Genomic DNA, 128746 nt, shown 5'->3' with positions numbered 1-128746 from the left:
AGCATAAAATGTATCAGAAAAGTGAATGTATCGGTTGGACACCTATATTACTAATGCACAACTAGGTTTTCTTAGCCTTGTTCCTTACTTTTGCGGAGGGCTGCAGGGGAGGAGAGATCTATGGTTCCTATCCCTGCGGTGACTCCAATTCTAGGTCACATGACCAACTTCATTATACTGAAAGGAGCTGTGACTGAATCTATAGGGAATCGGTGATGTCACGGACTTGGAGTGGGTGCAGGGGAGACAGAGGAACCAGCGTTCTGACCTCCACCGCAGCCCTCCTTGAAAGTAATGAATGGGGCTCTGGGGTCCAGGGTGTATATTAGTAATAAAGCCTAACAGTGCAGGGTATGCTATATTGCTCCCCGGTTTGTCTGGTTTAGAAAAACTATTTTCCATTCAATATTAGGAAATTCTGAGAAGAGAATCATCTTTGGGACTCACATTTATTAGCCACAGAGCAAATAAGTCCTCTAATATTTGGGATTCCCATTGGCTACAGCGAGTCATTTTCTTAGAGGACCTAGAACATCCATGCATTATACTGATAGTACATTGATTTCAATGGACACATTGTAATTCATCATTTTTCCTGTGGTGGTGCTGTGGGGTAACTGAAAAATTGCTGATAGGTTTTTGTACAGGTTACAGTGGATATCTGGAGGTATCAGGAAGGGAATATTGTTCAGCAGGTTGAATTTAGGAGACCTTTTGAATTACCATGGATTGATGAAAGTGGACGACCCTTGGAATTGTCCAAATCTATACATTTACATTATGAGGTTTATTCCATTATAGAAACTCAAATCATGTTGGACTCACCAAGCTTGTCTATAGTGACGGTCACATGAGCCATAGAGCCATTTTTAGAAGCTGTGACGGTGTAGTCACCCACACGTGATTCCGGGGACAGATTATAGGTCAACTCCAATATACCGCTTTTTGTTTGAATATTGTGCCACCGTTTTATAATGTTACCCAGGTTATCCTAAAGGCAATCATAAAATGATTAATATTAATAGATGTAGCATCGACAACAGCATATAAGTGGCAGAGTAGCAAATTTGGGTGCCGGTAGACCACCTTTAAAGAGGTTTTTTCCCGCAATCCACAACGTGAATAATCTATGTACAATGTATTGTCATACAGAAGCATTGCAGTATATTGTACAGTGGATCAAGCCATCCATGGTTCAAGTCCTCTTGTGGGACGGAAAAAAAATGGAAAAGCAAAATGTAAAAACTTTTTAAATATTCAAATAAATAAATACAAAAAAATGATGTTCTATGTTCCCCAAATCCAACTAAAACTCATCATGCAAAAAATAAGCCCCCGATATGTCTAAAATATAATAACTTACCGTGAAGGTAACCAATGAAAACTGTAAAATAGAAAATAAGCCGTGGTTAGCTGGGTATATAAATGGTTAAAGGCGATGTGCACACTTATGCTCACAATGGTGCGTTTCATTCCTGTTGTTCCGGAGTTGGAGCAGAACAAAGAAGTGCGGGAGACCTGCCAGGTGACATCCTCGTCTGATAGAACTTACGGTCTAGAATCGGGTATGTTGGGTTACCATTATTTTTTCAATGACATCGCCAGATGAATAAGTCTGACTTGCAGGATGTTTTTGTCCCAGATTTCTGACCAGTTCTACGTCGGAGGTGTCACTCAGAGATTCTTCCACAAATGTGAACGTAGCCCAAATTGTATTTCGAAACCCGTAGATGTTTGGCGACATCTTTAGAATCACGTGTGTCTGATGTGTGATTTTTTTTCCCCCCTTGCTTAGTCAGTAACAAATACCCGCTTACCATTTCATTTTTGGCCATAAGGTCCTCGGTAAAGTCCACCGCTCTCATCATCACTGTAGAGGACAAAGGTTTTACCGTGTTATAGAGATTTAAAGGGGATGTATAAGGTTAGATAAACTTAGACTATGGAGATTTTTTTTTTTAGCAGAAACGCTTGTCATTCCGCATCTAAAATTAAAGCAAATATTTTTGAAAATTCCACTTTTCTGCAGCTTTTGTTCCGCAACGTGTGGCCTTAGCTATTTTATTCCAGTATCAGGGCTATTCTTGTACATGTGCTATGTCTGGAATTACAGTTCAGTCCATTCTCCTGAATGCTGCAATGCCAGACACAGCCAGTACCAAGGGGGGCGCTGTTGCTGTGTCTTCTGCTCTTACGTGTTTCTCCAGGTTGGTACATAGCTCTGTCTGTCTGGACAAACATTTTGCTTCTCGTGGGTCGGATGATGACAGACTTTTCCTCCCTGTGATTTAGACCATCACTTGTAATGTTGACGGCAATAGTGGCAATCTCATCTTTACCATTCACGGGTGGTGGAACCTAAGAAGAGAAAATATATCATTTTATACAGGCCAGGGCTGAGTATATGGTCTACAAAACTTTAAACATAATATTTTTCAGAAGTCTTTAGAGATCCAGTTTAATATATTGCATTACCTGGAGGGTGTTACATTGTATCTGCTCATCTCCTTCATTGATGTGAGTTGTGAATAGAGAAGACGTTGTCTGAGCGGTTAGAGATATCACCATCTTAGTATTAGGATCAGGTAAGAAGACGTAGACACAGACAGTCTGGTTGGAGGGATAGGGCAGAACGGCCGGAGATACCACCAAGTATTTCCTGGTAGAAGATGAAGACGAGGATTGTCAGTGTTATAGATTCTACCCCAAATACTTGGTAAGACTTGTAACAGTCTCTATTATTTTACTAACAGCTCAATGAAATTATTCACCAGGGCTTATTACATAGTTAGATGGGCTTATGATCCCCTCAGACTACAGGGTTTATTGTGTTTCCATCCTCTGAGCCTCTGCAATTCTTACAATTAGGAATGAGCAAATATATATATATATATATATATATATATATAAATATATATATCACCAAATAACTTAATGGAGGAGGAAATACGGATGTTAAAGCTGCTGTTTACTTACATGGGGCAATTCTTACTAGATGAAAGAAAATCTGCCTACAATTAAAGGGGCCGTCCAGGATTTATTGTAAACTTGATATTGACATATTGGTACATGCTGGTGTCCTAAATTCTCCTTAAAGGTGATCTTATAGGTATTATCTCCCCAAAAGCATTGATCACCTATTTACAGGATAGATGATACATGAATGAACCCTGCACTATAAACATACCCTAGACCCTCCCTCATCTGTCTTCACTTCAGAGGGGATGAGGAAAGAGGGGCTGGAGACCACTGTCCTTGTGTTGTAAGGAGCAAGGCGAGGATTGGAGCCCCACTAGTGATCAATTGGGCCCTCACTCTAGTGATCAATGGAGCCCCCACTGTAGGGATCAATGGAGCCCCCACTCTAGTGATCAATGGAACCCCCACTCTAGTGATCAATGTAACCCCCACTCTAGTGATCAATGGGGCCCCCACTCTAGTGATCAATGGAGCCCCCACTCTAGTGATCAATGGAGCCCCCACTCTAGTGATCAATGGAACCCCCACTCTAGTGATCCATCAAGCCCCCACTCTAGTGATCAATGGAGCCCCCACTCTAGTGATCAATGGAACCCCCACTCTAGTGATCCATCAAGCCCCCACTCTAGTGATCAATGGAGCCCCCACTCTAGTGATCAATGGAGCCCCCACTCTAGTGATCAATGGAACCCCCACTCTAGTGATCCATCAAGCCCCCACTCTAGTGATCAATGGAGCCCCCACTCTAGTGATCAATGGAACCCCCACTCTAGTGATCAATGGAGCCCCCACTCTAGTGATCCATCAAGCCCCCACTCTAGTGATCAATGGAACCCCCACTCTAGTGATCAATGGAACCCCCATTCTAGTGATCCATCAAGCCCCCACTCTAGTGATCAATGGAACCCCCACTCTAGTGATCAATGGAGCCCCCACTCTAGTGATCCATCAAGCCCCCACTCTAGTGATCAATGGAGCCCCCACTCTAGTGATCAATGGAACCCCCACTCTAGTGATCAATGGAGCCCCCACTCTAGTGATCCATCAAGCCCCCACTCTAGTGATCAATGGAGCCCCCACTCTAGTGATCAATGGAACCCCCATTCTAGTGATCCATCAAGCCCCCACTCTAGTGATCAATGGAACCCCCACTCTAGTGATCAATGGAGCACCCACTCTAGTGATCAATGGGACCCCCATTCTAGTGATTAATGGAGCCCTCACTCTAGTGATCAATGGAGCCCCCACTCTAGTGATCAATGGGACCCCCATTCTAGTGATCAATGGAGCCCCCACTCTAGTGATCAATGGAGCCCCCACTCTAGTGATCCATCAAGCCCCCACTCTAGTGATCAATGGAGCCCCCACTCTAGTGATCAATGGAACCCCCATTCTAGTGATCAATGGAGCCCTCACTCTAGTGATCAACTGAGCCCCCACTCTAGTGATCAGTGGGACCCCCATTCTAGTGATCAATGGAGCCCCCACTCTAGTGATCCATCAAGCCCCCACTCTAGTGATCAATGGAGCCCCCACTCTAGTGATCAATGGGACCCCCATTCTAGTGATCAATGGAGCCCTCACTCTAGTGATCAACTGAGCCCCCACTCTAGTGATCAGTGGGACCCCCATTCTAGTGATCAATGGAGCCCCCACTCTAGTGATCCATCAAGCTCCCACTCTAGTGATCATTGGAGCCCCCACTCTAGTGATCAATGGAGCCCCCAATGATCATACACTGATAATCTATCCTGTGGATTTGAGATAAGTGTTGTTGAGGGATAATAAAAATAATAATGTTAATAATAATAATAATAATAATAATAATAATAATAATAATAGTAATGATAATAATGATAATAATTCCTTAAAATACTTTTTTAAAAAAAAGAAGCTAAAATGGATAAAACGTTTCATTATATTGATGAATGCCAAAATGATGTAACACATTACAATGTAAGAGAATATAATTCTATCTAGTAATATAAACATCATTATACATCATTAATATGACACAACATAAGAACATCATTACAAACAGTATTATCCTATTATAAGCATGTTATACCCCATTACCTTATGATACAGGTAAATGGATGACTTACATTTTACTTTCCTGTCCGGCTGCCAGGCCAATAGTCAGGATAGCCAGCAGGAGTCTTCTCACGCTGAGGGTTTCCTCCATTCCTGCCCTGTAGATCCTCTGCCCTGAGTGTTATGTGCTTCCTTCTTGTGCCGCTATAAGAGCCGTCTCTCTACCTCGCTGTGTCTTCTCCTTGTCTGCTCTGCCAGATTTTTATACTCTTTTAGGAGGAAATTCTAAGTATTTCGGAACCTACTTGATTTTCCCATTCCCCATTCCAAGAACCCCTGAGGATACTTACATGGCAGCCGGCACAATGACACATTGTATGACAACACATCACAATGGAATTGTAGCCAATGGCTCCGGAGTAATAACAATGGTGGACCAGAGGTAATATCTGGCTGCGGACCATTAATAGACGTAATGGCAATGACACGGGGTCAGGATAGATGATTTATTGTATACACTGTATAGTGCCTATTATTCTGCTTTATAGGATTGTTCATTTTACACAATCCCCTTTTGTTAGGTGGCTATAAACTAAACTATACTATATAGCGCCACCACAGGAGAGATTAAGAGTTACACAGCGACCATTCCAATTAAAAGGTTGTCCATCTGATACTATACCTGTATGTGCAGGGGGCTCTACAGCCAGGGGTGGGCATTTCCCCGTTTCGACCATTTGCCAATGTACCCATATTGGGTAACAGAGTGACGCATAAAGAAGGAGGGCATATAATAAAGACCCATTGAATTCATAATGCCCCCTGATGTGAAATAGGTGCTCGGAAAGAGATCCAGGGTGTGACCCCGACCTTGTACGTAAGAGACCACCTTGGGTTAGGGACCACTATATATCTGGGTCTAGGACTACTCTTGTCCTCCTAGTAGCTACACCTTTTCTTGTACAGTTGTACAGTAGTTTTGCAGAGACTTGTTTTCTGCAGCGTGTAAGCTTTTCTGAAAGGGGTGGGGGGTTCAAGTTGCTTTTTATAGTTTGGGTGATAGGAGAGTCTGATATGTTAGTGAGATTTGACATACAGAACTCCATCCTAACCATTGCTTGATTTGGTTAAGTATTCCAATTTATCAGACATTAATACAACATCGCAACGTACTAGCCAAACCCTTGTCCGGCTACAGCGTACCACACATCCATTGCTATACATTATTTATGGGACTACTTGAATGTATGGCACGTGAACAATGAGGCCAGTGCTTGGCTGCAGCTTTAAAATTTGCACTCTTGTACCAAAATTTGTAAATTTCCGGAACACCTCATTAGCACGTCCAGATGCTTTAAGAAAAGTCACCACAATATGGAAACACAATGCAATTCCAGCTTACCAGCTCATGATGATGAGGTAAGATATTGAGGGGGGGGGGGGGGGGGAGCGCGGTGTTATACAATTATATGTATTTTTTGCAAACTCATAGTAGGAATAATAGAGTAGAGAACTCATTACTAACTTCTATAACACATGACATACATAATGCAACATCATGTTCAGGTTTTGCAGGTGTATTCTAATTTTTGGAAGTTATTATGCTCACCATTTTACCATCGGCCTGTTATATTAGTTCGGACTCGCCTTATTACTCTCATCTACAATCCTGGAGCGACTTCGGGGACTATAGATATCCCTGATCCCTACATTGACCTTGAATTACCATCATCTCATCAGATCTTGGCACCATGTAACGTGAACCTGTGGTCTCTGCCTTCTACTACATGATAGTTGTATCAGAGGTCCCTATAGATGCCCTAAACAGTGGTGGTGGATATTGCTGTATACAAACCCTATATACTGCCTTACATAAGGAAGTAAGAAAACACAGTGACATTGTATTTTTGTTCATGTCCATTGCACGAGATTGTACCTTTAGGAATTTGTTCTACATAAAAAATGACCCAATTCTGTAATTAGGCCTAAGTATGTAGTATATGTATGTAGTATAAGTATGTCGTATGTAGTATATGTAATGCCTACAATGACTTGACCCATGAGTATCGCTGAAACATCTCTACATATATTCTTGCACCAACAGATTGTGTTTCATCTTGTTGGATGGGATTTCAGTGCTATTTGTACAAGCTCTTAGGCCCCATACACAGGACCAAGTGTGCTGTCCGAGGCGGGGGCAGTTCTGCCATTGGTGTATGCACTTCTAATTGGGCTTCCGATAACATGGAACAGGATTTGACCTGCTCTGTAATCGCCAGAATGGAACAGAACATTGGGCGCCCCCTAAGGGAACAGAGCATTGGTCGCCCCCTAAGGGAACAGAGCATTGTTCGCCCCCTAAGGGAACAGAGCATTGGGCGCCCCCTAAGGGAACAGAGCATTGGGCGCCCCCTAAGGGAACAGAGCTTTGGACATCCCCTTAGGGAACAGAGCATCTGACCCCCCCTAAAGGGACAGAGCATCAGACGGCCCCTTATATAACAGAGCATCAGGAGCCCCCTAATGGAACAGAACATTGGGCGACCCCTAATGGAACAGAGCATTGGGTGCCCTCTAAGGGAACCGAGCATTGGGTGCCCCCTAAGGGAACAGAGCATTGGGCGCCCCCTAAGGGAACAGAGCATTCGGCACCTCCTTAGGGAACAGAGCATTGGGCGCCCCCTAAGGGAACAGAGCTTTGGACATCCCCTTAGGGAACAGAGCATTGGGCGCCCCCTAAGGGAACAGAGCATCAGACGGCCCCTAATATAACAGTGCATTGTACACCCCCTAATGGAACAGAACATTGGATGCCCCCTAAGGGAACAGAGCATCCGACAGTCCTTAATAGATTAGAGCATTGGATTCTCCCTATTTGAACAGAGCATTGAACACCCCTGAATGGAGCAGAGGGAATAGAGCTTTGAATGCCTCCTAAAGTGACAGAGCATCTGACGCCCCCCTTATGGATCAGTGCATTGGATGCCCCCTAATTTAACAGTGCATCGGACACCCCTAATGGAACAGAATTCAGATGCCCTCAGAGGGGCAGAGCATCAGATTCCCCCTAATTGAACAGAGCGTTGGATGCCCCCTAAAGGAACAGTGCATTGAATGCCCCCTTGGGAGATCATTGAGAGCATGATGTGTGTGGCAGAGATCTGACCTAATCACAACTTTATAATTAAGGAATATCTGTATAGATAGCCATGTTGTTGCCACAAGTAAACTAACTATGTTATACATGAGTATTTTTTCCTTTTTTTCCTATTTTTTTTTATAATTTTGCTCAAAAACAATAACTTTTTTTTAACAGTCAAAAATACAAACTAACCCACTGAATTCAACCCTGACACGGCTGTAAATGTTTCCTTTGGCTCTCTGTCAATGGTCTTTAAAAAACAGTTTGTCATTGTCACTAGGACATTGCTGTTTTACGATCCTATAAACCAGAATTTGATGGGAACCGCCCTAGAATATTACAGAATAGGACCAGGACAGCTCAAAGACGTCTATAGATCGGCTGTCTACCAAAGGGCCAGTGCTGTGGCCTCATAATAGTGTCCACTAGTCCTTCTACCTGTATACGTCTACTTAGCTATGTCCCATTCAAGTGAACTCACAAAGTGAACAAATGCTACCAAGTACAGATAGCTGCCTCAGATAGTCCTCAGCCCCAGCCCCTTCAAACAGCTAATCGGTGGGGGTGCCAAGAGTAGTAACAGCAGCAATCTGATATTAATGGCTGTCTAACATGCCTTGCTCTAGCTACCTTCAGTCCCCATTAATACCCAGTAGTCTCGTGTAAAGAGGGCAGCAACCTGTATGTGGGGAAATATACTATATACTATATGTGGCCTTTATACCATTTGGGGTCACTATACTATGTAGGGTCCAGTAAATGGAGAGATATTCCATGTGGGGGCCTATAAATAGGGTGGTATACCTTGTAGATGTCACTATATGTGGTGTTACACCAGGAGGGGGACAGTACATGGACTATTAGACCATTTGGATGCCAGTAATGGCAGCATTATACTGTATAAAGGTGGTGTAATACCTTATGGGAGCCAATAAAGGGGTTGTTATACTATGTGGGGTCAGTAAAGGGGGCAGTATACTCTTTGGGGGCCAGTAAATGGGGAGGTATAATGTATGGGGGCCACTAAATGGGGCAGTATACCAAGTGGACGCCAGTACATGGGGTGTTACACCATGTGGGTGCCAGTACATGGGGTGTTACGCCATGTGGATGCCATTACATGGGGTGTTACACCATGTAGACGCCAATACACCAATGTATCCAGTTTTAATGGGTTTACATAGTATATTTTTGATCAGATACACTTGTAACAATCCATGCAGTAACTTCACTGGCGTGAGGATGAGCTGCTGCTGTCTGTACAGGGTCTAGACAGAAGTGATGATCTTCATAAAATGTGTCCATGGACCTGCAGCCTCTTCATTCTCGTGACATGGGGGGCTTCACTCTGGTCAGTCCCGATGTCTGGAACGTGCTGTGACCGGAATAGACCTTTAAACTCAAATACAGTTGTCACAAGGGAATGACTTGGCACCAGTAGTGTTTTGGAAGCTGTAAATGTATGTCAAAGTAAATTGAGGAAACCAGAATACGACGAAGCCTAGAAGTAGGTTAGAGATGCCTCCAGGGTGTTGGTCTCACCTCAAGTCCCTTTACGTTTCCATTGTTCGAAGTCCTGCTTGGTGTTTGCGTTGGCATCAGACTCCTTTCTCAGACGTTCCTGTATCGCTCACGTTTCTATTCTATACACAGAAGCTCGAAAGGTTCTTTGACACAATTGCTGATGTGTTTTGTTTCACAGCTCTGAGAGATATCGGACTCACGTGTAGTCTGGGAGAAAGGACGTGTTCTCTATTATTACAGATTTTTCACCCAAAAAGTTATATAGGGGGACTTTGGATGGCAATTCTGTTATGGGGGAGCTTTTGTTGACTCTTGTTTGGGGGAAGCTGTGGCCGGCGAGTCAAAGGGGAGTTGTGATTGTTTATTAAGGGGTCTTTGGCTGGCCACTGCAGGGGGAAGCTGTGTCTGGCTATTTTGGGTGAATGACTTGACTTGACTGATTATATTGGGGGCTAATTATTATGGAGGACTGTTTTTTATGGGGGGTTGTGGTTGGATATTATGAGTGGATTATGGGAGATTGTGGACGGCCATTATTGAGTGTTTTGAGGGAGTTAGTGGGGGCAATGCAAATGTCTGGCAGTTGTGGGGGGTTAAGGGAGTCTGCTGATAGCTAATCTGAGAAAGGGCTATGGCTGGATATTTAGAGGGGAGCTGTGCCTGGCTGTTGTCGACCTAAATATATGGATAACTGGCTTTACACCTATGAGGACACTAGTTGTTGGGAAATATTGGGGCAACTTTGAATCTCCATTTACTCATAATTGTTATCCACCAAATCAGCTGTTTGGTGCACTCGGGATATTGTTCCTGTTTCCTCCTTTGGTGGCCACCCAGTGCAACCCTTTAGAATAAAGTATGACAACTTGCCACTGTATAGTAACCAGAAACAAAAATGGCTGCTCAGGTAGTTGTGGTCATGCCCTGGGTGCACCAAAGAGCTAATTAGCATACGGATTACAAGTTGATTTCCTTGACAGTAAGATTGCACTTTAGCAACAAAAAAATTGGGACCTCCAAACTTAGAATTGCACAGGTGTTGTGGGGTCAATTGGTCCGATGTTAACCTCTGACTTGGGTAGATAGATCCCTCTTTGTATATGGGATAAAACATCATTTCATCTGCATCCACGGGACTGTGTAAAATATGAAAGGCATGATTTTATCCATGTTACCCCATCTACACAGCACTGTCATGGCTATTTGAAGTGGCCAGTGGAGGTGATACTCTTTGCAGGCATATTGTACCCACTTTCTGCAAAATTTGACGTATGGAAAACAACTCCTCTGGTTCTCTGCCCTTTCCTCCTTAATGGATCCTCCAGGGTGCTACCATTATCTATTTAGGTACAATATATTGTGCTGATTCATTTCTTATTTCATTACAGTGTGTCCCTGTTCCATAGAGTTACATTATGAATGATGTCTACTTGCTGCATCCAATAGTTGGCTTCAGTGCAATGTAAATCTTACAATCCTCCTCTGGTGCCGACTGTCGGCCATAACAATTTCTTCATTTAATTTTATGTCTATGGAAGCTCCAACTACTATAAAGATTAAGGCTGGATCACATCTTGCAGAAACCAACGAAATTTGTTGGAGAGACGGCGGACTTCTTTCTCTGCTGGTTTAAGTTATGAAACTGCGGACCCCATTATAGTCATTGTATTGTGTAACCACTGAAACCGTGGTCTAGCACTCCATGTGCACCAGGGACCCAAACAACAGAGAGCACAATATCATAAATAGGAAAAAGGGAAAAATGGGAAAATTATACTCAGCCCTCCTGCAGTAGCCTTTCAGTGATTCCTTTGGGACTCAAAGGAATCACTGAAAGGCTACTGCAGGAGGGCTGAGTATAATTTTCCCATTTTTCCCTTTTTCCTATTTATGATATGGTTATTTTCGGTATACTCGTGCCCCGAATCATGCAAAATTAGCCAATTTTTACAAGACTAGATTTTGTGAACACAAGCCAAAAGTCCAGACAGTGCATAGACACTTTGTCACACGCAGTTCTACTTAGTAGGGAAACATAAGAAAAGCTTAATTCTGAAGATACATATCTTTTTACACAAATAATGGATATAGATGACGATCGAGAAATTAATCGCGAGAAGAAACTATTAGAGGTCTTCAGTGACCAAAATAAGGACACTAAGCAGGGCAACAATGATTCTGAACAACTAATTTCCAAATTACAAAGACTCAGAACGTTGGAAATAAAAACCTGGTGGGACCACAAAACTTTGAATACATATGTGGACAGACAAATGATCCCTCGGGGTCTTCGAATGAATAAGTTTCCAACTTTAATATATGATGATGATTTCAAGACACAATGGGAGGTCATTTTGTCAGAGTGCTCTCTCAAATTAATGAATCTTATTATAACCAAAGAGGAGAAAAAATTAACAACCCTTGCGACAGATATTTCAGAGACCAAAGAAGAGTTAAAGAAATTCACACTTAATCAAGAACAAGAGAAAGTATTTCATGACATGAAGATACGTTTGAACAAATTGGAAGAAAATATTGCGGATATAAAAAAGAAAAAATTCCAGAGAGACAAAACTGACTATGATGAGAACAAAGTGTATAGGTGGCAGTCAAATAATTATTCAACACCTAAATCCATTCTGAAGAAGAATTCTGGCTTTAAAGCTCGTAGGCATCTGAAGAGAAAGGTGTCCTTTAGCTCCTCAGATAGAGACTCGGAGTGCTCGGAATTAGATTTATCTACTTCACGTAACAGTTTTTTAGGAGAAACGAGTGGAAACAGATACAAATTGAGGGAAGGGAACAGAAACATGCAACAAAGAAAAAAACCCGGAGAGCGGGACGAAAGCACAGAAAAACGACAAACCAGATACCAATCACGACGGAACCAAACTTAAATGGGGCTAGTATCAACCAAAGTCCCATATCTTGTATTGGGAATATTTCTAATTCTTACAGTGTCATAAATTTATCTTCCTATACTCTGTCAGAACCTTGCTTAAAATTGCTATCTAGAGGGTTAAATTATGTCCCAGTGGAACATTTTAATGTGTTTGATACACTGTTAGACGTAAATAAATTTGTTCGATCATTGACTTTGAAACGTCATTTTTCAGGTTCTGATAGAGTATTGGATCAAACGGAAGATAAGGATAAACCATTAACAACATGTAACAAATTCAAAGATTTTTTGCTTAGAGAACAATGTAGTGTTTTAGAACTAGCAAGCTTAAATGATAATGAAGATCTAAAAATAGAGGACTTAAACACCACAATAAAAATCAAAAACCCACAGTTTTACCCATTAAAATCTAGAGTTCCGGTCATAGATGCATTTCAAACTGCGGTAGAGAATGATATTGTAGAGTTACATCAAACACAGAGTTGTGAAAGATCTGTTGACAATTTAAGTAAGGAAGAAAGAAATATGTTAAAAGAACTAAAGGAGAACAAAAATTTAATAATAAAATCAGCAGATAAAGGTGGGAGTGTAGTGGTTCTGGACAAAAAAGATTATGTGGATTCTGTTCCGTCCATCTTAAATGATACTGAAACATATAGATTATTAAAGGAAGATCCAACTAATATTTTTTCTAAAAAATTAGATGATATTTTGACTGAAGGTTTAAATCAGGGGATTTTTTCTGAAAAAGAATATAAATATCTTAAGGTGCAACATCCGGTTGTCCCTGTTTTTTACGGACTGCCGAAGGTGCACAAAGGGGTTGTTCCCCCTCCACTGAGACCCATCATCTCAGGGGTTAACTTATTGAATGAAAGACTATGTATCTGGGTCGATCAGCTTTTGCAACCCATGGTGGTTAATACACCAAGCTACCTTAAAGACACTAAAGAAGTCCTAAAAACTTTTGATGGGTTTCAGTGGAGGGGGGACTTCTCCTGGGTTAGTTGCGATGTAACTGCCCTTTACTCCTCAATCCCCCATGATGTGGCACTGAATGCCTTGGCATATTTTCTGTACACTTATTCAGATTTCAATCCTGACTTTAATGAGTATGTCATTTCGGTGGTGCAATACTTACTAAGTCATAACTTTTTTATGTTCTTAGACAATTACTACCTACAGGTAAAAGGAGCACCAATGGGGGCATGTTTCTCCCCATCATTAGCTAATATCACCATGGCATGGTGGGAAGAAAAACATCTATACAGCATCACAAACCCATTTAGAGAGAGAATTCATTGGTACGGTCGATATATAGATGACTGTCTCCTCGTTTGGATTGGAGAGGTCATCGATGTCCAAAGGTTTATTGATTACATTAATAACAACGAGTACAATTTGAAATTTACATTCAATATTGGTAACAGTAACAAACTTTTTGGACATCACTCTGAGAGGAGACAGTAGTGTAGGTAAAGTTTTTTGTGAAAACTACAGAAAACCGCAGGCCGGTAACACCTTATTGCATGCAGACAGCATGCATTCTAAACATACCAAAAAATCTCTGCCAGTAGGAGAATACTTAAGAGTAAAAAGGAATTGCACTACTGAGATGGCATACAATAGAGAAGCGGCAGTGGTAACACAAAGATTAAAACAGAGGAATTACCCAAACTGGTCCATAAAAAGAGCGCAGAAAATAGTGGAGGGCACCGATAGGAACAAACTACTCTATGAAGTAAAAAAGAATGAATCTAGTGAAAATAGAGGAGTTTATTTTACTACCAAATACAGTTTGGAGTATGACAAAATTGTTGACATAATAAAAAACAATTTACCGATTTTATATCAGGATCCCATTTTAAGAAATGTAATCAAAGGAGGTTGTAACTTTGCTCCATCGCGAGGTTTAACCATAGGAAATCATATCTCACCCAGTTTGATTAAAAATGAGAACATAACTGGAACTAGGACTTTGGGTCCTTTAGTGGGATTTCATAGATGTGGTTCAAATAGATGTGGTGTCTGTAAATGGGCAAGCAAGTCTAATAATTTTACAAATGTAGAGCTGACTCAAGAATTTAGTATTAAAACTTTCATCAATTGCATGAGTAGCCATGTAGTTTACATGATTACTTGCAAGCTATGCAGCCTACATTATATAGGCAGTACTGTAAGGATGTTGAAAGTACGTATTTCCGAACATATGCAGGACATCACGAGTGAAGGCAACTTCAGAAGTACAGGTGTATCCCAGCATTTTAAAAACAAACACGCTGGGGACACCTCAGGTTTTAGTTTTAGAGGCATAGAGGAAGTCAAAAAACCTCTTAGAGGAGGGAATTGGGAACACCAACTAAGGATTAGGGAAGTATATTGGATATGGAAGGTGGGTACCCGTTTCCCTAAAGGCCTTAATCAAAGGAACGATGTATCATACATCTATCAACTATAAGTATATAATATGGTGTATACTTCTGGTGTTGTTTCACTCGTGCGGTCATATATTATAGAGAATAGATTAGTCCATCTTAATGGCATATTGCCTTATTGGTGCTGTCTTGTACCTATAGTAATTATTTACTTTATCTAAAAAATATTTTGTCTTTTAAGTATCGTTAGGTGTTGGATATTAACATCAATGTTTGTTACACATATTTCCAGCACCGTAAGGGTACATAAGCTGTATGCATTGAATCGGTTGATATAAAAACAGGAGTTTCTGGTATGTTTCTCTCTCAGTATATATAAGTGTACTTACAACAATAGTGATTCTGTAACAACTAAAGGGTAGTTAATAACATATGCATTAATCCAAAATATCTATAATTGTCATATGCATTATAATCTATATGTATACTACGGGTATCATGTGGAGCACAGTTCTTTATGGAATTCAATGTCACATGTGAATTGTTGTTTTTTATATATATATCTACATATTTAATATTGATTCAGGTATGTTTTACTTACCTTTTAGTGACAAAATGACACACGCGCTCCTGGCCAATGATCCGCTAAATCGTGAAGGCTTTTGGAGCATGCGCAATAAGGTTCAGAGCTATTGGAGCTCCACACTTGTCAAAAGCAGGAAGACAAGTGAACACAAGAGCAAACAAATACATAATAACCAGAGCATCATCTTTATTGAGGGCAAGAACCCACACAGCATACTAACCAACAGCAATGAAAGGAATCATATGAACTTTTCCTTCCAATTGATACAACGATGTGTGCGCTCCTGGTTAAAGACTTGCCAACTTGTGAAAGCTTTTTTGGAGCATGCGTAGTAATGTTCAAAACTATCGGAGCTCCGTATCTATCAAGGGCAGTAATCCGAGTCCCTCATGAATTTAGAGTATGCGCAGATGAAAACTTGAGGATCGGGGTTCCATCTTTACTGAGGGCAAGAACCCATACAGTGGATCAATCAACAGCAATAAATGAAAACTGATGATTTTGTTGTTACAATGTAATTTATTGTGAATTTCATAAGGATTGTGTCATGTATTCATGTGAACTTTTGCAATGTTTTTCTCTTCTTCTTTTTCTGTCACACGAGATGTTTTTTGATGAATACTACAAGTGATGGAATCTTAGCTTGGTAATTTCAGCCAGGTAATACACAGTCTTTTAATCTTAAAACCCATTAACCCTGTTTGGGCAAATATTGTCATATAGTCATATTGACTTTAAGCAATGATTTAGATATTGCAGTTAGTTGTCCTGCCCAGTATGTAGTTCGGATCGCTGATGTAGAATATCAAATCCTATCATTGGTAAACATATAGGCCGATATATATATATAGATAGTTTAATCTCTAGTTGTTCAATATGTGTTTTTAATATTGATATAGTAAAAGTTTTTACATTGGTTTTGTGCTTTAAGTATTTTTGTATTTTTGTGTGTCTGTATGGCTTTTGCCGTACCATTTGTGGTTTGCATTTAAATAGGTTCTGTTGATTTGGTTCAGATTAATATCAGGTGATGGGCCGACCTAAGCAAACTACAAATGGAAGTTTGTGTCTCAGTAACGTTCAGACTTTGAGAAAGGATAGAGATATCCGAAACGCGTCAGTCTGACGCAAGCTTTCTTTTCCCTGTAGACTGCGTGTTTTATTTATTTTTGTTATATTTTAATGCGAACGTGAAATAAAGAAGGAACAGATTTCATTTCTTGGTCTCGTTGCTGGATGATTCTTCCATACCAACAGAGAGCACAATGCTACGGTGAACCTACCACAAGAAATCAACAAGTGCAAAATTTGGGTCAAATCTGGATAAAAAGTTTAAAAATTCTGTGTAATGTTGGGCATTGACTTCACCTTCTGCTTAGCCATGACATTGTACATAATAACCTTCACGTATAACTCAGTGACAATAAGAATATGAGTTTATGGGGTGACCTTGTGGGAAGTAGGACACTTGTGATAGTGCCAAGGTGGAGAATGGTCCACGTGACAATCGTGTCCACATAGAAGAGAATCTGTATCGCCAATGCTGGAGGGCGATATTGTCTATTGTATATTCTAGATACAAAACATCTTCTAAGTATCTGATGATTGAAACCATTTCCGCATGTTCTTGTCTCAGTTTCTCTCATTGACGAGGGCCAACTAAGGTTTCTGCTACTCGCTGCCGCTGCTATTGTGTCAGGGTCACGTGTGGCTATAATCCAGGCCACGTGTATCCATTCATGTGAGATAGCTTGTATGGAGGAAGCGTCTTGTCTGCCAGTAGCCTCGGGAATCTTCCTCCAACAGTTCAATAGTTTGTCACATCTAATGATGGATTCCTGCAATTAGTAATAATAATACAGATGCCAATAATGCCCAGCCCCAGATACTGGGAAGATACAGCTAACGCCATAGACATTAGAGCCAGCATTATAATAACTAGTGGATTAGGTTTATTCCTCCACGTCCTACTGTGTATAAACTACTAGAATAACATTGTCTATTCATATAAAATAATGGCATACCATTCTGTAATATATTTATTCTTCTTAAAATGAACGATTCACTTATTTAGAGTCTATAAGGTCTATAGTATTGGCCAGGCCGAGCCCCCATACCTTTATGGCCACAAAAAACTGAAGACATGCGGAGAGAGCCCTCATTCATGAATTTGGAAATCAGCCTGCAAGTGCCCCGGGGCAGCTCCCATATATGTCGTGTCAGCGTGTATGTGTTATATGATATATATATATATATATATATATATATCTGCCATTTTTCTGTATTTTTGAACATTGCAAAGTACTACTTCTCTAGTCCTGTATACTGGGTGTAATTCTCAGTATCTGACTGTAATCTGTATACATGCACTGATACTGTATATATGGACACTGCACAGTACTACTTCTCTCTTGTCCTGTATACTGGGTGTAATTCTCAGTATCTGCTATTATTCTGTATATATGGACACTGCACAGTAACACTTCTCTTTATAATGTGTGTAACTCTCAGTATCTGACTGTAATCTGTATACATGCACTGATACTGTATATATGGACATTGCATAGTACTACTTCTCTCTTGTCCTGTATACTGGGTGTAATTCTCAGTATCTGCTCTTATTCTGTATATATGGACAAGGCACAGTACCACTTCTCTAGTCCTGTATATATAGATAGTGCTGTACCACTTCCTTTCTCCTGTATGCTGGGTGTAATTCCCTGTGTGCTGATTCTGTATACATGGATGTTGCACAGTACCACTTCACTTGTCCTGTATACTGGTGTAATTCTCAGTATCTGCCCTTATTCTGTATACATGGACACTACTTCCTTTCTCCTGTGTATATAGATGGTGCACAGAACCACTTCTCTTGTCCTGTATACTGGTGTAATTCTCAGTATCTGCTCTTATTCTGTATATTGTAAGCCGATGGCTGGTCAGGTAATGGAGGGGGTGTATAGCTCACCCAGTCTACTCAGGTGGGTGAGATGAGAAACCCCAGAAAGAACATTTCTCAGCAGATACTTTAGTCTGCTGAGGGTTATTTCAAAGTTCTGTTTACTGGGCTGGATTTTTCAGAATGGAAGGTAGGTTGGTAGTGGGTCCTGTCATTCCACCCCCCTCCAGTCCACACTTTGGGGATGTTCCGGCAGCGACTCAGCTGCAGAGAGTCTCCTCATCAAGGAGGCTTAAGAAGCCAGCTCCAGCAGCAGACTTTGGGCAGAGCTTGGCTGGAGAGCAGAGAGGTCATATTTTTGGAGTTGTGTCCTGAATGATTCTACTGGCTTTTGGATTTCTGTTATTGTAGGTGAGGTAACCTATTCTATGTTTAGTTAGCGCCTAGCCGGGCAGGTATTTATTTTTGTATTGTTTCCTTTTGTTGCTGCACTGCCTTTTTTGAGTGAAAATAAACTCTACCTTTGTTTTGGACTAAAGAAACTGGACTTGTGTGTCTATGCCACCCCGCCTAGCAACCCCAGACCCTGACACTATATAGATGGAGCGCAGTACCACTTCTTTTGACCTTTATGCTGAGTGTAATTCTCAGTATCTGCCTTTATTCTGTATCGTGCATTTTATTGGGATTGATGATGATTTTTCGGATTGGCTGGTTGCAAGGTGTGTATTATGGAGGCATTATCTACCCTACAGTATATGACATACACAAGCAGCACCTCGCACTCTCCTCCCTATTCCTTCTTCCTGCACTATCCAGGTCTTTATATCCGAGTCTCCCCGAATTATTTGGATTGTTAGTGAATATGTCACCACTTATGTCATATAATATGCAGAAACAGACACCTGTCTAAGCCCACAAGACACATCTTATGTAGTAGGGTAACACACATAGATTTGGTATCACAAAAAGGAGTGGTCTCTACTAATCTGTATCAAAACGGAGAGTTCCTGGGTATTTAAGGGATACTGTCAACATAACAAGGATAAGCCCTTAATGTTCCATGATATACTAGATGTACATCTAGTATATGGATGTATATGGAGTCCATCCATACACCTGACATGTTATATTACAAGAATGGTTGAGGGGATACATAATATATAGCTAGGTTTATATACTCATACTATTATACTATTATAGAACTTATTATTGAAAAAAAAAACAATCTCCTGTTACCAGTGCCTTCTCCACCTTCCATTGCCTCCTGCCCTGACCATTTATTCTCAATTCACTGCTAAAATCATATACAAGTTTTTACAATTAGACCAAGTGACACATAGTGCCCATAGAAGTCTATGGAGAGACTCGGATAAACAGCTGCAGCTTCTAGTTTTTGTTCTTCTATCTCACCCCATTGCTTCTTCTATCTCTTCTCCTATTCTGGTGCTGAAGTTAATGAAATCCGGGCACATAAAGAGTAAAAGCCTGATACAAATATTAATATGAACATGTCTTTAGGCTTCAGTATGTCCTGTGACTTGGGATCACAGTACAGGCGCACACACACATACACTTTGTTAAAACACATCCAATGACTCTCAGGACTGTTCCAAGGACAATGTGTGGTTTATTGTAACACTGACAGTTTCCATAGGCGCTTCATATAACTCATGCCGGGAGATATAGGAATTTTCAAGAGTCTTTTTCTTGTTCTAAAATGAATTTTAAAAAAATCAATAAATATAAAATATCCAAAAAAGTAGCGTATAAAGTAATGAGAAACGACTGGTGTATACGGCTACAACTGCCTAGTAATGGATGAGCCATCATATAACTGTCTGCACGCTCATAAAGGGTTATTCCAGTCTGGGATTCTGTCCAATATGGCCGAATCGCTCTATACACCCTGCTGAGCAGATAAGCAATGTTATATAGTATTTAAAGGGGTTGTCTAGGACTATGATATTAAGCTCCACCTCCTCCTCTCACCGGTGACATCCTGTCTATTGGTCACATGACATTAAGCATTTTTATTGTATTTTGAAATTTTTAATTTTTTTTTTCCAAAAATGGGATATTCACACCTTTAAAGAAGCACCAAATGGATTCAGAGACGCTGGAGTCAAATCAAATCAAAGAAGCTTTATTGGCACGTCCGGACAGACATTTGGCATTGCCAAGGCAAGTAGAGTGGGTATGCGGGAAGTTAGGCTTGGGGGGCGAGAGTGGTGGGTATGGGGAGAGGGTTGGGGTTGGCGGGGGGATGGGTGTGGGGGGTTGGAGCGGGCGTAGGATGGATGGATGGGTGGGTGATTTGGTGTATAATAGTCCTTGGGGTCTCATCTTCCCCTCAGCCTCTCATCTATAGCACAATGTCTTCCCTACGGGAGGAAAACTTACTGTAGATTTGGTTTAAGGTCAAGATTAAGACAAAAAAAACAGTATTACGTACCTGTACTGCAGGGGGAGTTGTAGTCCGTCAAGGCGTACTCATCTAGAGGTGGAGAAGAACAAATTAAGAACTGACACCAGAACATAAGACCTGAGATAAAACTGAATTAGTTTAATTGTATCTTATTCTTAGAATAGACAAATGCGGATATTTCTCTGTAATGTGGGGATGGGATTCGCTAGTGTTGGACATGTCCATACTATGGCGTTTACGCCACTTGGGGGTTTCACCTTAAAGAGGAACTTTCATGTTCTCTGATATTGGGGGTATTATATACTGCTAGAACGCTAACGTTTTAGGCACTGATATCTCTCCACTGTCAGAAGTGTGGCCTTACAGGGCAACGTCATCACTGGGCAGTAAGAATCACCCCCCCATCACTTTTTCATAGCCTTGTATTGTCGAGGGGACATTACTGACAGCCCAGTGATGACGCTGAGCAGTAAGGCCGCCCTTCTGACAGTGGAGAGATATCAGTGCTGAAACAAACAGCAACCATATCCCTAGCACCGGGCGCAAACCGGCAAAGCTGACAGTGACCTGAATTCATCTCACTGTCACCATTCTATCGGGTGCAAGAGGACATTTGTGATGTAGGTCCCACCTGGAGCATAGTGGTCGTAGATCTTCACTTTCGCCGCTTGCAGATTGCTTACGAATATTTCTGGCTTTAAGGAGAATCTGCAGGTGACGATTTCGTTCGTGAGCTGCAGACAAAGAAGAAGAATCTTACAAATGACATTCCTTGTAGAATAGCGACTCGCTAAACAACTCAGTCTACGTCGGATTACCTGCTCCAAGTAGATTAGAAGTTTATTCGGCGACAGCTCCGTTTTTCTTACAACAGGTTGGTTTTCTAACTGCAGGAAGTAAAGGACATGGGTACGAGATAATGGACATCATTGTATTAAACTCCACAGCTCATCTCATGGATAGAACAGGACCAGACATAGGTACAGGTGAGCTGTTCTACCTATGTACACACACACACATACACACACACACACACACCTATGTACACACACACACACACACACACACACACACACACACATATATATATATTTCATCTGGTCCTTCAGTTTTATGACTTGTAAGAGAGGAGTAGCATGCAAATATATGGCTGACATCTGTAGAATAACTGGAATACCTGCGTCTTACCTTTTTCACACTTTTCTTATTAGGAATAAACCCTGAGAGAAGTTGCACCTCAATAATCACTGCGTTGGTTGCGGTCCTTTCACCTGAATAACTGCAACATATTCCATGGTTAGAATGGATCCTTAAAGGGATCCTATCACTCACACACAATTTTTTCGTCGTCTTCTCCGTGACACTGTTCGCCTACAATCCTGGTTTTTCTCGGTATGCAAATTAGCTCTCTCGCAGCACTGGGTGAGGGCCCCAGCGCTTAAACAGCACTGGGGGCGTCCCCAGTGCTGCGAGAGAACTCTCTCCAGCACTGCTTCCATCTTCGTCAGCAGCGTCCTCTTCATCCGGCAGTGGCTTGTAACTTCTAGGCCTTGGGCCTTGGACTGAGCAGACTGCGCATACCCAAAGGCCATGAGAAAATGTCCGCTTACAATACTGTGCAAGCACACAAGTATTCACATGACCATGGACTGTATATCGCATGAACATGGACTGTACATCACATGAACATGGACTAAATATCACATGACCATGGACTGTATATCACATGACCATGGACTGTATATCACATGACCATGGACCAATTTCTATCCACTGGAAGTAAACAATGAATGACAGCACGCAGAGATCTAGAAAACTATAAAAAGAACTGATAAAGAAAGTATATTGGAACATTGTACAACTCTTCATTATATAAACAATAAGATTTGTCTCTGGATATGTATCTGAAACTTGACAACCCCTTTAATTCATTCTAACCACCACGCTACCCCAGAGCTCTTCCTTACCTGGCCTCCACTATTATGTCAAATCCTTTCTTTGCTTCCTTGGTGCAGGCGGAGGGCTCTGTACTGGCAGTGAGGGTGAAGAAGGCGTCAGATTTGGCGAGAGGGGTGTGATATTTCAAGTAAGTCTGTGTATAGATGGACAACTTAGTGGTACAAATCAGAATTTTCACGTTCAAGACAAAAATGTAAAAAAAATTCCAAATGGATCACTGTTTGTAAAGGTTACGGACGTCTTAAAGAAACGTTCCTGTTGTTGCATAGGCGGTATGATGGGATAAAATAATTGGAGATTTTTTTTTATTATTATTAAAGATTCTGCCCTGCTTATTATGCGGAGTGCTCATTCCCATTCAGTGTGAAATGTCTTTGCTTGAGCACCCTAAGAACCATACTAGACATCTGCATATATGGACCAGTCATGATTTGCAGCCTACTGGAGTCTTCAGTGGTCCATGGGGGCTAATAAGGTGAGATGGGGTTTACTGATTCTTATAAAACCTACATGGGGATTTATGCCACCCGAAAAATACTGTTGAAGGCATCTCAGTAGGGAAAATACTGAGGGCAATGTGTAAGTTCAGTGTTTGGAAAAGAGGTGCTTGATCCCATCCTTCTGGATTCTCAAGAAGTCTATTAGTAAAAACTGAAGTTGGGAAATCTACTGCTTAGAGATAGGTCTCAAGGAGGATTCTGGTGACACCTACCGACCAGATATTGTTACTACCTGCAGAAGACAGTCTCGGGAGGTTGAACCTATTGTCAGGACTCTTTCAAGGTGAAGATATGCATCACATCAGCTATATGGGTGTACGTTTCCAACCAGGAGAACCCCCTGAATCTCTCTTGTCCCCCAAGGTAAAATCAAAATAAGTATGCTGAGATGACTCCAATAGATAAAGCCTTTAGAGAATGACCGTCCATAAGGTTGTTACCTGTACGTAGGCGCAGCCTGTCCCTATGGCTGTCAGTGTATACTCTCCAGGTATGTCTGGTAAGATCCCTCTTTGGGTAAGAAGACTATTCTTTTCATCCACATGGAACTGACTATGAAACCCAGATAGTGACCTGACTGTCACCGTTACATCCAGATTGTCTGTAAAAGTTGCTTTGGCATATTTTGTCAATGCTTGAAGACACACCGCCGTACCCTGCAAAATAGGGGATATCTTTAGTTACTCCAGTCTTTACTTTAGCGTAAGACTAGAAGCTACTATACACAATATTATTAGACACTATGTAACTTCATATGGTATTAGTTAAACCTGGGTAGATGGAAAGCCGCCATGTGGGCCCTGCGCTTTGATGATCCAGTTGACTATAGTTGAAGCCTCCTCGACATCTCTTTGGGAAGTGGTTTGATCGGAAAGTAATGCGAGTAGAACAAGCGAGGTTATCTCTAAATCTCCATGAGCTCTTTCATCGGCTCTCCAGTACTTTTTCCCATCTATTAGAAATAATACACGCAATGAACAAGAACGGTGAGATAACACCCCAAAGACCCCCCTTCCCCAATCCTACTAGGTATAAAATCTGATAGATCGACATGAATTACCTTCCTTGACCGCAGACTTTTCCAGGATCTCCAGCATATGCTTTCTAAGATCACTGTATTGTGCCAAAGTGAATACATAGGCGAGGAGAGCCTGAGTGTAGGTTGTCTTCGCATCATCGATGGCATTCTTCAGACACATCAACGCATTCTCGACAAGTGTATTCTGTAAATGGGACATATTGTAAGGCTGGAGGGTAACAGATAACACCGAAGGCATGAGGATAGAATGGTATGGACCATTGGTTATGGGCAATTGGGCAACAGCCAGGCTAACTGTATAGAGATATTGGCACCTATGTATTGTAGCTATGTAAATGTATAGAAGGTCCATATTGGTTAGTCTTCCTTCATGGTAAGTTTCAGATGTGTTCTTCCCTACCATTCCTCTTGGCTTGACATCTTCTGTGATTTACGTTAGGTTCACACCTGCGTTGGGGTTTCCACTTAGGGACCCGAAAGTCGGAGACCCAATCTGCTTAAGAAGCCGTTACCCGTGTACCCCATAGACTATAATGAGGTCCACCCAGTTTCCACCCGAAAACGATAGGGGCATGGGAATCCCCGACAGAAATTGCAGATGTGAACCCAGCTTTATTCTCGAAATATACGCCAGCCCCTGACTTGTGTAGATTTGAGTCCAGGTACAAGGGACCTCCCCGTCCTGAGCCTCTTAATAACCCTGATACATCCAGTGCCTATGGGGGAATGTATTAAACTCGGCCTACAAAATTCCAGTCTTATCAAAGTCCCTCTGTATGTTAGGTTAATATTCAAGAGGGTTGTCCAGTTTCAAACCAATATTGAGACACAATGACTCACATTATAGACTTGGCCGTGTTCCAGTAGAGCAATAGTAATATAAGCTGTAAGTGTCACGTTGTTGTCGGCCTCGTTCTGCAAAATGGGAAAAAGAACATCAAGTGGGACCTGTAGGGTCAGTATTTCTTTTCGTTAAAACTAAAGTCACCTATCAATGCCATGCACTAAGCTTCTACGTTCCCTAAAGTGGTAGGAACTATATTTCTACCTAACCCTAGTCGGGCATATTTACTAATCAAAATGTACCAGAATTCTGGTGTGTTACACTATGTGTAGCGTCAAGTAGAAAATGGGAGTGGCTTATAGCATAGGGGGAGTGGCTTAAGGTGGACATATATTTCATAAACCAATAGTGCAGGTGAAGATATTAAACTTTGTCATATACTTTATTACAGAAAAGTGCCTGCTTCTTTACTTATTTGCCTTCTTTAACCACTGATCAAGTCTGTACAATAGACCTCTATGGAGAGGGGAGGGGAAGAGGAGGAGGAGAGCTCCTCAATGTAAAGAGATATGTGCACTGTAGAGAGACCGTTTTCTTTCACAACACAACTGGGTTATTAGTAGAGATGAGTGAACACTGTTCGGAACAGCCATTCCAAACAGCACGCTCCCATAGAAATGAATGGAAGCGGCCGGCGCGCGGGGGGTTAAGCGGCCGGCCGCCGGCAAAGTCTGCGTGCCAGGTGCTTCCATTCATTTCTATGGGAGCGTGCTGTTCGGATTGGCTGATCCGAACAGTGTTCGCTCATCTCTAGTTATTAGGAATGACTATCCAGCCGTCTCCCGACAGTCCTGACGGAAATGACTCATTTAATGCTATAGACAGCCTCATATCTCTGTCCATCTTCTCCTTGCTTTCTATTCAGGTCTCTTGTGAACCCATTATGACATCACAAAATCAATAATTCTAGATTTTTTAGGAAGAAAGACCATATATTAGACAGTCATAGATACCATTAAGTAGTTGTTAAACATTTTTCCAACTTCTTGAAAACATCCACTGGGCATCTGCAAACCACTGAACCATCTTACAGCATCCGTAATATGCTTTTCCTGAATGTAGATCAGGTCTTGAGCGTGACTGAAAGACCTCACGGTAAAGGCGGTGAGCCTGAAAAACAAGTCTACAATTTTCACTCTGGCCACTAAGCCTATTAAAAGACAGACAATTGCCAATTCTGTAGACATTTTCTTAATGAAATAGTGACCTGAACAAAAACACACCAGGCCACAAATAGTGTTGTATATAGTAAATGTGTATTTCTGGGAGGCTTCTCATCCGTTGTGGGGTTTCAGTACCTACCAGGTGCTTCCGGGGATACCATGGTATACGCTGTAAGAGCCATCATCCTTCTTAAACAGCAGCTGTCTAAGGTAACCTGTATAGCAAAATACATTATAAATTGGGATTCAGTCATTCAGACCGTACATATTATCTGCACATCAGGGGCAGGCAGAAGAGGCCCCCCCTATAGTATTAGTATGGGGCACCATTTATGAACATGGCGTTGATCATCACAATTAGCAAATCCTTCCCAGTGTTCATGATGTCATAACTTTCTGTAATACTTGTCATCATTCTAGACGTCTCCTTACAAGATTAAGAATTTGTGATGAATATAAACCCGCCATATTGCCACTATGTAACGCACCTTTGGTTAGATACGTGGTAGCTTTCTCTTTTATGTCAGGTTTTAGTTGCTTTGTGGTTTCTAAATATTTTACGATATAAGAAATTGGAATAAAATTCATCAGATTTTGCTCCCCAGATCCACTTGGAAGTTTCAAGGTTGATCCAACGTTTAAAATGGCACTGCCCATGAGGTCACCTGCCGAAACAGCATCAACGTAAACCAACATGATGTTAGAAATATAGCTTTTTGTAATTTCTCAATAATTATACTCTCATAGTATATGTGAAGGCCACGCACGGGGATATAATATATGTACACCTACTCTGCTCTCTAGTTGACTTGGGACACTAAACCATCCATCTCTCTTTATGGATCGGTGTTTAGTGTCCCAGAAGACCTGCTGTAACCAAGTTCATGGCCACCTTAAAGGGATTCTACCATTAAAGCAACTTTTTTTCTAATTACCACATCGGAATAGCCTTAAGAAAGGCTATTCGTCTCCTACCTTTAGATGTGGTCTCCGTCGCGTCGTTCCTTAGAAATACCGGTACTTACCGGTATGCTAATGAGGTCTTGGCAGCAATGGGGGCGTCCTTCTTCTTCATCTGCCTCCTCCCCTTGTCTGTCATCTTCTTTCTTCATCATGTCTGACGAGCGTCATTTGCGTGTCATTTGCGCGCATGCGCAGTACGCTCCTCAAATCTTCGCCGAACAGAGTGTACTGCGCATGCTCAGTAAGTTCTGTACAGCCCTCCGACGCGCGAGTGAACTCATCCAGGCGTCGGAGGGCTGTACGGACCTTACTGAGCATGCGCAGTACACTCTGTTCGGCGAAGATGTGAGGAGCGTACTGCGCATGCGCGCAAATGACTGCTCAGGCGTCAGACATGACGAAGAAAGAAGACGACAGACAAGGGGAGGAGGCAGATGAAGAAGACGGATGCCCCCATTGCTGCCGTGACCTCAGCATACCGGTAAGTACCGGTATTTCTAAGGAACGGCGCGATGGAGACCACTTCTAAAGGTAGGAGACAAATAGCCTTTCTTAAGGCTATTCTGATGTGGTAATTAGAAAAAAAGTTGCTTTAATGGTAGAATCCCTTTAAGAAAAAATCCTTTATACTTATCAGGTGTCTTTACTCTCAGCACCTGCTCAGTTCTTTAGTGTAGCCAGAGTAGTATACCTCTGCTTAGGTGTGCATGCGCAGAACGTTAGGTGCATGAGAAGTGAAGCCGAGGGGTGCGTCCCCGATTCCGTTAAAGAATTGCGGTGTTGAGTTTGAGAGCACTCATTGGGCTAATTTCTAGCAAAGTATAAAGATTCTTTTTCACGTAGGCATGGGCAGAGTTACAACAAGACTATTAGGGACACAAAACCACTGGTCCATAAGGAGTTAAGGGAGGTTTAGTGTCCTAAATCAACCTGACTAGTTCCCTTTAAATACAGAAAATTGTCACCTAAAACAGTGATGAGGGCTTGCTCGGAGCCTGGTACCACCTTCTCTGGGACCTCCAACGTAACCGTTCTCCGTACACTGTCACCTAAAATAATAAGGAATGATATCAGATTAGATGACATGGCCACATGGCCATAACCTCTTTATGACTCTTATTAAGTAATGAATGTGTTTTTTACTTTATGTAGTTTCATGATATCATCTGATTCCCAAAAAAAAAAAATGCCATGGAATTGATGGAGGTTCCTTAGAAAGAGTCCACCATGTGCGTGATGCAACAAAAGTACAACGCACTTATATATGTAGACTATAATGTGTTACCTGATGGACATAGGAGAAATGTCTGTGTCTTCTCCTCTAAAATTCCAGAAGGCTGGTAAAAAAAAAAAAAAAAAAAAGTTTAATCAGTCATTTTTTGACTTTTTTTTTTTTTTTTAGGAATATTGGCATGTCTACTCCTATATCCACACCTTGACTATGATGTTTTTCTCAATAGTGTCTTCAATTTGATCCTTTCCCTCAGTTCGGGGGCCTGTGCAGTCTCCTTCAAGTTCTTGAGCAGAACTGCTCACGCGGACATTAAGGTTTCCTTACAATTGCAGAATAATAGGTTCAGATGTGAATAAATCGAGTAGAGACCATAAAAGTAAATGAAAGAAAGTGAAAGCAAAAGTGAAAGTAAAAGTGATAGAAAATGAAAGTGAAAGCAGAAGAAAGTGGAAGTGAAAGAAAATGAATGATTACAGTATACCTGGTTTTGAAGCAGACACATTCCATGTAAAGCCTTCAGTGGAGTATATAAAGTCCAAAATACCATCCAAGCCAATAATGGGAGCAGCAACATATCCATGTGGCCACTTGTGATGGGTGAACATTGTAAGATTTGTCTTGCCAAAATTTGTGAAGTTCACCCACAAGTTCCAAAGTTTGGTCAGAACTGAAAGTGCTTTTATTATATTCTGGGGTCTCTTCAGACCATATAGGATAATAGGAAACGGAGGCCCAGAAGAGGTGTGGAAATATAATAGCAGCTAATACTGCCCTTTCACCTTGACATCAACGAACTGAACATGACCACAGAGGCCCACAAAACACATTCCAGTGGTAACCCAGGCGGATGACATCACCCTGGAGCTTGGAAGAGGCAGGAAAACTCAGGAAAATTAGAAAAGAGCCCCAGGGAGGTTAGGAAAGGTTATTATAAACAATTTTTTTGTCCACATGTCACCTGGTATAATAACAATTCATGGGTGGTATACCCTCAAAATCTTGGGTTCAGTTTCTCATCCCTAGTAGCCACACGTCCATGAAGCAATGCTCCATCTTTTTAGAAGTGAAAATAAAAGTAAATGAAAGAAAGTGAAAGCAAAAGGGAAAGTAAAAGTGATAGAAAATGAAAGTGAAAGCAGAAGAAAGTGGAACTGAAAGAAAATGAATAATGATTACAGTATACCTGGTTTTGAAGCAGACACATTCCATGTAAAGCTTCCAGGCTGTTCTCCACAGATACATTGGGATTGTCGCTTGTCCCCGAGTATTGGGTAATCTTTTAGATCAGAAAGAGTCACATGTACCTGTTCCGTGTAGATAACAAAGACACGTTTCCGTTCTATAGCATATAATTTAGTGTAAAGTGATAACAATTCTAAAGACAAACCTATGGTCCTGTTAAAGGGAAAATGCAGTCCAGTCTGTAGGTGGCATGTTATAGAACGGGAGGTGTTATTCACTCTCTCATCCACCTAAAGCAGGGGTCTTCAAACTGTGGCCCGAGGGCCACATGCGGCCCGCCAAGCACTTCTGTCTGGCCCCGCCGACAACGCTGGCAGGCGTGCATTTATAATGAAGCTCCTGGGGAGCTCGGGCCAGGCCATGGAGCACACTTCACTTTACCTATTGGAGGGCACCGCTCCCGATGTCTGTGCGATTTGCTCTGCCTCCGGCCCACTATTTAAAAAGTTTGAGGACCCCTGACCTAAAGTATGTTAGGAAGCTACTTCTAGTGAAATTATTCTTTTTGGTCGGCCTGTACAATAACAGGAATCACTTTGATGCCCATTTACAGAAGGATTTGGAACTATAACCATAATCTGTTGGGTCAGGTTGATGTGTTGGGTTCTGGTGATAGACTCCCTTTAAAGCAGCACTACCATAGTATCTTCCATACCTTCATGCAAGGCTTTTGGTAGCTGAAGATATGGGCTGTAACGGTGAATATCTCTCCTTGTACCACAGAGTAAGGTGAGGCCAAGTCAATGAAGTAAGGCTGGAAGGTGGTGAGTTGAACATCACTGATCTCCCCAAAACCAGACTTGCCCAGGCAGAGTGCATCCGTTTCCCATGTCGTGATACCATGTGGAGCGGTCAGGTTTAGGACAGTGTGTCCTTGTGGACTGTAATGTAAAAAAGACAAGACGTGTAAATTGCTTTGGAAATGATATGGAAACTGAGATGAAAACTATATCAAACACAGATGCAAAATGTATCTTCAAAATGGACCATTTGATCCATTTTTTACATCTGTTCTTTCTGAGGCTTAAGGCTGTATTCACACAACGGTGTCCATTTCTCGGCCATGAAAATTGGACAAATCTCTGTTTTTAAGACCAATTTTTGCATCTGCCACATGTCCCTTTGTCCATTTTTGACAGCCGAGGGTCATCCATTTTGGATCAGATTTAACAGACTGTAAAAAAAAAAATGGATGAATTTTCATTGGTCTTTAATTTTAAGCCAACCAACCATCCATTTATAACAGATGTAACTCGGAAAAGACGTCTATTGGATTTGTGTGTCCGTCCACACACACTAATGTAGAACACATCCGTGCACAGAATATCTAGAAAAAAATTCCTTACCCCACAAAAACCAAGTCATATAGCCAAGTTTCTGGGAAAAACATTCTCTTCATGGGCTTCTTTTTCTCTTCTTTACTTTGTGAATCTTAAGGGAAGAAATAATAATGTAAGCAATTGGGTATGCAGGAAGATAGGGCAGAGAATGAAGTATTATGTCCCGTTATAATAATCTGATCACAGGTTATCTCGCTGCTTTCACATCCAGAGATCACCTGTGATCTGTTTTCCTGCAGCACTCCAACAGGCGAAAGGAAGCATTACATGTCCTCTGTGTAATACATGGGTTTGGTAGGTCCTCCGGACACAGAGTTGCTCTTTTTCTCAATCTTTACTCTGGCTAAGAGAAGTTCCAAGATAGGAAACCTCTTCCGTTATCTATAATACCCTAATAAGATATGAAAGTGGATTTGTAATCTAGAGAACCCCTCTCTACTAATATCTAAGGAAGGTTTGGAGACCATCAAGCCACTGATCCTGTTAGGGGATACCCACATGGAGGAATTTGGAATGGATCTGCCTAAAATCTGGTTCCGATGGTGAACTCCCATTCAAATGAATGGGAGGCTTAAAAAATACTGCCTAGCTGGGGTGGAATTTGCTAATTTAGTGGCAGATTCCATGACAGAAAAATTCTGATTCTGAATTCCTGACGCTGATTTTTTTGTCTTCTACAAATTCCACCATGTGAACTGTCTTTAAGGCTAAATTCACATGGCAGTGAAAACTGGCTGCATTAATTTGACTTTGGAGAAGACCCATGGACAATGGACAATGGAGAAGGCCCATGGAAATAAGTAAGTAGGTAAGGAAGTCTTTATGACCAAATAACCAGCACTGTAAGAAGACAATAGCAAGGGATATAGATATAGGTTATATACATACGGGGAGAAGTGGGTAACTCTACGGTCTTATGGGGTTGGTTGGAGATGCGTCTTGTGATGGACTGAGCAGAACACATCACTGGTTTTCTTATCTTCCCGTTTGTAATAATCTTGATGTTGCTATGCTGTTAACAATAAAGGATAATATAGTTACAATGAAGGTTCCTCGTCCTAGAGATGTCATATATTTAATAGTAAATGCATTAAAGACCTTCTCCGAGGTTGTGAAGGGTGAGCAAGCAAAATATTGGACAACCCCTTTAATAAAGAGACAGTATATAGACACATATATATAGCTGAACAAATAGAAGTACTTGGTATAGTCTCTATTACCTTCAGCATCATGTAGACATCGGCATCCCCGTGGTACCATTCTGCCTCTTGTATCTCTGCCTGTGGATCCTTCTTGTTTCTCAGACAAGGATATTTTTCAAAATCTTCAATGGCGTAAGGAAAGCCTCGCTTGTTCAGCTTCACCATCCATGTCATCATTTGAAACTTGGAAACAAAATTTGTTCCAAGGTCAAAAAAGTCTATTATATGATCAGATGAAGGATAGGATAACCCATTGTCTAATGTTGTGGTCTCTGACCCATGGCTGGGTAGTGGTAGTGTGAAGCGTTGTGATATGCAGTGCAAGAGAAGTGTTTGTAAGCTGGGGCAGTATATACAGAAGGGAAGTAGTACTGTGCAGTGCCCATATACAGAATAAGAGAAGTACTTGTATCCATGTATACTGGACTAGAGAAGTGGTACTGTGTAATGTACATATATATATATATATATATATATATATATATATATATATATATAGAATAAGAGAGATACTTATAGTATCCATGTATACAGGGCAGGAGAAGAGATACTGTGCAGTGTCCATATATAGAGGAAAAAGGATTCCCAGCCTGGGCCTACTGTACTTGCTCAGATCCTTTCACGTGTATAATCTTCATGATTTTGTGTGCTGAGGACCTTTTGGTTTTGTGATGTGACCACTGTCCAGGTCCTAACCTCAGCACTTCCAGCCAGGACATCCCACCCAGTACCCGCCATACTTTATACACCACTTCATAGTATTATACTTTCTTATACCATTGCATTATGAGAATAGAAACTATTATTTACTAGTAACTTAATCTCACCATGAACCTGAGGTCGCTAATGGTTTTATGGGGCTTATGTAGTAATATTCCTTTATCCACTGAACGCACAGAGCAGACTGACCCAGAACCTGCTGTAACTTCTAGCTTCACCTTTTCTCCTGGTCGGACTTCATTTTTAGAGAACTTAAGTTGTATCTGTAGAAATACAAGAGCATAAAGATTCTGAAAATACTACAAATGACCTCTACATAATGTACGAACCGAGTCATAGACATTTTTTTTATCTAGACACAGCGCCACTCCTGTTCATTGGTCGTGTCTGGAATTGCAGCTTAGTCTTCTTCATTTCATCAGGGCGGAGCTGCAATACCAGATACAACCCATGAACAGATATGAAGCTGCGATTGTTACCTCTGCACCCTCTTGGGTAATGGCAAGAGTACTTGTACTGATACTAGAGGTCTCACCTTATTCTTTAGGCATGGCGGTATGGTGAACTCCTTTGTATACGACGGTATATCGCCATTGTTCAAGATTGTGTGAACAACAAAAGTATATTTAGGATAATATTCTGACCCTACCGGGAGCTTCAGGTCAAAATGGCCGTGAAGAACTGGAGGTAAATAGTGAAAAAAATAATTTTATGCGATAAACGTCCCATAAATGATATACTTGCTGTGGCACCAACCTATTCCGGAGTGAAGTACACGTTTACATCAGTCTCCGTACCTTCTTATAGAATTTATATTACTACTATACTATATACTATATATTACTACTATTAAGTAGGTTTTCCCACAAAATGCAGTACCACACGGAGTATTTATGTATCCATGAGACCAGTGTAGGACCGGGGTGATCAGTGTCCACTAGTTGACTTCATTCTAAGAGCCCACTGTACAGCAAATATTACCTGCCCGTCCGAGCTTGCATGGTGCAAACCCTATGTACTGCAATAAGGGATTCTTAAACATGTTTTGTCCAATGCTCCTATTACACACACATGCGATGTATACGGTATATTATTCCTACGTGTTGTAATCATGGAGGTGCACTGCCACCTGGTGTTCTTCAGTATTACTGATTCTATCGACTACACGTCTACACAAACCCTCTCCGTCTATAAAACCACCCTTCCCGTATGGGAGCTAATATACTCACCAGAGCCCACGGATTGCCCTGTGATATCCGAATCATATTCGCCGTGAGATATAATGGTCCCCTTAGACGTATACTGTGGAAGCACAAGCAAAAAAAAATTACTTACGTTCATGGCATTACAATGGATGGAAGAGGATCAGGAAGGAGAGGGCATCATGGGATTTTTTTTAAACCTGATATTACCTGTTCTAAAAGAGGTCAAAAATTTGTGTTGTTTTTCTGTCCGTCCACTCTGGGGTCATTTTACCGTATACCGTTTAAGTGTCTTACTACATACTACATATAGTATAATACTATACTCATTGATGCTCTTCACACCTTGCAATCCCTTGCCACTATAGTATCAATGGTCCACACTTCCTTGGTAGTCTCTGTCCTGCATTATCATGTGGCTGCTCCAGTCAGTCACTGGCTATAGCAGTCATATGTCATCTTTACATGCCAGCCTAGATTTGCACTATAATTTGCACATTTTTGTCTCCACTAATAAATCTGCCAATCTTTCCGTCTCCACCCCCTCCCAGTTAATGCCGCCACTTTTAATTGCTATTTTAAAAATGTAAAAACTAAATTAAAAAATTTTAATTATAAATTTTATGGCAAGTGGTACAAACCGGTTGTTAAAGTTGAGAAAAAGGTGTAACCTTAAATTTCTGGGCCCCACTAAAAGATCTGTAAGAGGGACTCTAACCCCCGGAATACTAGAAGGAGTTTGTCTTAGTGATGCTGGTGGCATGTCAAGTGTGGGAGGGGTAGAGGAGGGTGGTGAAATCCTGGTTGTTGGTATGCACAGTCCAGTTGGCATTCAGACCATTATGGTCGAACTTGGAGGCCTACCCACATGAAGAAGGAAACCAACTGATGGGAAACCAAATGATAGAGCCACACATGGAGTCCAAGGCGGGGGGAGTGTACAACATTGTCCTGGAAGCTGAACGGGGTTGTGGGGCTCGGCGACTGGAAGTGGCCCACATAGTGGTGGCCAGTGCCTAGCCTGTTACACGTTCTCAGTTTTATCAACTCTTTCTTCCTTTCCCAAGTTCCAGTAAAGAACCCTATTTAGTGTTACCATGTCCCATTATGGGATCAAACCTACCATGTCCCATCTATTATCATGGCATCTCCTTATTAGCCAGAAAGGCCTTTGAACCTCATCACATTCTAGGTCCCAGAAGCAAAGGCCAGAACGTGAAGGTATAAAGATTAGGCCCTCAATGGTAAAATCTTCATAGCTCTCATTCATGTTACTAAGGGATGACTAAACATAATGTGGCACCTCTCCACTAAATTTTGGGACTCTCCTTGTGTTGACTTTCATGGCATGCATTGTTGACCTACAAGATACTCACAAAGTAGAAGAAATGGAGTTTGTCATCTGCCGGATCCAGCTCCGATGTATTGATAAAGTATTCCACGGTCAGATTGTGGTCCCCGTCACAGGTTAGGCTACTCGTATGGGTGTTTACAGTCAGGTAGCTGTTACTTTCAGAGTAGAGGGAATGAACCCAGGCAAAAGCACGTGAGTATTCTCTTCCAGTTTCTTCCAGTGATAACTTTCCCTGGTTGGAGGATAAGTGTGGTATGAGAAGTAAAACATGTCTGACATGGCCATACCCCCTTTTCAGAAGACCACCCTCTTTTGTGGTCAAACCCTCTTTATGGGACATGTTGTTGCACCTGAATATGCCTTTGGACATCCAGGGCTGTGTGTGATGATGCGGCATCCCAGTTAGAAGTGTAACTCAAAGCTCTTGAGCCCAAATGGGATCTCAACCTAACGTATGTCATATAGAATAGTGGTACATTTTTTTGGGGCAGGGGGACCTTTGGAGTCCACTTACGACTCAGGGCACAGTAGCAACATCTGCATACCCTATAATCTCAAAATCTTGAGCTGCTCCATATAGAATATATCCATACAGATCTATAGGACTCTTACTGTGCTTTGTCAGCAGTTTTATAGGGCCAAAATTGCTTAAAAATTCTAGTTCAGTTGTCTATACCACATAGGGCACGTTGAGACTTACAGACACAGACACCATGTCATCCCACGTCGAGGTGTCCACATTGAAAACAGCAATTCCCTCTTCATTGGTCACCGAGGTCAGGTTTAGATCTTCTTCCTCAAAGCCCAGTACCAAGTAGACCGTTTGATTCACCTTCGGCTGAGCTTTTTCTACAACTTTCAGCTAAGAAATATAAGACACTTAATAAATAATATTTTCATCAACATCTAAATACTTAGTAAAATCTAATGGGGCACCTGTGATTAGGTGGTCGCATGGGCCAAATCACAGGCCACAGCGGTAACTGGGTGTATGATGACACCAGAAGCCTGGAAAGAGCCAAGGACAATTATACAAAGTCCCAGAAGACGTGAATATAATTGTTTGTTATTTTTTACACCTCCCTTGGACCTCCACCTATTATACTCTGGTATCTGAAGACACCTCAGACTATCATAACTTCACTTCCTGTCCTATCGAATTTGTTCAACCCCAATTGAATTTTTTGGACTGAACAATCAGAACCTGAAATGAGACATTAGCTCATCCTTACCACCGATCCATTTTTAACATCCATCACTCATGTGCAAATCTGTTTTGACAGATTTAAGAACAAACCCATTGACATGTATTGGGTCCCACTGGCCGTAAAAATGGCCAAAATTGTCTTATCTTTTGGCACAAATTCACGATCTGTTGCAAAAATGGATGTGACTTGATGCTAATACACCCATATACTTTAATTGTTCATGTGAAGAACAGTTTTTCATGCTTTTTGAAGACGAGACCATCGATATGCATCGTATTACCTTGGCAGTAAATGGGATTCCTTTCTGGTAAAATTCAGGAATTTGCTCAAACTCCACAAATGGTCTAGAGGCAACTCCGACACTGTCCGACGCGCTTTCAGTTTCCCCTGCAAGTGGACAAATAGAGAAGATCATGATTGAGGTAGGAAGGGGAGCAGGACAATGCGTACCCCACTATCAGTGTACTTACACTGTTATTGTACCCAAATGAGAAAATCCAAAATATGATATCCGTGAAATACGGATTTACAGAGCTAATAAAATCAGTGGAGATAGAATAATGGACAGAATAATCTCAATATCAGTAGAAGTCATGGAATTTAAAGCGATTGTCCATGTTTTTTATGGTTTGTCCTTAGAATACGGAATAAACATCTGATTGGTGGAGGCACTGACTCCTGGCCCCTATGTGGTTCAGCTGTTTGGGGGAGCATCTGGTAACCGTACTATACAGTGTACCCTTTATAGTGGTCAGGTGTGTTACTGTATCCTATTTGGGGTGAGTAAGTCTAGATGTGTTGCCTCAGGAACTTGTATAGGCCTGTGTAAAGTGATGTGTTTTTAGGGTACACTTGAAACCGTAGAAGTCGGGTGTTTTTCTGATTGCCAGGGGTAGCGCATTCTAGAGAACTGGTGAAACTGAAGAGAAGAGGATTAATTAAGACTTAAGAGAACACCAGATGCCCAGGAGAGGTGAGGGAAGAGGAAATTCATTACAATAATTGGTTATATGCAATGGAACTCACCATAAATGTCATCTGTCAGGAAAGCCGTGATCCGTAATATATCAAATAAGCTTGTAGTTGACATATTAAAAAAAGTCAGATCAATCTCTCTTGATAAACATCCTTTGTCGTCCGTCTAGTGAAGAAACAAATACATATTAGAAGACAAGGACTCCATTTTCTTCTCCCAATAGGACTTTGAAGGGTCTGGATGTTGAGGACATAATGAAAATACAAAAATGTCTCCATATTATAAATTTGTGACTTACGTGCGCGCTTATGTTTTGGCAATTTCCCATGCCTTGCAATTGTGAATAAGATCTGTACGATACGCGTTTATTGTAACAGACGGTAACTTCGAACATTCCGGAGACCGGCTTTCCATAGGTGTAACTGAAATACACAGAAGAAAACAAATATTCGCAGTGTTCTGTACAGATCCTGGCAAATACACCCGAATAGAGACTTCAGAGAGTAGTTTCCGAGCTAGAGACCTCATCCATGGTCAGAGAAGATTCTCCAAGAAAGACAGATGTTAGTTAGAAGCAACAGGATAAGGAACCCGTTCAAGGGTCCTAGAAACGGTGTGGAGGGGGACCAAACATCAATCCCTTTTGTACTGGTGAGTCAATACTTGGGACCATAATGGAGACGCCCACTTCGATGTGGACCACTTCTTGGAGCTATTTTTTTTTTTTAATATACGTACACTAATACATAAACATAAGACTCTTACCTTCCACACACTTTCAGATTCATGGATTTATCCCTGGCTTTTACCTCTTGAGGAAGCTCAGTTTTAAGGCTGAATCTTTTTGGAACTGAAGTGAAAAAAAAATTGAGCAACAGAAAATTTTAGCAAGTTTCTACCAAGTCAAAGAATTTCGCAAGCACATTGGGGCATATCGGTCGGTGGATTTTCTGCAGTTTTTGCAGTGAAAAGAAGATGCTCTGGATAGACTCCATGTTTGCCAAGTCCCTTGTCCTAAATTTTTAAAACTTACATACTTACTGCATGTTGTGTGACTTATTTACTAGAAAAAGTACAAAAAATTGTTCTAATCAAATGAAGCTTTATTTAGCGTGATCAGTCATCGATCTCTCGCTAAGAGGTACACTACCCAAAAGTAGACTCTGGAGTTTTTTATAGGGTAGGGAGAAAGCATTTCATGCCCATCAATCCATAGTACCCGATCGGATTATTGTATGACATAGACGTTTACTGAGTTATTTTTATCCAATAAAATTAAAATTCTGACTCAAACAAAATGGCGGCAGTTATGAATTCTAGGCGAAGTACGATAAGAATCTTACCATATTCAGATACAGAAAACCACGTTTTGTAGGTATGAGCTATACTGATGGTGTAGTCTCCTAGTGGTAGTTCATTTGCCAAAGGAAAACTTAAATCTACAAATCCTTGTTTTGGAGAGACCTCCAACCATTGTCCGATGCGATTATTATTTGGATCCTATTGATAAGGAGATACATATTGACCAGATTCAGTGTAGTCATGCGTGAAGGTAGGTTACTGTGATGGTCTTCATGAATGGTAAATTTATTCTTGAATTTCTAATTGGTTTCAATGCCTTAAAGATGTAAATTGTGGCGATAAGAAAGTTCCAATGAGCTGAGATGCTGTTTCCTAGAAATACAACTTTTTCTTGAGATTTAGAGGAACTTAAACCTACCCTCAACCTAGGCCAGAGTATCTTCTGATTCCTAGTCAATTTCACTTAAGACCCAATAGACGTACTTATGGGTAGCTGTCCAATGATAGTCATGGCCACTTCTGCTGGCTAGATAGAGCTACTCAAAGAGAGTCACAAGATGGTAGCCTGTGTATTCTTCCTATTAACCTCTATCCTGTATGAGTCTGGAACCATCTCTATTAAAATTTCTTATAGACAACCACTAATGGACTGACAACTGGTACCCCCAGTGACTGCTTGACGTGAGATCCCATGTTCCCTATTCGCCACTGCCAGTTAGGAGATACATTAAACAGAAATTGAGAATATGTACTGTGACCCTATTCAGTCGGTACAGAGCTGTCTTTGTCAGTGCCGTGAAATCTGGATGGTGAGGCCGTTGCTTCAGTTTATTCCTCCTGGCAGTGGTCTACTGGCTGTGGGTAACTGAGAACCTGGAGCACTACATACTAGCAATTGATGGACCAGTGGTAAGACCCCCCCAATCTAACAGTTATCACCTCATATAAGTGGGTAACGTCCTACATAGTGCAGACGAAGTTAAAAACATAGGGCATATGAGATGGCTAAACCCTACCTAGAGCAGATGATACTTTTTCAGTTCAGCCATATATTATACATACTCTGCCTAGAACACCACGCTTTTATGCAAGTATACAAGACTTTATGTGCCAGTGTATTCCAGAGACAGATGATGAGGTGATACTTACAAACAGCTCCACCAATGGATACTGGAAAACAAATAATTACAAGGTTATTTGCATGTATGTTATATTCATACAACATGAGATATAATTACATATTTTGGATTGTGTTGTCCCCTCCCATGCCACCTAGATTCCCGCTCCACCTATTGTCCTAAACAGTGATGAACGGGGCACAGCAGCTGAGATATGCCATAGTGCACCAAGTTGTAGGACATTTTGGCCACTTTCTAAGTGCACCTGTCTTAGTAAATGTGGGCCATTGTCTTCACAAATTAACATTAATCCCCACCCTATAGAAATCCCCCCCCCATCTTTCCCATCTCAATGGATTAATAAGGTCAACAACATCTGCAGGATGGAAGAATTGGCACACTGGAAACCATGTCCAGACCTACATTTTTCAAGACTTGGACCTCATGGTTATCGATTAAGCAGATACTCTTAGAGCAATAGTCATGTATATTCACCATCCCCTCCCACTTGACTATTTATACTGAAACAGCTCATAATTGCTTCCAATCTACGCCCATATATTCATCTACAGCCTCCATGCTCTGGGTACAGGTCCTGTTGTGTGTACAGAGATAGCTTTCCCTAAAGACAGTCTATCCATATACTGTATATAGAGTCTGATGGAGGATGATACATTTATTCTGTGAGATTCTGTATGACATAGAAAATATTATATGAAATAAGTTACACGTGGAGGTACAATGGTACAATGTACCTCTATGGAAGAACATGAAGACTCAGCCCAAAACCTACCCATAGTATGGCCAATGTTTATGAGCACTTATGTATCCACCAAAGATAGCATGTATAAACATCTCACCTTGTCATTTTTAGTTTGGAAATTCTTGTCCAGGGATATAATACGGAAATTCACTGGAACGATGAACATTTGAGGTCACATACTTTGGTCATTGTTGGTTCAACACTTTTAATAATATCCAATACCGTGTGAATGTAGATACCGACCTGTCTGGCCAGGCTTATAGTTGGGTTTATCAGTCTGGATGAAGGTCAAGTGAAATCCTCTCATGAGCAAGACCTTCTTGGTTCGGTTGATGTTCAAGGTGTCTCCATGTACGGAAACATCAAAGGACCAGACCTCATCTTCACCCACCACAACGGGGAGCTAAAAGAGGAAGGAGGATTATAGGAATAGTACTAAATGTTTTATTTAGAGTTCACTGCCCTAGCCCTGGCCATGGCCGAATGACCCCTTGACGATCAACACCAGTGCCCAAGTGATGAATTCAACGAGTCAAGAACGTCTATGGTACGTAAAGAATTTCCATACCCACCTCAAAAGAGTAACAGTGGAAATATGTGGGACCTCTGATGGTGTCCTCTGCCACCAACACACTTGTCTGTTCTTTCTTCAACTCCATTTTAAGTTGCAGCTCCCCCTTCAGCTTTAGGATGGTGATACATGCTTTCTGCTTTGATGGGTATAACATCTGAGCGGGTACAGTGATCGCATAGTACCTCAAATGAGATCGAAACACAAACTTCATATAAGCTTTGCATGACATAGTCCACTTTGCTAAACTGAGTCCTGGATCATATTTTCACTGCTATTTACTATGATCGATGTATTTAAAGGGAATCTGTCAAAACTGCTGACAGTGCTAGGTAAAAATCCTGTATGTGCAGAGAGTACTTTAGGCCACCCATAGAGCACTTGCAGTCCTGGATTAAAAGTCCATTTTGTACATTTGTGCCCCTACTAGTAGCATAGTATGTCCTATAGTATATCCTAGTTAACTGTAAGCAGTTTTATGGGGGGTCCAAACTGGTGACTCCTTCCCTTTTATATACTTTCTGTGATTATACATACAGTATTGCGTAAAAGTTTTAGACAAGCCTGGAAATAATACTGGAAAGTGAAAATGCTTTCAGAAAAAGAAGCGTTCATAGTTTATTTTTGGCCATTCACAAAATGGAGTGAATGGACAAAAGAGAAATATAAATCAATCAATTTCTGATGTGATCTTTGCTCTTTGGAGGAGGAGTCCTGGAAGTAATGGGACAGCCCCCGCAGATCTCAACATCATCCAGTCTGTCTGGGATGAAATGAAGAGTAAGACCGATTGGAGCGAGCCTACATCCATAGAAGATCTGGGCTTAATTCTCAAAAATGTAATGAACAACCCTCCCTGCTGAGTTCCCTAAAAGCAAGTACCAAGAAGAAGTGATAGAGGGCAAAGGACAAAGGTCACACCAAATATTGTTGCAATTTATCTCTCTTAATCATTCACCTAATAAAACAAGATATTAACATTTCCAGATTTTTAGATATTGTTGTATAACAATAAATTTTGGGGACAACCTGGTCACAAGCAAATTACAAAGAGACAATTACTATAGACATACTACACAATTCTAACTTAATAAATGTGTTACACGGCACAAACACGAGATCTTACATATAAATTACATCACAATTCTGATCCGTGTACTAGAACACATTACCATTGTTGGCTTGTGGTCCAAAATTAAGTGGATTACGTAACTGAACACAAGCCGTGTCATGTAGCCCAATATAATACACAGAATTAGCCAACTTACGGTTCTGCAGTCGATGCTACTTCCAGCGAGAAGATGGAGAGACATATGGACAAGAGGAGAAGCTCCATTTTGGACAAAGCCTCTACTCCCTTTAGTGGAAAGGTCTAACACTAAGAACTTTTGGACTATGCAGAATATTTGTATATCCCCTGCCATGGGTTTGAAAAAAATCAATAGAGGACAAGAGGTCTTGTGTGTGGGAAATTTTGGCTTGAAGCTTACGTTGCAACACAAGTTCATGTTTATCTGCAGTGCTGACGGAGAAAAACAAAAAAAATCTGTGTTACACCTGGATTGGTGCCAGTATGAAGCTTTCCACGTACTCAGATAGGGAGCTGTCAATAAAGAGGGAACCTTGGGTAAGGCCATTTGGAGTGTCAACATGGTGGTCAAGTTTAATCTGAACTTTGAGCGTGACGTTTGCTGTGGATGCAGAATACAGAGCTGTGTAGAGCGTGGTATTCCTTTATAAAGTAGGAATGAAGGCTTAGCTACCTTAGGTGGGTGACTATAGACGGCCATGTAGTGTCCCTACCCCAGACAGGTTTGCAGCTCCTGTGTAGTGGTATATATAAAGGTATATATTGGATATTAGACTCATTTTACTGACAGATGTGTTGATGTGTTGCATTGCCAAGTAGTGTTTTTGCTGTTTTGCTTACAGGTACAAAGTGTAACATGGAATTGTGGTTATATCCAGGTGTTGTAGCACAGGGGGAGTTGTTTTGAGGCATCTTTGTATATGACCCCCATGCTGACTGTGGAGTGACACTTGGGTTATGCTCTATATGATCTTAATGCCTTTCTATATGGAGAGTACGGAACGTCGTTGAGCAGAGAGTTTGTACGTAGTCTATCCTTTTGGTGATTTGGTCCATGCTGTCTTGGGAAGCAGCCGGAATGGGACCAAGAGTGCAGCATGTTGTCTTGTGGAATCCCCCGGTGACGGTATTTGCTTGTTAGGAGTATTCTAAGGCTATATTGACTAAGTGGAAAATAAACAGAAATTCCTCATAATTTTTTCACCACCCTAATGGAATATCTTCCCCATTCCTAGTTTAGTACAGTAGTTGTTTCTCTAGCCCCTCATATGAGTATGTGATAGTATTGTTGAACAGACCAAGGACTCTAGTTACGGGTAAAAGAAACTTCAACTTTAATAAATCACATTAAATCCAGATAAGGCTATGTTCTCATCTACGCTGGAGTCTCCACCACAGAAACTGCCAAAAATCAGTGTATTGTATTAGGTTTACGGCTGGAATTGAGCCCACCATAGGATGTATTTAAAGCTATTACCCTACTGACTGAGCCACAAGTTCCATTACGCACCATGGGAGGTTTTTTTTCACTTTTCTTTCTCAACACCACATTTCTTTCCTAATGTAAAATATTGTTATATAGAGATCTCTCTATGCCAGGACATTGTATGCTGAAATATGTATCTCTGTATAGAAATGAAAGAGGTAAGAGGAAAAAAAAAAACACCCACAGAATGTAATGGAGACTGTAGCTCAGTCACAATGGTTACCTTATGTCTTGGGTTCACTCCCCAAAATTAAACAAGGTTTTAAATAGATGGAGGGATCTACTCTTGTAACTTTGTAAAAGCAAAGAAAAATGTTCAGTTCCCCAAGTGGACCCACAGAACGGAAAACCGAGATTTTATTTGGGGTCTACTATTATTATATGGGGTCTGTATATATATGTAGCCATCCAGTTTTATAAAACTTACGCCCATTAAGACCACTCCCACTTTTTCCATTGGTGAATCACCCCGTCTTTCCCAGGTTGACATCTCTTGCAATTTTCTGCATCTCTTTTCCAAAGCACAAGGATGATGAGTACAACAAGCTATTGGTGAATCGGGTTTTGGCTAAAATTTTTAGTCAAGGCAGCTGCTGATCGGCGGATTCACAGTTCTCCTATTGAAATAAGAAAATAAGCCCCTCTTCACATCTCTTCCATGTGATAGAGGGGTGTGCGACCCAAGTAAAGCAGTTGACAATATTTGAGAATTTTTGTTTGGTGGTCTTTATGGACTTCAACCTAAAAAAATTGTTAGTAAACTAAAGTTGTTGTAATGTTAACCCCTTAATAAACCATACAGCTAATCCCCCCACATTGGTGTTCATGGTTGGTTTATGCCTGTGATATACAGTATATCATCCCATGTACTATATTATACCAGTTTCGCTTGATTTCTAACTTGAGAGTGGCCTTATAGATTTATACTGTGAATGTAATGTGGCTCTTCACTAAACAATGACCAATATTCCAAGGACTCTCTGGGGTAACAGTATTTATACATGGTTATATTTTAGCTAAGGCTAAGTTCACATCAGTTTTTTTTAAGTCCATTGTTCTGATCCATCACAAAACTAATTGGTGAAGGGTTGATAGGCGGCCCCCAAATGGATTGGTTTTTGATGACCGTACACACAACACTGTGTCGGTACCAGTCGGTCCCGGTCCCTGTATAGTTGTTTGGTGCCAGTTTTTTATCTCCTGGGACCCATAATCCCATACCTCTAGTGGACCAGCCCCTATAGGAGTCAAACATGATATGTATGTCCTTAAGTCATTCAGTGACACAAACTTCACAGCATTGATTTTTTTTTATTGAGCGTTTCATTACAGGAGACATTAGATATACTGTTCACTTGTCATGGTCTGGTCCAGTGAGTAGAGACCAGGTGATGGTTCCCGATTAATGTTGTTCTATCTTCTGATGTCCTGTAAGAAATAGAAAATCATCATAAAATCAGTGTCTGTCCAGGGTGAATGGCTTACTGGTTCATTATCTAGCTATAGAACGCTTAGTAGAAGACCCAAACCCTTGTTCCCTTTTTGCATAGGGTTAACATTAATGCCTTCAGCTTTTTTAGCCACATGAGTTTCCATACATTAGCTAACAAAATGAATGTCTTGTGTTTATCAATTATACATAGCGCATGTTGACTTCATGACATTGAGGAACCATAGAGGGTTAAGACATGGGTGATCTAAAAGTGTGGACATAGCCATTAGTCCAGGATGGTGGACCATAGTACATTATGGAAGCCTTATGTATGGATTATTGAGTAGAAATATCCCTCCTAAATGGTAAGTTCATGAGTTGCCACCATGCCATTTGAAACAATTGTATGAGGAGCCTGACACCTGAACCCAGTTTTTGAGTAGGGTCAGAAAGGATACTATAGCCAGCTTTGTAGGCCACATTATAGTATGCCTAACAGGCCATTTGTGCTCAAGTAGGACTTCTGGGACAGAATTTATTAAATACATTTTCATGATGCAAAAAAGAAAACTCTAATACCACCCTTTGGAAGGACACTCCCTATAGATCAATGCTTGATTTTCTTTAAAACTTAGAGACATTGTTTGGAATTAAAGTCAAACCATCTTCCACAGATGGGTCTCGAAACAGCTGCTTGCACATGGGTCACTTTAATTCCAGACAATGGTTTCAAAGAAAATCAGGCATTGATCTATAGGGAGTGACCTTCTGTTAGGATTGTGCATCAGATGCGGCCATGATATGGGCGTCGCTGCCTGTTCCTCTGCACAGTCCAGGGTTGCAAGGGTTAACCTGCCTTGCAACAGCCGGGCGTGGTCGACTGTTTGACCGACATAGGTGTCAACCAATGGACGCTCGGGCGTGGGCAGCTGGGCTATTTGCTTGTGACTGCCCCTTGCCTATATAGGGGGGCTGGTCTGGACGCCCGGCGCTCTAAGATCCAAACTTTAAACCCGAATTGATGTGTGTGGGTGCATGGGTTCCAGCCTGAATAATACTTAGTTGGCCTAGCTAGTAATACTCCCTGAGATAGCAATGCCATTGGTAGTTGGGCAGCATGCTGCCTTGTGTGTGTGTTGTGAGAAATCTCAGTAGGCCTTAGCTGTGTTCAGTCAGTATTCACACTGACAGGTTGTTTGGCTGTAGCTGCCTTGGGGGTTGGGTGGAGCTGGAAGCACACTGGGTTTAGTTCGGTCTCTGTCTAGACCAGGAATTCTGGCTAGACAGTTTAATTGTTGTAGCAGCTGCTCTGACCTGGTTCTTTAGTTAGCTGGCAGTGACCCTAACTGTCAGATAGTATTCACACTTAGGTGTTAGCAGTTCAGGAGCCCAGAGGGCTCCTCAGGGTTTTCATTTATTTAGTTTTTTTTAATAAACCCTGCTGACCATAACACCTTTCAAAAGGTGGTGTTAGACTGAGTTTTCCTCTTTCTATCAAGGAAAACTTAAATATTCTTTTCCCAGGGTTATGAATACAGCCAATGTAGGCAGCTCTTTATAACCGTCCTGTTAAAACCTATTTGGAAAAAAATAGACTTGCCCTTTAAAAGTGACATTAATATGAATGTGAATGAGATTTCTAAATATGTAATACCCTGTTGTATTTGAACTATTGATATAGAGCATAGTGAATAGCATTTCTTACCTCCATGACAGGGGGCATTGTACTCAATCACAGTGTGCACATCTGTAACAGAAAGTGATTAATTCAAACAGCGATTAAGTCGATTAAAACTACCTCATTTGGACAACTAAACTCTCTTAGGTCAAGTGGGTGGAGGCAGGGGTGAACCATGGGTTTCTGCCGCCTGAGGCGGACGTCAGAAAGCCGCCCCTGGAGGAGGGGGCGGAGCAGAGTGGGCGGGGCCGAGTGGAAGGAGGCGAGGCAGGGCCGCACTGAGGGGGCGGGGCCGAGCGGAGCGAGCGTCTTTAGCAGTCAGGGAACAGGCACGGAGAGGACCTACTCTCTGCCTGAGCGTGAGGGGCGGCCGCTGGAGCAGCGCTGCTCCAGTGGCCTCCCCAATCCACCGCTCAGTGACGGTGACCCTAAGCCAGTCCAGGACAGCTTGTCCTGGACTGGCTTAGGTCAGCAAAAATGCCGCCCTCCCCAGGGCCCTGGCATAGCGCCGCCTGAAGCGGTCGCTTCAGGTTGCCTCATGGGAGGTGCGGCGCTGGGTGGAGGGCAGGAAAAATCATGACTCATACCCCCACTGAAAGGCAAACAGTATAAGAGCACCCCACACACCCCTTTACCTGTACTTGCCTGATACCACCCACTTGGCATTAGAGTCTATTTAGCATATCAGGCACTGAAAATAATAGTGCTGATTGCTCAGGAATGGAGGGGGATGGAGAAAATTACAATAGTGTAGAACTCGATATGGTGCAGGTGGTGACAGGTCCTCTTTAAAGGGATTCTATCATTAGTATTTTTCTTCTTCTCCTGGCCACCTCTTTGCTGTGTCTTTGGCCATGTCATCAGCCGAAAGAGCCGACTGCGCATGTCTGTTTGGCCATCTTCATGTAGCCTAATGGACATGCACAGTCGGCTCTTTCAGAATATACAATCTGTTCCTCATTATGTAAGCAATGGGTCAATAAATTGATAAAATGGAAGATTTCTCACAGATAGGATTCCATGGTGTGTAACAATAATCTACAAATCCATGAATTACTTCACCGTGTTATGTTCCTTGGACATACCTGGATGATAATAGTCAGAGATGACCACAGTGGCAGGCTGAAGATTCTCTACATTGGTTTCTTTTTCCAGAGAAAATTGAAAACTTTTCCTTTCATGGGCGAGCTGGAGGAGAACAAGATACAATAAACCATTGATGGAAGCCAAAGATTTATGAAGATACACCAGGGTTGCCAGCTTGGGAGTTCTACCACATTTGGTAGTTTTATTTGGTTGGTTCATTACTAGACTTACAGGCTTACGGTCTTTGGGTAATATTTTGCAGTATCCTTCTGCTATATACTGTATTTGATATACCAAGTATATATGGTACACGCTAGACCCTGTGACCTTTCAATGTAATTCTTCCTTTGATAATAAAGAGATGACACCTGAAAAGTGATCTCTACAAAACAGGAAGGTAGCCTATTAGGAGGCTTAGGGGTCAGTATTTTTATATAGTGAAAGTTACATGGAAAACTGAAAAAAAGAGAGTTTAAGATAATTACATTTAGACAATAAGTCATATTCCGTTTCATTGTGAGGAAGGCCATTTTCATTGTACAGGACCTTCATTACTCACCTTGTTCAGGTATAAGGTAATCTTCTTGGCTGAAATTTCTGTTTTGCTCACTTCTGGATTCTCCTCCAGCTATAAAAAAACATATATGTATAGAATTAACTACGTATATATCATTATTTTTACTATTACTATTTACTCTATTATTTTTACTATTTAGGTCCATATAGGATCAGTGTTTTGGTTTTTTGGTTTTTTTTGCATGCTGGTGTTAGGTGTTTTTGCCTTCCAAAGTGACTTTGATCATTGTAGAAATCAGGAGTTGAGCTTCCCTATCTGACATGCCTGAGATGCATCTACTGGGTCTTGAGGCCCAGTTCACATCTGCGTTTGGTGAGTCCGCTTGGGGGAGCCCGGTTCACGTCTGCAGTTACCTGGGAAATCCATGAACCCATAGACTATAATGGGATCCGTGTGGTTTTCTCTCGGTTTCCACACAAAACATGCAGAGAGAAAATTTCTGTAAGCAGCACATTTCTCTCTGCATGTTTCGTGCGGAAACCACATGGACCCCATTAGTCTATGGGGTCCACGGGAATTCCTTAGTTAACTGCTTTTTTATGTGTATAGGTTTCCGTTCGGGGGGGTCCCCAAGCAGACTCCCTGAATGGAAACCCAAACGCAGATGTGAACTGGGCCTCACATAGATATCTCTTAAATCCCTCATACACACACAGCTTCACATGTATATTTTTTGAATGGGTAGAGGGAAGAAAACTTCAACTTACCTACCCAAAAAGAAAAGGCAGTTAAACCCCTTATCGGCTGTTGGGTCGATTCTGGAGGACCTCACCCCGTACACAGATGGTCAGCCACTCTTACACAAGAGGTTCAGCTGACAAACATTGAATGTGTATGGCCATCTTTAATGGGTAATGTACAACAATCCATCCCACAGTGGTCCCATCTGAACTTCTATAACCAGCTCAGAGAGTTCATGTCTATCTTTTCCGACTCTAGATGATGTTCCTTACCTTTTTAATACTGGTTTTATCAGGAACAAATCCTGAAACAGGTTCGATTAGGATCACCACCATGTTGGTTTCTTCTCGTTTTCCAGAATATCTACAAACAATGGATAGTTCGGAATAATTATATGATATATGGTCAATCATTGTGATAGCGGTATGGTCAAAGCGTTGACTACAAATGTCTGCTGAAACCTTCCAGAATGACTGAATTGTATCTCACCTGACATCTATGTGGACATCAAACTTCCTGCGTGATTCCTGAGTGCAGACAGATGGCTCAGTGGTTACGTTGAGGGAGAAGTGTCCAGTATCAGATTCAGGATATATATTGTAACGTAATTGTGACTGCAAACACAAGACTCGGATATTAGAAAACATAAAACCCCCTAACAATCAGATGTTTATCCCCCTATCCTGTGGATAAGGGATTTTCAAAGGAAAACCCCTTTACGAGGGGCGTCAATATTGGAACAAATTTTCCCTGAGCAAAAAGTCTTTTAATCTACATGTCTGTGCAGCTCGATGGGAAGAGTGGTTACCAAGCAATGGTGCCAGACTGAGGTTCACAGTTGCATTAGGGACTCATTCAGATTGTCCTTCAGTCATATGACTTCTTTTCCCTACAAAAATCCTGAGGACCTCCAGCTCTCGGGACCGCTATTCATACCTGTATATAGACAATGCCATCGCCTTTAACAGTAATGTCATATTCTCCAGGGATTTCTGTAAGGTCAACTTTGTGTACAAAAAGACTGTTACTTCTATGTACATCAAAAGTCTTCTTGAAGCCAGACTTAGACCGAATTGTCACCGTTGAATCCCCCTTCTTGTAGTTGATGAGTTTGGCAAATTTAGTTAGAGCTTGAAGACCCACAGTTGTGTCCTGCAGGGCAGAGAGTGATGAGCTTACATGAGTTAAAGAAGCAACCAAGACAGGAACATTGTAATTGTCAAGACAATTATGGTACAAATAACTAGAAATGGACAAACCTCTTAAAATTTGTTTCATTTCAGGTGGTTTGGGATCCAAGATTTGTTTCTAGTTGAACAAGTTTGGTACAAACCACAACTTAAGTTTGCACTAAACATAGTGTTAACAAATTTAAGGGCTCCTAGGAACCTATCTATAATACATAGTGTAGAACACTGTCAGGGCTCCTAGGAACCTATTTATAATACACAGTGTAGAACACTGTCAGGGCTCCTAGGAGCCTATCTATAAAACATAGTGTAGAACACTGTCAGGGCTCCTAGGAACCTATCTATAATACATAGTGTATAACACTGTCAGGGCTCCTAGGAACCTATTTATAATACACAGTGTAGAACACTGTCAGGGCTCCTAGGAACCTATCTATAAAACATAGTGTATAACACTGTCAGGGCTCCTAGGAACCTATCTATAATACATAGTGTATAACACTGTCAGGGCTCCTAGGAGCCTATCTATAATACATAGTGTATAACACTGTCAGGGCTCCTAGGAACCTACTTATAATACACAGTGTAGAACACTGTCAGGGCTCCTAGGAACCTATCTATAAAACATAGTGTATAACACTGTCGGAGCTCCTAGGAACCTATCTATAATACATAGTGTATAACACTGTCAGGGCTCCTAGGAGCCCATCTATAATACATAGTGTAGGACACTGTCAGGGCTCCTAGGAACCTGTCTATAAAACATAGTGTATAACACTGTCAGGGCTCCTAGGAGCCTATCTATAAAACATAGTGTAGAACACGGTCAGGGCTCCTAGGAACCTATCTATAATACATAGTGTATAACACTGTCAGGGCTGCTAGGAACCTATCTATTCAATTTCTATCCAAAATTATGTCAATGTGAAAGTGAAATGAATGTCTATGGAAATATGGACGGTAAGCAGAGCACATAAACCATACACTGCATTGACACTCACTATTGCACATTTAAGATCTAAAACCTGCCAAAATTACCTTTTGTGTGTGTGTGTGTGGGGGGGGGGGGGGACGGTAAGGTGCTTGTGCATGTTTTTTTTAGACACATGATGGTTATATTGCAAAAAGCAAGGGTTTTGTAGAAAATTTGTTTGTTTTGATAGCTTTAAGGGCTATAAGTGCTACAGGCATATTATTATTTGTGGGTCACTATATGAATTAGACTGTGGTTTTCTATTGCGGTATAGATTTGTTTTTTATGCAATGGTTTAGATTTGCTATGGATGGATGTCTTAAGATCAAAAAGTACTGTATACAAGTGTGAGGATGGGCCTACTGAAACCAATCTGAGACAGAAGAACCTTATTTGTTTCATTGGAAACATGGGAGCTCCATGTGACTGTGCCATAGTAGTTAAAATGTAAGAGATGTGTGAAATCAGCCTTGGTCTAGATAGTTGTGGGGGATTCTCTGAGAAAAAGACACAACCTGAGAAGACTGGAAGCCTCCGTGTGAATTTTGTTGACCCGCTATCCAGCGGACAACTTCTGCACATTCTTCCACATGTTTGGAGGCGGTTGTCTTGTCAGAAATCAGAGATAGAAGAATATATGATGATGTCTCCACATCGTCTGGACAGTTAGGACTTGTTTCCCAGTGCTTTGATGCAGCTGTTTAGGAAATATAAAGAGTAAAATATAAGTGAACTAAGTATTAGACATGCCGGTATAAATGATAAAGTAGACACTCCACCCATTTGTTCACTGATGTTGGTCGATGACATGCTTATCATTCTTCAATATCCAATGTAGTCATACTATAACCGTTCTACAGTTATGTTCTATACCAGTGATGGCGAATCTTCCAGAGACCGAGTGCACAAACTGTAACTAAAACCCACTAATTCATCACAATGTGCCAACATGACAATTTAACCTTAATACTGTGCGGACATCCAATTGTGGATAATTACAGATGGTCTGTAATAATATCACATGTCTGGTATAAAACAACAGATACTGTGTGATACAAATAGTGAAAGGCCCCCACACAGTACAATCTATTCCACAGTGACCCATACACAGTACAATTTGCTCCACAGTGGCCCATATATAGTACAATCTGCTCCACAGTGGTCCATACACAGTACAATTTGCTCCACAGTGGGCCCCACACAGTACTATTTGCTGCAAAGTTGCCAACACAGAGTATAATTTTTTCTACAGATGGTTGCCCACAAAGAGGACTGTCAATGCCACCTCTGTCATGTGTGCCATAGGTTCACCATCATGGTTCTATATGCTCCTATTGTTTTGAACCACATAAGTGCATTAGAGACATATGTCAGATTCATGTACAGTGGAGGCCTATTTGTATTAGACATCTACAATAAAAGCTCTTTGACACGATCACCTAAGATGCAGGGAAAAGTTCTTTCAGAGGAATGGTCTCCTAAAGAAGAGGACAGATGATATAAGGGGTTGTCTTCTCAAAGTGGAGATCTTTTGGAGCAGACCACATATCATTGGAGTATTATCAGACTGCACAGATTCTTAAAATACTATTTCCATACATAATAATGGTGGTTGGAAAGGTGGTGCCCCATCCCCATTTACTAGTGAAGGAAAGCTAGAGGTAGCCTAAATCCAGCCATCAACTATCTCCAGTGGTCCTATTAAAATCAGGGGTGCAATCTATGGGCCATTGCTTCTTTAAGACTAGGTATTCAATGTAAAGCAAGGACACTAAAAAGTCAGCAGTAGAAACCCCACGGTAGAGAGACAAAGATCTACTGTTTTGTCATCTGGTTGACCTTTAGAGACCTCAGGCAATGATGGCCCATCTTATGGATATATTTGTTAATTCACTTGATAATTCTATATAATATGGGTCCAGTTGTCTTTCTTAGTGACTCACTGTAATGTCTCACAATTCATTACAGTAACTTTACCTTTCTTTATGGCTTTCTCGTCCAGTTTCTTCAGAACACGATCTCTTAGCTCATGGTCTCCTGATAAAGCGAGGGCATACGCCAGAAGAGCCTGAGTGTGTACCGCTGTAACAGTGTCCACTGATCTCCTGAGACAGCCCAGGGCATTTTCCACCATACTGGCCTAAATATGACATAAACAATACAAATACATATGTTATACGGTCTATAAGAAACCAGTAGCTTTCACATGAGGGGAAGGGGCTTAGGTAGGTAGTCTGTTTGATATAGTTATGGTAAAGTTATGGGACTCCTTCATTGTCATTTTCTGCATAGTGGTGCCCTAGACACTTATTGTGTAGGACAAGTGAAGCAGAGCACCCAAAATCAGCACTGGTGACCCCTCATTCTTATGAAATGTGGGGGTTCCAAATGTATCACATGTACTTCAGAGCCTTCTTGGTGAAAGTGATGTGAAATGTCACATTTTTGCACCACGTGTTGAGGGTTTTTTGTGCATCGAAGTAACTAAAGTGGTAGAGAGGGAGCAGTTGCACTTGGGTCTTATTGACCTCCAAGATATCTGTATCACAGAAGAAGGCACCAGCATTATAAATCACCTAAGTTTGGAGGATGACTTGGTATAAAATTTGCATTGGGTCCCAGGAGCTTCAAGTTTTACCTCTATTTCTGAGGGCTTACAGGACTTACATTGTACTCCTTCTGATTTTCGAGAAGAGAGATTACGACAAATGCGGTCTGAGCCACTTCATTGTCTGCCTAAAATGAGAAAACAAGTTTCAGAGTTTTTGGTTCAGATTATTTTATATAATGTAAAGATTTGGAAATAATAAAATAAGTTGCCCAAGGTCTTGTCTTATTACGTTTCCATGACTTTTTAAGAGGCCTGTCCTTAGGATAGGTCATCCATTGAAGATCTATGGGGTTTACAACATCCTGGACTCTTGCATATCAGCTGTTTAAAATGGCAGCATCCACTGTACAGACCAAGTGAAGCCACGTCCAGCGGCCACTTGGTCTGATCGCAACTTCTTTCTATTCAAGTGAATGGCTGAGTTTCAATACCAAGCATGGCCACTATACAAATATACATTGCTATGCTTGGAAAATACTGAAGAGGCTGCTGCACTCAGTTGGGTTGAGAAATGGAGTCCATGTGTTGGCAATGATTCCCGACCCAACTGCAAATCTTCTGAACTGAACCTATGTCATAGTACTGTAAGCTCTAGAATTACAATGGGTCCCCTGTCCATCACAACAATTGTTGATGTGTTTTGGGTGTAGTCCTTTGCTCATGTATGTCATGGTTGACAGGACTGCCACACACCTAGATCAAAGAATTTGTCTCCAAGCAAGGTGAGCTGGCTCCTATCTGTTATATATTGCCCACTTTTTTCTATAGAATTTATATTGGTTTGTACTTGGTGTTCGCCAACTTTTTCCAAAAAATGTGGCACAAATGCCAATATTCAACAATAATGAGAGTTGTTCACATAGTTTTAGCCATATAATGCAGATGTTAACTGTGGGATATCAATACTTGGGCCAACAAAGGGAGCATTGAATCTTGATCATCAGTAAGTCTGATCATAGATGGAAGATAGCCAAAGAAAAGCCATTGCTCCTGGTTTTGCCATAAACATGCATACTAGGCTTGGCCCAAGGTGTATGTTTTCTCAATTGGGAGACAAGAGGATGCCACTGTAGAGACTTTTCTGGAGGATTATCTCCCCCAAAAAATCCAATATGCCCAATCGTTCTATCTTCCATCTGCCATTAAGGAAGTCAGGAGTCCCATACATATTACATGATAGGTTGGTTCAGCTGATCTGGTAACCCATGAGTAGGGACAGATTTATGGAGTACAAAGTCACATTGTCATAGGCACTAAAAATTGTTATTTTTAGGTTTTATATGATTTTGTAGTCCCAGCAGCTCATAAGAAGAAACTCTTTTCACCTCCAGTTCATTGTTGAAGTAGCTACTTCCATCTCTGAAACAGCCATCGGACGATTGTACAGTCTGCAGCCAATCCACAGCTTCCTGAATGTACTTCTTATCAATAGGGATCCAGTTCTGAAGAGCAGTGAAAGCATTGACTGTTAATGCTGTGAGCCTGTGAAGAGTTATAATACATGAGTTACTTAATACTTCCATTTTTGCTCCCCCCCCCCCCGTTCCAAGAGCCGTACACTATTCTTTATAGGTAGGTTCCTAGGAGCCCTGACAGTGTTATATACTATGTTTTATAGATAGGTTCCTAGGAGCCCTGACAATGTTCTACACTATTCTTTATAGATAGGTTCCTAGGAGCCCTGACAGTGTCATACACTATGTTTTATAGATAGGTTCCTAGGAGCCCTGACAGTATTCTACACTATGTTTTATAGATAGGTTCCTAGGAGCCCTGACAGTATTCTACACTATGTTTTATAGATAGGTTCCTAGGAGCCCTGACAGTGTCATACTCTATGTGATATAGATAGGTTCCTAGGAGCCCTGACAGTGTCATACACTATGTATTATAGATAGGTTCCTAGGAGCCCTGACAGTGTTATACACTATGTTTTATAGATAGGTTCCTAGGAGCCCTGACAGTGTTCTACACTACGTTTTATAGATAGGTTCCTAGGAGCCCTGACAGTGTTATACACTATGTATTATAGATAGGTTCCTAGGAGCCCTGACAGTGTTCTACACTATGTTTTCTAGATAGGTTCCTAGGAGCCCTGACAGTGTTCTATACTATGTTTTATAGTTACATTCCTATTTACTATCTTACGATCAATTCAGAAAATGTAAAAAACAAAATGAAAATGTAAAAACAAAATCTAAATGTATATTTGGGGGGAGAATTCTCTAATACAATATCTAATTTTGCACATACCATGAGTTTGGTTGCTCGCCCGGAAAAATGCTGAATGAGCCGCTTTGATCTCTAAATGTCAGTAGATTCTGGTAACCTAAAGAGATTGTAGATTGGCATTGAATATTGAGGAATACATCACTATATATGTTTTTTCTAAAGACATTCATTTTGCAACCATGTCTTATAAAATATGCTAACTATAATAATAATAATTATTATTATTATTATTATTTATTATTATTTTACACATCTGGACCCTGACATTTACTTACCTTTTTGCATTTCATTAATAATTTTGGCTTTCTCTTCAGGTTTCAGTTCATGTACAGTATCAAGATATTCCAGGGTATAACAATATCTTAAAAACTTTGATGCCTTCTGCTCTCCACATCCGTCAGGCAAAAGGACAATATTTTCTATGTTCTGAGCAACAGTGGCCATCATATCACCTGGCAAAACATGTTCACATTATTCTATAACAATGACAATATGACAATCCCCCCCACATAGATGCAGCCAAGTTAATACACCAGGGGCTGCTGGTAAGCGATCGGTAACCCACACACCAATAGTAAAACTGAAATATCCTTTATATATATACCACAACACTCTAAAACACTTGTTAACATTATATAATCAGATATCCCTCTACTTTGTATGTGCAGTCCATGGGAGACAAAGCAGCTAGTCTATGCCCACCAGCACGGAGACAGCTGAGAAATAAAGATGGCGCCTGTAGAGAAAAACTACTAATGTACTGTTCTTCCATTCTGCCAGAAGTAACTGTACAATAGCAAACAAATATCTGAAAAGTCCAAGCGTCTATAATATAGGAGGTCCAGGAAACTGGACTGTAAATATAGGACAAATATATGCAGGCGTGATATAGGAAAGTTGCTTGCCGTCTGTGAATAATATCTCATCTGTAACCACACAAGAAACTAGAAGTAGATACAAGAACACAGAAGGCTTTTCTCACATTGTAAGCTGTGAGATTTGCAGAATGTTCAGTGCATTGCACAGAGCAACAGTTTGCAGATTCTTGTGCAGGTTGTGAGGAGAATCAACCCCTCCACTCTCCATTCATTCTCTGAAGAGAGGAAAATATCTCCCCCTCCACTCACTTTGATTCCCTAAAGACTACTCACCCACAATGAACACTTGTGCACGTTCAGATTCTGGTATGATTCTCTCTGGGTGACGCAAGGTAATATGAATCTCCTCCTGGCTACTTCCTGGCAAGTCACATAAGGGATAACATAGAAATCAGGTAAAGACTCCAAACATAACTGGCGTCATTATTCAGTAAAAGGAATTCAGAAGTAAACCTTCAATCAATAACTAATATATTATTATTAGACACTGCATTTATCAAAGCAAACCCCATGATAAGGATTAAGAATTAGAGATGAGCGAATAGTATTTGAAACTCTAGTTTCGAATACCTCACTCCATAGGAATAAATGGGTGCGGCTGGTGCGTTGCAGGCACCCGGCACTTAACCCCTTCTTGATCGGCCGCTCCCATTCATTCCTATGGGAGCAGAGGTATTTGAATCTAGGATTCGAATACTATTCGCTCAACACTATTAAGAATGGATAGAAAATGCAAATTTTCACATTTCTTCTGTGTTTTAGAGAATATTTGCTCCTCACTTAAGAAGGAGGTGCAGCTTAGGCCTGGTTCACATCTACATTCGGTAATCCGTTCGGAGAGTCTTCATGGGGACCCCCCAAATGGACTACTGAACGCATTGGCAAGCGATGAGCACTGAAAGCACATGGATCCCATAGACTATAATGAGGTCAGTGTGCTTTCTGTGCGGTCTCCGCACGAGTCATGCAGACAGGAAAGTACATCGTGAAGTATTTTCCTGTCTGCATGTTCCATGAGGACACCTCGCCGAAAGCACATTGACCTCATTCTAATCCGTGGGGTCCATGTGTTTTCATAAGCTCACCGCTTGCCAATACGTTTGGTAGTCTGTTCGAGGGGGGTCCCCATGCTCAGCTTTATAGACATACATATTGTACACTGCGTTCTAGTTCATTTTTACCTGGGTATATCAGGAATGTCTGCGTCTTTTCCTCCTGATGTCCCATTGGCTAGCAAAAAGAAGACAAAATGTATATCTGACGTTTTCGGAGATGAAAAGAGCATAGCAGGGGGAACGAACTAAATACTGTACATCAGGTTTCCAGCTATGACTCTATAACTTGGAATGGACCCTATTTACTTTCAGGAATAAACAGGGCAGTCACTACCAGCTCTGGACCCCTGATGGGGCTCTAAACAGTCCTCGGGCTCATAAAATATACCGCTCTTTTACATGGCACAAAGTCAGTAGGGGACCCAAATGTTACACTAGGACTCAGGAGCTTCAAGTTACACCTCCGACTCTATCATTGGGTATTAAAGAAAAACTCTTCAGCTTACCTTGACAATAATGGATTTCTCAATAGAATCCTTCATTATCTTATTTTCTATCCCTAAGTCTTCTGTACAATCCCCTTCCATCTCCGCAGCCCCGCTGTCCACATGTATCTGTAGGGTCTCTGAAAAAGTCAATACATAAAAGCATCTAAAATATTTCAAAAATTCAGTTTTCGGATCCAAACTAAGTAATGCAGAAGTGATTCCTTCTGTTAGATCCACCTCAAGTTTTGGTTAAAAAAAATGCACCAAAAACTGCAAGTGCAATCCCAGCCTACAGCAGAAACGAGTTTTTAAGCATAAATGGATTACTTGGTTTTACTGCTGTCAGATCCCAGGTGAAGCTGTGTGCATGGCCCTCGCAGACGCATTTGGACTGCAACCTGCCCCTGAATTTTTCAAGGTCTTCTGACGGCACCAAGTACACGTAAATCTGTGGTAGTCAGAATACAAATAAGATTAAAGGAGAATTAGAATATCTTGCTGTAGAGTATGACAAAAATACTGAAAATATAATAAAACATTGTTATTCTAAAAATTATTAATTTTAGCACTCTATTTGTTATCATGGATTTTCTTACCAGAATACATTTTGTTGCATAATTGAAGACCACAGCTTGTATTGTAAATTTCTCCCCCTGTACCACAGAGTAGGGGGCGATCAGGTCGATAAAGTAAGGTTGGAATGTGGTAAGCTCAACGTCGCTGACACTGGCAAAACCGGTCTTGCCCAAGCAGAAGGCATCAGTCACCCACTTAGTGGTACTATCTGGTGTTGTCAGATTCAGTACAGTGTGTCCCTCCGGTCTGTAACACAAATATCATGCTGTGATAGAAGTAGTAATATTAATCCTGATAAGCAACATTATATATAGATAGTATTAAGACCTAGGATGACTTGATAAATAACTCCTTTTTGGATGGATCGGTGGTCACTGCCCAAATGAAGCTTTGTACGGTGCTTAACTATCTACAATAGACCCATAGAATTAAAATAAGCAGCAATGCACCTTTGCATTTTGCAAACAGGGTTACAAAGTACTCTGTTCGGCGTGCGTGTGTGTGTGTGTGTGTGTGTGTGTGTGTGTGTGTGTGGTTTGTTCCTGGCACTTGGACTTTAATCTATGTTACAGTGAATCTCTGTTCCTTATATATGTACTTATATTCTTATATGAAAAAGGTCTGAACCAAGGTTTCTGTCTTCCTTTTAGTACAATATTGCTACTGATAATACTGATATACCAGACAGTCTTGTTCAGTTTGTAGTCTAAAACCATGTCCCATTTAGGAAACCAGATATTATCATGTACATGCAATGTGATCATATAAAAAGGGTCATGTTAACCCACAAGGGTTATGTTGACATGTATTTTGCTAATTTCTCAATCAATTTGACTATACAATCTACCTGGTAAGAACCGATTGAGTACCCTAACATTTATATAGGTCCCTGGTTCGATCCCGGACGAGCCCCCAACCAAAAGATCAATGCGTCTGTCTGTCTTTGATTGTTCCCTTGTGAATAGGAAATAAGTTACAAAATTGGCCCAACCTTTGTAAGTTCAGTTCAGTAGAACCACGGTAGTCTCAGATATGGTCATCATACAGGATGATGGTATAATTACCTGGTAATCAATCCAAATTATTAACACTATTTGATAATTCATTATGTAACATTTTTATTTACTCACCCTATAGGAACTAGATCAAAAATCCATCTGTCTGGAAATTCTGTTCGTGTGTAAGGCGAATATGACTTTTTAGCTGTTTAAAGAAAATAGAAAATTTCATTGAAATAAATCTGTCATATTTACAATTATAATACTGAAAAATGTCGAAGATTAGAATATATGGTAAAAGTGAAAAATCGTGCAGAATGAAAATATAGGTCAAGATGTTATTTAAGTAGTATACAGTATGTTGGGAGAAGTGATCTCAGTAAATATGACTTTGTTATAATATATTATAAAAATTCTAGATTAATTCATGTTTATTCCTAGCACTTTAGAAGAGTAGGCATTTGTAAAAATACTGAAAAGACATTTATGCTCTTATTCTATCTATCTATCTATGGTCTAATCCATGGTCGTGTGATGGACAATCCATGGTCATATGATGGACAATCCATGGCCATATGATGGACAATCCATGGTCATATGATGGACAATCCATGGTCATATGATGGACAATCCATGGTCATATGATGGACAATCCATGGTCATATGATGGACAATCCATGGTCATGTAATGGACAATCCATGGTTATATGATGGACAATCCATGGTCATATGATGGACAATCCATAGTCATATAATGAACAATCCATGATCATATGATGGACAATCCATGGTCATGTAATGGACAATCCATGGTTATATGATGGACAATCCATGGTCATGTAATGGACAATCCATGGCCATATGATGGACAATACATGGTCATGTAATGGACAATCTATGGTCATGTAATGGACAATCCATGGTTATATGATGGACATTCCATGGTCATATGATGGACAATCCATGGTCATGTAATGGACAATCCATGGTCATGTGATGGACAATCCATGGTCATGTGATGGACAATCCATGGTCATGTGATGGACAATCCATGGTCATGTGATGGACAATCCATGGTCATGTGATGGACAATCCATGGTCATGTAATGGACAATCCATGGTCATGTAATGGACAATCTATGATCATATGATGGACAGACCATGGTCATGTGATGTACACACAGGTGCACAGCTCGTTACAGTCACAGCACAGTAATCAGACCTCTGCCTGGTAACGAGCTCTGTGTCCATCACATGACCATGTATATTTCTTCATCCTAAACACCCCATGACTTCACAGATTTCTTTGGCAAGTACCTTTATCACCAGGTTTCTTCACCTTTACTCCGCTGCGAGCAGACAACTCAGGTTTAACACAAGTCACTGGTTTTTTAATCTCAGTGTTTGTAAAAATATTTAGACCGCAACCCTATAAAAAAAAGCAAGATTTATGAAATTAGGTAACAGCAAAAAGTATCATAAAGTGCCTGCTATAGTAATAGAGCCATATAATACATACAATGCTATACCGATACTGTATATTACTAGATAATTAGTAGTGGTGAAATATGCTCAAATATTATCAAACTAAAAACCGGTACTTTACAATAACCAAATAACACTGTTGTATAGTATCACACACTACTTAGTGGTATACACTCGGATCAAACTGTGACCTGGGTATGACGCCCCCTGTTGGGGAGTTAGCTGGAGTGGTAATTTCGATGCAAGTGATCAAATTCTCATTTCTCTATTTCTCTGTCTACTCCTATGCCCTTCTCTTTCTTAAAGGGATTGTCCAGTTTCAGACAAATATAATGTAAATGTGTTACATAATGAGAATTCTAATTCTACAATGTTCCAATATACTTTCTGTATAAATTCTTCTACATTTCTGCTTGTTGTCATTCATTCTTCTTACTTCCAGTAGATAAAAATCAGTCCATGGTCGTGTAATGACAAACCATAGTCATGTCATGTCATGTCATGTGATGGACTGTCCATGGTCATGTGATGAAAAGTCCATGGTCAAGTGACAGATACATAGGTGCACAACTTGTTAAAGTCACAGCAAAGTTATCGGACATCTGCCTGGTAGCAAGCTGTGCACCTGTGTGTTCATCTCATGACCACGGACTGTATATCACATGACCATGGACTGTACATGACATTACCATGGACTGTACATCACATGACCATGAACTGTATATCACATGACCATGGACTGTACATGACATTACCATGGACTGTACATCGCATGACCATGGACTGTATATCACATGACCATGGACTGTACATCACATGACCATGAACTATATATCACATGACCATGAACTGTATTATCACATGACCCTGGACCCATGGACTGATTTTCTCCAGAAGAGGAATGACACTACATTCTTGAAAATGAATGTATATACCTTACACACTATAATATAACTACTAGTACAAATGTAGGCGCGGATATATTATATACTATTAGATATCTTTTATCTTACCATAAATATCATGGACACATCAACAATACGTGGAAACGTCTCAGTTACGGGGGTCTCATTCTCTGGGCATTGGTTTCTCTCAGATTCCTCTACTACTCTCCTGAATAAACGTAACTGGCCCATCGTGAAGTCTGATAATTCTTCTCTCTGAAAATAAGACCACAATGGCAGCTGGTTTGTATCACTGCCGTTAAAAATATCTTAGTATGTTGTGTAAGTCACACAATGACACATGTATATTGTGGATACCAGGGCTGGATATCCCACCAGGAACAAAATGCACACGTCCAGGGTGTGCCTTCAAAAAAAGGGAAAGGTAAGCGCAGTAGACCATTAAATAACTGGTCTACATTGTAATATATGGTTGCATTGTGTAGGCAATACATGTCTGATGGTTGGGGGTTCCAAAGCTGTGACCTCAAGTGATCACAAGTATGAGATCTGTAAGTGTCCCCAAATATCCCAAGTGATTAGAGCGGTGGTGTATATCCTTACCCATCATTCTATTCACTTGTATGGGATGGCTCAATGCTCCATAGAAGTGAGTAGAACAGCTTCCGAGCATGGACACCACTACTCTATATGGGGTACTTGAGGAAACTTGTTATTGTGATCACTGGGAATTTCAGCAGTCGGACCCCCATGTATCAGACCCTAATAACCTATCCCGTGAATAGGAGATAAATGTCATTAGAGGGAATATTTTGGTAACAGAATGGGTCATAACGAAAAGTTGCTCATTTTGGAGGATTCCCGAACTGTATCACCAGTTTTCTAGTGTGAATTCATTACAAATTGAGAATTCAAGTTTTTCTCTCCTATGACTGTAAATGAAAATTTTACCGCAGAAATGAGTTAACGTGACTATTATAAAATCCCAAAAACTTACTAAATCTGAAAACAGAGAATTGACCCCAGGCATCCGAAGTAGATGTCCTTTATCCAAAGAGCGTATAGAGCACAGGGATCCAGCGCTTGCTGAGACGTCCAAATTTACACTTGCCCCGGGACGTACCTGCTCTTCTGAGAACTTGAGCTCTACCTATAGGATGAGAACTTGAGAATTAACATGTTACATGTATGTAATGCCTCATAGAGCTCTCTCTCACCTGGAGAAACCCGGGAACACTGTGAGAATAATGTTCTTTGATTTCTCCAGTGCGTTCAACACCATTCAGCCAGGGCTACTGAGGGAGAAGCTGAACCTTGGTGGTGTGGACCATCACCTGTCCAACTGGATCCTAGACTACCTGACAAACCGCCCTCAGTATGTGAGAGCCCAGGACTGTGTGTCTGACACTGTGATCTGTAGTACGGGGGCACCTCAAGGTACAGTTCTTGCCCCATTCCTCTTCACACTGTACACTGCTGACTTCAGGCACAACTCATCCAGCTGTTACTTACAGAAGTACTCCGATGACTCTGCTATAGTCGGCCTTATCACTGATGGCGATGATAGGGAATACAGAGACTTAAACCAGGATTTTGTTGAATGGTGCCAGCAGTACCAGCTCAGCATTAATGCTGGGAAGACCAAGGAGATGGTGGTGGACTTTAGTAAACGGAGAGGTGCTCCGACCCCGGTGGAGATCCAAGGAACATGTATTGAGATAGTCAGGACCTATAAGTACCTGGGCGTGCTCCTCAATAATAAACTAGACTGGGCTGATCACCTGGAGGCGCTGCACAGAAAGGGCCACAGCAGACTCTACCTGCTCAGGAGGCTGAGGGCCTTCGGAGTCCGGGGGACACTTCTTAGGGCCTTCTTCAACTCTGTGGTTGCCTCAGCCATCTTTTTCGGTGTGGCCTGCTGGGGAAGCAGTATATCAACCAGGGACAGAAATAGACTTGACAGGCTGATCAGGAGGGCCAGCTCTGTCCTGGGGAGCCCCTTGGACCCAGTACAGGTGGTGGGTGACAGAAGGATACTGTCTGTGGTGACCTCCATGCGGGAGAACAAATCCCACCCCATGTATGGGACCCTGATGGGACTTGGCAGCACTGTAAGCGACCGTCTGCTTCACCCCAAGTGTGAGAAGGAGCGCTATCGCAGGTCCTTCCTTCCAACCGCGACCAGGCTGTATAATCTACATCAGACCAAACGAAGAGCTCTCCGCACAGAGAACTAATGATTATGAGGATGACCATGAGGTCTTCCTCTTTCTCTTCTGTTTTTCCTTAGCTGCCATGGACTCCTAGTATATCTTCTCTTCTCAGCTTATCTGTGTCTACGTCTGTAACATATTACTGTGTATTATCCTGTATCTGTACTACTATGCTGCTGTAACACGCTGAAATTTCCCCAAGGTGGGACTATTAAAGGATTATCTTATCTTATCTTATCTTTTTCCAAAAGGTGCAAAAAAGAGGACAACTGCACCCAAGTAGGTGGCATCACAAGTTCCATTCCAAGTGAATTTTATGACACGATTGCATCTTTTTGATAGGTTAAGTGGACGAAATTCCGAGGCATAAAAAAATTGTACAAATGACACTCAATGGGGTAAATTTATTATAATATTCAGCATAAAAAAATCACAAACCTTGGGATTTGGCATGGGATATGCAAAAATTCTGTTTGTGACCAAACAACTCACTTGCATATGGATTTTCTTAGTAGCAACACAAACAGGCTATGTTCACTATGTCACTACAGTCCTACAACAGCCTGTAAGAGGTGTAGAGGTTATTTTGGTGGTGGTGGTGGTAGATGCCCTTTCATTTAGACAGTCCCATTGATCTAGTTCATACCTTTTCCTGAGCACATAAGGGAACTTCGTATGGTGCTAGACTTGCAATTGTTTCTCCATTTGGAAGTAATGAGAAAACTATCAGCACGGCAATCGGGAACAGATCTGCGTCTATATGAAAACTTACAGGAAACGACCCATGTATCACTGGAAGGAAGAAGAAAATATGTTTTTGAGAAAATCTTACAACATGGAGTATCTTGGGATACAAAAGATACAATATGTATAGTTAGGTCCATAGCTCAAAGTCAGGACCCAGCAGGTTGGACAAATGTCCTCATTGACCTGTAGTTGGGATATCTTTGGATTTTTTGGACATAAAACAAAAAAAATAATCAATCTCCGAAAGCACAAACTGGTATAAAGGGCAAATGTGTAAAATGGCAGCCTAAAATGTGTAGTTTTCATATCTAAAGATGTCATCAGTGATACTATTCTTGTTCAGATCATGGCTCTATTCTCTTGACCAATGGTAATGTCTTCGTGGTGGCCAATTTTTTTTTTGAACAGCAGTCACAAGGCTCCAATAAAAAAGTTCACTTGAGCAGAGCCATTCACATGGATGTTTTTTGACAGTCCTTTTTACAGGCCATGTCCTAATTTTGCCCATTTTCATGGGCAAAATGTGATAATAGGTGCCCCACTAATATTAATAATGTTATATGTGATAATAGGTGCCCCACTAATATTAATAATGTTATATGTGATAATAGGTGCCCCACTAATATTAATAATGTTATATGTGATAATAGGTGCCCCACTAATATTAATAATGTTATATGTGATAATAGGTGCCCCACTAATACTAATAATATTATATGTGATAATAGGTGCCCCACTAATACTAATAATATTATATGTGATAATAGGTGCCCCACTAATACTAATAATGTTATATGTGATAATAGGTGCCCCACTAATATTAATAATGTTATATGTGATAATAGGTGCCCCACTAATACTAATAATATTATATGTGATAATAGGTGCCCCACTAATACTAATAATATTATATGTGATAATAGGTGCTCCACTAATACTAATAATATTATATGTGATAATAGGTGCCCCACTAATATTAATAATGTTATATGTGATAATAGGTGCCCCACTAATACTAATAATATTATATGTGATAATAGGTGCTCCACTAATACTAATAATATTATATGTGATAATAGGTGCTCCACGGGTGCGAAACAATGTTAGACATTTTTCACGGCCATTTTATATTGCAGTGGTCTGAATGGAGTCTAACACTAAAGAAAACTATATTTTTCATACTTACTGGGATTGTTTGATTGGTCTTTAATGTCTATTTTGAGCTCCTTGTACAACGAGATTCCAGTTTTAGATCGTATCTGGGTAAAGCAGAGCAGCTTACAGTATATGTTTCACAATTGCAAATAATTAGTAACATATCACGTGTCAAATAGAAAAACAGAAACTTTGGTACATTTTCTAAAGGGGTTTTCCTGACGTTATTAATTGATGACCTATCCAGGCCCTGGCTGATCAGCTATTCTGTACTTACCAAGCACAGTGCTTGCTATTGCAGCACAGCCCATTCACTTGAATGTGACTGAGCTGCAATCAGACTGTCAGGATTCTCAATCAAGCTGCTTCATCTTTAAGGTTACCATGTAAACCTGGAATGCTTAGACATTTTTAGAAGTTCCTTGGGTTAATCCAATTAGCAGCTGAATACACATATATAAGACCCGTCCTTCCTGACACAGGGGCTAACTAATTGTTGTTGACTCACTAGTTTGGCTCCCTGCCTTGTTTGACTCATGCTAAGCCTCTGCTTATTTTTTATATTCTCTATTGTCTGCTGATTTTTCCCTTTCAGGTAAAGCCTGGGCTCCAGCCCTAGATTTACACATCCATTGCTTACTGATAAGTGCTCATAATAGTTGGAAATTGGGGTTTGGAAGGAAGACCCGAAAGACAAAGGAAAATTCACTTTAAGGCTATGGCCCACATTGCAGAAACAAAGCCAGCATACACTCACCGGCCACTTTATTAGGTACACCATGCTAGTAACGGGTTGGACCCCCTTTTGCCTTCAGAACTGCCTCAATTCTTCGTGGCATAGATTCAACAAGGTGCTGGAAGCATTCCTCAGAGATTTTGGTCCATATTGACATGATGGCATCACACAGTTGCCGCAGATTTGTCGGCTGCACATCCATGATGCGAATCTCCCGTTCCACCACATCCCAAAGATGCTCCTCTATTGGATTGAGATCTGGTGACTGTGGAGGCCATTGGAGTACAGTGAACTCATTGTCATGTTCAAGAAACCAGTCTGAGATGATTCCAGCTTTATGACATGGCGCATTATCCTGCTGAAAGTAGCCATCAGATGTTGGGTACATTGTGGTCATAAAGGGATGGACATGGTCAGCAACAATACTCAGGTAGGCTTTGGCGTTGTAACGATGCTCAATTGGTACCAAGGGGCCCAAAGAGTGCCAAGAAAATATTCCCCACACCATGACACCACCACCACCAGCCTGAACCGTTGATACAAGGCAGGATGGATCCATGCTTTCATGTTGTTGACGCCAAATTCTGACCCTACCATCCGAATGTCGCAGCAGAAATCGAGACTCATCAGACCAGGCAACGTTTTTCCAATCTTCAATTGTCCAATTTCGATGAGCTTGTGCAAATTGTAGCCTCAGTTTCCTGTTCTTAGCTGAAAGGAGTGGCACCCGGTGTGGTCTTCTGCTGCTGTAGCCCATCTGCCTCAAAGTTCGACGTACTGTGCATTCAGAGATGCTCTTCTGGCTACCTTGGTTGTAACGGGTGGCTATTTGAGTCACTGTTGCCTTTCTATCAGCTCGAACCAGTCTGGCCATTCTCCTCTGACCTCTGGCATCAACAACGCATTTCCGCCCACAGAACTGCCGCTCACTGGATGTTTTTTCTTTTTCGGACCATTCTCTGTAAACCCTAGAGATGGTTGTGCGTGAAAATCCCAGTAGATCAGCAGTTTCTGAAATACTCAGACCAGCCCTTCTGGCACCAACAACCATGCCACGTTCAAAGGCACTCAAATCACCTTTCTTCCCCGTACTGATGCTCGGTTTGAACTGCAGGAAATTGTCTTGACCATGTCTACATGCCGAAATGCACTGAGTTGCCGCCATGTGATTGGCTGATTAGAAATTAAGTGTTAACGAGCAGTTGGACAGGTGTACCTAATAAAGTGGCCGGTGAGTGTATATTGACCAAATAGAATATCTACTCAAGAATGACTGTTATCTAAGTCTATACTGCCTCCTTTAGCAGATGGGACTGAGACACCCTGTGCCACAACCATTAAGCCAGCCCTGGGCTTTTGGACATGATTCCAAAATTAAAGGAGATTTTCAGGCTAAATAACTGAAGACCTATCCATATGGTAGGCTGTTAATTAAAAATCATCATGGGATCGATACCTGTGTGGTCAACTGTTTGAAAAGTCTTAGGTAATAGGATGAGTACTGCAGCATCTTCAGTACTTGCCTGAAGATCCCTACATTTGTGTAGCTCAGCTCATTCATGAGACAACATTCACTCTTCTGTGTATATCTAAAAATTATTTTCCTGTCCATTATTAATAGTTTACTCACCATGTAGAAGAAATGGAGATGATCAGTATCAGAGTCAAGAGTCTTCCTGTTGATGTTATATTCCACAGTCACTGTCTCATCTGAGTCACATTTTAGCTCAATTGACTTTGATCTTATAGCCAGTTGGCTTTCACTCTGAGTATACATGGGTCCGAGTCTGGCATAGGTCACTACATTACTAGTATAATGTTCTTCAGGTTCCAAAGTTGCCTAAGGAAAATAATATAAAAAGAGGTCATCAAAAAGATTCAAAAATTTCATGTCGAGGACTATTTTTTCCTTCACAATTTTCTCAAACATGTTTGAGATTTACTGTAAAAAGAGACGGGTCAATCTTTTACTTTATAGGCAATGGGACTCGTACAATGGGGCGTGTGTATTCTGTAAATGTCAGTGAGTTGTCTCCAATTTCCAGATCTCTAGGTCAATGTGGTTTCTGTGATTGTGAATGTTAGCAGCTCAGGCAGGACGGTTACCCCAAAAATCATGTACGATAAGAGAATAAAAAAATCTACAATCAATAAAATAAAGACAGAGTAGAAACTATGTCTCACCTGTACAATAATGGGTCTGATCACATGTACATGTAATGTCCTCTTACCTTTAAAGTCATGAATGAGGTCCACGTTGAGGTGTTGAGATTACAATGAACAATTCCATTCTCATCTGTCGTCAGATTTTCAATTGGCTCTTTGGAATTCTCTAAATAGTTCTCCATTAGATATAGATATACGGGTTTGTTAGGTATGGGTTGTCCTTTGGGACCAGTCACTTGCACCTGAGAATGAGGAAAAGAAACAAGTATTTAGAATCTTCTATAGTCTATCTTTCTGTTGATGTTTATGTTTTCTTAGTCCCTTGTAGACTCATTTCCAAGGTTCAGGGATTGGAAGGTCTCAAGCTCATGACGTAGACGTGGAACATCTCACAATCTGTGGAATAAACTTCCATGTGTCTCTTACATGCGGTCTATTTTCTACCAACTAACATATCTTCACCACACTCTTCTAGAATTTTATTAAACCTTCTGTCCATCCTTGAACCTTGAAATATTCCACTCCGAAAAGAGTAGAACATGACCTAGGTCTCACAGGTAAAGCTAATTTTACTTCTACATTTTTTTTCTTACCTTGTTATGATATGGAAGGCCTTTCTGATAGAATAATAATTCATCGATGAACCTAATTGATTCATGGACGTCAAGGGAGACTAGAACTCCTGCCTTTTCAGTATGACCTAATAGAGAGAACAGATTGTCCATGATTTTGAAGTTGGATTAAAACCTACATTTCCCAAATAAAATAAGGGCATGAACTCTCAAAACCTACAACTTCTATGCATCTTGCAGCACACGGAGGTTTCCTACTGATGTTTTTCTTGGGAATAGAGAAACATCAGGAACATAGAGGAACGGATGGTTCCCTTGCCTCATTGGCATAGTAGAAACAAAGAAGATGGAACTGGTTACATTAAAAATTGTTACCTGTTTGATCCTCTGTCAACCATGATTTAATTAGTAAAACCTGATAGACTTCTGTTTTTGGGAGGTCAAAGTATTCCAAATCGATATCTTTTGATATGCATCCTTTGCTGTCGGTCTACAAAACAAAATGAGATTCAGAGAAATAACAAAGAACTCATGTTAAAAGAGCATTTACACTCATGGTCAAAGGAATTGTCCAAGACATAAACAAACCTCAAAAGGACCCTACTCTGACTTTGAAGCTCCGTTGTCCACTATCGGAGTCAGATTGTTCTTGCACCATGCCCTTCTCACTGGCAGTTCTGCACCCTATGTAAACATTGTGATCAACCAGTGGCCTCAGTGGTCATTGGCTAGGTCTCTGGTCTCAGCAGTCATGTGGGGGGCAGGACATCTGGTGAAGAGACATATGTCCCTTCATATGGGGCAGAAGGAACTTCAGAATCTGAGTAAGCTCTGTGCCCATGTGGACCCATAGCTTTAATGCAGGCAGATAATCTTGTAGTGATACTTTGTATCATCCAGTAAATATTTTCTTATTGCAAATCCAAAAATGTCTTACCTTCACATTCTTTATTTTTATAAACTTTTTTTCTTCATCTTCTTCATCATCACTGTCCCATCTTACTCTATAGTAATATTGCTTAGCAGAGATAGAAAGATCAAGTGATCCCTCTACTGGTTTTCCATAAGTGTATCTGGAAAAATAAGACAGATGATGAAACTGATGTCTCAGTCGGCCCTTGTCCTCTTTTTGGGTATCACACAAGCCCCACTCTGACTCTTAGCCCATTGGGCAGGATGAGCTTGGTGGGAATCAGGGGGAATTTAGGGGTTGGGTTGGGATAAGTAGGGGGGGAGGCCCAAGCTGAACTCTTGAACCAAGGCCCATGAGCCTTTAGCTATGATCTGTCCAATGTCCAAATTGTATGACCAGGTCTGAGTCTTTACATGAATGTTTCTATCACTAGAAGAGCTTTGTCCTCTGTAAGAACCTGTTATTAGGTGAGAGGTTTAGGAGCCATGCGATAACAATAACCCAGTTTACCCTTACCTGCCACAAGCTTCCAGGTGAAGTGTCTTCTCTGTCAAAGCAACATTGGTTGGTACGTTGAAAATGATTTCGAACCTCTGTACCACTGAAAGTAAATTATATTAATTGCAATTTATTGACCAAAATAATATGTAAAAATCAGTGAAACCAAAGTAGTATCACAATTTTTGTTGTTTTGCCATGTTTGTAGGGCTGGAGGCAGGGGGCATCCACCACCGTAGAAATTGAGAAGCTTCCACCACCTGCCTATTCTGAAGGCCAGTCAGTGGTAGGGTAAGCTCATACTGTAGAAAAGGAAGAGGCATTTCAGGTTATCTACTTCAGATTCCTCTTCATTTTCCACCACTCCTGCTCCTCACGTGGAATCCCGTAGCATTGTATTCCACCGCAGCGTTCTGTAACGAATTAACTCCAAAGTAGTGGGTTGTCTCCAGCCCCAGCCTTAGAATCAACCGTGGAATCCATGGTGAGATCAAGCAAGAGGCTTATTCTTTCAGCATTCTGCTCTAATCCCTGCCACCGCTACAATGAGAAGCAGAATTTGCTACTGATTTTGGAATGGAAACCATGTGAACACAAGGCTTTCTTTTTTTCCCTCAAATCTGTTTTCTTTATGGTATATCGGTATGGAGCACTAATATACCAAATGGAGCACTAACGTAAAGCACGAAAGTATAGAGGTGCAGGGTCTCCCAATGTCACCATACAGTGTTCTGCACATAGCTCTAATGAATATATGAGAGTCAATTCTCCTTTTAGATCGCCAGTACTGGTATTGGCCAAAATGTGATACCTGTAATATCTGTGCCCCATTATTGTCATTCATACTTACCATATTCCTCAACTTTAAATTTCTTTTTGCATAAATCGGGTAAGCTAATTTGATATTCTCCGAGAGGTAACTCATCTGCCAGATGGAAGGTAAGCTCTGCAAACCCATTCTTAGTAGACACATCCCGCCACTGGGCTATGTGGTATTTATTTGGGTCCTATCGGAAGTTAAATAGAAAATTACACTATTAAAGAAAACTAATATTTACAACCATGTGTTTGCAAGTAATACATAAACATTAGGAAAAACAAACATATGATGGAAATCGTGTTTTATATCCGACCCACTATTAGAAGGAGCCAATATGGGATGTTCTAGCTCTGTCATACTAAGGCTTGGTTCACACTAGTGTCAATCAATTTCCATTGAGCTCACCACTCACAGGATGAAATGGAGCTTTCTCCATCAGGTATCTGCATTCATCATCATGTAAAAAACATGATGGACGCTGTCTTATGTAATGTTTTTTTACTTTACTGATGGAAAAAAAAGTTGTGCACGTAGGGTTTATGATACAAAGTAGCCAAATAACATAATACAGTGTCCACCATGTTGTTTATATTAAAGTCAGTGGAATTGGACACCGATAGAGGGCTCCATCTGTGTCCGTTACTCTTCCACTGTCAATGTCCATTGCTGTCATCCTATGGATGACAGGAATGGACATTGATAATGGCAATGTGAATATAGCCTAAGCCAACTACATTCTGCTCAAACAGATTTCATCTCACAGTGTGCAGCCTATAAGTGAGTGAGAGTATCCCCTATAGACTATATATTACCTGTAGTAAACCTATGTACAAGGTGAATAAGCAGATTTCCATGACTGTGATAGATAATATAGAACATAAATCAGTGGTTTTGTCATACTCACTATTATTTCAACCAAAGGATGCTGAAAGATTAAAAAAAAAGATGGATTAACATATTGAATTTTAACTCCTTATTAACTATGGAGATAACTTTAGAGATTGGTCCCTGATTTATAAACCATATAAGCCAATGGCTGTAGGGTCATCAGGAGGAACGACCCTCATGACCCTACAGCCACCATGAGCCCAACGTGGCTGACTACTACTCCCATCGTTCCTACACCTGTACACCGTGTTATATTATTTCATGAATTTTTCACGTTTTGATTAAATTCCCATTCCTATAACACGGAGATCAATCACTTACTGTATTATCGGTAGAATGATAGTTACGGTCCATAGAGATCAGCTGAAACGTCACTAAAATCAATAACAAAAGACGTCATTCATGATTATTTGACTCGTAAAATTTTTGTAATATTTTTGTTCTTTCAGTTTTTGCTGCGTCATTACTCTGTATTGTTCCCAACCAATGACTCAGCAGCCACTTGGGCTTTCAAGTTCCCCTGCATGTGTCACCCCGGGTATTGGCAGGTTTCAGTAACTTTTTCTAGAAGCAGTAGTAATATTTTTGAATTACTAAATTTAATATTTTTTAATTCACTTTTTTTCATGGGGTATCCAGTAATACCATGTAAGTCCTCTTTACAACCTTCCAGGAGCCGTATATTTTGAATGAATGGGTGGATGGATTAAAAATAAAACCCATAAAATTGATAAGGGGCACAGCGGCAAACAAAGGAGGAACAGTCAATCTCTGTAAACAAATATTTGTAGAAAAATTGGGTAATGTTGATGGACTTTCAATGTAGCACTCTAGTAGTAATAATCTGTAGTAGATTATTCTGAAACGACAGAGCCCAGGCTGAACACCCACGTAGTTCCAGAAAAGTTCACGAACCATGTTTTGTTAAATCAATTTTTGCAATGTTTAATATCAAGTTCAGATGTCCATTAGAAACAAGGTCAGTTCAAGTCAGGATTGTTTGTTGGCCCCATCTTGGCACCCTGCACCTGCTACAGTACGACCTCACTGTTGAGGTTACCAGGCTCGAAGACCAACCAAGTACATAAAATATTTTGTCATCCCTTTTAAGAACTAAAGACTCTGTGCCATTACTATGTTGAGAAATGAAAAATGTAAAATTTCAATTTCAACCAAAATTATATGTAACTGTTTTTCAGAAAAGGTGATCACTCAAACACTATGTAACGCGTTCTCCACACTTAGGACCATTCCTCTGATCTACCACACTTAGCCTTTCCTAGTTATGTCCTGACAGTCCCTATTTATATAGGAAATATATCTTGTCTAGCTGAGATGACGTGGAAACATATGTGTGACTCACATTTACTTTAGGTTCACATCTGCGCTTGGGGACCCAGAAAACGGAAACCCAACCGCCTAAAAAGTGTCTATCAGCGGACCTCATAGACTATAATGTAGTCCACCGGGTTTCTGCCAGAAAAATGCAGTCTCTCAGCATTTCTCAAGCAGATTCGGGAATGGAATTCCCAAATGTAGAGCGAGCACTAGTGTAAATCCAGCCTTACAAAGTCTAAATCATTGGCTGTCCCCATATAAGGGTTGTAACACCATTGGCATTTATAGCATGTCCATAGGGTATGCATCTATCCTAAATCTATCTGTAACATAGCTCCCAAACCCCATCTTGGCTCATTGCAGCCCGACCCAACTGGTGGTTGGGTTTAAGGAAACATCTGAGCTCACTAAGCTACACAATTTCCATATCTCCCATAGAAGTAAATTAGAATTATGATATCAATATGGCACATTTCGCTACACTATTTCCTTATCTTCAAACTCCAGAAACAGCGTAACCTATGGGGCTACACTATTTCTTTAGCGCCCACTCACTTCTATGGAAATAGTGTAGCTCAGTAAGCTCGGCTGTTTCTGTAAACCTGACCTTGATTTGGCATTGAGAGGGGGTTGGGGTTTAGGATGGGTCCACTTTGGACTTTGTCACATCCTTTGTGGCTTTAGCCTAAGAAACATTCCTATATTTAAAATTTTTCAGAATTCTTGCATTTTGATTAAATTCTATACAATTATGATAATTTAAAAAAACAAAAACAAATTACTATTGTAGTTATAGGAATAATGCTAAATATTACATTCTCCGAACAGTAACGCGTCCTCTATATATTGAACCTTACCTGTATCACCGGGTTTGTAGATGAATTTATCAGTCTGGATAATACACATGTTCTGTTGTATAATGCTAACTTTCTGGCTCTCGTCCACATTGATATGGTCTCCATGTGCAGTCACATGAACTGAACCTTCAGAATAACCTTTCTTTAAGACAGGAACCTGAGAGGAAATGGAATTCATTTTTTGTGATTTTTCTTTTTTTTCACTGCCTATTGAGATTATGATAAGAGTTTTCGTCTCCTCTTTATGGGATGGAAACGGTACTGCAGCGCCATTGTCTGAACTATCCGTACAATACTACACAAAACCTTTCCATGTGGAACACTATACATGATTCAGGCTCCCATATAGATTACTACATACAATATATACGGTATGTATATATATATATATATATATATATATATATATATATATACACAGTATATATATATATATATATATATATATATATATATATATAGTAAACACTATTTATTAACATTTACAGTAAATCACACATTATTGTAATTGGATTGGAAACTGGTTAAAGGATCGTATCCAGAGAGTTGTGGTCAATGACTGTGGTCTACTCAGAATAGTCTTCTGATATAAGTGGTGTACCCCAGGGCTCAGTGCTGGGTCCTCTGATATAGGTGGTGTACCCCAGGGCTCAGTGCTGGGTCCTCTGATATAAGTGGTGTACCCCAGGGCTCAGTGCTGGGACCTCTGATATAGGTGGTGTACCTCAGGGCTCAGTGCTGGGACCTCTGATATAAGTGGTGTACTCCAGGGCTCAGTGCTGGGACCTCTGATATAAGGGGTGTACCCCAGGGCTCAGTGCTGGGTCCTCTGATATAAGTGGTGTACCCCAGGGCTCAGTGCTGGGACCTCTGATATAAGTGGTGTACCCCAGGGCTCAGTGCTGGGACCTCTGATATAAGTGGTGTACTCCAGGGCTCAGTGCTGGGACCTCTGATATAAGTAGTGTACCTCAGGGCTCAGTGCTGGGACCTCTGATATAAGTGGTGTACCCCAGGGCTCAGTGCTAGGTCCTCTGATATAAGTGGTGTACCTCAGGGCTCAGTGCTGGGACCTCTGATATAAGTGGTGTACCCCAGGGCTCAGTGCTGGGTCCTCTGATATAAGTGGTGTACCCCAGGGCTCAGTGCTGGGACCTCTGATATAAGTGGTGTACCTCAGGGCTCAGTGCTGGGACCTCTGATATAAGTGGTGTACCCCAGGGCTCAGTGCTGGGACCTCTGATATAGGTGGTGTACCTCAGGGCTCAGTGCTGGGACCTCTGATATAAGTGGTGTACCTCAGGGCTCAGTGCTGGGACCTCTGATATAAGTGGTGTACCCCAGGGCTCAGTGCTGGGACCTCTGATATAAGTGGTGTACCCCAGGGCTCAGTGCTGGGACCTCTGATATAAGTGGTGTACTCCAGGGCTCAGTGCTGGGACCTCTGATATAAGTAGTGTACCTCAGGGCTCAGTGCTGGGACCTCTGATATAAGTGACGTACCCCAGGGCTCAGTGCTAGGTCCTCTGATATAAGTGGTGTACCTCAGGGCTCAGTGCTGGGACCTCTGATATAAGTGGTGTACCCCAGGGCTCAGTGCTGGGTCCTCTGATATAAGTGGTGTACCCCAGGGCTCAGTGCTGGGACCTCTGATATAAGTGGTGTACTCCAGGGCTCAGTGCTGGGACCTCTGATATAAGTGGTGTACTCCAGGGCTCAGTGCTGGGTCCTCTGATATAAGTGGTGTACTCCAGGGCTCAGTGCTGGGTCCTCTGATATAAGTGGTGTACCTCAGGGCTCAGTGCTAGGTCCTCTGATATAAGTGGTGTACCCCAGGGCTCAGTGCTGGGTCCTCTGATATAAGTGGTGTACCCCAGGGCTCAGTGCTGGGTCCTCTGATATAAGTGGTGTACCCCAGGGCTCAGTGCTGGGACCTCTGATATAAGTGGTGTACCCCAGGGCTCAGTGCTGGGTCCTCTGATATAAGTGGTGTACCCCAGGGCTCAGTGCTGGGACCTCTGATATAAGTGGTGTACTCCAGGGCTCAGTGCTAGGTCCTCTGATATAAGTGGTGTACCTCAGGGCTCAGTGCTGGGACCTCTGATATAAGGGGTGTACCCCAGGGCTCAGTGCTGGGTCCTCTGATATAAGTGGTGTACCCCAGGGCTCAGTGCTGGGACCTCTGATATAAGTGGTGTACTCCAGGGCTCAGTGCTGGGACCTCTGATATAAGTGGTGTACCTCAGGGCTCAGTGCTGGGACCTCTGATATAAGGGGTGTACCCCAGGGCTCAGTGCTGGGTCCTCTGATATAAGTGGTGTACCCCAGGGCTCAGTGCTGGGTCCTCTGATATAAGTGGTGTACCCCAGGGCTCAGTGCTGGGACCTCTGATATAAGTGGTGTACTCCAGGGCTCAGTGCTAGGTCCTCTGATATAAGTGGTGTACCTCAGGGCTCAGTGCTGGGACCTCTGATATAAGGGGTGTACCCCAGGGCTCAGTGCTGGGTCCTCTGATATAAGTGGTGTACCCCAGGGCTCAGTGCTGGGACCTCTGATATAAGTGGTGTACTCCAGGGCTCAGTGCTAGGTCCTCTGATATAAGTGGTGTACCTCAGGGCTCAGTGCTGGGACCTCTGATATAAGGGGTGTACCCCAGGGCTCAGTGCTGGGTCCTCTGATATAAGTGGTGTACCCCAGGGCTCAGTGCTGGGACCTCTGATATAAGTGGTGTACTCCAGGGCTCAGTGCTGGGACCTCTGATATAAGTGGTGTACCTCAGGGCTCAGTGCTGGGACCTCTGATATAAGTGGTGTACCCCAGGGCTCAGTGCTGGGTCCTCTGATATAAGTGGTGTACCCCAGGGCTCAGTGCTGGGTCCTCTGATATAAGTGGTGTACCCCAGGGCTCAGTGCTGGGTCCTCTGATATAAGTGGTGTACCCCAGGGCTCAGTGCTGGGACCTCTGATATAAATGGTGTACCCCAGGGCTCAGTGCTGGGACCTCTGATATAAATGGTGTACCCCAGGGCTCAGTGCTGGGACCTCTGATATAAGTGGTGTACCTCTGGATTCAGTGGTGACTCCTCTATTATAAGTAATGTACCCCCGGATTCAGTACTGTGTTCCCTGATATAAGTGGTATACTCCAGAGTTTGGTGCTGGGTCCTCTGTTATATAACTTATTTATTGCTGACAGCTTCAAAAACAGGTTAGATGCATTTTTTCAACTTTACTATGTGACTGTCCCCTATAGATATATACTGACCTGAAAGGGATAACATTCGGAATGGTCATGAGCGTCTATTTTATGTTCACCTATAGTATAAACTTGGTCATCTATATCCAGCTCTAATTTTAAATCAACTGTCCCCTTCAGATCAAGGAAGGTCACGCAGGCTTTCTCATTGGCCCCCTGGGCTAAAGTGTAAGGGACGGTGATCGCATAATGGCTGTAAGGATAGAAAACCACAAATATTAGCTATAAGTCATTAATACATTGCAGAAATCAGACGTCAGAATCCTGAACAACCGGACCCGTCTTATTGTGTTACATAAAAAGTTGATCATCTACATCAGTGTTCTCCAATCTGTGTCTCCAAGCCGTGAGATCTAGTTTTGCAACCTCTGGAGATCCTCGAGTTGGAGAATCCTGAACTACTATATAGATACTGTGTATATATATACTGTATATACTCATCTAATACATATATAACAGCTTATAACATATTACAACACACTAATAGTAATAAATAAATTGTATCAATCAATATCTTACGGTTTCGATGCTGAAGTCAGAGATGGGCTAAAGATTGCCAGGCAGGTGGAGACCAGGAGCAGCCACATGTTGGACCACACGTTACCTCCACTCAGCCTGGAAAATGTTCCCTCTTTTCTCTCAGCGAGAGACAAAGGAGGAGCCCAAATTGCCCAATGTCCAAGCTGTTCGGAGATATCTGAATGTCGTTAAACTGTGCGGACATCTTGGCTACGAGCCAGAATTTCATCACATTTCATTACCTCTTATCTCTCATGCTTGTGTAGGTCAACAAGGGTCGGTGTACAGAGATATGTAGTGAGATTGTTAATGAATACATGAATGTTTGCAAAAATTTTAACACAAAAACTTGGTTTAAAATATAGTTACTTTTCTGGTGATACATTTCTGTAAAGGAAGATTTCGATGATTTTATGAAACGTAACAAAGTAGATGTGTAATTGTATAGAATTTGTGTTACATTTTTAGTCTAGTTGATCCACCAAAACATATTTTTTTTGTTTTTCGGACAGATCTTAAATGTCATGGGATTTTTTATATTGCTTTCAAAGAGGACCTTTCATCACTTGGGGCGCAGGCGGTTCTATATACCGCTAGAAAGCCGACAGTGGCCTGAATTCAGCACACTATCGGCTTTCCCATTCTGTGTCCCCGGTGAAGAGCTACGATACCGACACCGATAGCTCTTCACCGGGGGCACAGAACGGGAAAGCCGATAGTGTGCTGAATTCAGGCCACTGTCGGCTTTCTAGCGGTATATAAAACCGCCTGCACCCCAAGTAATGGAAGGTCCTCTTTAAGTTCTCATACATACTATATGGTAGGTCTTCAACCATATCAAATTTTTGGCTGCGGGACGTCCCGTGGGGCCTTAGCCTAAAGGTTGTTTTACTCTGACACCTGTAACTTTTTTATATTTCCTTGCACTGGGATGTAGGGGGCATCTTTTTTTTTTTTTTTTTTGTGGGACCAGGCGTACTTTTTAGTTCTACTAGTTTTGGGAATATCTATTGCTTTGATCACTTTTTATTCCAATATTTATCAGAAGCGAATAAGCAAAAAAAATGGCGATTCGGTACTTTTGATTTTTTTTTCTTGCTACGGCGTTTGCTCAGCGCCGCACCTCCCATGAGGCGACCTGAAGCGACCGCTTCAGGCGGCGCTATGCCAGGGCCCCGAGGAGGGCGGCATTTTTGACTACCTAAGCCAGTCCAGGACAAGCTGTCCTGGACTGGCTTAGCGTCACCGAGCAGTGGATTGGGGAGGCCACTGGAGCACTCAGGCAGAGAGCAGGTCCTCTCCGTGCTTGCTCTCTGCCTGCTAACGCCGCTCGGCCACGCCCCTTCCTTCGCTCCACCCCGCCCCCTCCGCGAAACAGGCAGGTTCTCCCCTGCGTCCGATGTATGGGGAAAAGTTTTATTTTATTTTTATAATTTTGTAGAGCGGGCATTTTTGGACACAGGGTTACCTAATGTGTAGGTGTTTCACAGTAATTTTGAAATTTCGTATGTCTTCTAGGGAAAGGCAGGTGATTTGAAATTTTAATTTTTTAAATTTTTTAAATTTTTTTTTTGCTTTTTTTTGTTACATTTATTAAAGAGGACCTTTCATGGTCCGGGCACAGGCAGTTTTATATACTGCTGGAAAGCTGACAGTGCACTGAATTCAGCACACTATCAGCTTTCCCAATCTGTGCCCCGGGTAAAGAGCTATCGGTCCCGGTACTGTAGCTCTTTACAGTCAGGAGGACGTTCCTGACAGTCAGACAGGAACGTCCTTCTCCACAGCAGTGCCTATCGCGCTGTACAGGGTGACCAAGGAGTAACGCCCCCTCCCTCTGCTCACAGTGCTCGCCCATAGACTATTATTATCAGGAGGGGAGGGGACGTTCCTCCCCGCTCACACTGTACAGCGCGATAGGGGCTGCTGTGGAGAAGGACGGTCCTGACTGACTGTCAGAAACGCCCTTCTAACTGTAAAGAGCTACAGTACCGGGACTTATAGCTCTTTACCCGGTGCACAGATCGGGAAAGCAGACATTATGCTGAATTCAGTGCACTGTCAGCTTCCCAGCAGTATATAGAACTGCCTGTGCCCAAATCGGTGAAAGATCCTATTTAACTCCCCCTAGGGGGCCTAATAAAATTTCTAGTTTCTTCAGAGATGTACTGCTGAATATAACAGGTGTGCAAGGATCCTCAAGTAAAATAAAGCCAAGTAAAGGGTGCACAAGGGAACAGAGAGAATGTAGCACTGCAATGAATGTATTTGTAGATAATTGTTGGAAGCCGGACTACCCCTTTAATGTTGTCTTTCATATTTTCGGCGGTTTTACATGTGGATATAGTTACTTATGATTTTCTTTTAATTGGTTGGCCATAACTTTGACGAGGGATACTTACCTACTTACATGACAAGTGCTGCTGTAGTCTCTTTTTGATTGACAGGATGGACATTGGTGAGTTGTATCCGCCCATAGTTGGCCGGGGTGGGCGGGCAGAGATGGCAACAGGCGGTTTCAAGGGGGAGGAGCAGTCCGCCCTCCCCTAAACCCTGATTAACGCCAGTCTTGTTGACCACAACCCAAGGGGCGGAGTGATCATCACTAGTGTTATATAAACAGCACTGATGGTGGCCGCGCCCTGTGGTCATTCTAGTACTGACTAGCAGGCAGATAGACAATGGCCACGTCTGCGCTGCATGAATCTTATACCTTGATAAACACCCCTTTAGCCTGATGTTAGATCAGCCTGTTAACCCCTGGTGATCCATTGTGGACTAATGGTGAAGCATGTAGGTCAATTAGGGGGCATTTATATGGAGTTGGGTCTACTGTTAGCATAGGGTAGAGACATGCCCCGTATTAAGAGGTGGGGGGTGTATTTTGCATTAATCAGCTGGTTCTATTGTTGTATAGAACCGCTCCAGTTATAGTGCGGAGAATTGTGCATCCTATATGTGCTGTTAGAGTAACCCTTTATGGGAAGCATAGATGTATAGTGGATTAGTCACAACAGTATGTTCAGTTGGTGATGATCACCATTAACTAGGAGTGGCCGCTATATATTCCATGGGGGTGTATTTGTACGGGGTGACGGTGAAACCATAAATGGCAAAGAGAGGGATTATTCACCATCCCATATAGTCATGTAATAAGGATACGGTGTTTGATATGATCTGGTGTTTCTGCTGCATAACCCATGTGAATGATTGGTGTGGGCAGTGCGCGGCAAGCACATGGACCCCATTACAGCCTATGGAGTCCATGTGTTTTTACAGCACAGCGCTTGCAATTGCGTTTGTATTCCATTTGCGGAGTCTCCATGCAGACACTAACCTGCTGGAATACATATGCAGATGTGAACCAATCTTTAGCCTTATTTAAAAACCATGTGGGATATTAAATAGAAAAAAGTGTGCACACCTCACACCTGGTAAAGATAACTACCGCCTGTGATATTAGTGTATTCACATGGGTAATGCAGCAGAAACACCAAATCATATCAAACACCGTATCCTTATTACAGGACTATATGGGATGATGAATAATCCCTCTCTTTACCCCCCAGTGACACCACCTATCTATGGGGTCCATGTGCTTTAACTGCACACCACTTGCAGTTGCGTTGGTATTCCGTTCTGCGGGGTCCTCATGCAAACTCCCCCAGACGGAATCCAAACCCTAATGTGAACCCAGGGTGAGGTTAACTATTTGGAGGGAAACAAGGTGCAGGAGATGGGTCTGGTGGAAATTCAATTACAGAGGAGAAGTAATAGGACAGTGTTCAGATGGAGCAACAAAATTCTCTAAGCAGACAGAGGCATTAAGATCTAATAAGGTATTTATGAATCTAATAGGTTATTCAAGAAATGGATCCGAGTGTCAAGTGGTTGATTCCAAAGTCGGCATTGGGTTGGGTTCTCTGCTGCCGGGACACAGACTTCCATGGCTCTCGTGGACCAGTCTGTTCTTTAGTCATTCAGTGACTCAGACTTTATAGCAGTGATACTTTGAGTGTTTCATTACAGGAGACATTACATATACTGTCCACTTGTCATGGTCTGGTCCAGTGAGTAGACACCACCGGTGGACTGTGCAGGTGCAGGTCTCCGATTAATGGTTTTCTGCCTGCTTCAGTCCTGTGAGCAAGAGAAAAACATCATCAAATCAGTATGAATGGCTTCCCGCAGCAAACCGGGTCATAATCAATCTATAGGATATGTAGAGTAACTGGTAAGAACTTAAAGGGATTGTTCAGGTGTCAGTAGGGTCCATCAAACTCCACTTGTTACTCTTATGATCCTCCAACAGACCAGAACAATGGAGAGGAAACACTAAGGTGAAGCGAGCATCACACGGGGACTGGACAGAACTTGTAATAACTAAGTAGATCTGGTCGGTCTGAAGGGATAGGTTTCTAAAAATATAATATCCTGTTGCCTTCAAACGGACACAATGTGACTAATATTACAGAATATCACTTCTTACCTCCATGGCAGGGGGCATCGTACTCAACCACAGCGCGCACATCTGTAATACAAAGATAATAGACATTTAACAAACGTGAAATTCACCGATTATATCATCACTAGCCATATATTGTATTATATCTAGTCCCTCTTGTGGCCAGAGTTACCAGAATACAGGCTAACAAACTATGAAAGGGCAGAAGGACTGAGCAAGGGGTTAAAAGGACGATCCCATTTGGAAGGATTGGACCAGTGAGTGGAACCTATTGAAGGTTGAAAAGAACTTGAGATGGTGCAGGAGGTGAAAGGTCTTCTTTAAGAAGTAGGGACTCCAGATATACTTCACCCTGTTATATTCAGAGGACATACCTGGATGGTAGTAGTCGGAGATGACCACACTGGCCGGCTGAAGATTCTCTACGTTTATTTCTTGTTCCAGAGTAAATTGAAAGCTTTCCATTTCATGAGTGAGCTGGAGAAGAACAAGATACAATAAACCATTGACGGAAGTCTAACACTTGAGATACACCAGGGTTACCAGGTTAGAAGTGGGCTGGTTCATTACTAGACCTGTAGGTTTATGGTCTTTGGGTGAGGTTTTGAAGTATATTTGAAGGATTGGGCGTGTTGGATTTGAACATGCCCTATCGGTGTCCCATAGGTGTCTGACAGCGACTTTATTTGGTTCCCATTAATTTAAATAATGATGGCCATAACAAACAGCATCAAAGATCTCGGCAACCTGTGAGTAGATAAGTGGGGAGTGGGAATGTACAATGACCTATCACCTAACACTCACGGAAATGGCTAAGATATAGATTTTACTAATTAACCAGATATTTTCTATTTGTAGAATTTTTATTCTATTTTCCGTACATGTCAATCCTATCTTATCGTTGCAATCGTCCTCCAGTAGAAAGTGGAGCAACATCTCAGGACAGGGGAGTTAGACTTAAAGATTCAATTTTATTTTTTTTAACCATTATAAACATTTTCCAAATTTGGCACAAAATTTACTGTAAAATTGACATCATATTAAATCTCCCCAATTGACTTTTATGGGAAAGTCTTCAAGGCAGACTCAGTGACCCCTGACTATGAAGATGCCATCGTGCATGGAGGGGAAGGAGGAGATCCTGTGATATCTATGTAGTTGTGACCTTTCATAGTGATCTCTACAAAGCAGGAAGACGGTTTATTATGAGGATCGGTGGTCAATATTTTGAGATATAGAAGGTGACCCTCAAGGACCTTTATTACTCACCTTGTCCAGGTATAGGGTAATCTTCTCGGCTGAAACTTCTGTTCTACTCACGGCTGGATTCTCCTTTAGCTATATAAAAATATATACAGTATAAATATATATTACACTACATATATACCTATTTTTCTTTTTATTATTCAAGTCTCCCTTTGGAGTCCGGCCATTGACTATATACATTCGGGGTGGTCGACATCTTACTCTGCAAGGACATACTGAATCCTCCTTGGATAGAACAGCAGCTCTACTACCAGATCCAGGTAGTCAGCGTATACTGCAGCCGTGTCTGCTTTTCCGATCTCTGTATACAGCTATGGGAGCTGTCATGATGAGAAGAGTCCATAGTCCATCCATAGTCCATAGTCTATCTTTGCTGACTCTAGCTGATATTCCTTACCTTTTTAATACTGTTTTTATCAGGAACATATCCCGATATAGGTTCAGTGAGGATCACCACCATGTTGGTTTTTTCCCGATTTCCAGAATATCTACAAGCAATGGATAATTCACATTAATTATATAAAATATGGTCAATTATTACAATAGTGATATGGTCAAAGCATTGACTACGATTGAACTCCATGTATGGCCGTGTCATGTCTTCTATCTAAGAGTAGCAAAGGATAGAGAAGGAGATGCTGATCTTGGAGATGAATAGACTTCTTTGATTTGATTCAGTATTTTCATGTGAATTCCAGAATTCATAGAGAAGTCTGAGTCCTGCCTTGTCCTCCTAGAAATAAAGATGTCAATATAGAAGAGAAATTTAAATCCCATCAATAGTTGATGTCACCTTTACCCTTTTGCCTTCCATCACTTCTTCTCGGTATTTGAAGACAGTTTTTGAAGGAACTTGGCAGGGAGATTGTTCCCGCCATCTTGGAGAACTAAGCCTATATCTTCTGCGGATGTAGGCTTGCTCCAATCCATCTGTCTCTTCATGTCATCCGAGACAGACTGGATGATGTTGAGATCAGGTCTTCGTGGCGGCCATATCATCGCTTCCAGAACTCCTCCAATGGGGAAAGGTCACACCAAATATTCAATCAACAGTAGAAGACGACACTTTTAAGAGGAACATAATAGTATTTTTGATGCTGCTAAAGATCTAATGGAGAAAGTGGAGTCACCGAGGTGTAAAGGGTAGAATTTTGACGACTTTGAAATACCATGTTACCAACGGTATCAAGAATGTCATTTGGATATGACGAGTCTACCTAGTGTTGTGTTGTGCACAGGGTTATATACCATGGTAATAAGAAATTGTATCTCACCTGACATCTATGTGGACATCAAACTTCCTGCGTGATTCATGAGTGCAGATAGATGGCTCAGTGGTTACGTTGACGGAGAAGTGTCCAGTAGCAGATTCATCAGGATATACATTGTAATGGGAGTGTACCTGCAAAGAGAAGACTCAGATATTAGAAAGTGTAAAACCCTATAAGATAACACAAGATTATTATCCTTTGTATTCTTAGGTCTACAAATCCCTCTTATATGACATATTGTTGCAGAATTAATTTCATTGTAAATACGTATTACTCAGAAATGTTCCATACTCTCCGGTATTATTTCATACAAGTTTGCATTATACTTATGTCAAAATCCAAAATATATTAAATTTAGAGGTAAAATCTTATAAAATGTTCGTTTTCCCCCCTCTGATTTCTGTTGTTGACCGCCATATTAGTGGAGCACGCTGCTCTATTCTACCGTGTGACACAATAACTGAAACCTAATGGACCCCTTATAAGTGAAAAGGTTCTGCGAGGATTCATTAGTATTAGGGCTGGGGCTTTGGGGTCACAGTAGGCAATAAATTGGGGACCTATTTGCAAGGGTCAATGATAATTTGGGGATCCTTGCTGGTATAAGGCAGTGGAGTGGATAGTCTCAGAATGGAGCAGTGGTCATGCATGTCCATTCACCCCAAGGGCTCAATGAGTCTGATAGCTGGAGATCTCAGTGGTTGGATCCCAGATGCCCTATCCTGTGAGGAAAGGTGTCTGCATGACAACATTTTTCGAGCAGGAGGAGCTTCTAAGGTTGTTGGCCGAGCAGCTCAATGGGAAGATTGGCTTCAAAGACATGACACTAATTTGAAATTCATATTCACATAAAGGGTTTCATTCAGATTGTCCTTCAGCCTTATCACTAATTTTGCCTACAAATATACTGGAACTCTGAGGAACCCATCTCTCGGCGTTGCTATCCATACCTGCACAAAGGCCATGCCATCTCCTTTAACACTAATGTCATATTCTCCAGGGTTTTCTGGAAGGTCAACTTTTTGTACGAGAAGACTGTTATTTCTATGAACATCAACAGTCTTGTAGAAGCCAGACTTTGACCGAATTGTCACTGTTGTATCTCCTTTCTTGTAGTCGATGACTTTGGCATATTTAGCCAGAGCTTGAAGAGCCAAGGTTGAGTCCTAAAGGGCAGATGATAAATTTATATGACTTAAAGCAGTAACTGAGAAACGTAACTTATACCGAAAAGGAAATTTCACCACCTCCACCAGTATTAATTCTTTGCGTCCTTCAATAGGTCTCTGATGATAGAATTTATTCTTTAGCCCTCACCGTTCCTGAGCAATCAGTGCCCAGTTAATCTCTGTACTGTCAGGTGGGTGGTTCTGAACTGGACCAGAGTCTGCCCACTTCACAGTATATGCAATAAATTAGATTTGCCAAGGATGGTGAGAAGTTTTAGGATGAAAAATAATGAGTGACCAGAAATACTAGGCCAGTTTCACACCTATTTAAGATGGCTGCATTTTACCATTCATACCATGTCTACAGCAGCCTCACCACCTTTGGTTTCATTAAGTTGATCTTCGATAGGAGAACCCCATGGCTATTTGGCTCAGTGGACACATGGGAGCTCCAGGTGTTGGGGCCAGGACATAGAAGTTAAAATGTAGACCTATATAGACGTGTGAAACCGGCCTTGGACTAGATAGTTGTGAGGGCTTTATCTTTTGCTGGAGATCTAACCTGTGAGGACTGGAAGCCTCCGTCGGAGTTTTGAAAGCTCACTATCCAACGGACAATATCTGCACATTCTTCCATATGTTTGGAGGCCGTGGTCTTGTCGGAAAGCAAGGCTAGAAGAATATATGATGGTGTCTCAAGTTCATTTCTATGGTTAGGGTTCGTTTCCCAGTGCTTTGTTCCATCTGTATAAGAAATATAAAGAGTAAAATATCATTGAAATATGCGCAAGATGTAAGTGATAACGAACTTCAACTCTTTGCATCACTTAATAGGCTCTGCTCCACTGACTCTGGCACAGTTGTAATTTTTATGAGCAATCATTGCTGTTAGTTTTGGTGCCTGATATACTATTTACACTCTGTACTGTCAGGGGGCGGTGTCAGGCAAGAGCAGACAAGGGGTGGGATTCTGAGCTCCTACACTAGGCTGCCTCTGATTGGAGCTGAGTCACACCCCCAGCCTGACACCGCCCTTCTGACATTACTGAGCTTAAATAGCACATCAGGCACCAAAACTAACTGTGCTTGTTACTCAAGAGTGGTGGGGGCTAGAGAGAAAATTCCAACTGTGCTGGAATCAATGGCCTGGGACCAAAACAGTTACTAAGAACTTGAATGTATGGAGATAGTGAAAGGTCCTTTTTTAAGGGAAAACAGTATAAGAAATTTAAAAGATATCAATTGCTTCACAAGGGGTGGGGGGGGGGATTTGAATTTGTGTCAGATGGGGCAAAATAGAAACAATGTGCTCAATTGTGTAAGCACAAAAATTTGTGTGACTATTTTTATGTATACAGAATGTATTTTGTGTAATACATTGTGTGACACTGATTATGACATATATTTTTGCTGTATTCTGTGATTGTACAATGCATTGGGTCTCACATACAAAGTGAGACTCTCTCCATACAAGTGAGCAGTGCAGGGTGTAGGGTGTAGTTTTGGATTGTCCCTAACAACCAGATGTATTTTATATAGAAATTTAATATAAAGTGTCTCATTCCCCTACAATTCTAGAACTTTACCTTTCTTTATGGCTTTCTCGTCCAGTTTCTTCAGAACGTGATCTCTTAGCTCATGGTCTCCTGATAAGGTGAAGGTATAGGCCAGAAGAGCCTGAGTGTGTGCGGCTGAAACAGTGTCCACTGATCTCCTGAGACAGCCCAGGCCATCTTCCACCATACTTCCCTATATATGACATAAATAATACAACAAATACACATCCTACACGTGGGCACAGGGGTGTAACTTGAATCGGCACTGCCACCCCCCATCAAATGTACAACCCCGCCCCCCAGCCTCAAATGATTAAGTGATGGTATGTCCTAGTGATAAGTTATTATATGAGATGAGAATATCCACCCCTTAAAGGAACCTGTCAGGATGATTATGCTACCCTCTTTAAGAGCTGCATCCAGTACTGTCAGGCACACTGCCGGCAGTCATGTGTATTTTTTGGCTAATCTTTCTATGTTTCAGCATGCGGTCAGTGAATGAGTAATCGGATACGTTTCTGAGGTGCAGACTTCTCCCTGCCCTCCAGTAGCTGATTGACAGCTTTCTCTCTATGTACAGTAATAGTTCATCCAGGATACACACTATAATACTAATTATCAAATGAAATAACATTTTAAAGACAAGACAAAATCAGAAGATTGTAACCCCAATATTACTATCATAACCCCTAAATAACCCTCTCCTATAGGTCAACACTGAGGTTTTGGTGTTCCTCCAATTTTACCATAACAGAGCTTAAGGAATTAAGATCTAAGAGACTCCCTTACTTACAGGGATCCTTCATGAAGAACAAGGGATCAGCATTATAAATGTTCTAATATTGGTTCAGAGGCTTCTTGCCAGCCAATACAAATTTGGTAATGGGGCACCTATCTATCATGTGCCATTTGGAATAACGGTATACTTTGTGACACAGGGATCATTGGGGCCAAGTCAGGTTATGTGGCGCAGTAGTGAATGTCACCTCTACAACCTTTATACCTATGTCCATGGGTTGGTGGGAGCCTTGCTCCAAAATTTGGATTGAGCCGCAGGAGCTTTAGGTTCTGCCTTGGTTCCTGAGACTACCAGTAAAGGCTTTTGTATCATATTGTGTGTTACATTTTATGTTTAAGACTAAATGGCTTTATCTAGCTAACCCCAACTCATCAGCTTGGTATATAAGTGGCTTACATTGTATTCTCTCTGATGTTCCAGGAAAGCAATAAGGACGAATGCAGTGCGAGCCACATCATTGTTTGCCTGAAATTAGAAAACAAGTTTCAAAAATGTTAGTATAGATTATTTTATATAATGTAAAGATTTGTAAGGACAAAAACAACTTGACCATAAAGGTCTGTTTAAGAATGCAAGAAGATCCGAACCCTGGTTTGGTCCAAACTTGTTCGGAGAGAACCAGAAGGGAAATTATTATACTTTGGAGTCTCTTCAGACCCCAGAGTGTAATAGCTGGAACCCCGGGGAGGTGAACATAAAAAAAAATTATACTCAAATTCCATTATCTCTTCTGGGCCTCCTCCATGATGTCTGTCAATCTGTCTTCCAACTCTGGCACTCTTCTCTGATGTCATGCATCTGGGCTCACTGCTGAGGCCTTTGATTGGGCCTCAGTGGTGACATCAAGGTGCTCTGTGTGCCCAAGTCACCGATGAAGCCCAATCACAGGCCCAATCACAGGCCCAATCACAGGCCCAATCACAGGCCCAATCACAGGCCTCAGTGTTGACTCCGGGCGAATGACTTACAGAAAAGTCCTAGAATATTTGGGTTGAATCCGGCTCAGTACAAGTTGATTCGTCCATCTCTAGTCTCATCATATCATGCTAAGGCGAGTCGATCAATCAGTTGATCGCCACAAGTCAGGCTTGAATGAATGAATGAATGAATGGTTGACCTCATAATGGACTATTCAAATGAGCAAATTTGGGTCGAGAAACAAGGTCTCTGTGTTGGCCACATTTCCAAGCCCAAGTGAACTCAGAGCATCATAGTAACTCATAATACTGTAGAAATACAAGGGGTCTCCTGTCCTGTACTCACAGCATCAAGTGACTATGGAACAGTAGAGATTTTCTGGATATTACAGCATTATAAATCAGCTCGGACAAGCCACAGCTTGGAAATGCCAGCATATAGACTGGGTGCTATCGAGACCCCCCATGTGACTGCTGAGATCTCAACAGTGACCCCAGAGCACATGAGATCATCCAGGAGGCCAGAAGAGAACTCAGAGAGAGCACCAGACACCATGAGCAGTTGGAGAAGAGCTTATGGAAGTATAACTGCTATACCTTGTTCTCCACGTGTTATACTCTGGGGTCTAAGTAGAACAGGTGGAAAGATTGTATACTGATATTAGTCTGATACGAATAATCTCTTTTCACCTCCAGTTCATTGTTGAAGTAGTAACCTTCATCTCCGAAGCAGCCATCAGACTTCTGTACAGTCTGCAGCCAGTTCACAGCTTCCTGAATGTAGTTCTTATCAATGTGGATCCAGTTCTGAGCAGCAGTGAATGCCTTGACTATTAAAACTGTAATCCTGTAGGGGGTTATAATACATTAGCCACTTCATACATTTTCGATACATTGTATTACATTGTATTGTAAAAAAAACCCATATATATATATATATATATATATATATATATATATATATATATATGTATTCTGTATATATATGTATATATTCTGTCTATGTTCTTTATGTGCGACCAAACGACCGGACTGATCTTTACCAGATTTAGCACACAGGTACATCAGATGTCCAGGAAGGTTTTAGACTGGGTCTCATCTTTCTAGGATGTACTACTCCTGAGATACAGTATTCCCAGAAAATGACCTGCATTAGCCAATAGAAGCTTGCAAGTCGTTCACTCATAATCCAACTGCCATACACACGGCCATATGTCACTTATCAGCCAATAGAAGCTCACAAGCGCTTAGTTTCTACATGCACACAGCTTTACTCAAAGTTCCTATAACAATCATGGCTGTCTGTCAGCTTTAAAGAGGCAGGGCGCTGTGAATGATACTGTTACATAAGGTCACATACACACAGCTTTACTCCAGGTTTCCATAGCAACTGATTTCAGGTTGTTCACTGATATTCAAACTGAGCTACACATGATCACATGACACTTATGGACCAATGGAAACTCACAGGTTGTTCAGTCTTCACATACACACAGCCTTACACCAGGTTTCCATAGTAATCAAGCTATACTTATGGGGCCACAAGCTGAAAAATTAAATATACCCTTTTTTTTTTTTAGGTTTTTCTTTATAACATTTACTGTGGTGTGGCAAACATTACTTGTTACCTCTTATTACCTAGCTGTGTAATAGCTTTTTTAGGCATCATGATACCATGTTGAGGTATATTTAATTTTATGATCACTTAAGTCAATTTTTATTGTGATTGTAATTTGAGCTTTGTGACTTTTTTCTGTTATAGCAATTTGTTATAGCAGTTTGGGTGTGGCATTACCTACTATGTTTATTTTTTAACTATTTAGATATTATTACATGCGAAATGATGAAATATTATTGATTTAATATTTTTATTTTTTAATTGTCATTTTCTTTCAATCTGGTACTACTATCAACTTAGAGAATTCAATAATAGTAATTGTAGGGGTAACATGGTGGCTCGTTGGTTAGCACTGCAGCCTTGCACTGCTGGAGTCCTGGGTTAGACTCTCGCCAGGAACAACATCTGCAAGGAGTGTCAGGATACGGAGTCGCCGCAGTCTCCTTGCTGCGCGGCGCCTCCCCGGGAGACGTGTTAAGAGTTCTATTGGTTGTGCTTAGGTGATTAAGGGTTAAATCTTTTCCTTACTCTCAGTACTCCATGCCATTAGCCATCATAGGTGTTGTGGGTGTGTTCTCTGCTGCTATTTAAACCCCACCCAGGCATGGATCCTTGCCAGTCATTCACTTAGTGTTTCCTGCTCTCCTGCTCTGTCAGATATCCTGTCTGTGTGTCTTTCAGTCTTTGTATTGGTTATTGTATACCCGGCTTGTATTTGACTATTCCTTGTCTTCTGATTTGGTACTTTATTCTTATCTCCTGGCTTGACCTCTTGCTCATTCGACCTCGCTTTCACTACTGTGTTTTTGCTGGGACTTGTTGTCCTCCCTTGTTCCGTGCTATTTTGTCTTTGGTTTTGCATTGCATTTTACATTGTGCTTTCTGCTTAGGTGTGACCCTCGTTAATCCAGCCCCTAGCACTTTCAGGGCCTCCTCTTCCCTGACCCTAGCCGCCTGGACAGTAGCGTAGGAGTCAATTAGGAAGTGCATTGGTCTGCCTCATCTCAGATCTACAGCATAGTTCTAGTCTCAGGGCCTATGACCCCTTTTGTCATTAGTTGCAGTGTTGCTTTCCCAGCTGTGTCACTTTGCACTGCCTGACCCTGACTCCAATCCTTACAAGGAGTTTGTATGCTATCCTCGTGATTGCGTGGATTTCCTCCTATTCTACAAAGTCATACTGATAGGGAAAAAAAATGTACATTGTGATCCTTATATAGGGCTCACAATCTACATTGAAATAAATAAATAAAAGTAATTGTACATTGGGGAAAATTCACTACTAAGTATCTGCTATTAGTTTTATCTAATTTTGCACGTACCATAAATGCGGTAAACTTTCTCCTGGAAAAAATCCAAAGCCGCCGCTTTCAGTTCTATATGTCAATTGGTTCTGATAACCTGAAGAGATTGTAGAATCCTTGAATATTAATGAGAAAGTTACTGGATTCCAAATATATTACTTTTACAAGTTTATGAAAGATGTTACCTCTAACATGTCACCAGTAAAACAAAACTACTCATTTCTACTAAAATAAATGACGTACATGATATCAATTGGAGGTAATCTTCGTATCAGTGTCTTGGTTTGTGACTTACCTACTCCTGTACGGGACATCCCCTTTAAGAGAATATGGGAGATCTGTATAATAATACCACCATCCAGATCCTGACATTCACTCACCGTTGGCCAACGCTTTTACAATCGTGGCTTTTTGTTCAGGTGTCACTTCATCTACATTCTCCAGATATTCCAGGGTATAACCATATCTTAACATCTTTGATGCCTTCTGTTCTCCACATCCCTCCGGTAAATGGACAAGATTTTCTAGGTTGATGGAAACTTTAGCCATGATATCACCTGGAAAAACATGTTAGAAATATTTCACAAATAATACCCCAAAATATAAAGTGGTTTTATATGGTCTCTAACTTTTCAACAAACTATGTAAGTCATTGGTATAAGTGGACATGTAATAAATACGTCATCATCCACTTATAAGGCCAATGTTCTTCCCACGTCTCTCTACTAGATGGACACTTATAGAAGTGTCAAATGACAGCTTTACATAGAAGTCTATGGATTGTGAAGGGGAAAGGAGAATGTAGTAGGTGAGGGACAGAGGAGAGTCATATGCAAAGATAGAGGCTTTTGGAAGTTTCTTTCTCAGCCCAAAAGCTTTACTCACATCAATATACAGTAGTTCAGTACTTCTCTAATGCCCTATATAGGAGACAAAGAGGCTAGTGTCAAACCTGTGCTGGGCTCTCCATCATTCGGGTCCTCTGGTGGACCACCAAAATGGCGGTTAAACAGCAGACCCCTTGATTATAATCGGGTCCGCCGGGACTTTTCTCTCTGCCAATTTTTGGCTTCAGATATGAACTTAGCCTAAACTGTGTAGCTTAAATGCATCACGATACACCAAATATGCACTGAAATAGTGTTGAAAAATTTCGGCTCAAAGTAAGCCAGCTAAAAGGTGGTATAAATATAGACTAGACACTCGGAAGATACCCAAGTTTTATCATCCAGCATCAGTAACTGTGATAAATCTGGTGTAGTATCAGACTTTCTGTTTAAGTTTATGCTGTTGTACTATTAGTAAATTAAATCCAGAGTCTCAGAGGGAAGAACTGCTAGAGCGCAGAATACAGGTCATATAATAGCCAGAAGTAGGGTTACTCTTCAGGTACACACATTGATCCATTCATCTATGCAAAGTATGTTGGAATCTTAGGTACACTTTATGTTTCTGCACAAGGTAAGATCACTCTGAAAAGATATTTATCACTGAAGAAGACTACTCACCCAGAATGAAAACGTGCGCACGTTCAGAGCCTGATACTAGGTTCTTTGGGAGAGTCAAAGCAATATGAACCTCTTCTGTATCTCCTGGCAAGTGACACAAGGATTAAGTGAGAGACTAAAACAAATGATAAAATGCTTCAATAAAAGCAGTGCAAAAGTAAAAGCTCAATTAAAGGAACTGTTCTTTCATGACCTATTCTTAGGATTAGAGATAGGCTTACCTCTCAGGATTTGTCTAGTTTTGGATTTGGGTGGCTCGGCCCGAATTATATCATAAATTGAATTAAAACATAGTGTAGAACACTGTCAGGGCTCCAAGGAACCTATCTATAAAACATAGTGTATAATACTGTCAGGTCCCCTAGGAACCTATCTATAAAACATAGTGTAGTACACTGTCAGGGCTCCTAGGAACCTATCTATAATACATAGTGTAGAACACTGTCAGGGCTCCTAGGAACCTATCTATAATACATAGTGTAGAACACTGTCAGGGCTCCTAGGAACCTATCTATAATACATAGTGTAGAACACTGTCAGGGCTCCTAGGAACCTATCTATAATACATAGTGTATAACACTGTCAGGGCTCCTAGGAACCTATCTATAATACATAGTGTAGAACACTGTCAGGGCTCCTAGGAACCTCTCTATAATACATAGTGTATGACACTGTCAGGGCTTATAGGAACCTATCTATAATACATAGTGTATGACAGTGTCAGGGCTCCTAGGAACCTATCTATAATACATAGTGTATAACACTGTCAGGGCTCCTAGGAACCTATCTATAATACATAGTGTATAACACTGTCAGGGCTCCTAGGAGCCTATCTATAAAACATAGTGTATGACACTGTCAGGGCTCCTAGGAACCTATCTATAAAACATAGTGTATAACACTGTCAGGGCTCCTAGGAACCTATCTATAAAACATAGTGTATGACACTGTCAGGGCTCCTAGGAACCTATCTATAATACATAGTGTATAACACTGCCAGGGCTCCTAGGAACCTATCTATAAAACATAGTGTATGACACTGTCAGGGCTCCTAGGAACCTATCTATAAAACATAGTGTAGAACACTGTCAGGGCTCCTAGGAACCTATCTATAATACATAGTGTATGACACTGTCAGGGCTCCTAGGAACCTATCTATAAAACATAGTGTAGAACATTGTCAAGTTGTAAGTCTCTGCCAAGTGTAAGTTTATAGTTTCTAAATATTAGACAAGGTTAGTAAATCCTCACCAATTACTCCTGTTCTGTAGACGTATACTGTATATAGCGTCTTAGATTTTACCTGGGTATAGCAGGAACGTCTGTGTCTGTTCCTCTTCATGTCCCCTTGGCTAGCAAAAAGAGAAAAAAAATTAACCTGAATTTTAAGAGATTTAACAACAAACGTGTTAGAAAACGGCTATGAAATATGTCCATGCATCACTAGCACAGGATAGTCACGGACTAGGGCGCCCCCTTGTGAGAGGTGATATTAGCAAACTGCAATGACGGATCCTTTTATTTATTTTTTATTACAATCCCCTCCCAAGTCCTGTCCAAAAAAACAGAACATTTCTGATACAGGAGCGACAAGTAGATGAACATGGATGCACAGAGTGAAATAGAGAAGGAGGGAAGTAATGCCTAGTGCATATCTGTATACCCATGACCATGAGATTGAAAACCTCAGCTCAATAGACTGGTCTTCATCTACCACCCCTTTATGCTTAATACATAGGGGTATTACTACCATCTTCCTATAGATGCATTACCTTGACCATAATGGTTTTCTCAACAGAATCCTTCTTATGAATATTTTCTATCAGTGTGGAGTCCTCGGTACATTTCCCATCCACCTCTAGAGAACTGCTGTCCACATGTATCTGTAGGGTCTCTGAAAAAGTGAACACATATGAATATATATGATATTAAAAAATGCAATTTTAGTATATACCATAAGGATATACACAATATACGTCCATATTGTCTCGCACTGTAATCGCTACGGGACAATATGTTGCTGGTAGGCCAGGACTCCTACCATCATAGACAGATATACTGCTAGGAGTCCATGAAGGTTAGGCAAGTCAATCCAGTGGACACATGGGGTGAAACTGGGGGAAAAGAATAATTAGGCATACTGAGCCCAGGAGGAATTCAGTACTCTGTCGCTTATGTGTATTTGGGTTTCTAAACTTTGGCATTACATTTGATTTTTGATGGAGTTTTCAGATCTTATCAAAGGAATAGAATCAAACAAATAAGTGTTTTCCATCCTGTTGGACCTACTTCCGGTTTTGGCTACAAAAATGCACCAAAAAAGGTATGTACAGTCCCAGCATACAGGAGAACGAAGCTTGTGTGAATAGATTACTTGGTTTTATGGCTGTCACATCCCAGGTGAAACTGTGCGAATGCCCCTCACACACACATTTGGCCTGCACGTTGTTCTTGACTCCTGCAAGGTCCTCCGACTCGGACAATGACACGACAATCTGTTGTAATAAAATATAAATAAGATAAGTGAAGCCTTAAATATCTTGTAGAGTAGCCGACATGTTATTTGTACTTGTAATAAAGAACATCTGTATACAGGGCCCAGAAGCCTTAGGGGGGCCCACAAGCATCTGCATCAGTATTGAGCTTCCCTTTGGCCCGTAACCATCACTATCAAGAATTCGCTGTAGGGATGAGGTAGGGGGACCTGGATAAAAGATTGCACCGGGACCCACAAGATTTTCTTACCAGAATACATTCTGTTTCATAATTGAAGACCAGGGCTTGGATTGTAAATCTCTCCCCCTGTACCACAGAGTAGGGGACGATCAGGTCAATAAAGTAAGGCTGGAACGTGGTGAGCTCAACGTTGCTGACACTGGCAAAACCGGTCTTGCCCAAGCAGAAGGCATCAGTCACCCACTTAGTGACACTGTGTGGTGTTGTCAGGTTCAGTACAGTGTGTCCCTCCGGTCTGTAACACAAATATCATGCTGTGATAAACATAGTCAGATCAGGAATAAGTCGTAAACTTGGCACAACCCCACTAAGTTCAGTTCAATAGAACCGCGGGCGTTCCAGATATTACAACAGTGGTAGCTGAAGACATAGTCAATATAAAAGGGATCATCCACTTTCTAACATTGATGGCCTACCCTTAGAATGGGTCATCAATATTACATCTATGATGGTCCAACACCTTGAACCCCCACAGATCAGCTGCTTCAGAAGAGCCCAGCTCCCTGTAAAGATAATGTGCTGCTGACTTGTGCAAGTGTAGCCATGACTTTAGGTTCTGTATTACTGCCCTATTATAGGGTTAAGGGGATATCGTCACTCCTTAGGGAGAGACCACCATATAGGTGTGTGGAGACTTATTAAGCCTTTAGCACTCCACTTTGCAAGGGACCATGGGAAGAATATGCAAATCTGTCTTCCATGATGTAATTAGGAAGTCAGGTGCCTCAGTGTTGCAAACCAATAGAGGGCGCTCACTGGAATGTGCAAGCCTGTCTTCCCTGATGTAATTAGGAAGACCTATTATAGTATGGCAAGTGAGCAGTGCATGTACATTATACTACCAGTTGTGCTGTACAAGAGCAGCTGATCTGCAGGTTTCCCCGGTGTCAGACCCGTGCAGATTTAATAGTCACGATCTATCCTAAGAATAGGTCATCAATATGAGAAAGTGGAAACATTGTTTAATACTCCGTAATGCAATGTTATTATTATTTACTCACGGTATATGAACCAGATCAAAAATCCATCTGTCTGGAAAGTGTCTTCGTATGAAAGGCGCCATTCGCTTTTTATCTGTTTCAAGAAAATGGAAAATTGCATTAGATCAAATCTGTGTCATACACAATTGTAACAAGGATAGGACCCGCTCTATGTTCATTGGAATGGAACGATCTATTGAGCGCATCCTCATGGGAGCATCAGTCTGCACACTCCGTCACGCGCATCAGGTCTTAGGCTACTCTTACACATTCACACTTGATCCTGGTGGTCTATCTTTGGGATACATTTTCAATATCAGATTGTTGGTGGTACAAATCCTGGTACCCTCCCTGATCAGCTAATGGGTAAGCTAACTTTAATGGGACTGAGCTGCAGTAACCAGACACAGCCACTAGATCATTTATAAAATTGTAATTGATAATGAATAGAGATGAGCGAACAGTGTTCTATCGAACACATGTTCGATCGGATATCAGGGTGTTCGCCATGTTCGAATCGAATCGAACACCGCGTGGTAAAGTGCGCCAAAATTCGATTCCCCTCCCACCTTCCCTGGCGCCTTTTTTGCACCAATAACAGCGCAGGGTAGGTGGGACAGGAACTACGACAACGGGGGCATTGAAAAAAATTGGAAAAAGTCATTGGCTGCCGAAATCAGGTGACCTCCATTTTAGACGAATAGTGGATTTCAAATCCGGGTCATAGGAGACTCTGAACTTTGTGACTATGAGACAGGGATAGCTGTACAGGCAGGGATAGCTAGGGATAACCTTTATTTAGGGGGGAATGTTATTAAAAATAACTTTTTGGGGCTCTATCGGGTGTGTAATTGTGATTTTTGTGAGATAAACTTTTTCCCATAGGGATGCATTGGCCAGCGCTGATTGGCCGAATTCCGTACTTTGGCCAATCAGCGCTGGCTCTGCTGGAGGAGGCGGAGTCTAAGATCGCTCCACACCAGTCTCCATTCTGGTCCGACCTTAGACTCCGCCTCCTCCAACAAAGCCAGCGCTGATTGGCCGAATTCCGTACTCTGGCCAATCAGCGCTGGCCAGTGCATTCTATTGGCGTGATGAAGCAGTGCTGAATGTGTGTGTTTAGCTCAACTACGCCGGTGGAGTAGTTGAGCTAAGCACACAGATTCAGCTCTGCTTCAATCAGCGCTGGCCAATGCATTCTATTGGCGTGATGAAGCAGTGCTGAATGTGTGTGTTTAGCTCAACTACTCCACCGGCGTAGTTGAGCTAAGCACACACATTCAGCACTGCTTCATCACGCCAATAGAATGCATTGGCCAGTGCTGATTGAAGCAGAGCTGAATCTGTGTGCTTAGCTCAACTACTCCACCGGCGTAGTTGAGCTAAACACACACATTCAGCACTGCTTCATCACGCCAATAGAATGCATTGGCCAGTGCTGATTGAAGCAGAGCTGAATCTGTGTGCTTAGCTCAACTACTCCACCGGCGTAGTTGAGCTAAACACACACATTCAGCACTGCTTCATCACGCCAATAGAATGCATTGGCCAGTGCTGATTGAAGCAGAGCTGAATCTGTGTGCTTAGCTCAACTACTCCACCGGCGTAGTTGAGCTAAACACACACATTCAGCACTGCTTCATCACGCCAATAGAATGCATTGGCCAGTGCTGATTGAAGCAGAGCTGAATCTGTGTGCTTAGCTCAACTACTCCACCGGCGTAGTTGAGCTAAACACACACATTCAGCACTGCTTCACCACGCCAATAGAATGCATTGGCCAGTGCTGATTGAAGCAGAGCTGAATCTGTGTGCTTAGCTCAACTACTCCACCGGCGTAGTTGAGCTAAGCACACACATTCAGCACTGCTTCATCACGCCAATAGAATGCACTGGCCAGCGCTGATTGGCCAGAGTACGGAATTCGGCCAATCAGCGCTGGCTATGATGGAGGAGGCGGAGTCTAAGATTGCTCCACACCAGTCTCCATTCTGGTCCGACCTTAGACTCCGCCTCCTCCAGCCGAGCCAGCGCTGATTGGCCGAATTCCGTACTCTGGCCAATCAGCACTGGCTAATGCATTCTATTGGCGTGATGAAGCAGTGCTGAATGTGGACCGGTGGAGTAGTTGAGCTAAGCACACAGATTCAGCTCTGCTTCAATCAGCGCTGGCCAATGCATTCTATTAGCTTGATGAAGCAGAGTGTGCACAAGGGTTCAAGTGCACCCTTGGCTCTGATGTAGCAGAGCCGAGGGTGCACAAGGGTTCAAGTGCACCCTCGGCTCTGCTACATCAGAGCCGAGGGTGCGCTTGAACCCTTGTGCAGCCTCGGCTCTGCTACATCAGAGCCGAGTGTGCGCTTGAACCCTTTGTTTGTTGTTATAAGTATATAGTAATAAGCCTCTTCCCCCCTCCCTCCTGTAATCCTATCCCTATGTGTCCTGTTGTACATAAATATGCAGCCTCTAGAAAGTGTTTTTAGTTATATCTGAAGAAGAAGCTCAGAGGAAGCTTCGAAACGTCATATTCTGTCATCATTATGAGTTAGCCATTAAAAAAGGTATCACCTACTGAAGACTTGCAAAGTTTTTTTTGTTTTTTATATTTTATAACCAATGGCTAACACGGTACCAAAACAAACATTTTCCTTTTACCAAGCTAATAGAATGCATTGGCCAGCGCTGATTGAAGCAGAGCTGAATCTGTGTGCTTAGCTCAACTACTCCACCGGTGTAGTTGAGCTAAACACACACATTCAGCACTGCTTCATCACGCCAATAGAATGCATTGGCCAGCACTGATTGGCCAGAGTACGGAATTTGGCCAATCAGCGCTGTCCAATGCATTCCTATGGGAAAAAGTTAGCTTGCGACAATCGCAAGCTGACAGGGATTTCCATGTAATAAAGTGATTTATATGCCCCCAGACATGCTTCCCCTGCTGTCCCAGTGTCATTCCAGGGTGTTGGCATCATTTCCTGGGGTATCATAGTGGACTTGGTGACCCTCCAGAGACGGATTTGGGATTCCCCCTTAACGAGTATATGTTCCCCATAGACTATAATGGATAAATGTATTTTTTCTCATCATGGTGTTACAGATTTGTCTGGAAATTACCTTTATCACCGGATTTCTTCCCTTTGCTTCCGCTTCGAGCGCTCAAACCAGACGGAACACAAGTCTCTGGTTTTTTAATCTGAGTGTTTGTAAAAATGTTTAGACTGCTGGTCTATAAAAGATAAGAAAAGTACAAAAAAATGAGGTTCTATAGAAGTGCCTTATATAGTGATACAGCCATATAGCACTGCTATACAATACCGCTATTATACATAATACCGAATAACATACCGTACAATGCATAGCAAATAGTGCATTCATTTTTGCATTCACGTATATGGGGGCTTTTGTTTCTTTCTGTTCTTATGACCGGCCCTATAATACTGGAATAGAATGGATCAGAAACCCCCATAGACGTGAATACATAATGGGATGTCACTCCAAGTGCATCCTGCTGCAAACTTGGCCTTGTTGGTTACACTTGTTGGCCTTGAGTGTTGTAGGATAGAAGATGTTATCTAGGTATATCTAGGTCCGTGATGGCAAACCTATGGCACACCTGCCAGAGCTGGCACCCATCTGTGGAACAGATTATACTGTGTGGGGCCAGTTTGCAGCAGATTACACTGTGTGGAGCAAATTATACTATGTATTGGCCACTGTGGAGCACATTGTACTGTGTGGGGGCCCTTCACTATTTTTATCACACAATATCTGTTTTATAGCAGACAAGTGACATTATTGCAGACCGTCCGTAACCGTCCACAATTTTGGATGCGCACAGTATTAAGGTTAGATTGCCATGTTGGCACTTTGTGATAAATTAGTGGGTTTTGGATTGCAGTTTGGGTACTCGGTCTCTAAACGGTTCGCCATCATTGATCTAGGTAATACCAGTTACAGACCATGTACAGGTCACTGGAAAAAAAATTCTGGCCATCGTTTTTAAGAGTTTTCCAGCCTCTGTGTCCTGTCCAATCTGAGAATGGCAAGAGAGACAATGATACATGCTGGACAAGACAATTCTCCTACCTGGTCTACAAAAACATGAATTTATATCCCTTACACGCATTACTATAACTCCAACATCATGCCAATGTATTAGATAGAACTTATCTTACCCTAAATAACAAGGACATATCCATATTAAATGGATACGTCGCAATTTCAGCCGTCTCATTCTCTGGACATTGGTGTTTTTCAGGTTCCTCTCCTAGCGTCGAGAATAAGTTTAACTATTCCATTGAGAAATCTGTTAATTCTTGTCTCTGCAAATAAGACCACAATGGCATCTGATCAGTGTCATATCTAGGGCTGAGCCAATCTTGAGATTTCAGGATCGCATTTAAAATCCAATTTGCAATCATTTTCCAGCCGATCCCGATCGTGAAATTTGCTTGATCACCGATCGGAATCCGATCTTTTCCAATCCTGATCGCTCAACCCCAGTCATATCTTAGCATGTAGTGTAAGGTACACAATGATATATGTGTACAGTATCATGTGGATACTGGGATTGGATATTCCATCAGGGGCAAAATGTACACGCCGTATCAATAAAATTCTGAGAATATTTGGCAACCTATGAGGTCTGTGCCGCCTTAGATTATAGTAGCCTCCAGTGGTCAGCCTACTAGGATAGGCTGCAGGTCCATTCAATGTAGTATTTCATGGCAGCCATTTAAATAAAATGTCCTAAAATGTAACATATGGTTGTGAATTCTATGAATAGTGGATACATGTCTGAATGTTGAGGGTTCCACTACCATGACATCCAGTGATTACAAATATGCAAGTGTCCCCAAATATCCCATAGGTGGTGTGTATGTTTGGCCACCATTCCATTCACTTCTATGGGACTACTGGAAGTGAACAAAGCAGCATCCGAGTAGCGACACCACTATTCCATTTGGGGCACATGGGGGAACTTGTAGACAATTGTATTTGTGATCACTGGGATTTCCGGCATTTGGATCCCCAGATGTCAGACATCCCCTATCCTGTGAACAGGGGATAAATGTCATTAATGGAAAACCCCCTTAAATATTTGGGTAACAGGATGAGCCATACCAAAATGTTATCTCAGTTGCTAGGGCAGGAGGCTGGGTTGTGTGGAATATTTATCAAGGTATCACCAGTTTTCTAGTACGAATATATTAAAAATTGAAAAACAGTAAAAAAAATTATATATACAGTATATATATATATATATATATATATATATATATATATATATATATATATATGGACTATAAGACGCACCTAGGTTTTAGAGGAGGAAAATAGGGGGAAAAAAATTTGAAGCAAAAAATGGTAAAATATTTAATATATGGGAGCTGTAGTTTTGCAACAGCTGCAAGGCCACATTGACAGGTGACCCTGCAGCTGTACGGGGATGCATAGAGTGGTTTTTTTGCGGGGCCAGCTGTACTTTAATAGTTATACCATTTTGGAGAATATCTATTACTTAGATCACCTTGTATTGAAAAAAAACCTGGTGGTTTATGATATATATATATATATATATATATATATATATATATATATATATATATATAATTTTTTTTTTTTCCTAGGGACAGGAGGTGATTTAGAACTTTTATTTATATTTTTAAAGCTTTTTTTTTTTTTAACTATTTTATTCCCCCCCGGGGCTTGAACCTGCAGTCGCTTGATTGCAAGTCCCATAGACGGCAATACAACTGTATTGCCGTCTATGGGACATTCTGTATATTAGTATTACGGCTGGTCATAGACTCAGCCGCAATACTAATATAGCAGTGACAGGCTTGGGAGCCTCATTAGGCTCCCGGCTGTCACCCGAACAGGTCGGCTCCTGCGATATCGCCGCGCAGGAGCCGGCCTGCAACTTCACAGGTACGTGGCCGGTGGGGACCGGCCCCGGGGGAGAAGGGGCCACCGATACTGACCCGGCATCCGCTGTACTAGAGAGGTGGATGCCGGGGAGGGATAGACGCTGGCACAGGTGCCGGGCCTGAGGCATCGCTGCGCTCCACTGTCCTGCATGAAGCCAGCGGTGGGGGGACGGAGGAGCGGAATAGCATCGCCCCTGCTGCTGGCTTCATGTAGGGCAGAGGAGCGCAGCGATGTCTCAGGCCCCGGCACCTGCATCTATCCCTTGCCGGCATCCGTCTCTCTAGTACAGCGGATGCCAGGCGCCACATTCGGACTATAAGATGCACCCTTCTTTTCCCCCCAAATTTTGGGGAAAAAAGTGCGTCTTATAGTCCGAAAAATACAGTATATATAAAATCCAAAAACACTTACTAAATCTGAATACAGAGAGCTGACACCAGATATCCGAAGTGAATGCGCTTTATCCACAGAACGTATAGAGCACAGGGATCCAGCTCTTGCCGAGACTTCCAAATTTACACTTGTCCCGGGATGTACCTGCTCTTCTGAGAACTTGATCTCTACCTGCATTGTATAAGATCAGAACGTCAGAATTAGACTCGAGTTACACTTGAGTATAGCGCAGAAAACCTCCAAAACTGCAAAAGGCTTTCCGTAGTCCGTTTGGATATTTTTAATGGCAATGATAGTGTAGTGTTTGTCAGAACCCCAAGGGACCCTACCAGGGCTGGCATCAACATCCAGCAAACCCAGAAAGATACTGGATCCAGTGGGCACAAGAGACCCTACCAGGGCTGGCATCATCATCCAGCAACCCCAGAAAGATACCGGGTCCAGTGGGAACAAGGTACCCTACCAGGGCTGGCGTCATCATCCAGCAAACCCAGAAAGATACTGGGTACAGTGGGCACAAGGGACCCTACCAGGGCTAGCGTCAACATCCAGCAAACCCAGAAAGATACCAGGTCCAGTGGGCACAAGGTACCCTACCAGGGCTGGCGTCAATATCCAGAAAACCCAGACGCTGGGGCCGAGTGGGCACAAGGGACCACTGCTCAGCTGAGAACTGAAAAATGCAGGACTTTTCTCTTTGCCTTTTTTCAATCAGAAACCCAGTGGACCCCATTATAGTCTATGGGGTGTTAGGACTGAGCGGCAGCCACGGCCGAGGGATCGGGTCACAGCCCGTCCCTCCGCGGTATCATCTTGCCGCTTGTCACTCCCTCCTTGTTGCCGGAAGTCCAGCTTAGCAAGGGTTAAGCCCTTTTGCTGCCGGAGGGCTCGGTCAGGCTGTGACTGACACTCGTGTCAACCAATGACCTCCGCCTTGGGCAGCTGGCCTGACTGAATTGGACCGCCCTTCCCCTTTTTAAGAAGGGAAGTTTCTCAGCCCGCTGGCCTAGTATCATTTCACAAATGCACTGTGTGCTCAGGTTAGCTAGCTTAGTTAGTATTTGGTCAGGCAGAATTCTTAGTTTTAGTTAGGAATTTACTATTGAAACTTTAGTTGTTAGCTAGCTGTGGTGTGCCTCTGTTGGTCTGAGTGCACACTATCTATTTATTTGCAGTCTAGTACAGGAGTGCTGTCTAGACTGGTTTCCTTTGAGCGGCTGCTCCGAGCGGCACAGGCCTCTGTGATTATACAGAGGAAACCCGTTTGGCGTATTTGGCTGGCAGTGATGCTAACTGACCTTATTCACACCAGGGTGTTCTTGTGGTTCAGAGCCCAGTGGGCTCCACAGGGGATTTGTTTGTTAGGTTTTTTTTTTTTTATAAAACCAGTTGACCGTAACATGAGGTCCACAGGTTTCCGAAGGTAAACACTTAAGTGGATTGGGTGTCTGTTTTTCGGGACCCCAAGCAGACTTGAAGAATGGAATCTGGTCACAGGTGTGAATCTAGAGCAGGGGTGCCCAATACGTCGATTGGGATCTACCGGTCGATCGCAAAGGACATATGGGTCGATCGCGGGATGCAGCCAGCGATCCCCGGTGTCTGCTTGTTCACAGTGCAGGCTGAGAGTCGACTCAGCACTCCAGACACTTGCAGGCCGGGCAGCAGCAGCTCTGGGGGGATGACGCGCTCCCCACTCTTAGGGATGGAGGGGGCGGGGGTGCTGCTTGTTCACAGCGCAGGCTGAGAGTCATCTCCGGACACTGGCAGGCGGGTCTGCGCTGTGAAAAAGCAGACACCGGGGATCCCTGGGCGGCCACAGAACGCCGCTGTCTCCTGCTGTCATGCTCCGCGCCAACCCCACCCACAAGCCCGGCCTTGCCCACAGACATGCCCCGCTCCACCCACAGGCCCACCCGGCCCGCCCACACACGCACCGGCCCCGCCCACAAGAAGTGGGTAGTAGATCTTTTGCCATGGTCAGTTTAGGAAGTAGCTCACACGCTGAAAAAGTTTGAGCACCCCGGATCTAGAGTAAAACTCAATGGATCCCTTTGTAAGTCAATGGGATCTGTTGGGTAAATGTGATGTCTGTGATGTGCTTTGACAACAATGAATGTTTTATATGTAAGGTATTTTATATTGATGTATACATCCAACCTGTGCTTACAGGACTATATATATATATATATATATATATATATATATATATATATATATATATATATCAGAAAGTTACATTGATCTATTTCATACCTTATCCTTGACACAGAATGGAATCTCGTATGGTACTAGATTTCCAATTGTTTCTCCATTTGGCAATATTGAGAAGACTATCAGCATGGCAAAAGGGAACAGATCTGCGTCTACATGAAAACTCATAGGAAACAAACCACGTATCGCTGCAAGGAAGAAGAAAATATTTTAGAGATAATCTTACAATGGGTTCAGGGTTAGATTAAATCAGTCAGCACCCAAGAAGATTGGACAAATACTTGGGGATGTGACATTAATGCACCAACTCCCATTGCCTATCTCCCTTTGACCTTTGTCTTGGCTACCGCTACATGCCCAGTCCACACTTGTCCTAAATCTCCCTGCTCCTGTCCTAAGCAAAACAATCACCGGTGACCAAGGAGAGCTAACAGTCCAAGATGTACGTCTGCACCACCTTATAGGAGATGTCCAGTGCCTACATCAGTAGATTTTGCAAATAACGTGAACAGAGTTTAAGTGTCTATTCATTCTCTGGACTTACTTGGGTTGTTTGGTTGATCTTTAATGTCTATTTTGTGTTCCTTGTACAACGAAATTCCAGTTTTAGAGCGTACCTGGAAAAAAGAGTAGAGAAGAATATAGGACATACATGTGACAATCGGAAATAACTTATAACATACTAGAGGGAGGACCCAGCTTCGCACGGGTATATTACATTTTATGTTTGTGTAGTGGCCCCATAAGAATTGTCCAGTTTTGCACTGATGTATTTTGTATGTTGTTTGTGTGTATGTCCATAAGCGTCATGTGATTATGTGGATCTCATTTTGGATATCAGTGAAAAACCTGTGATCAGTTGTTATGGATACCTGGAGTAAAGCTGTATCTAATCCTTCCCCGTGTAGTACTCTGTTTAGACGCAAGTATCTAATCCTTGTTGGTGTGGTACTGTGTGCAGATGCACATATCTAATCCTCCGGCGTGTGGTACTGTGTGCAGATGTGTGTATCTAATCCTCCCCCGTGTGGCATTGTGTGAAGAGGCACGTATCTAATCCTCCGGTAAATTAAACTGTGTGCAGACGTGCATATCTAATCTTACGGCATGTGGTACTGTGTGCAGATGCGCATATCTAATTCTCTGGCGTGTGGTACTGTGTGCAGAAAGGTGTATCTAATTCTCTGGCGTGAGGTACTGTGTGCAGATGCACGTATCTAATCCTCCCCCGTGTGGTACTGTGTGCTGAGACGTGTATCTAATTATCTGGCATGTGGTACTGTGTGCAGAGGCATGTATCTAATCCTCCGAAGTGTGGTACTGTGTTCAGACGCACGTATCTAATCCTCCCCTGTGTGGTATTGTGTGAAGAGGCGTGTATCTAATCCTACGGCATGTGGAACTGTGTGTAGACGCACGTATCTAATCCTACAGCATGTGGTACTGTATGCAGACGCGTGTATCTAATCCTATGGCGTGTACAACTGTGTGAAGATGTGCGTATCTAATCGTCTGACATGTGGAACTGTAAGCAGACGCGCGTATCTAATCCTATGGCATGTGGTACTGTGTGCAGACGTGCTTATCTAATCCTCTGGTGTGTGGAACTGTGTGCAGATGCGCGTATCTAATCCTCCCCTGTGTGGTATTGTGTGAGGAGGCGTGTATCTAATCCTATGGCGAGTGGAACTGTGTGTAGATGCACGTATCTAATCCTACGGCATGTGGTACTGTGTATTGAGATGCGTATCTAATTCTCTGGCTTGTGGTACTGTGTGCAGAGGCTTGTATCTAAACCTCCAAAGTGTGGTACTGTATGCAGACACACGTATCTAATCCTTTCCTGTGTGGTATTGTGTGAAGAGTCGCATATCTAATCCTACGGCGTGTGGAACTGTGTGTAGACACGCGTATCTAATCCTTTGGCGTGTGGTACTGTGTGCAGATGTGTGTATCTAATTCTTCTCTGTGTGGTACTGTGTGCTGATGCACGTATCTAATTATCTGGCTTTTGGTACTGTGTGCAGAGGCATGTATCTAATCCTCCAAAGTGTGGTACTGTATGCAGACACACGTATCTAATCCTCCCCTGTGTGGTACTGTGTGAAGAGGTGCGTATCTAATCCTACGGCATGTGGTACTGTGTGCAGACGCGCGTATCTAATCCTCTGGCGTGTGGTACTGTGTGCAGATGCGCGTATCTAATCCTCTGGCATGTGGTACTGTGTGCAGATGCGCATATCTAATCCTCCCCTGTGCGGTACTGTGTGCAGATGCACATATCTAATCCTCTGGCATGTGGTACTGTGTGCAGATGCGCGTATTTAATCCTCCCCCGTGTGGTACTGTGTGCTGAGACATGTATGCAATTCTCTGGCTTGTGGTACTGTGTGCAGAGGCATGTATCTAATCCTCCAAAGTGTGGTACTGTGTGCAGACACACGTATCTAATCCTCCCCTGTGTGGTATTGTGTGAAGAGGCGCGTATCTAATCCTACGGCATGTGGAACTGTGTGTAGATGCACGTATCTAATCCTACGGCATGTGGTACTGTGTGCAGATGTGCATATCTTATGCTCTGGTGTGTGGAACTGTGTGCAGATGCGTGTATCCAATCCTTTGGCATGTGGTACTGTGTGCAGACGCATGTATCCAATCCCCGGCGTGTGGTACTTTGTGCAGACAAGTGTATCTAATCCTTCGGCATGTGGAACTGTGTGCAGAAGCGCGTATTTAATCCTCTGGTTTGTGGGACTGTGTGCAGACGCGTGTATCTAATCCTCTGGTGTGTGATACTGTGTGCTGATCTGTGTATCTAATCCTCTGATGCGTGTATCTCAGTTTGGATATAAGTGTTGGGTTGTGTATGTAGAGTGACCATGTGTATTGCAGTTGGAATATGAGTGAAAGACTTGCAGGTTTGTATTGGCTAAGGGGGGGCATTGTGTTTGGAATGGTACGTCCGAGCGAGTTGGAGTCTCGTCTTAAACCTTCCCGGATATCTGAAGTATCTCTGTGCCAAATTTGGTGAAGATCGGTCCAGTCGTTTGGTTCCCATTAGAGCACAGACAGACAGACAGACAGACGGACAGACAGACAGACAGAAATTCATTTTTATAATATAGGGAGATATATATATATATACTAGAGGGAGGACCCGGCTTCGCACAGGTATATTACATGTTATGTTTGTGTAGTGGCCCCATAAGAATTGTCCTAATTTTGCACTGATGTATTTTGTATGTGGTTTGTGTGTATGTCCATAAGCGTCAGGTGATTATGTGTATCTCATTTTGGATATCAGTGAAAAACCTGTGATCAGTTGTTATGGATACCTGGAGTAAAGCTGTATCTAATCCTTCCCCATGTAGTACTGTGTTTAGACGCAAGTATCTAATACTTGTTGGTGTGGTACTGTGTGCAGATGTGTGTATCTAATCCTCCCCCGTGTGGCATTGTGTGAAGAGGCACGTATCTAATCCTCCGGTAAATGAAATTGTGTGCAGACGTGCATATCTAATCTTACGGCATGTGGTACTATGTGCAGATGCGTGTATCTAATCCTCTGGCGTGTGGTACTGTGTGCAGACAGGTGTATCTAATCCCTGGCGTGAGGTACTGTGTGCAGATGCGCGTATCTAATCCTCCCCCGTGTGGTACTGTGTGCTGAGACGCGTATCTAATTATCTGGCATGTGGTACTGTGTGCAGATGCATGTATCTAATCCTCTAAAGTGTGGTACTGTGTTCAGACGCATGTATCTAATCCTCCCCTGTGTGGTATTGTGTGAAGAGGTGCGTATCTAATCCTTCGGCGTGTGGAACTGTGTGTAGACGCGCGTATCTAATCCTACAGCATGTGGTACTGTGTGCAGACGCGTGTATCTAATCCTATGGCGTGTACAACTGTGTGCAGACGCGCGTATCTAATCCTCTGGAGTGTGGAACTGTATGTAGACGCGTGTATCTAATCCTACGGCATGTGGTACTCTGTGCAGACGTGTGTATGTAATCCTATGGCATGTACAACTGTGTGAAGACACGTGTATCTAATCCTCCCCTGTGTGGTATTGTGTGAAGAGGCGCGTATCTAATCCTATGGCGTGTGGAACTGTGTGTAGATGTGTAGACGCGCGTATCCAATCTCCCGGCATGTGGTACTGTGTGCAGATGTGCGTATCTAATCCTATGGCATGTGGTACTGTGTGTAGACACGCGTATCTAATCCTCCCCTATGTGGTACTGTGTGCAGACGCGCGTATCTAATCCTCCCCCGTGTGATACTGTGTGCGGAGACACGTATCTAATTCTCTGGCTTGTGGTACTGTATGCAGAGGCATGTATCTAATCCTCCAAAGTGTGGTACTGTGTGCACACACACGTATCTAATCCTCCCCCGTGTGATACTGTGTGCGGAGACGCGTATCTAATTCTCTGGCTTGTGGTACTGTGTGCAGAGGCGTGTATCTAATCCTCCAAAGTGTGGTACTGTGTGCACACACACGTATCTAATCCTCCCTTGTGTGGTATTGTGTGAAGAGGTGCGTAGCTAATCCTTCAGCGTGTGGAACTGTGTGCAGATGCGCGTATCTAATCCTCTGGAGTGTGGAACTGTATGTAGACGCGTGTATCTAATCCTATGGCATGTGGTACTGTGTGTAGACGCGTGTATCTAATCCTCCCCCGTGTGATACTGTGTGCTGAGACATGTATCTAATTCTCTGGCTTGTGGTACTGTGTGCAGAGGCATGTATCTAATCCTCCAAAGTGTGGTACTGTGTTCACACACACGTATCTAATCCTCCCCTGTGTGGTATTGTGTGAAGAGGTGCGTATCTAATCCTTCGGCGTGTGGAACTATGTGTAGATGCGCATATCTAATCCTACTGCATGTGGTACTGTGTGCAGAAGCGTGTATCTAATCCTATGGCATGTACAACTGTGTGCAGACGCACGTATCTAATCCTCTGGAGTGTGGAACTGTATGTAGACGCGTGTATCTAATCCTACGGCATGTGGTACTCTTGCAGATGTGTGTATCTAATCCTATGGCGTGTACAAATGTGTGCAGATGCGCGTATCTAATCCTCTGGAGTGTGGAACTGTGTGTAGATGCGCGTATCTAATCCTACGGCAAGTGGTACTGTGTGCAGACATGCGTATCTAATCCTACGGTATGTGGTACTGCGTGTAGACGCGCGTATCTAATCCTACGGCATGTGGTACTGTGTGCAGACGCGTGTATCTAATCCTATGGCGTGTACAACTGTGTGAAGACACGTGTATCTAATCCTCCCCTGTGTGGTATTGTGTGAAGAGGCGCGTATCTAATCCTATGGCGTGTGATACTGTGTGCAGACGCGCGTATCTAATCCTATGGCATGTGGTACTGTGTGTAGACGCTCATATCTAATCCTCCCCCATGTGGTACTGTGTGCAGACGCGCGTATCTAATCCTCCCCCGTGTGATACTGTGTGCAGAGACGCGCATCTAATTCTCTGGCTTGTGGTACTGTGTGCAGAGGCATGTATCTAATCCTGCAAAGTGTGTTACTGTGTGCACACACACGTATCTAATCCTCCCTTGTGTGGTATTGTGTGAAGAGGCGCGTATCTAATCCTTCGGCATGTGGAACTGTGTGCAGATGCACGTATCTAATCCTCTGGAGTGTGGAACTATGTGTAGACGTGTGTATCTATTCCTACGGCATGTGGTACTCTGTGCAGATGCGTGTATCTAATCCTATGGCATGTACAAATGTGTGCAGACGCGCGTATCTAATCCCCTGGAGTGTGGAACTGTGTGTAGACGCCTGTATCTAATCCTTCGGCATGTGGAACTGTGTGCAGATTCATGTATCAAATCCTTCAGTCTGTGGAACTGTGTGCAGAAGTGCGTATTTAATCCTCTGGTTTGTGGGACTTTGTGCAGACGTGTGTATCTAATCCTCTGGCGTGTGATACTGTGTGCTGATCTGTGTATCTAATCCTCTGATGCGTGTATCTCATTTTGGATATCAGTGTTGTATTGTGCATGTGGAGTGACTGTGTGTATTGCAGTTGGAATATGAGTGAAAGTCTTGCAGGTTTGTATTGGCTAAGGGGGGGGGGGGGGCACTGTGTTTGGAATGCTGTATCTCAGCAACGGTACGTCCGAGCGAGTTGGAGTCTCGTCTTAAACCTTCCCGGATATCTGAAGTATCTCTGTGCCAAATTTGGTGAAGATCGGTCCAGTCGTTTGGTTCGCATTAGAGCACAGACAGACAGACAGACGGACAGACAGACAGACAGACAGACAGACAGACAGACAGACAGACAGACAGACAGACAGACAGAAATTCATTTTTATAATATAGATTACACGAGTAAGTAAAGTGAAGTGTAGATGGCACACTATCAAGGAGTGACGTTAGGTTCCCACTCCAGTAGTATGATCAAGGAAAAAACTTCACACTTCAGACTGTTTATGTCTTGCAATCCCAGTAACATCTTTGTACAGTAACGTTTCGGCCGTATTATATGGCCTTCATCAATGTTGGTTCTTTTCCTTTCCAGTTAGTCACAACATATAAACAGTATTCAAGCATACTTAGTCCATTGTGGGTGAGAGCCTAGTTGAGGTCTATCACCTAAAACCATACATGAAGAAGGTCACGGCTTCCACCATGTTCCATTATCTCCCAAATACAACCAAACTGTCCTGTATTTACCTTGAACATTTCCATGTCCATCACGAAAAACTACTCACCATGTAGAAGAAGTGGAGATGATCAGTATCGGAGTCGAGAGTCCTCCTGTCGATGTTATATTCCACAGTCATTGTCTGATCTGAATCACATTCTAGCTCGCTTGAGTGGGATCTTATAACCAGTTGACTTTGACTCTGAGTATACAGGGGTGCAATGGTGGCACGCAATGAGTAATAATGATCATCATCATCGTATTCAGATGAAAAAGTCGGCTGAGGAAAATGATATAAAAAAAGTCAACAAAAAAATCCAAAAAATTACGTTCAACTAGAGTAGTATTCTCGTTTTCCCTTCACAATTTTGTCATGGATGATTTTTTTGTTTCAATTTCCATGTCACGGCAGTCATCCCATTATCATCACAGCGAGGATAACAAGAAGAGAGAACACAAGACAACACGGGATCCACCATTGACCATAGGTGATGATGACAGATTGCCTTCTCTCCGTTCCCCCAAAATGGCAATGGTACTGATCATAGAGCACACCTTGAAAACTCTCCAATAAACGTCAGTGAGTTGTCTCCAATTTATTGGTTTCTATACCAATGTATAGATTCGGCTGAAGAGTTACCCCAAGAATTATGTATGAAAAAATTATGGATAAAAAATCCACCATCAAAAAATACATACACACAAGAACAGAAGACAAACCTGTAACGTTCTCTTCCTCTGATTTATCCAACTTACCATTATAGTCACATATGACTCCCACGTTGAGGTGTTGAGAGCAAAAAGAGCAATTCCATTCTCTTCCGTTACCACAGTTTTCTGTGGCTTTCCAGAAAATTCTCCATTGTGGTCTAATACGTATATATATACAGTCTTATTAGGTATGGGTTGTCCTTTGATATCGATCACTTTCAACTGAGAATGAAGAAAAGAAACGAGTAATCAGAAACTTCTTATAGTTTCTATTGAGGTATACGTTTGCTAGGTCCCTTCGTCAGGGCTTGTGTCGGCACCCGCCAAACTTGGGCAGGTGTCAGGGCCAGGAGCACCTGGAGGAGCTCCACTCAATTTCTGCCATGAGCACTTCGTCAACAAAGATGGAAACAATCATTGCACTGTTAAAGCTTGGTTCACAGTAGCGTTCGGGTTTCCATTTTTTGGGTCTACTATAATGGCATCCATTGGGTTCCTGCCCAGTTTCCTTCTGCTTTGGAATGGGGAATGGATTTCCTAAACAGTCACACAACACTAATGTGAACCGAGTGTACATTTAATTAGTTGCACCCCAAACAGAGTTCTGAGGCTCTGTTGCCCAATGGCCCACAAAACCTCAAACATTCTGCCCTTCTCTACACATTTCCAAAGTCCTAACGTTCATGGATTGGTAGGTCTCATGCACAAGGTCAAAAAATAGAACATTTCACAAACCTCCATGTGCCGCTTACATGTGATCTATGTTCCACCAGCATGAATTTTTCATGTATCTCTTGTCTTCTCTGGAAATTCTCTGGCAATATGTTCTGCCAGTTCCCAAGTCTGTAATACTAATAAGTTTGTCCTTACCTTGTTATAATATGGAAGGCCTTTCTGATAGACAATCGTTTCATCAAGAATCCTAATTAAGTCTTTTGTGCTTATATAGACTTTAACTGATGCCTTTTCAATATGACCTAAAGGAGAGAACAGACTGTCCATGATACTGGAGTTGGATTATAACCTACATTCCCCTTATAAAGAGGACACTATAGGGATTTTCTGTCTTCCTCTCTCAGTATTTGCCTGCTCTCTCCTTTTCTTACTTCCTATATTCTTCAGCAAGCTGAAGAAATGAGAGGACTTGACTGTTTGATGGACAAGACACATTGCCTTTACCATGAGAAATTGTTTATTATGGTTACTATCATATAATACAGTAATGTAGATCAAATATGCACGGTAAATATTTATTACATTACACCGGTTTAGAGAACACTACATGCTGCTAGGACTGATAACAGACTTACACTCAATGTTACCTTGTATTCACATAGAGATATAAAACACTGTCCAAGGCTTTATTAGCAAACTGCAATGAGCTAAACTGATAATAGCAGAAGATAACAGTTCTGAATGCATCTGGAGAACTCAGCCCCCCTCACCTCCAGAGAGCAGTGAGTCAATCGTCTGACTGAACATCAGATAACAGGACAACAATGGGAGGAATCATTTTACATAGCAGGCAAACAAAGCAGAATTTCTAAAGGAATGTATTTAGGGAAACTCTTGAATGTACATAAGCTACTAGCATAGATAGGATCCTTGAGATGGGATTAGCCTTTTACCTCAACTCATTTTTTTTATAAACTGTTACATGCTGCACCAAACTGCTGTGTATTTCCCCACAGCACTATGGACATCTTTGTTTCACAATGGCTGAACAACGCCGAGGTCATACAACATTTGAACCACAAAAGTTGCTCTATAGCCCTTGCCTAATAGCATAAAGAAAACAAATGGACCAGATTGTTTCAGAAATTCTTACCAGTTTGCTCCTCTGTCAGACTTGCCTTAATTTCTACAAATGGATAACGTACTGATTTGGAGAAATTGAAGAATTCAAGGTTGATATCTTTTGATAGGCAGCCTGTGCTGTCGGTCTACAAAACAAATGGGTTTCAGAGAAATAATGGATAAGCCAATGTCTAAGGAACATTTTCACCCCTGGTTGAGGGTAAGCCAGATCTCTATGGGTCCCTGACTAGGATTTCCTCCTTGTTGTTACATAGTGACATAGAGTGGTATGGTTTGAACTAAACCTGTCCATCAAATTCATACTAGGGATGGGAAAGGATTTGGATGAAGGGAAGGGGTATGACTAACAGAAGAGGGCAGATCAATGTCCGATCTGTATGACTGTTTATATATTTTATACAAATGAATCCTATCTGTCCTTAGACGTGTCTTCTCAATGTGGATCAGTGGTTAGCATTGTTGCCTTACAATGATGGGGTCATGGGTTTCAATGTGACTAAGGGCAACATTTCCATGGCATGGGTATCTGAGCACTCCACTTTTCTCCCACATGCCAAAAATATACTAATTTAAATTCTCTACCCATGCCACAGTTGGACCATGTTAGGGGTTATTTCAATAGGTAGCCGATAGTTTACTCATTACCCATCCACACGTCAGACCAGGCCGGCCTCTGCTACCGATGCAGCAGGTTATGTCACACTGAAGAATGCCAGGACAATACATTCGGGTATACTTCAAAGTTGGGTGCAGCGAACCCTGGTGGTGACAGTAGAGGCCGGCTTGGACAGGATCATGGATGGGTGAGTGGGGGTCTGTATGCTGTGTGCAAATCAAAAAGGGGGACTATATACTGTGTGGGTGTCAAGACAAAACGTTGGATGATATACTTTGTGGGTGCCAAAAAGGGGGGGGGGCTATACACTGAGACCACAAATAGGCACACATAGTATATGACTTTATGATACAATATTGCAAAATGTTATTGTCTTAAAAGAATGACCTTTTCGGGAGTGGACACATCTGTAAGTGAGTTAAGGTTGAGTTAAGCTTGGAATAGCACGATGGTACTGGGATTTTTTTTGGAAACACTGTTTGCACTAGGCTTTTGTAGGGCACTATATACGTGACACTGATTCTTAGGACCACCCTGTGGGTTTCTGTTATTTTTAGAGGCATAAAGAAGAACCTCACACTCCTTTTAGTACTGAAGTTATGATATCATTTATGAAGCAGCAGCATCAGTAACAAACGTGGCATTTCGGTCCCTTGACCTTCTTCAGACACAGTGTAGGGCTGCTGCAAGTATCGGGCACTGAATGCAAAAGCCTAACTGAAAATCCGTAGCAAACAACTGTGTAATTTATTGGACTTGTCTCTTCATATAGGATGGGAAGGCCTTTTGGGCCTGAAAATGACTTACCTTCACTTCCTTCATAATGATACAGTTGTCTTCATCTTCTCCTTCACTACTGGTGTCTGGACTGTCCCGTCTTTTTCGATGGTAATTTTGTTCAGGACAGATAGAAAGATCAAAAGATCCCTGTACTGGTTTCCCGTAAGTGTATCTGATAAAATAAGACAAGTAATAAAAGTGATGTCACTGTGCTCTTATCTTCTTCTGGATAGTTGGAAAAAAAATCAGAATTGGGTGGAAATGTAGAAAAAGTGCATTTGTGTGAGGGGTTGGGTTGCAAGAAGGAGTAGGCGAGGCTCAAACTAAACTCTTACACCAAAGCCCATGAGCATCTTGTTACACTCCTGTCACTCCAATTTTCATTACCCTGTTTGACTTTTGCATGAAGGTTACCATAACTAGAACTGCTGTCAGGACTTGAATCCAGAGACTTCAGTGTCCCAGGCTGATGCTCTTCCAACTGAGCTATTTGGCCTCCTGGACAGTTCCCGGTACCTCTAGTTTCATTTCCTGCCTCTCTGGTTTTCTCCAACCTGTTCTCCTATATACGCCCAGCCTTGCGAGATTATTGCGCTCTGCTGGTAATCTAGCTGCGATCTCCTGCTCTGCTGAAAACACTGACGATCATTTTGTGCATTGACCACTGGCTTGCTCCTGACTATGGTATTTGCCTCCTCCTCCAACACTGACGCTCATCTTGTGCCTTGACCACTGGCTTCCTCCTGACTACATTACCAGCCTTGCAAGTAAGTCACCTTCCAAGTAGTAGCAACTTAAGACTCCGAACCAGACCCAGACCATTATAACTGTTTTCTTTACTGTAGGTTCATCGAGAGGTAGAAGAAAAGAAGGCAATATGCACACTGGTCCAAACGCGGAAAACTTTATAAGCATACAACGCGTTTCGGAAACAGATCCCTTTCTCAATTGTGTGTCAAGTGTCTACTGTAGGAACCTGCTATTAAGTGAGAGTTTTAGGAGTGGTGCAGTAACAGTAATTTACCTGCCACAAATGTCCAGGTGAAGAGTCTTGTCTATGGAGACACTGGATGGTTCATTGATATTTACCTTAAATCTCTTTGACACTAAAAGGAAAAAAAAAATGATGTTAATTATCTAATAGGGTTTTTTCTTTTTGACAACTTGTTACCAAAAATATGTTAATCGACAGATTGGTATTGCAATTCTTTGTTTTTTTTCATGTTTTTAGGGCAGCATTATATATATGAGGCATTTACCTTGGGTCCTCTACCACCTTATACATCTAGGATATTCTATCACTTGTCTTCTCTGAAGTCCGCTCCCTCTATTTTCATGGATGTGATTTGAATAAGATGACTTTTTTTTTTTTACGTCTTAGTAGTCAATGTCTATAGATATAAGTGGGGAGATCCTTATGTGTCTTCATCACCTTCATGTTGCTATGAAAGGGGAGACCTAGTTCTTTGAGATAGTACGGGTTTCAAATAGGTCGAGAAAATGGGGAAATTTCTACCAAACTGGTCTATCTTCTTCAGACATTGTGAGTAGATGATTTCAATCTCATATCTTGAATATCTACCAAATGTATTTCCCCTCTATAGAATTAGCCCCACTTAACATGGGTTCTGAAGCTATTCCCAGTAGGGCCAAGGAGAGTATTAATAGAAATTTCTTTAATGCCTTGAGTGACATCCTTAGAGTTTGGAAATTGGTGCGAGAGAATTTATAGGCTCAATCTTTTTTTGCACTATGAATATTGGTATCACTCCGTATGTCACCATCCAGTCTACTGGACATAAATCTAATAAATATATGAGCGTCAATGCTCTTAGACTGCCAGTACTGGAATCATTTCTTCGAGATTGGTTATAATGTGATACATGTAGTATCTTTGCCCCATTATTGTCATTCACAACTTACCATATTCCTCAACTTTAAATTTTGCTTTACATAAATGGGTTAAGGTAATTTGATATTCTCCGAGAGGTAACTCATCCGCCAGATGGAAGCTAAGCTCTCCAAACCCATCCTTAGTAGACACATCCCGCCACTGGGCTATGCGGTGTTTATTGGGGTCCTATCGGAAGTTAAACAAAAGGTTCAACTATTAAAGACAGTGAAAACTAAAGCGATCTCTTGTTCTTTCATTTCCATTGGTAATATAAAATATATGTCTGTACGGAGTTTGTCGTACTTACTATTATTTCAACCAAACGATACTGGAAAAAACAAACAAACAACAGATTAACATATTGAATTGTAACTCTATTCACAACGGTAACAATGTTGCACCTCATGGTACCCAAATGAACATTTTTTTTATCCTATACTTAAATGGGCCATCGGTAACAGTTGGTCCATCAGTAACAGTCTTATCTACAACCCAGTGCTTGGGGCCCACCAACAGATTTTACTTTGGAGTCCACAATTTTTAGGCCGGTTCATACGGGGTATTTTGAGCCGGATTTTGATGCGGAATCCGCATCATAATCTGGCTCAAAAATTGACTCCCATTGAAATCAATGGGAGCCAGTCATTTCCTTTTTCTGTGATCGGTTTGTTCCCACTCATGGAAAAAAGAAGCAACCTGCCCTTCCTTCAGGATGATTCAGCTGCGGACGTCTGCCTTGTGACACCTCCCTCCCAACTAGGCCCATTCATTTGGGCCTAATCTGGAGCGGAATGCCATAACTGGACGCCAGTGCACTGCATCGGCATCCAATCGCGGCTAGCCGTTTTTTGGACCGGAAACTGAGGCGGAAAATTCCAGTCCAAAAAACTCATGTGTGAACTTACCCTTAAAGGGTTATTGCAGATTATTTTAATGGGTTATGGAGGACAAGATTGTTGTATCAGCAAAACCGCCAGTTCTTTGCACCATTCACATCTGTCTCTTAAATCCTCAATCTTGGGCACCATAACCACCAGCAGGCAGGAGATTCACTGTGCTACAAAGTCCCTCGGGAAACGACTCCTACCACCAGCATCTATACCAGAGACCCTCCTCTTAACCAATACAACTGCCCCTGAGGACCATAGGCGTTTTAGTGGCATCACCTACAGCCGCCGTGAGCTCAGTGCAACTGACTACTACTCCCTACTTGTCCCTAAACCATTCCACTTGGTTGCTACAGCTGTACATGGCGTTATATTATTCACTTATTTCTGATTTATTCACAGTACGTTAATAAGTTGTTAATTTAGTAATACATCACTTACCGTTGTATCGGTGGAACGGTAATCACGGTCCATAGAGATAAACTGAAACATCACTGAAATCAGTAATAAAAGAAATCAGGAAAGTATTAATGATCATTTTACTCATTAGAATTTTTTAGGTTGGATATTTAAGTTTTTGCCATGTCAGTGTTCCCAACCACCGACTCACTAGTAACTCACCAACCCTGCAAGCAGAGAGCATCTAGTGTTCGATTGTATTCTCTTGAAAAAGGGACAGTAGTTCGCAAAACGCGTAGTGCCCTATGTTTGGGAATTGGCTTTCAACTATTTGAAGTAAGACAGGGGAAACACGGTGGCTTAGTGATTAGCACGGCAGCCTGGCAGCACTGGAGTCCTGGGTTCGAATCCTGCCAAGCACAACATTTGCAAGGAGTTTGCATGTTCTCCCCGTTTTGGCGTGGATTTCCTCCCATACTCCAAAGACATACTGATAGGGTACAAAATTAAAACTATATGAAGTAAGACACATTGCTTGTGCAAGTGTGTTGTTGTCTACCTGTTAGGATTGGGTTCCACAGGTTGCTCTCCCGGCGCACAGTGCCACCTGTGGGTCAGTCTAAGTCCAGCTTTCACCCTACTGAGCATGCTCAGACTTTTGGAGCCACTCACAAGCTGTCATTTCTCCCCTACTGAGCATGAGCGGTGAGGTCATGACCACCGCCCCTATTGGGCGGGGTCTTCCTTTTAAATAGTGTGAGACGACGCCCGCCGGCTGCTCACACTTTGACTAATGTTTTGACTAAAGATTGACTGAAAGTCCACGGAAGTTGTAAACCCTGAACTGTCACTCTGCACCAGGGTTAGGAGTGGTAGACACTGTTCCAGCCTGTGGAGCTGCAGCAGGTTTGGGCTCTGAGCCTTTGTAGACTGTCAAACTTAGGGGGCATTCACAAGGAGTAACGCCGGTAGTGTATCACAGCCGGACATGCCAGCGTTACGGCAGACTGCCGAACACTTCCCATTCACTTCAATGAGAGCGCTAGTAACAGCGGCGTTTACGAGCGCTCCCATTGAAGTGAATGGGAAGTGTTCGGCAGTCTGCCGTAACGCTGGCGTGTACGGCTGTGATACACTACCGGCGTTACTCCATGTGAATGCCCCCTTACTTGGTAACTCCTAGCTTTTGCAGAACTCCTAGCTGTTGCAGGAGCATGCAAACTTCCATGGTGACTCCTAGCTGTTTCAGGTGCATGTTTGTTGCTGACCTGGGGTGAGTTAACACTTGGCAGACTTGTTTGTTTCAGACCCTGTTCACATTGAGTACCGCACCGCACCACTGCCCGTGTTTGTTGCACTCTGTTCACAGGGAGTACTGCGCCGCACCTCGGCCAGTGTTTGTTGCACCCTGTTCACATTAAGTTCAGACATACAGCCGCCCACTCAGCCTCTGGACCTCGCTGCAGTGTTCTGCAGACTAGAGGGTCTGTCGTTTAAAAAATATTATTTATATATATACACAGAACCGTAACACTACCCTACCCATGGGTGCTCCACCCCATTGTGCCTACAATGTTTCCAACCAGTGACTCCGCAGTCTCTTAGGCTTTCAAGTTCCCCGCATGTGTTATCTCAGCTGTTGGCAGATTTTGGATACCAATGGATCCGGGGATAACTTGTTTTGTTGGAAAACACCTTTGAAAATATTTTCTAGGATGTTTCATGCAATACCCAGAATCCCTGCTATTTGAAGGGACCACAGTGCTTGTGCGAACGTCATCGCTATTTGCTTTGCACGTCACATGGCTGATGTAAGAGATGGCATACAATGTAATTATTGAAGGGATCACTAATGCAGTGTCCGCTTCAAATGGTTGATCAGCAGGGTTTTTTTTATTGATGAGGATGACCTATCCTAAAGATATACCATCAATAACAGGAATAACCTGATCCCCATATAGCTTCATGATGGTTGGGGAAAGCTTGATATCCTGAAAAGCAATACTCCTCCGACACCAGAAATAAGCACTTGTCTCTGCTCAGCGCGGTGACCTCCACATGCAGAAGATACGAGTGCCAATTTCTGGTGTTGGAGACACCAGTCAGGAATCAGGCTTTCCTTGACCATTGTCATGCTGCTGAGGGTCGCTTTTCCCCTGCCCTGTTACAGTCATACCCCCATATGATATGGATTAGTTAGTTTAACCTTGAAAGGTAATGGACTAAACTTAGTTCATGATATTTAGATTGTGAGGGTAGGGGGGTCTGTTGGGTGACACTTAGTGAAAGGGCCATAACAGGTGTGACCCTCGTCCTCTATACACATGGCTATTTGTGTTATAAAGGTGAATTTTCATTATTGATTTCTTGTGTTGTCAGTGCAAAGTCAGCGCTGTCTATAGGTCTGAGTGATAACACTGGCTAAAGACCCTGTGAGGTCAACAGTGACCTGAACGAGACTGAAGTTTACATTCTAAAGTCTGTTCCAAAAGATTCAAGCAGTAGCGCCATCTAGAATGTACTGCAACCGAAAAACTAGGCCCTAGAGGAGAGCGGTATTCTATGCAGAAATTAGGCTTTGCTGTTTCTGCTTGACCTGGATTTGGCTTTGAGCAGGGCTGAGTGCACCAGGTTAGGTTTGGGATGGGTCCACTATGGACCTTACGTCACATCCCTTGTAGTTTACGCCTAAAACATGTTCCTAAATTTTCTTGCATTTTGATTAAATTCCATTCCATTATGAGTTTTTTTTTTTAGTACAAATGACTAATGTAACTGTAAGAATAATGCCAAATATTATTAGCAAACAGATACGAGTCCTCTCTCTATATGTTGGACCTTACCTGTATCATCGGGTTTGTAGACGTATTTATCGGTATGGATAATGCACAGCTCCTGTTTTGTAATGATAACGTCCCGGCTCTTATCCACATGGATGTGGTCTCCATGAGCGGTCACATGAACGGAACCTTTTGCAGAAACCTTGTTTATGACCGGGACCTAAGGGGAAATGAAATACATTTTTGTCACAACTCCACTCAAGTTTCTGTTCTTCAGGTCTGCTTGGGGACCCAAAAAATGGAAACCCAATCCGCTTAAAAAGCGGTTACCTGCAGAAACCAACAGACCCCATAGACCAGGGGTAGGGAACTTTCGGCTGTCCAGCTGCTGTGAAACTACAACTCCCAGCATGCTCCATTCACTTCCATGGGAGTTCCAAGAACAGCAGAGCCAGTATGCATGCTGGGAATTGTAGTTTTGCCGTACGCTCCTTACCCCTGCCATAGACTATAAGTCCACTCCATTGACTAAACTACTTGTACAATACTACCCAACGTTTTTGAACAAGTCCCATGTGGAATACTATGGTTAGTTGAACTTTCAACATTATACAGTATATTAACATTTTGGACAGTCATACACCATACCCTATAGATGTATACTGACCTGAAAGGGATAACACTCGGAATGGTCATGAGCATCTATTTTATGTTCACCTATAGTGTGAACTTGGTCATCTATCTTCAACTCCAATTTTAAATCAACTGCCCCCTTCAGATCAAGGAAGGTCACACAGGCTTTCTCCTTGGCCCCCTGGGCTAAAGTGTAAGGGATGGCGATCATGTAATGACTATAAGGATAGAGAAACACAAACATTAGCTATAAGTCATTAATAAAATGCAGAAATCAGACGTCAGAATCCCAAAGAACTGGACCAGTCTTATTGTATTACATAAAAAGTAGATCATCTACATCAGTATTTTCCAACCTGTGTCTCCAAGCCATGAGATCTAGTTTTGCAACCTCTGGAGATCCTCAGGATGGGGAATACTGAACTACTGTATAAAATATATACTCATCTAATACATATAGAACAGCTTATAACATATTACAAAGTAATAACTTATTCCAAATCAATGAATTGTATCAATTAATAGCTTACGGTTCCGATGCTGAAGTCAGAGATGGGCAAAAGATTGCCAGGCAGGTGGACATCAGGAGCAGCCACATGTTGGACCACACGTTACCTCCACTCAGCCTGGATGTTCCTCAATGTTCCCTCCTTTGTCTCAATGAGAGAAAAAGGAGGAGCCAAAATTGTCCTATGTCCAACAATGTGGCCAGAGATATCTGAGATGTCAATAATACTGTGGGGACATCTTGGCCACGAGCCAGAATTTTTGCACATTTCATTGACCTCTTATTTGCCATGGAGTTTGTGTAGACAGACAGGGGGTCAGTGAGTGTGGACTTTGTGAGATAGTTAATGAATATATGAAGTTCAGTAAGGATTTCTGAGGGACAGACCATAGAAGTCTGTTCAAACAAAACTCATCGGAAAAGATAAAAAGTAAAAAAAATATTCAGTCTAAAGAGGCAAAACATTTTTATTGTAAGAGCAAAAAAATTCTGGTTTTATAAGGAATGTATTGCCGATTTTTAATCAAATCATGAAATTTATCCAATTTTTTTTTTTCTGATTGAGTTTTTTTTTTTTAAATTGAATTTACTGTCAGCAATCATGGCAGTTGCGTGTATGTGCATGACCAGTGTACATAAACCAATGATGCTACCCCCATCGTGTCACAGTGGGGATGGGGTCTTCAGAGTAATGAGCAGTGTTACTTTTCAGCTTCAATCCATTTCAGTGTATTTGAAATCCCAAAGTGCGTGTTTGTTTGAAGACATATGGAGTAGCGCAGTTTTCCTTTCATCTTCTGGTCTTTCCCCATTTGCTCCACCCCATTGGGGTGTTGGATGTTTCTACTGCTGCTGAATCCCTCCGGTTGGCGTATCCAAATATCTTGAACTGACTATCGCCGTTGACCGTTCAATCAAAGGCCCTGTGAGCGGGTTGCTTGGTACATTTTCTTTAATACTTTTCAGCTTTGGTCTTATCTGACCAGAGCACCTTCTTCCACGTTTGCTGTGTCCCCTATATGGCTTGAGGCAAACTGAAAATGGCACTTATGTCTTTCTTTCAACAATGGTTTTCTTCTTGCCACTCTTCCATAGGCTTAGTGCACACAGGGTTTTTTGGTCAGGGTTTTGAGGCCGTAAACGCCTCAAAACCCGGACCAAAAAGTCGGCTTCCATTTAAATCAATGGGAACCGCTCAGGAGGTTTTTCCGGGAGCCATTTTTGCCGGCTCCTGGAAAAAAGAACGGACATGTCCATTCTTCAGGCTGAGTCACCTCGCGATTCGGCCTGAAGAAATCCCTCCTCTGGATTAGGTCCATTCATAGAGCCTAATCCGGAGGAGGGTGCGCGGCTGGATGCTGGTGCCGTGCACCGGCTTTCAGTTCCGCGACACGTTTTATGGATCGGAACCTGAGGAGGAGACCGCCTCAGGTTCTGATCCAAAAACCTCCGTGTGAACTCCCCCTAAAGGACCAATTTGTGGAGTGCACAACTTATTGTTGTCCTGTGGACAGATTCTCCCACCTGAGCTGTGGATTTCAGAAGCTCCTCCAGAGTGACATGGGCCTCTTGGTTGCTTCTCTGATCAGGGTTCTCCTTCTCGATCTGTTAGTTTATGTAGGTGGCCATGTCTTGGTAGGTTTGAAGTTGTGGAATACTTTCTATTTTTGGATGATGAATTGAATAGGGCTCCTTGGGATGCTCAAAGCTTGGGATATGTTTTTATAACATAACTCTGCATTAGACTTCTCCACAACTTTATCTCTGACCTGTCTGGTGAGTTCCTTAGTCTTCATGATGCTGTTTGTCCATTAGTGTTCTCTAACAAACCACTGAGGCCTTCATAGAACAGGAGGATTTATACTGAGACTACGTTACACAAGGCCGGCCTCTATTAACTCATTAAGTGACTTGTGAAGGCGATTGTGTGCACTGTATTTTATTTAGGGGTATCAGAATACAGAGGGCTGGATATTTTTGCACATCACACTTTTCAGATTTCTATTTGATTAAAATTTTGAAAATCATGAATCATTTTCCTTCCACTTCACAATTATCGGCTACTTGGTGTTGGTTATCAATTAAAATATCAATATAATACATTTAAGTTTGTGGTTGTAAGGTGACAAAATGTGAAATTGTTCATGGGGTATGAATACTTGTTGAAAATAAAAGTTGAATTGTAAAAAACTTTTTCGTCCTTGGGTAATATAGTAAATGTAAAGACCTGGGGATAGATGGATCCAAGATAGATGGTTTGGAACTACTGGAGAATCTGAAGAATCTAATGAAGACCTACATGTTGTTGGAATGGCCGACTCATTGACCTAACCACAAAAAGTGGGAGAGCACCACCAATATAAGACATTACAGTACATATTCAGACCTATACTTGGAATTGGTGTCCTAGGAGCTTGGAACTACATCTTGGCCATATTATATGTGAATCTAAAAGGGTAAAACTGGATTTCAGGGGAAGCAGATGGCAGGTGGGATTGAACGTTTTTGCCACAGGATTGGCATATAATATTGATAAGTTTCTTAGAGCCTTCATGTCTAGTCTTCTATCTTGTCAGAGATAAGTAGACTTTCTCGATAAACTAGTAGGAATAACTTTAAGGCCAGGGGTGCTTGGAGATCTTGGATGTTGATGCCTTGTACAGTTCTGTCCCTCATGTACACAGCCTGGTAGCCATGGCATGCCGTCTTGCTCAGTGCACCTATAATAACATAATGCAGTCGGGGGTCATCTATCACCATAATGAGCTCTTGTGCCCAAGGTTATGCAAATATTCTCCTCCACTGGTGGGAAGATCAGATTTTGGTTATGCCAACCAGTGTCCAACCATATCTAACTCTAATTTCATTCCATTGACAATATCTTGGTCAAATAGGGTGACTCCAGCCAGGAATTCTGTTTGTGACCCACCTTAAAAACAATACAATTGGCCTCATATCCAAAAGTAAAGATTAGAGTTTAAATTTAGCCAAAATGAAAGAGGCCATGTGTATGAAATCCTGTTATTTCTCCCATCCTGAGACTACGGACAGTTTGCTTGGAGAATGCTGATGCTGCTGATATCCCCGGAGTTTGCTAGTTTATTCCCTCTACTACCACATGTATTCTCAATTGAATTAAGATATTTTATTTTATGTATCCATATATCGGTAATATAAGTCTTCTTCTAAGACTATTATTGCTATTAATCTACATAATAATGAAGTAATAAAAGACATAAGTCA

The 128746-nt window shown here is 41.9% G+C and overlaps 4 protein-coding genes across 4 annotated transcripts in view; all 4 read right to left on the bottom strand.

The window, feature by feature from the left end:
• Nucleotides 1-5164, bottom strand: part of LOC142183588 (alpha-2-macroglobulin-like protein 1) — a 31374-nt gene extending 26210 nt beyond the window's left edge. The window contains exons 1-6 of the mRNA XM_075258720.1: nucleotides 5085-5164; nucleotides 2476-2659; nucleotides 2196-2358; nucleotides 1818-1870; nucleotides 1364-1384; nucleotides 826-991 (exon numbers count right to left, since the gene is read on the bottom strand). Of these exons, the coding sequence (XP_075114821.1) occupies nucleotides 826-991; nucleotides 1364-1384; nucleotides 1818-1870; nucleotides 2196-2358; nucleotides 2476-2659; nucleotides 5085-5164 (667 nt within the window). The remainder of the gene's footprint in view (nucleotides 1-825; nucleotides 992-1363; nucleotides 1385-1817; nucleotides 1871-2195; nucleotides 2359-2475; nucleotides 2660-5084) is intronic.
• A 14972-nt stretch (nucleotides 5165-20136) lies between these two features.
• Nucleotides 20137-42963, bottom strand: LOC142219124 (alpha-2-macroglobulin-like protein 1). Its single transcript, XM_075288089.1, has 36 exons — nucleotides 42838-42963; nucleotides 41571-41754; nucleotides 41242-41401; nucleotides 41096-41148; nucleotides 40267-40287; nucleotides 39159-39315; nucleotides 38581-38665; nucleotides 38114-38237; nucleotides 37866-37980; nucleotides 37120-37226; nucleotides 36332-36493; nucleotides 35654-35863; nucleotides 34305-34377; nucleotides 33611-33756; nucleotides 33183-33338; nucleotides 32374-32538; nucleotides 32042-32165; nucleotides 31160-31244; nucleotides 30469-30694; nucleotides 29755-29875; nucleotides 28772-28890; nucleotides 28623-28674; nucleotides 28303-28386; nucleotides 26863-27039; nucleotides 26514-26589; nucleotides 26165-26321; nucleotides 25208-25282; nucleotides 24389-24551; nucleotides 24099-24280; nucleotides 23769-23984; nucleotides 22837-22961; nucleotides 22058-22148; nucleotides 21688-21756; nucleotides 21501-21603; nucleotides 20897-20938; nucleotides 20137-20156 (listed from the first exon to the last, which is right to left on the bottom strand). Exons 1-36 carry the CDS (start codon nucleotides 42903-42905, stop codon nucleotides 20137-20139), a joined length of 4293 nt encoding a protein of 1430 aa, XP_075144190.1. The 5' UTR covers nucleotides 42906-42963.
• Nucleotides 42964-45493: 2530 nt separating this feature from the next.
• On the bottom strand, nucleotides 45494-79735 carry LOC142219123 (alpha-2-macroglobulin-like). The gene is made up of 36 exons (XM_075288088.1): nucleotides 79668-79735; nucleotides 79158-79341; nucleotides 75894-76050; nucleotides 74020-74072; nucleotides 73715-73735; nucleotides 72841-72997; nucleotides 72009-72093; nucleotides 71517-71652; nucleotides 70955-71069; nucleotides 70601-70707; nucleotides 70073-70249; nucleotides 69472-69681; nucleotides 67137-67209; nucleotides 65850-65995; nucleotides 63988-64140; nucleotides 63099-63245; nucleotides 61918-62029; nucleotides 60733-60805; nucleotides 59623-59848; nucleotides 59354-59474; nucleotides 59045-59163; nucleotides 58665-58713; nucleotides 57757-57843; nucleotides 56881-57057; nucleotides 56627-56702; nucleotides 55699-55855; nucleotides 54430-54498; nucleotides 53740-53902; nucleotides 52278-52459; nucleotides 50536-50751; nucleotides 50089-50213; nucleotides 49872-49962; nucleotides 48901-48969; nucleotides 48341-48443; nucleotides 47283-47324; nucleotides 45494-45573 (listed from the first exon to the last, which is right to left on the bottom strand). Exons 1-36 carry the CDS (start codon nucleotides 79733-79735, stop codon nucleotides 45548-45550), a joined length of 4272 nt encoding a protein of 1423 aa, XP_075144189.1. The 3' UTR covers nucleotides 45494-45547.
• Nucleotides 79736-83781: 4046 nt separating this feature from the next.
• On the bottom strand, nucleotides 83782-125593 carry LOC142219122 (alpha-1-inhibitor 3-like). Its single transcript, XM_075288087.1, has 35 exons — nucleotides 125526-125593; nucleotides 125030-125213; nucleotides 124426-124582; nucleotides 121625-121677; nucleotides 120604-120624; nucleotides 120326-120482; nucleotides 119427-119508; nucleotides 118430-118574; nucleotides 117017-117131; nucleotides 116059-116165; nucleotides 115234-115410; nucleotides 114545-114757; nucleotides 108342-108414; nucleotides 107840-107985; nucleotides 105602-105754; nucleotides 102374-102485; nucleotides 99278-99350; nucleotides 98286-98511; nucleotides 97915-98035; nucleotides 97313-97434; nucleotides 96844-96892; nucleotides 95541-95624; nucleotides 94413-94589; nucleotides 94051-94129; nucleotides 91801-91957; nucleotides 90590-90658; nucleotides 89425-89587; nucleotides 88401-88582; nucleotides 87620-87835; nucleotides 86673-86800; nucleotides 85796-85886; nucleotides 85402-85470; nucleotides 84507-84609; nucleotides 84157-84198; nucleotides 83782-83807 (listed from the first exon to the last, which is right to left on the bottom strand). The coding sequence occupies exons 1-35, from the start codon at nucleotides 125591-125593 to the stop codon at nucleotides 83782-83784; spliced, it is 4140 nt and encodes a 1379-aa protein (XP_075144188.1).
• Between the last annotated feature and the right edge of the window lie 3153 nt (nucleotides 125594-128746).

Source organism: Leptodactylus fuscus, chromosome 10 (assembly GCF_031893055.1).
Source record: "Leptodactylus fuscus isolate aLepFus1 chromosome 10, aLepFus1.hap2, whole genome shotgun sequence".
Classification (NCBI taxonomy): Eukaryota; Metazoa; Chordata; class Amphibia; order Anura; family Leptodactylidae; genus Leptodactylus; species Leptodactylus fuscus.
This window is presented reverse-complemented; position numbering and strand designations above follow the sequence as displayed.

Excerpts from the sequence above, each read along its gene's own strand:
- LOC142219124 (XM_075288089.1), bottom strand. The coding sequence starts at position 42,905 with ATGGAGCTTCTCCTCTTGTCCATATGTCTCTCCATCTTCTCGCTGGAA. Across the intron at positions 41,402-41,570 it reads TCCACTGTTACTCTTTTGAG|CTCCCCGTTGTGGTGGGTGA; the intron begins GTGGGTATGGAA and ends TTCCTCTTTTAG. Across the intron at positions 26,322-26,513 it reads GGTATCCCCGGAAGCACCTG|GCTCACCGCCTTTACCGTGA; the intron begins GTAGGTACTGAA and ends CTTGTTTTTCAG.
- LOC142219122 (XM_075288087.1), bottom strand. The coding sequence starts at position 125,593 with ATGTGGCTGCTCCTGATGTCCACCTGCCTGGCAATCTTTTGCCCATCT. Across the intron at positions 125,214-125,525 it reads CTGACTTCAGCATCGGAACC|TCATTACATGATCGCCATCC; the intron begins GTAAGCTATTAA and ends CTATCCTTATAG. Across the intron at positions 102,486-105,601 it reads GCTCTCTGTATTCAGATTTA|ACCAGCAGTCTAAACATTTT; the intron begins GTAAGTGTTTTT and ends TATCTTTTATAG.
- LOC142219123 (XM_075288088.1), bottom strand. The coding sequence starts at position 79,735 with ATGTGGCTGCTCCTGGTCTCCACCTGCCTGGCAATCTTTAGCCCATCT. Across the intron at positions 70,250-70,600 it reads GCCTTCCATATCATAACAAG|GTGCAAGTGACTGGTCCCAA; the intron begins GTAAGAAAAAAA and ends CCTCATTCTCAG. Across the intron at positions 69,682-70,072 it reads CCTCATTCATGACTTTAAAG|GCAACTTTGGAACCTGAAGA; the intron begins GTAAGAGGACAT and ends TATTTTCCTTAG.